Source organism: Taudactylus pleione, unplaced genomic scaffold (genome assembly GCF_031769625.1).
Source record: "Taudactylus pleione unplaced genomic scaffold, aTauple2 ptg000262l, whole genome shotgun sequence".
Classification (NCBI taxonomy): Eukaryota; Metazoa; Chordata; class Amphibia; order Anura; family Myobatrachidae; genus Taudactylus; species Taudactylus pleione.
The window spans coordinates 4,771,700-4,915,878 of record NW_028284664.1 but is presented as its reverse complement, the minus strand read 5'-3'; the positions used below and the strand labels follow the sequence as shown (position 1 = coordinate 4,915,878).

At 44.3% G+C, this 144,179-nt stretch overlaps 3 protein-coding genes across 5 annotated transcripts; all 3 read right to left on the bottom strand.

Annotated features, from left to right (window-relative positions):
* Window positions 1–33,588: 33,588 nt before the first annotated feature.
* On the bottom strand, window positions 33,589–50,391 carry NIT2 (nitrilase family member 2). The gene is made up of 10 exons (XM_088481083.1): window positions 50,274–50,391; window positions 47,293–47,411; window positions 46,219–46,339; window positions 45,015–45,103; window positions 43,899–43,992; window positions 40,970–41,044; window positions 38,583–38,661; window positions 37,906–38,004; window positions 36,540–36,595; window positions 33,589–34,703 (listed from the first exon to the last, which is right to left on the bottom strand). The coding sequence occupies exons 1-10, from the start codon at window positions 50,278–50,280 to the stop codon at window positions 34,612–34,614; spliced, it is 831 nt and encodes a 276-aa protein (XP_088337209.1). The 5' UTR covers window positions 50,281–50,391; the 3' UTR covers window positions 33,589–34,611.
* A 6,472-nt stretch (window positions 50,392–56,863) lies between these two features.
* LOC148514042 (histone H2A-like) lies at window positions 56,864–61,806 on the bottom strand. Its single transcript, XM_088481082.1, has 2 exons — window positions 61,737–61,806; window positions 56,864–57,421 (listed from the first exon to the last, which is right to left on the bottom strand). Exon 2 carries the CDS (start codon window positions 57,407–57,409, stop codon window positions 56,993–56,995), a length of 417 nt encoding a protein of 138 aa, XP_088337208.1. The 5' UTR covers window positions 57,410–57,421; window positions 61,737–61,806; the 3' UTR covers window positions 56,864–56,992.
* Window positions 61,807–81,244: 19,438 nt separating this feature from the next.
* On the bottom strand, window positions 81,245–135,959 carry TBC1D23 (TBC1 domain family member 23). 3 transcript variants are annotated; one of them, XM_088481064.1, is made up of 19 exons: window positions 135,733–135,959; window positions 123,622–123,733; window positions 122,376–122,481; window positions 120,288–120,492; window positions 119,437–119,560; window positions 116,727–116,851; window positions 116,591–116,637; window positions 110,808–110,911; window positions 110,163–110,282; window positions 108,996–109,088; window positions 108,641–108,811; window positions 105,279–105,321; window positions 104,367–104,476; window positions 103,214–103,356; window positions 101,627–101,671; window positions 99,936–100,027; window positions 89,462–89,597; window positions 84,460–84,654; window positions 81,245–82,364 (listed from the first exon to the last, which is right to left on the bottom strand). In XM_088481064.1, exons 1-19 carry the CDS (start codon window positions 135,828–135,830, stop codon window positions 82,283–82,285), a joined length of 2,151 nt encoding a protein of 716 aa, XP_088337190.1. In that variant the 5' UTR covers window positions 135,831–135,959; the 3' UTR covers window positions 81,245–82,282. The 3 variants fall into 3 exon arrangements, with proteins under 3 accessions (XP_088337190.1, XP_088337191.1, XP_088337192.1); XM_088481065.1 differs by having other exon boundaries at window positions 99,936–100,024; window positions 135,733–135,958; XM_088481066.1 differs by lacking the exon at window positions 101,627–101,671 and having other exon boundaries at window positions 99,936–100,024.
* Window positions 135,960–144,179: the final 8,220 nt, after the last annotated feature.

The following is a 144,179-nucleotide window of genomic DNA, read 5'->3' as shown; positions in this document are numbered from 1 at the left end:
TATTAGGTGCAGTAGGCTGGTGCCGACAGGTTTATTACTGGCTGTAATGTCATCAGTGATGGACAATGTTACAATCCCTATCCCTGTATCATCAGTGTTACCACCACTGTCCCTGTATCCTCAGTGTTACCACCCCTGTCCCCGTATCTTCAGTGTTACCACCCCTATCCCTGTATCATCAGTGTTACCACCCCTGTCCCTGTATCATCAGTGTTACCACCCCTGTCCCTGTATCTTCAGTGTTACCACCCCTGTCCCTGTATCTTCAGTGTTACCACCTCTGTCCCTGTATCTTCAGTGTTACCTCCCCTGTCCCTGTATCTTCAGTGTTACCTGCCCTGTCCCTGTATCTTCAGTGTTACCACCCCTGTCCCTGTATCCTCAGTGTTACCACCCCTGTCCCTGTATCCTCAGTGTTACCACCCCTGTCCCTGTATCTTCAGTGTTACCACCCCTGTCCCTGTATCCTCAGTGTTACCACCGCTGTCCCTGCATCTTCAGTGTTACCACCTCTGTCCCTGTATCTTCAGTGTTACCACCCCTGTCCCTGTATCTTCAGTGTTACCACCCCTGTCCCTGTATCCTCAGTGTTACCACCCCTGTCCCTGCATCTTCAGTGTATCCGGACTATAGATAGACAGTGAAAAGGTCTATATTGTCTAGCTAGATACCAGATGTAAAACTTTGACACGGTAAAGGTCAATATGGAAGAAGCTCGACAGGATGATCGACAAGGTCAAAAGGTTGACACAAATGGTCGACCTTTACTGTGTCTACCTTTTGTCCCTGTCGACCTATTGCCTGTCTAACATCTGGTGTCTAACTAGACATTGTCTATCTTCTATACCAGAATCTTTGTACATGCATCCCCGCATTACCTGCATGCTGTAAGTGGTGGTATGTATCGCATCCATAATACGATGATTGATACATCCCTCCCTGGGTGAGGTAAATCATTGCCTTGGAGACATCTTATACATAACGGTCAGTGGCAAACGCAGGGTTTATAGAGGGGGGTTTCCAAATGCTTGATTTTAGAGCGAGTATGGCCAGTCCATGAAGAGGGCAGAATTAGTACTTATCCAGCCTTAATATGCGTCATACAATGTGTATTGTGTGTCATAATTCCAGCATATGCAGTTTCACAGTAAGTCATTAGATGCGGCAGTAAGCCATCCTGCCTGAGCTGAATGTATTTATTTTAGATGTGGGCACCATTAAAGAGCATTGCCTGGAGATGCAGCAGAAGAACCTAGCACTTATCTGGACATATATGTACATGTTGGGCTCTATAGCAGTGCATCCCCAACAGTGCATGTTTTCCAGATCTCCTAGTTGGTGCACAGGTTATTTATTACTGGCAGATACATGTTCAAAGATCCACAGGTGGTGCTAAATATTTAATTTGTGATACTGAGAAGAACATGTAGCACTAGTAAAATTCTATTATATTACTATTTCTACTGTGGTCATGGGATGTGCTGGGGAGGGGGGTTTCCAGGCAGATGGAAACCCCCCCTGCGTTTGCCTATGACAGTAGTGGTTAGTAATGAGGGAGGCAGAGACCATAGTAGAGCAGAGTGAATAAATTCAACACCTGGTCAGATTCATGTATTTTATCCTCTTTGCAGTGTACTTGGCAGGTTATGGGAACTGGAAAGTACAACAAGAGAATGAAATGCTGCCACTATTGGACCATCCTGTACTAAGAGGCCCAGACAATGTGCTGCCTGTGTTATAATCATGTCTGTGTTATGCTGGGTACACACTAGACCAGGGGTGGCCAACCAGTCAGAGGCATAGAGCCAAAAAATATCTGTAGTCAAGCTAAAGAGCCGATAGCATGCGCAAAAATGGGGCGTGGCCTAGCTGTGCGCCCCCCTTTGGTATGACATTTGCAGGAGCATGACCTTGTGTCACACCCCCGTTTTTAGTCACACTTGGGGCGAGCCCAGCACATTGAAAATACACAATTTACATAATCTTCTCAATATACTTTTTCACTGTTGAAGTGAAAGAAAAAGCCAGAGCAATATAGATAACATTGAAAAATCCACATTCACATTAAATTCACAGAAACAAGCCAGATACACATAAAATATGCTGAATAAGCCAGATCCACATAAAGTACATTTAAAAACCACATCCACATAAAATACATATAGAAATTCAGAACCACATAAAATACATTGAAAAAGCAAGATTCACATAATACACACTCCTCCATGTGTCACTCCAGCCCCCTCCTTTGCCATTCATGTGTTATTGCAGCCCCCCCATGCCACTGCAGTGGCCCCTCATGTGTCACTCCAGCCACCCTCACCCCATCCCCTGGAGTTATCTCAACAGCCCCACTCTGCCCCTATAAGCATGATAGCCACTTTGGCAGTGCACCCTGTATTGGTGCCCCTTATGCAATGCCCTCTGTAGTTGTGCCCCTTATGTAGTGCCCTGTATTTGTGCCCCTTATGCAGTGCTCCCTGTATTTGTGCCCCTTATGCAGTGCCCCCTGTAGTTGTGCCCCTTATGTAGTGCCCCCTGTAGTTGTTCCCCTTATGCGGTGCCCCCCTGTATATGTGCCCCTTATCCTGTACCCCTTATATTTGTGCCCCTTGTAGTTTTGCTCCTTATGCAGATCCCCCTGTATTTGTGCCCCTTATGCAGTGCCCCCTTAATTTATGCCCCATATGCAGTGCCCCTTAAGTAGTGCCCCCAGCCCAGTACTTACCTGACCACTCTGGCTCCTGTTGCCTCTTACTGTATCTAACTAGATCCAGCAGGCGCGCAGTCCAGGCTCCTCACATCGCGGGTGATGTCGTGACATCACCCGCGCACTGCATCACTGGGAACCCTGGCCTCTGAAGCGATCAGAGACTTCTTTAGCTTCTGACCACTTCATAGGCCAGCATTCACAGTTACAGTGGGGGGAGCCGCAACTCAAAACCTAAAGAGCCGCATGCAGCTCAAGAACCGCGGGTTGGCCACCACTGCACTAGATGATACGTCATCCTATCCGGCGGATCGGCCGGACATATTGGGCAAATCATCTAATGTGTACCCACTATGTCTCTGACAATGCGCGCTCCCGTGGATCATGAGCGACATCCTCCATCTGCCCTACATGCAGGGCCAACGGGGTATGTTCCTTGCGAGGGCCCTGCTGTCGGTGTCCACATTGAAAAAGTATGTATGCATTTGCCGATACTGGGTCCCATAATATGTACCCGGCGTTAGTGTCGTATACTGTAAAAATAATCTGCTGCTCTATGATATAATGCGTCATATTTATCACAATCAGCACTTTTAATGCGGATGTGATAAATATTTTCTGAGTAAATTCACAAAGTGAAAATGAATATTTTCACGCAAATTTCCCAATGTTCTTTGGCCAGGAGACAGGCTCCTATAATGCTGTGTAACGCTATCACGCTTACTGGTTCGGGTCACTGGTGCTCACTGCGCATGCGAGGTTGTCGGACGGTGCATGCATTTCTAGGGGGGGCGCATTAGTATAGGCTACCATAGGGTAACGCCATCCTATGGGGACAAACTCTGGAATGCTTCGCATGCCGGAGCTTGGTAAATCTGACAGCATCGCTAGCCCCCATAGAAACCTATGGGGACTGCGGCTGCAATTGGAAATGGAGGAACTGCAGGCTATATCTCCATGGTATGTTTGGATTTGTTTTTATATATACGTGTATTCCCGAAAAAGCCATTATATTTCATAAATAGGTCCCAATGTGCCCCTATACACTGCTCTTTGAAGTCATATTGGATTGTAGAACCCTTGCTTTCTTTCTATTTACTATAACGGAGCATATTTTTGAACTTTTAGGATAAAGCAGGAGTCAAAAATTAAAAAGAACATCCAACTGGAATCAGTAGTCATCATCAACTCAGGTAACATTAACTAGATAACGACGTAATACAGTTGTGTCCTTATATAAGTAATACAGGCACTCAGGTAGCGCCTGGTTTTTGACAAGTCTTTTAGTGATATACAGGGGTATTCAATATGGGTGCGATAACATCGTTTTTGAGTTAATATTGGAGCTATGACGTCATCGCAGGTTTTAGTTTTACACTGTATTCAATATCAAAGACTTATCGCAGTTTTGAAAAGTCTTTGATAAAAAACGGGGATAACTTTTTACCATTGAATAGGTGTCGAAAAAAAGTGCAGAATTGGGGTTTAGGGGTGCAGGCTTAAAAAAAATAGCCTGCACCCCTGGGACTGACATTTAAAAAAGAAAGTTTAAAGAAAAAATAGGGACACCCCAAAAATTAAATGTAAAAATTGGGGTGAAAAAAAAAAATGGGAAAAAATTGTTTGCCAATAGGGAAATAGGTTCAGGGCTATTCTGCAAGTATGCGGCAGATGTTTTCTAGAATAGAATTATAGCGGCAGGTGCACAATTGCAGAATTTTTAAAAACTTACTTTAGGGACTTAAAAATATGCTAGTACCCATTTTCATGTACCCCAAATTTGATGGGACCACTTAACAAAAATGAAAAAAATAACCTAAGTGCTCTTCTGCAACACTTCTTCAATGTCGGGAAAAAAACACCTGCTGCGGCTATTTAAATCCCCGACTTTCAATTAAAGGCTAAAACGGGGGTACCCATAGTGTTCCCCCATGTTTTTACAACTTTAGGGGGGTCTTACAATTATTTTAAGGAAAAATTCATAACTTTACGCAAATCCAACTTCGGAGTTTCCCGTTTTCGTTAATTTTATATTGAATACGGGGATAAGCGTATCATATTATATTATTATATTATATTGAATACCCCTCATAGGTGTCTATTTACTAAGCAGTGATAGGAGACAGAGTGAAAAGTGATAAGGTGCCAGCCAATCAGCTCCCAACTGTCATTATTCAAACACAGCCGGTGAGATGGAAGTTGGGAGCTGATTGGCTGGCAGTGCTGGCACCTTTTCACTTTATTACTCTGTCTCCTAACACTGCTTAGTAAATAGACCCCATTAAGTGTTATGGAATTCAACCAAGGAAAAATGTTGTGTGATTAAGCAATCAGAAAATGTCATCTACAATTACAAATTACAAGTGTTTTCCTCACACAGTTATTCTCCCCATACACTCATCAGATTATGATCTGGCTCCTAGCAAACTAAATAAAGAGCTGGACAGCAGTAATTTAATAGCCAAAATCCACCTCCATGATGTACAGTAATATTTGCAGCACGGTATATTCGCAGTGCGTATACTCGCACCTGTCAGTCATTTGACTTTTAATCATCTTTAGCCGTTGGATGTACTGGCATGCATGATGCCATCTGAGATCATGTGGTTAGGAGGGAGGTGTGGGGGGGTGTATTTGACAAAAAAAATGATTATTTATTGTCTGTCGTTGCTACCTAACTTATACTTGTCCTTGATACACTACAAGTCATATCACTGTACAGTAAAACAAAGGGCACAGAATAGCATGAATTTTGGTCCAGGCAATGCAATAGGAATGAATGGGAGTGCTCTGATTGGTCAGAGCGTAGGAGCTGCTCTGCTTTGACCAATCAGAGCAGTCCGATTCCTTCCTATAAAGGTCACTAGGAGTAATTTCTCATTACCATTGGCCTTCTACAGGAAGAAGCAGCTCGTCATTTTACAAGGTTTTTTTTTTTGCAATGTACATGGGATGACTACATGAAGCATTAATACAATGCATATAGTAAGTTACTAATTATCTATTTAATAGGTAATAAAAAGCATTTACTGTAGCAATACATATTTAGCATTTTTTATTACATTAGATTCGGTTACCAAGGAGGCCCATGACTCAGCACAGGAGCAGGAGAGGCCACAGAAGGCTGATATAGAACAGACAGCAGGTAATATTTATTACCACATAATAGTTTTTTCTTAATGAATTTTTTTTAATGCCACATAGATTGTATTGCATATCAACACTACAGGTTGAGTCTCCCATATCCGAATATTCTGAAATCCGAATTTTTTTTTAGCATGACTGAGATAGTGACACCTCTGCTTTTTGATGGTTCAGTGTATATGGTGTATATGAAACATAAATGAATTTCATGTATGTACACAAACTTTGTTTGAGCCAGAAAGGTATTGAAAAAATTGTATAAAATTACCTTCAGGCTGTGTGTATAAGGTGTATATAAAACATGAATGCATTCTGTGTATAGATTTGGGTCCCATTCCCAAGATATCTCAATATGGTAAGCAAATATTCCAAAATATGGAATATTCCGATATCCAAAATACCCCTGGACCCAAGCATTTTGGGTATGGGAGACTCAACTTGTATATTATACTGTATATACATGTATATTTACATGTAGTATGGAACAGGCTTTTGCTATAATTAGTAAGGATCTTGTTTCTTTGCTATGCTGTATTTTGTATGGAAAAAGCTTTCACCTGCATAATGTACTAAGTGGATAATGTACTATACATAACTGTGCCAATTTTGCTTTTCACAGTTCTGCCACACCATGAGGAGGGGAAGCTGGAGCAGCAGCAGGCCCACGCAGTGAGGCAGGAGCAGAGCCAGGAGCAAGCGAATGGAGACTCTCTCCATCTTCTCCTAGAAGAGACTCCGAAAGAAGAACTACCACAGGCCTTCGGTATTAGACAGGAAATCTCCAACATGTGTAATGCCTGCAAAAATATCAACCAATATCTAGCATGGATAGAGAAACTGAACCAGAGATAACTGTTGTATACAGTTATAAAGGACTGGAAAGCAGGAACTTGGTAGCTCCGGCCAGCACACAGAGCGGGATCCTCAATATCTGTGTCACAACCCTGGCTAGTTTTTACCTTTCGCCTTGAGACTTACCTCTGCCAGCTGCTCCGTGGATCTGTGTGTGCAGTTCTCCTCGGAGATATGCTCTAAATCATAGTGGCTGTAACACTTCTGTGTGTGCATTTGGAATGTGCTTTCCTTTCCACAGTGATTATTCACCTGGGCCCTCCTCCAACAGTGAACACTGCTAGCCTTGGTGGAAATCGCAGGTGTAGTTCTGACTCTCAGTACTGCAGAGATGATTGCTCCCTCTGCATGTTGTGCCCTCCACCACTCAGAGTGCTACTACCAGACCACCTGACCATATCCACCAATTCCTGCCAGACCCAGGGTATATATATAATTTTCTGATAGCTTTCTGGGCTTGAACATCTCGTTACTTCCTGTGGTGTACAGATTGTGCTATATCTGTTTCTCTGTGAACAAGTGTATCCCAGGCTCCTGCTGGCAGCAACCCCTGCTGCATCCAGAAAACCTGCTGGTTCTCAGACCAGTCATCCTGCTAATAGCAATACCTGGCATATTCAGAAATCCTGCTTACAGCAATAACTGGCATACCCAGAAATCCTGCTAACAGCAATACCTGGCATATCCAGAAAACCTGCTGGCTTCCAGATGAGTTCATCTAGCAGTCCTGCTAATAGCTATATCTGGCGCATCCGTAAATTCTGTTGGTTCCCAGACCAGTACAATCAACAATCCTGCTAATAGCTATACCTGGAGCATTTGGAAATCCTACTGGTTCACACCAGTGAACCAGCCGTCCTCCAATTATGTGGAGTCCAGTCACCTCCCAGTCCTAACCAATGAACCAGCCGTCCTTCAATTATGTGGAGTCCAGTTACCTGCCATTCCTAACTGGTGATAATCCAGCCATCCTCCATTCACCTGGAGGGTCCTTTCGTTGTCTAGAGTCTCCTCACTTTGCTCCCAGAGTATTCTCTACCTTCCAGTGTACCATTCTCCTTACGGCTTCCCAGCCGCACCAAGTAGCTCCTGTGCTACCATCATTCTCCATACGGCTTCCCAGCCGCAACAAGTAGCTTCCGTGCTTCCATCACTCCACATACGGCTTCCCAGTCGCAACAAGTAGCTCCCGTGCTACCATCATTCTACATACGGCTTCCCAGCCGCATCAAGTAGCTCTCGTGCTACCACCATTCTCCATATGGCTTCCCAGCCGCACCAAGTAGCTCCCGTGCTACCACCATCCTCCATACGGCTTCCCAGCCACACCAAGTAGCTCGTGTGCTACCACCATTCTCCATACGGCTTCCCAGCCGCATCAAGTAGCTCCCGTGCTACCATCATTCTTCATATGGCTTCCCAGCTGCAACAAGTAGCTTCCGTGCTACCATCACTCTCCATACGGCTTCCCAGCCGCAACAAGTAGCTCCCGTGCTACCATCATTCTTCATATGGCTTCCCAGCTGCACCAAGTAGCTCCCGTGCTACCACCATTCTCCATACAGCTTCCCAGCAGCACCAAGTAGCTCCCGTGCTACCACCATTCTCCATACAGCTTCCCAGCTGCATCAAGTAGCTTCCGTGCTACCATCATTCTCCATACGGCTTCTCAGCCGCACAAAGTATCTCCTGTGCTACTACCATTCTCATTACGACTTCCCAGCCGCACCAAGTCTACCTACTGGTACCCCATCCAGCTTAGCAAGCCTTCCTGCCGGTCCCAGTCCGGTTCCGCCAAGTTTTCTACTGGTCCCACTCAAGTTTCTAGTTCCTGTCATTTATTATCAAAGGCAGTTCTCACTGCTACACAATTCTTATGCAATAGAGCTATTAAGAGCTGCCGGCCATGATCCCCCTCTGCCTTGCAAGTTGGACAATCTGAAAGTGCTCAGATGGCGATGCAGCACCTAAAATTACTGAAGGGTTCCAGCAGCTTATTTTCAGAGGAGAGTTACAAGCTGTAATTTTTACACCAGGGTGAGCTGAGATGTTTAATTTTTAAGTCAGCTAATGGGTTCCTGTTTGTAGTTAGATGCAACTGAACATCAAAATTTTGGGTCCATGGCCAGGAAACTCCCCAGACCATAATCCCATTGAGAACTTGTGGTCAATCCTCAAGAAGCGGGTGGACAACAAAAAAACACGAATTCTGACAAACTCCAAGCATTGATTAGGCAAGAATGGGCAGCCATCGGTCAGTATGTGGCCCAGAAGTTGATTGACAGCATACCAGGGTGAATTGCAGAGATCTTGAAAAAGAAGGGTCAACGCTGCAAATATTGACTCTTTGCATAAACTTAATGTAATTGTCAATAAAAGCCTTTGACACTAATGAAATGCTTGTAATTTTACTTCAGTATACCATAGTAACATCTGACAAAAAGGTCTAAAAACACTGAACCAGCAAACTTTGTGAAAACCAATACTTGTGTCAGGGCCGAAACTAGGATATCCGTCACCCGATGCAAGGCAGCAATTTTGTGCCCCTTCCCTTCCTGTACCTGGATTTTGTCTTCGCTCCTCCTTAAGGCAGTGCACTACTCAGACGTCCCTGGTATAGTGACTTACATTATTCCACACACCATAATGCCAATTACATATTATGCCACACACTGTAATGCCTATTACCAAAGTGCCACTTACATATTTGCCTGACCCCATTTTATATTCCACAGTAAGGCTTCTAATTACTTTAAAATTACCTGCTCGTTGCCAGGGGGTTTATGCTCATTGCCAGGGGTTACATGCTCGTTGCCATGGGGGTTACATGCTCGTTGTCAGGGGATTTATGATCATTGCCAGGGATGCCATGCTCGTTGCCATTGGGTTTTATGCTCATTGCCAGGGGTTTTCATGCTCGTTGCCAGGGGATTTATGCTCGTTACCAGGGGTGCCATGCTCGTTGCCAGGGGTTTCATGCTCGTTGCCAGGGGTTACATGCTCGTTTCCAGTGGGGTTTATGCTCGTTTCCAGGAGGGTTTATGCTCATTGCCAGGGGATTACACGGGAGAAGATGCAGCTTTCAGCATCTTCTCCCGGCAGCGCCAGCGTTCCCGACACTTCTGGGAACGCTGTGTGCATTGCGCTCTGCTAACAGACACTAGAGGTCCAGTAGGACCTCTAGCATCTGTCTCTTCCTTGATGGCAGCCATTTTTGGATGGCCGTTTTCAGCATTAAGTGACACAAAACATTATGTTTATTGGAATATTTGTAAGTATCTCAGCCTTGAGTGAATGCAGCAGGGCTCCCGGGGAAAAGAGAGCGGTTAGGACACAATCTAGTGGGTAACATGTATAAGTATTGCAGTTAAGCAACCAATCTAATATGTATCTGAAGTGAACAGCGTTAATGAAATGGAAAAGATCCGGGAAATTAAGACCTCCATGTTCTCTCAAGGATCTTAATTTTTGGTACGCTATCCTAGGTTTCTTATTGGACCATATAAATTTACTAAACAATTTTGAGATAAGAGTTATGTCTGCCCTAGTTAACCTGATTGGAAGCATCTGTATAATATATGAAAGTTTTGGAAAGATGACCGATTTTATTAATGCTACCCTTCCCAGAAGCGATAGGGGTAAAAGCATCCATCTGTCTAGCATGGTACCTATTATCTGAACTAAAGGGGAGAAATTGAGGGAATATAATCTAGAAAGTCGGGCAGGAATTTGAATTCCTAATTATTTGATCTGGGTTGACACTAATTTGAATTGTTTGAGCGAGGCATTTTGTGATAGAGTATGTGAATTACCTGAGATCACTAATAACTTTGACTTGGTGATGTTGATTTTGAATCCTGAAAATCTACCAAACTCTGAGATAATAGACATAATAATGGGAATAGTTAAGGATGGAGATGACACAAACAGCAGCATATCGTCTGCAAAGAGGGCAACCCTCAAATCTACGTTGCCCACTAAGATACCTCTGAACAAAGGAGAGGAACACAGTGTAATCGCAAGAGGTTCAAGAGCAACCGCAAACAACAGGGGAGATAGTGGGCAGCCCTGTCGGGTCCCCCTTTTAATTTGAAGTGGACTAGATCAGCAGTTCTCAAACTGTGGGTCGTGACCCCAAAGTGGGTCGCGGCCATCTCAGCTTGGGGTCGCGACTCACATGGGATCAGGTTGATGACTCCTGTGATCTCTCAGCCAGTGATCTGAAGAGAGTGAAACCAGTTGAACTGTCTGTTATTTCAGACTCCTCGGATCACTGACTGAGAGATCCGAGGAGTCATCAGGCAGCCCTGCCCCCACCCCAGTGCTCAGCGTCTCCTTTCCTCCTGTCCAGCAGCAGAAACTGACACACAGGCAGCAAGCATCAGCAGCAGACAGACTCAGAGGAGCCAGCTGCCGGACTCTCTCTGCAGTCTGTGCAGATGTTCTTAAGTGCAGTCTGGGGGACCGCTGCTGCCAGGGTGGGGGGACACAGAATGTGTGATGATTGCTGTGGAGGGGGAAGAAACATCAACAGGGGAGCATGTGGAATGAGGGGAGTGCAGAGCATAGACCCCATGGGGGAACAGGGGAGCATACAGTGTGGGAACTGGAATTTATTAAAAATCCACTGCCTCCCCCCTGCAACGCACTGCCCCCTCTGTCTTTCTCACTTACTGCCTCCCCCTGCCTCTCCCTGCCTCCCTGTCACCCACTGCCAACCTCTGTCTCTCCTTTTCATCCTCTGCCTCCCCGTTACCCACTGCCTCCTATGTTACATTGCCCCCCCCCCACTGCCTCCCCAGTTACCCACTGTCTTTCCTGCCATCCTCTGGCTCTCTGCCACCCTTTGCTGCTCCTTGCTACTCACTGCCTCTCTCTGTCACCACTTCCTCCCCTGTCACCCACTGCTTCTTGCTGCCTTCCACTGCCTCCTCCTGCAACCCACTCCCTTTTCCTGTCATCCACTGCTTCTCCCTGACACCCACTGCCTCTCCGTCACCCACAGACACCCTCTGCCTACCCTGTCACCCACTGTTCCTCCCTATTACCCACTGCCTCCTACGTCACCTATTGCCTCCCCAGTTACCCTCTGCCTTTCCATGCCACCCTTTGCCTCACCCTCTGCCACTATCTGCCTCCCTCGTCACCCTCTGGTTCTCCGTTACCCACTGCTTCCTATGTCACCCTTTGCCTCCCACCACCTCCCCACCCACTGACCCCACCCACCCTCTGCCTCTCCCTGCCACCCTATGCTGCTCTTTGCCAGCCATTGCCCCTCCCTGCCTCTCCATCACCTTCTGACACCCTCTGCCTCTCCCTGCCACCCTATGCTGTTCTTCGCCAGCCACTGCCACTCCCTGCCTCTCCATCACCTTCTGACACGCTCTGCCTCCCCAGTTACCCTCTGCCTTTCCATGCCACCCTTTGCCTCACCCTCTGTCACTATCTGCCTCCCTCATCTCCCTCTGGTTCTCCCTGTTACCCGCTGCTTCCTATGTCACCCTTTGCCTCCTACTGCCTCCCTAGTCACCCACTGTCTCCCTGCCACCCTATGCTGCTCTCTCCCTGCCACCCTATGCTGCTCCTTGCCATTCCCTGCCTCTCCATCACCTTCTGACACCATCTGCCTCCCCATCCCCCACAGCTTCTCCCTATTGCCCACTGCCTCCTACATCACCTATTGCCTCCCCAGTCACCCTCTGCCTTTCCATGCCACCCTCTGCCACCATCTTCCTCACCCCTGTCACCCACAGCTCTCCGTTATCCACTGCATCCTACGTCACCCTTTGTCCCACCAGTAACCCACTGTCTCCTCAGTCACTCTCTGCCTCACCTTGCAGGGACAGGGGCTTCGAAAAGAGCTCATCCCTGCAATGTGTAAAAAATAAAATCATCGCATTATCGGACACCTCACAGTTTTGTGTCTCCATAGTGTTACTGTGCATGAGCAGTCTGCTGACCACACGTGTGGCAGTCATTCTGCAGTAACATGCTGGGGTCCTGTAATAATTTTTATTATTAGACGGGGTCCCAGAGCAAAAAAGTTTGAGAACCCCTGGACTAGATATATGACCGCCACTTACAATTTGAGAGTTAGGGTTTGAATAAAGTGTGCTCAGCAATCCTATAAACTTTTCCCCAAAACCAAATCTTCTCAATGTTTTGTATAGATGTGGCCATAATACCATATCGAAAGCCTTCTCGGCATCTAACGATAGTATAGATTTATCTAATAAGTCATTTGAGGCATTGAAGGCCAGAATAGCCGCTAGGACTCTGCGGATATTTACAACTGAGTGTCTACCAGCTATGACCCCAGTTTGGTCCTCGTGGACTACCGAGGGTAACAACTGTTTTAAACGTACTGCAATTATTTTGGTCAGGATTTTGTAGTCCTGGTTTAAAAGCGATATAGGATGGTAAGATCCCAGGTCGCTTAGATCTCGATCAGGCTTTGGTAAAATCTTGAGAATTGCCGAGTTAAAGTGAATGGGCATAGATTGATTTTTCAGCATTTGATTCAACGCCATTGTAAGTGACGTGCATATCTTTTTGTTTAGAATATGATAATACTCAGCTGAGAGGCCATCTGGGCTTGGAGCCTTGCCCCTTTTCATATTTTGTATAGTTTTCACCACCTCTAATTCAGTGACAGGAGATGTCAAGAAATCAACATGAGAAGAGGAGACCTGTGGAAGAGTAAGATCTTCCCAAAATTTTGTGGGGTTTAAAGATGGGGAAGGATCTGTATTATCCAAGTATAATTTTTCATAGAATGCTCTCATTACTTCTACTACTTCAGCCCCACTAGAGGTGAGAGACCCATTAGGAAGCCGGAGGGGATGAATTAGGGAGGAAGGTCTACTGTCATTTAATAGGTTAGTTAATAATTTGCCAGACTTGTTCCCAAATTTATGAAATTTATGATTTTTTTTAAAGGAGTATCTACTCTCCATTTTTGTGAGGATGCCATAAAATTAAGATTTAGCCTTCAGGTTGTCGAAGCTGGATAATTGGCTGAGACAAGATCAGTTTAAAATTGAAGCGTGCACGACGCCATCTTGCGAATGGCAGCTAGACTCCATTTTAGAAACAAGAATCTACAAGACGCCTTTTGCGACCAGCGCCATTTTAAGTTACAACTCACAAGCTAAGTACAGATGGCAATGTTTTTGATAATCTACCAAGGGCAACTGGAAGAACAGCCTCCTGAGAAAAAGTAAATAGAATAGACAATGAGTGTTTTACATACAAATTGGGAATCCCTGTATGCAGACAAGTATAGTTGTGGCAATTGTAATATAACCCAGGCATTGATCTACACAATTGAATTTGTCTGAACCCTAAACAGGTTTTATCCCACACCCAGACAGAATGGCCCCAGCTTCACAGCTGGGGGTAACACATTTGCATTCACACAAGAGTCTGGGAGAACAAAGGACTTTTCTTTTGAGCCTGGGAAAGGTGGGGGCTGCTGAGGGGGGCATGTGGAACTATAAGGCTCAGCATTCCACACTGCTAGGTGTTCACTTAGTAAGTGAGATTTAAGTGCACCATTTCTCATACACACATTAATACGCACAATTGCGCTGGTAACTAATCGCATATTAGCGAATGCATAAGACCTTGTATGAAAACACTCTTTTATTAGCTTCATGCGCATGCATCTGCCCCAAGTTAACTAGCGTCTTTGCATCACACCCCGCATACTTACACATTACATATTCACATAAAAGGTTTAATAAGCTTTAAGGTATAAGATTTAAGTTTGCTCAGTTAGTATAAATGCTGTGAAATAAAGATTATTTGGTAACTAAGGTTTTATACATGCTAAGTAAGCAGTGTTTGGTTTTGTACTGATGCGTACTCTTTCAGCAGAATTCCGGTATTATCAGTGTGGAGATTGCATCATGCATTCTCAACTTATGGACCACAGAGACTTCAAGCAACAAAATGTATATTATATGAACAACTGTTAGGATGTTGCATGGGGCGGGAGGGCAGAGACCCCCAGTTGTTGGAGGCTGGGTTGAGTCTATTTGAATCAGCCTGTTAAACGCTCTGTAACAGATGCTTCCCCCTTGAGGACCAATGGCATCAGCAACAAACTTCTCTATTGTGTTGTCTATTTCTGGGGGGCATATATGTGTGCTTCAACACTGGGTTCTTGTTCTTCATGCTGATTGACGAGGGGTTTCTTGCTGATGCCTAACATCTGGTCCGGAAGCGCTGAGTATGTATACTGTACTTGGGTCTGTATAATTCCTTTGCGCCGAATTGTGTCTGGATCAATAGCGTGTAACTGACTGTAATTTTACTTGAATAATACTTTGTGCTTTGGAACCACACGTTCCAAGTCTGGAATCTTTATTTACTGTATGACTGCGTACGCAAAATAGCGTCATCCTTAGAGGTTTATAGTAGGTATAGGCAGGGGTATATAGAGGTTCAAATATAGATTCCTTAAGGTATTCGATTTTATGCTGAGGGGTCGGAGAAGAAGTATAAGTCTGGAAAACCCTAGTGAGGGATTGTTGAGTTTCAAGAAAATCTTTGGCTAATTGTTTCCTGTGAGATATTGTATAGGAGATAATAAATCCCTTAAGAACTGATTTTGAAGCCTGCCAAAAGAGATATGGTCTCAATTCAATGTGTTCTGAATTGTTTAGCTTATATTCTTCCCATGCAGCTTATAGTTATGCTCTGAATTTCAGAGATTGAGTTAAATATGATGGGAATCTCTACACTGAGCCCCTGCCTCTATCATAATTAATCCACATATCAAACCATAACAGAGCATGGTCTGAGATGGCAATCGACTCCATTCCTGTCTGTATTATCTCAGGTAATAAAGTGTTTGAGGTTAGGAGATAATCTATCCTCGAGAGTGTTCCATGGGCAGCTGAAAGACGTGAATAGGATTTCTGTAGAGGATGAAACACTCTCCATATGTCTAATAAATTTAGACTGGTGGCAAAGGAGGGTACTCCAAATTTCGGGGGTTTACGTGGATTCCTGGATGAACCCTGTGAGTCCAGACCTGTCATTGAAATCACCACAGACAATTGTGGAGTCTCCCTGATATGGGGTAAGCAAGGCTGTAAATTGTTGCATAAAAGAGTTCGAGTAGATGTTTGGGGCATACATGTTACGTTGAGGTCCAATCCTGTGTGCGCGTTCTATAATTAATCAATGACACGAGCCCTGGATCTTCAGTAATGCAGGGAGAGTGTTACAGATGAAATCATATAGCTCAGGTCCCTTCACTGACTCAGGCCCTGATTCAGAGCCGGACACTCTGACAGAGCGCTTGCGACGAGATCCTTGTGGTAGGGTCTAGTGGCCGCAAGCCCCAGAGAGCTTTCGGCTCAAACAGAGCCGAAAGCTCTCCCACAAACGGTAGGCGTTCTCATGGGAACGCCTCCGTCTGGGCAGCCACCCCCCCGGCCCGCCCACCAAAGGGGGCGTGCTGTCACTCAACATCGACAGCATGCCCCCTTTGGTGCGAGACCCGGAGCGACGGATTGCCCATGGCTATCCGGGTCTCGCGTATGCGCACGACGGAGCGGGCTCCGTTGTGCGCATGCACTCTGGGCCACCATCGACCTGGTTGCGAGCCCTCAGCGCTTGCGACCAGGTCTGAATCAGGCCATCAGGGAGGCCAACTAAACTAAGGTTGTTTCGCCTCTACCTGTTCTCAAGGTCGTCTATTTTATTCCAGAGGTAGTGGCGTGACTTTTCCAGTTCTCCTACAGACTTTTTAAGATTGGCTACGTCGTGAAATATCTCTCCCAGCCTCTGTTCATTAAGTAAAACCCTGTGGGACAACTGTGAGATTTGCTCCTTAATGTCAGCAGTTTGAGCCTGCAATAAAGGGCCCATTGCCTCTCTCACAGCCTGGACCAGAACACTTTAAGGGACAGGCACATCTTCAGTAGCATGGTCTGCAGCGTCAGAGGAATGAGATGAAATGGTGGAGTCTGAGGGGATCTCCTGGCATGTTTCAGGTTGCAGGGGGGCAATTTCTGTATTACCTGCGTGCCTGAAGCTCACATCAGAGGAGTTATTAGGTTCCAGAGGAGCATGAGTAGTTCCCGCGGCAATCAGCGCCACGTAGGAATCCAGCGTGCGGTGGTCAGTGCGCTGCTTTTGATTTTTTCCGGGAAGAGGCGGCATGGGGATTCGTCCGATAGATGCCCAACACTGCACTGGGAGATGAGGCGGCGGGGCGCGGCTGCAAAGAGGCCAATAATAAGCCTTGTAATAGAGGCAAGTCGGGGGGAAGCGGAGCCTCTCTGTTTAGTGACCGCTCATGTCGGAGCCGAAACCGGAAGTCCATCAATTATTGTTGAATGGTTAGAAGTAATACTGTTTGTGCTGGATAACATCGGTCTACCAGGGGGTGCAGTGGATCTTTGTGCACCTTTGGAAGAACATATATAGTTGCGTTAGAAGGATATTTAATTATATTTTTGAAATAAATAGAATATCTGTATTTAAGCTAATATCTTTTTACATTTACCTAAAGTGGTCGTAAAAGAATGTGCGCCAGCAATTCCAGTTACCGCATCATGGGAAAGGTGCTGGGAAAGTCTTCTTTCCCATTCTAACATTTCAACATGTAATGCACATCCACCATTTGTCCCATTGGCATGATTGTTTATTTCCATAAATTTTCTTTTCACTGTCATTTTACAGTCCAAAAAATGTTGTTTTACATACTGAAGTACTTCTTCGGTATAGGCCAGTTGATGATACTTTATCAGCATTTCTCTTCCAAATAGCCTCTTTAGCTTCTGTGCCATGTGTGACCCATTGGCCTCTAAAATATTTATAGCGTATTTGTCCTAAACACAACCACAAGTGTTTCATTTTCAAGATTTGAAAACCTTGGAGGCCTTTTCTTATTAGTCTTATAGGTTGTAGATAGTCCACTCTGCTGCTGTTCTTCCAATTCTTCCATATACACCATTGTTTGGGTAGCGTCTTCATTTTCTTCAAAATATTCATTCCCAGAGTCTCAAGACACTACTCAAAAACAAATGTTTATATTTAAAGATCTAAAAATTAAACAAAATAACAAGATTAAGTATTTTAAAAATTGTACATGGTAAAAGAATGACCAAAACAATATAAATAAAATATATATAAGTGTGACAAAATAAAACATTTTGTTTAAATAGCATATTAATACTAATTTTGAAAAAAAGTTGTTAAAAACAATAAAAATATCCAATGTTTTTAAAAGAATAGTCAGTTTGCATTAACATAATGTTAATAAACAGTTTATCACAATTCATATGAGTTGTTTATATTTTATAAATTACTATACATATTCAAGAATTTAATAAATACATTTTAAAAGTAATAGGGGAATAGGTGATGACGTCAGGCATCGTGCACCATAGAGTTAAGTTTTCAGTCCCCCTCCTATACCCCGCCCCCGAGCCAAGGCACCTCAGTTTAGTTTGGTGCCCGGCCGGAGTCGGATGCACCTGTTGGAGTGGGGGAAGAAGAGCCCCTGAAGTTTTCTTCAAGCAGCTGTGGCTGCACATCTGGAAGTACAGCATGGACAGTCAATCCTGACGTCCATGCTGTCTTCCCTACACCCCCGCCGGTACCAGAACGCCGGTACTGATCCGGGGATGCTGGTAGACATCTGGGGTCACAGCTAGCGGTGACCCCAGATGTTTAGGACCATGGCCGGAATCAAGGGGGACAAAGGTAAGCAGCGGGGTCCCGCGGTGGGTCCCCGCTGAAACACATGGTCCAGAGTTCCCATGCAGGGGGCTCCCTGGGGACTGGCTGCAGCGTGGAGCCAGGTTCTAACCTGCGCTTCCACTACCCCCCTTGGACAGCAGGACCGCGGCAGAGCGGTAGCGCTGCGGCGTCCCAGGGGTTAAATGCATGCCAGGGGAGCGCGCCTTCCCTGTCTCACAGCCGGCGCCTCCCCCGCTGCACACAGCCCTCTGCACACGCTGACTGGTCCTGTGTCAGCGCTCCTCCCCCAGGCCGGCCTCCTCTCTGCTCCTCGGTGGCCATCTTTACAAGAAGCATGGTGAGCACTGCTGGACGCTGAAGAACGGTGGCATCGTGGTCTGGGTCCCCCTGCATACCTCTCCTCTGTTGGATGAGGTCTGTGTATGCAGCGCTGTGTCCTACCAGGCTCTGAGTCTGTGTAGTTGAGGATCAGCGCTGATAGTGCAGGAATTGATTTATTTGCATTGCATGTGACCTATGCTAGCGTCTGCTGCCTGTACTTTCATTTTCTATCTGTCAGCATTTAACTGTCCCTGTTCTTTCTGCTAAAGCCCTTGCGGTGCGGTGCTTGCAGGGTGGTCTCACACTATACTAACGAGTATCAGTGAGAGGGGTCACATACTTACCATTATGTCTGAAAGTGATTTTCCTCTCCAGCTGTTATGTACTACATGCAAGGTACCTATAGCGGAGGGGGACGGCAGTGCGGAAGGACTATGTCGACGGTGTTATTCGTTGACGCGACCGATTACGGTCACGGCTCCGGTACAGGAGCCGCCCTGGGCTTGTTTTGCCAAAGCGCTTACAACCCTCGTGGGCCAGTTAGCTCCGCAGCCTGCCCTCACTCAGATGGGTTTGTCCCAGCAGTCAGTGGTGTCGTCACCCATGCAGGGTTTCCCAAGACAATTGATGGTACCCCACAGTCTCCCTATTTCCCCCCCTCAGGTCTCTCATGAGCCTGCGTGGGTTAATTCGTTAACAAGCTCTGTACAGCAGTTGTCAGAAGTGTTACAAGGGGAGTCTGTGATGCGGCCGGTGGCGTCTCTGTCTGCTCCTTATGAGGATGACGACGGGACGTCCGATGATGGGGAGATTCTGGATCTTTCTGACCAGGAAACTTCCCGCCCTAAAGAGTCGGACACTAAGTCTAAGGTGTATATACCTGGCCTTATTCGTGCAGTCCGTACTGCTTTAGTTATTGAGGATGAGGAGCCTCCGGTATCAAAGTCCAAATACGCCTTTTTCAAAGATGTTAAAGGAGATACCACAGTGTTTCCTCTTTCGGGGCAATTAGTTGACCACCTAGAGGAAGCGTGGAAACAGCCAGGCAAACGATATTAGCCTCAAAGGCGTAAGGCAGTGTCGTATTCGTTTGCGGACAATTATTTTGCAAAGTGGGAATCCCCTCAGGTGGATTCTCATGTGACACGCCTTGTCCGTAGTGCCACATTACCCATGCCATCCATGTCCTCCCTTAAGGATGCTACGGACCGCAAGGTGGAGATCTGCCTGAAGTCCGTCTATTCCCTTGCGGGGGGGGCTGCGCGGCCGGCTATGGCCATTTGCTGTATTGCCCGAACTATGGAGCGCTGGGCTGATACGCTGGAGGCGTCCTTCGATTCCGACTGTTCGGCTGAGCAGACGGAGTTGATCGGCAATCTCCGGGATTCGGCCACTTATATCAACGAAGCAGCCTTGGATGTTAGTACCCTGGCGTCTCGAATTTCTTCGGCAGCTGTGACTGCTCGTCGCACCTTGTGGTTGCGATCCTGGAAGGCGGACGCTGATTCCAAAAAGGGTTAGGAGGTGTTGCCTTTTAACGGAGAAGTTCTCTTCGGTCTGGACCTGGACAAAATTGTAGCCACGCTGGCGGCAGCTAAATCGGCATGTCTCCAGTCGGCTGCTGTTCCTTCTCGTTCAGGTACTCCATCCTTTCGGTCTTATAGGGCCAAGGGTAGGCCTAAGACACAGTCCTTTCCCCGACAGGCTGGCCCCAAGAAATCGGCCAAGCCCCAGAAGCAGGCCTGTAGTACCAGACGTCCTGCCCCTAAGCCAGATGACAAGCCTGCGGCCTGATGGTCCGGGCCTCCCTTTGGGGGATCCCAAAGTGGGAGGCCGCCTTTTGCAGTTCGCCAGGTGTTGGTCGGTCACCACGACAGACACTTGGGTTCTCGAGGTGGTCTCACACGGGTATGCCCTCTCCTTCCGGCACAGACCTCCGGCTCGATTCTTCACCACGGGTCTACCATCAGACCGGAACAAAGCAGTGTAACTGCGGAAAGTCTTGCACACTATGCTCCAGGCTGGAGTTATAGTGCCTGTTCCATTCTCCCAGAAGGGCCAGGGTTTCTATTCCAATCTCTTTTTGGTGCAGAAACCCAATGGGTCGTTTCGTCCGATTCTCAACCTCAAAGCTCTCAACAGATCTTTGCCGGTGCCGAAGTTTCGGATGGAGACCCTACGGTACCTCATTCTGGCGCTGGAACCTGGGGACTACATGGTCTCATTGGACATACAGGACGCTTACCTGCATGTACCTATTCTTTTGCGCCATCAGCGGTTCCTCAGGTTTGCAATCCGCAGCGAATACTTTCAGTTCCGGGCGTTACCTTTTGGCCTGGCGACAGCACCACGTGTTTTCAGCAAGGTGATGGCGGTCATGGCGGCTTCCCTGCGGCTGCAGGGGGTCCGCATGTTGCCGTACTTGGACGACCTATTAGTGGCAGGATCTCCGGAGCTCCTTCTGCGCCACTTGGACCTGACCATTGCGCTACTGCAACGGCACGGTTGGTTAATAAACTGGCAGAAGTCCACCCTGGTCCCGTCTCAGCAGATTCTGCACCTCGGAGCCTTATTGGACTCGGGACAGCAAAGGATCTTTGTGACGGGGGATAAGATCTCTGCCTTGCAGTCGAGGGTGCGCAGTTGTCTGCAGAGCCGCCGGGTGTCTCTACACTCGGCGATGAGGTTACTGGGCTCCATGGTGTCGGTATTGGACATGGTGGAATATGCCCAGTTTCACTCCAGACCTCTGCAGCACCTGATCCTGTCCAAGTGGAATGGACTGCCTCAGTCTCTAAAATCCCAGACGATAGTGCTCACTCCGGAGGTTCGCCTGTCCCTTGCCTGGTGGTTGCAGACGACCCATCTCAACAAGGGTCGTCCGTTCTGGGTGGCGAATTGGGTCCTGTTGACGACGGACGCCAGTCTTCGGGGCTGGGGAGCAGTTTCGGGTCCACACTTGTTCCAGGGCAGGTGGACTCCGGCAGAAGCAGAGCTTCCCATAAACATCTTGGAACTCCGAGCGGTGTTCAACGCTCTCCAGCAGGCACGTCGGGTTCTCCAGGGTCACCCAGTGCAGGTCCAGTCGGACAACGCTACCACCGTGGCATACATAAACCGGCAAGGAGGAACCCGAAGTCGGGCGGCTTTCGTAGAGGTGTCTCGGATCCTGGTATGGGCGGAGCGCAATCTTCCGGCCATATCAGCTGTCTTCATCCCGGGAGTGCTAAACTGGGAGGCGGACTTTCTCAGTCGCCAGGACGTTCATCCGGGAGAATGGTCCCTGCACCCGGACGTTTTTCAACTGCTGGTGGACAGGTGGGGTCTTCCAGAGATCAACCTCATGGCGTCCCGACACAACAAGTTGCCGGTGTACGGGTCTCGCACAAGAGACGAAGAGGCGTCTCTGGTGGATGCTCTGTCTGTCCGGTGGACGTTCCGGTTTGCTTATCTCTTTCCGCTGGTTTCCCTTCTTCCACGGGTAATCCGGAAATTCAAACAGGAAGGAGGGACGCTCCTGTTGATAGCTCCCGCATGGCCCAGACGGCACTGGTTCTCAGACCTTCAGGGTCTGTCCGTGGACAGTCCTCTGCGGTTGCTGCTACGTCCAGACCTTCTGTCACAGGGTCCTTGTCTTCACCCGGACCTGACTCGGCTGTCTTTGACGGCGTGGCTGTTGAGACGGCCATGTTAAGGTCCAGGGGGTTTTCCAGCTCTGTAGTGCGTACCATGCTCAGAGCTCGGAAACCGTCTTCCGCGAGAATATACCATCGCGTGTGGCATACGTTCTTCCAGTGGTGTCGGCCGAGAAGTTATGCACCGCGGGAGTTTCGTCTGTCTCGGATTCTCGCCTTCCTGCAAGCGGGACTAGACCATGGGCTTCGCCTTGCTTCTTTGAAGGTGCGGGTTTCGGCCCTGTCTGGTTCCATCGTAGGATTGCTACAATCCCGGATGTGCGCACCTTTATGCAAGGTGTTCTACGCATTCAGCCACCCTTTGTTCCACCTGTGGCGCCTTGGGATTTGGCTGTGGTCCTGCGGGCTCTCCAGGGACCGCCGTTTGAACCACTGGGCTCAGTGGATCTTAAATGGCTAACAGCTAAGACTGTTTTCCTTCTGGCCATAGCTTCGGCCAGACGTGTTTCTGATTTAGGGGCTCTTTCTTGTAGACCCCCTTTCTTGATTTTTCATGGGAACAGGGCAGTGCTACGCACTCGTCCTGAATTTCTTCCCAAAGTTTTTTCCCAGTTTCATGTTAACGAGGAAATAGTTGTTCCGGCCTTTAACTCACCTGGCCTTTCAGTGGGTGAGGCCACTTTGGATGTTGTGCGGGCCTTAAGGACTTATGTGGACCGCACTTCTTCGTTTAGGAAGTCGGACGCCTTGTTTGTCCTCTATGGCTTCCGTAAAAAGTTTTGGCCTGCTTCAAAGCAAACTTTGGCAGCCTGGATCCGTATGGCTATTTCTGAAGCCTATCTTCATGAAGGTCTGCCGGTTCCTCCTTCTGTGAAGGCTCATTCCACTAGGTTTGTGGGTCCTTCGTGGGCAGCTCAACGTGGTGCCTCTGCAGTCCAGATCTGCAAGGCTGCTACGTGGTCCTCTGTCCATACCTTCGTGAGGTATTACAGTTTTGACACCATCGCCTCTCAGGATGCTTCCTTCGGGCGGCGGATTCTCCTTTCAGCACAGGAGCGTCCCTACCGTTAAAGGATACTGTTTTGGGACATCCCCAAGGTATCCTGTGGATACCCTATGGACCCTGAAGTAGAAAATATGAGATATGGTAAGAACTTACCTTTGTTATCTCTATTTCTACGAAGTCCATAGGGTTCCACAGGACTCCCGCCCTGTCGCACCTGTGCTGCAGATGGGCTTTACTCTGGTCACTGGTTTTTCCGTCTCTCTCTGGTGAGAATGTGATTCTTGTGTGTGTCCAGATCTTTTTTTTCTCTCTCTTCCTTCTCCTCCTCCGGCCTATGGCTTGGTAACTAACTGAGGTGCCTTGGCTCGGGGGCGGGGTATAGTAGGGGGACCCTAGTGCATCCTGGGAGGACTGAAAACTTAACTCTATGGTGCCCGATGCCTGACGTCATCACCTATACCCCAAGGTATCCTGTGGAACCCTATGGACTTCGTAGAAATAGAGATAACAAAGGTAAGTTCTTACCATATCTCATATTTTTTAGCATTAAGGACACCAGTGTTCATTCTAGCACTGTAGATGTAGCGATACATCACATCTAAAATGTTGCCCTTCAAAATTAAAATATGCCCTCCTCACTGATTAGGTGCATGGTGCTAGACTGAACACTACATGAAGACCGCTTGTCTGTCACAGGGGTCAGAATAACTGCAGCTGCTGCAGAACCTTTATGATAGAGCAGTGGTGTTGCGGGAATCTTATCCCCGCTCTCAGATTAGGAATATAAAGCTTTAAAAGGTTTCCCATGAAATCCTGTAAAGTTCTATATAAAAAAAACAAAACAAGATTTTATATATCTACATTTTCATCCTCTAAGCAGTGTGTGATTGACGAGTGACAGATCTTGAATGATGTGGCCACTGGTTCATGTGATACTGCTCCCATATCCATTTTATGTGGAATATAGGGGCCAGGCAAGATGTTGTCCCAGCCTGCCCAGGTACCATGAGGCTTTCAGTTCAACAAAACCCAGAAACACAGCTTTGGTTAATAAATAAACCCTCTGAGCGGATAATGTAAACTCTAAAGAGGTTCTATGGCATTTGTTTGCCCTGTGCTCCTACTCATACTCACAGGACACCACCTTGCTGTGAGGTCTGGATGAGAGCAGTGAATGCGCATCTAGTCCACTTGCTGTCCCCGCTGCTGTCTTCCCCCCTCTGCCCACAGCTTTTTTGCCCCCTTTAGCTTCCTAGCGCTAAGCCTTCTTATTGCCCTGAGCCAGTGCCAAAGACAATAAACTTACCTTTTAGGAGATCCTCTTCTAACCACAACCTCCATCTTCTGTGGACGGAAGGCTGTGCATGCACATTCAGTAAATCAGGCAGTGTTAATTAAGGGCAGCAGGAGGAAAGTATCTCTATCCGAAAAACTGTCTTCGCAGAAACTATAGTTGTTCGGAAAACAGATACTTATGTAGAAGAGCCATGATGAATTGCTCCGAAAACCAATTGAGTTCTAAACTTTACAATTTTTAGTATTGATGGATAGACCCGAGTCTCTGAACATAGCTGATCAAAGTCTTCATATAAACATCTATAGTCTTGAAAGAGAACATACTAGTGTCTGTGTAACTAATTATCTTTATTCATAAACCAAATTATTAGAATATTTAAAGTATACAAAGAGTAAACCTGTATTTCATTCTGCTATGTATCATTCTCAAATCATCATCCAATACCATATTATTGCAGAATTACCAGATATTAATAGACATTTTAATATGTTATATTCATGGTGTGTTTTTCTTTTATTCAATGATGAGCTTTTCATTTAAACTGTCAGTAGTTTCTAACACTCCAGACACAAGGAAGCAGTGGCTGCTGAACTATAATCGCATAAAGTGACGTTGAGGCAATGTACTTTCTCAACATATATACATTTATAGTCTATCTTTAAATCTGTTTGTGTGACATATTCTTAGTCACTACTACTTGCTATGTGCGATGACACAAACTGAGTAATCAGGAAACCAGAACCTAATATCAAAATCCACAATCCAGGACCTAATCTCCAGATAAGGAGAGCACGATTGGACAGCATTATCCGTGTTTTGGACCTTGTTACAGAGGAAGTATAGGGTATATTGTTCCTTTGTCACTGTATTTGGTCCCTTTACCAATGATCCCTTAGGAAGCATACAACTCCCACTTTGAGGCGTGTACCCAGTGATTTTTCACTTCTATATTAGCAACATTTGCGATAACCTAAAAGGAGAAGTAATGTATTTCTCCACTGTAACCCGCTTTGTGAATTGCGCCAAGCAGAGAAAGCCCTGTTTACCGCAAAACATGACTTTTCTCTACTCCATGAATAGACCCCTTAAGGGGAGATGCACTAAGCCTTGGAGAGAGATAAAGTGGAAAGTGATCCGCGAAGGCGGCTGAGGGGTTCCTTGTCCTGGACCCGTACCTGGGGACCTTGTGATTATGACATGATGCCATGAGGTCTACGTCTGGTAGCCCCCACTTGTCCACCAGGAGCTGAAAGACGTCCAGAAGAAGAGCCCATTCTCCGGCGTGTATGTTCCGACGACTTAGAAAGTCTGCTTCCCAGTTTAAAATTCCTGGGATGAATATTGCCGAGATTGCGTGAAGATGGCATTCAGCCCAAACCAGAATGTTTGCCACTTTCCTCATGGCTGCCGGAATTCATGTGCCTCCCTGATGGTTGATGTAGGCCACCCCGATTACGTTGTCGGACTGAACCTGGGCAGGCCTGCCCTGAAGGAGGCCCTTTGCCAGAATGAGCGCCCTGTGCACTGCACGAATCTCCAAAATATTTATGGGCAGGTGACTTTCCTTACCTGAAAGGTGTGATGACCTATCACCGCACCCCATCCTCACAGACTTGCATCCGTAGTGAGGAGTACCCAATCTGGGATCCATAATGGGTGACCCTTGTCTAAATGAGTCATCTGCACCCACCATGCAAGGGAGAGGCGAACCTCTGGCGAGATGCGAATCGTTTGAGACTTTATCAGATGATACTGACCATCCCAATGAGAAAGAATCCATCGTTGTGGGGACCTGGAATGGAACTGGGCATAAGCCACCTAGTCGAAGCAGATACCATGGACCCCAGTACCTGAATTGCTAGAACTGACACTCTCTGATTGCGGAGCAGTTTGCGTACCCGTAAATGCAAGGCAGCAGTCTCCACTGGTAGAAAAATCCTTTGCGCCCAGGAAACCCGCAGCGACCCCAAATGTACCATCTGCTGAGTTGGAGAAAGAGAAGACTGTTTCCAGTTGATTATCCAGCCGTGCTTTGTAGATCGGCAATGGTCATTTGGAGATGGTGTTGTAAAACCTCCGGCGATTGCGCCAATATCAGGAGGTCATCCAAGTATGGTAGTATCCTGACTCCTTGTCTTCGGAGATGAGACGACATGACTGCCATTATCTTGGTGGACAGTCCGAAGGGCAGAGCCTGAAATTTGTACTGTTGCTGACTCACAGCAAACCTCAGAAACCTATGGTGGAATAGTGCAATAGCTACATGCAGATATGCATCCTGTATGTCCACGGAACCCTGCCCCCAGATTCTACTGCCAGCCTGATTGCCCGCATAGTCTCCGTACGAAACTCTGGCCATAGATAGAACCTGATGAGGGAGTTGTACCGAAAACCTTCAGGGGATTGCACCCTTACTGCACTCTCCCTGCGGGAGAGAGTAAAAATACATTAATCCTTCTTGGACTCTGGAACAGCTTGTCTGGAGTGTTCCATGCTTCCCCCATAATCTCCAGTGAGTTATTCAAATTGAGGTAATCCATCCTAAATCACCTTTTGGCGTCTGAAAACCAAGTTTATTAGGCTTTAGGAGCCGGTACTTCATCTTCTAAAATGAGGACTGAATTAACCGACCCTGCTAGAGAGGAACATTCACTGATGAATTAGCCGCCTCCTATCTGAGATAGGTCCAGAGGGAGAAAACCTGAGTATCCTCTGCCCCCTCAGATGGGATATCAGAATCTGAAAGCAGAGTGACTGATAGGACATAATTCTCCAACCAGGAAGGATGTATGGGAAGAGGAAACATAGCAGGCTGTAATCACTGTGGGAATACCAAATAGGAGGCAGTGTGGGGGCTAATAAGCGGTCCACTAACTGCTTCATAAGCTGAGACCAGGAGGATATACCAGGTGACCCCTGAACAGGTGCGGGCGACATGGACTTTTGTGGTGGATAACAATCAACACACAGTCCATCCTGTATGAAATCCTGAGAGGCCTACTGCACAGGATTTACATGAAACCAGCACAGGGACACCTGTCTCCTGTTTACCTTTGTAAGTAACCTACAACAAGTGTAGGGTTAACAATGCAATGTGACCCCTTTCACAGATAAAAATACATGTGAAGTACTCTCTAACCCCTATACACCAGGTAGTTGGGGGTTAGTAAAAAAACAAAAAGACAAAACAAAAAAGTCTCTCTCTACAGCAGAGTTAGCATAAGTCACATAAAATGCATAGAATATATTTGCAAAAGGTCATTAAAATCCACTACCTAAACACCCAAGTTTGGTATGATCTACTAGCATAGAAATATATTTGCAAAAGGCCAATAAAAGGTCATTAAAATCCACCACCCAAACCCCATAAGTTTGGTAGGATCTACATGCATATAAATACATTTGCAAGAGGGAACTATGACATTGGTAGGATATAAGTGCAATGCACACAAATATACTTACAAATTGGCACTGAATCAGCTTATACAAACCAAACAGTTGGTAGGATTCTAGTGCTATATACCGTGATCGTAGAAGTAAAGGTATACACCGAGAGAGATCAAATCTCCCCTCAGTAGACACTCCACTGCAGCTGAGCTTCTCCAACTAATTAGGAGAGAGGGGGATGGGCAGCTCAGCCCTCACAAAGTAAATGTGAAGTACAATTTAAATTAAACAAAAAGAAAAGAACTGCACTATCTGTATCACTTAGAATGTGACAATGGAGATAAAACATATTGACAGATAATAAAAAGATGCAGCCAACAAAACAGTAAGAAGTTAGCGCAATCTATATAATACAATACTGAAAATGGACGACAACCATAAATTTGTAGTGCAAAAATGCAGTAATGCAGTGGCAGATGTAAATAAAATAATAAATGTATTCATGTAATACACCATAAAAGATAGAGCTCATACTGAAGAAACCATCATGAGAATAAAAAATATATATAGAAGGAAAAAAGTCCCGACAATGATGTATGATAAAAATGGGTATTCCAATACTCATTAAGTCCAAACAATATAAAGTGTACACGTATCCCTGAATGGGTAAATTGAAAAAGGCACACTGGAAAGCGGAGGATAATGTAACCTAACCTCCAGGTAGGTGGATGCCGTGAATAGTGTCCAATTGGTTGCAGAGTCCCTTTTCACAGGTGGTGTCCCTTGATATCTGGAAAATATTTGCAGCTTAGTGCGATCCTGCTCAGGGGTTCCTGTTAATCCTGTGCCTTTCGGAAGGGTGACATGTTAGAACAAACAGCTCACGCAACAGTTTTCTTGGTGTTCCAATGTGTGCTGTTGTAAAAGAATCCGGGTTCTGTGTGTACTGAGTGCCTGGAACCGACATATAAGGTATAAATGCAATGTGACAGTCTTCACAAGCAAATGTGAAAAGACAATGAAAGGACCCACACAACTGTACAGAGGGATGAGGAGAAACACAGTGATATATCTAATAGTTTAGAAATAAAAGGCAGAAACAAATACAGCAGCTAGCATTAAAGTCCCATACAATGCATATATAAATTCAAATGCAAATGTGCTCTGAATCAACTGACCAAACCCCCAGAGGCTTGGTAGGATATAGAGTACTATATACCTGACCCAAGGGAGAGGTATACAGGGAGACTGACCCAAACCTTCTGAAAACCAGCAGTTTTCATCAGAGCACCATAGGTGGATTGTGAGCGTCTCAACACACGAGACGGTCAGAAATAACAAACCAGACGCGGGAACCCACACAGGAAGTTGCATCTGGGTTGGGGGAGGAGCAACCGAGGGGGAGCAAGAAGTCATGTGCTGTTTCATCAGAAGACTTCTGATGAAACAGCACATGACTTCTTGCTGAGAAACGCGTCACGCTCCGTCCACTGCATGAGATGTCTGACTCGAATTGCTCTCTCCAGTCTTATTGCTGTTCTGGAAATCCTGTATTACGTGCTACCTTGCACCACGTGCTGCTCTATCATTGCGAGAGCACCAGAGGCAGAACAACCGCCTGACTCCGGGCAGTCTACAGCCACATTGTGGACCTCATTCAGAGTTGGTCGTTGCGGCCGCACGGTCGTATGGGAAAAGGGGCCGGATATGCAAATGATGCACTCGCAAGTTGCATCCTTAAGATCGGATCGGTAGCTGGCCAACCAAGGGGAGGAAGCGGCCGGAAGACAAAAAAATACGCCCCCTTCTCGTACGCATTACACGTCATCTACGGGCATATAAGGATTAATCGAGACCATCGGGAACTGGTCGTAGAGCTTAAGGTTGACCATACCCTCTCTTAAGCTCTACGATCATGTCAGTGTAAAACCCTCCCATGTCACGTGTGCTATGACACTACTTTGTTAATTATGCACTCCCTTAAAACGCCGTTCGCATAATTAGGCACGCCTGCGTTCGGATCTCCACTCCCCATGCGCAGTTTAGCGAACATCGGTGGCATACGACCGTGCGGCCGCTACGACCGACTCTGAATGAGGTCCTGTATCTTGTAAGCTTACACAGTACAAAAAGGAGACAAGACAGCGGTCTCTCACACTAGAGGAGCAAGAGGGAAGCAAAACTGCCGGCTACCTCAACCTATCTCCGGCAGTACGGATTAAATGTTCTGCTGTACAAAGGGACCAGTCAGCTGAGTATACCTCTTTTTAATTTTTAGCCGTGCACGGCCTTTGGCCCTGATTCAGAGCCGGACACTCTTTCAGAGCGCTCGCTCTGAATCAGGGCGATTTTTATTTTTTTTAATGGAGCCGGCCTCCTGGCCACTCGCTAAGCTGTGGGTGACCACCCACAGTTTTTGCGAGCGGCCAGTTGATGGTCGCGACCATCGCGGCTTGCAACGAGACCCTTGTGGTAGGGTCTCGTTCCCGCAAGCCCCAGTGAACTTCCTACTCTAAGTAGAGCAGGAAGCTCACCACTGACATCATTGGTGATGTCAGTGGTGCCTGCCACAAACGGCAGGCATTCCTTCGGAAACGCCTCCGCTTGTGTAACCCCCCCCACCTGCCCGCTTGTGAGCCCCTCTGAAAATGACTCACAGATACTTGTCCCCTTCTCTTTTATATAATGCTATTGATTACTAAATAGCGTTGATGGCTTGATTTACAATGTTGGAGGAGAGCAATAACTTATAATTACCTACAATTGGATAGTAAACGAAATCTGCTGAGACTGTTACTTTTTCTTATGAACATCTAGAACACTGATGACTCATAAGATAATTAGCATTTGATCACCTAATTGATTTTCTTTGTGGTGATTTTTATTAGCCCCCCTTTGTTATTATACTGAGTGGTTCAGAAAAAGTTAACATCAGTGCTTTTCAGTGGATTTTACCAAAAGGTTTATGTGATGTGATTGTATTTTTTATTTTTCGAACATTTTATGTTGGGATTTTTTATATATATATCTGTTTTTACATGTTTACTGTAAGATCTTTTTTATGATCCAGTTTGGATAATTCAGTGACTAATTGCCACTTTAATAAATGTTGATACTATCTGAGGACTGGGCTCCATCTGTTGTTTCTCTTTCTGTAGTTCCTGTTGACCCTATGAAACCCGAAGAAATTATTATTATCAACAGTTACTAATATAGCGCCATCATAATCCGTTGCGCTTTACAATTGAAAAACAGTGATAAAACAAGACTGTGTAATAACAGACAGACGAGAGGTAAAGGGGTCATGCATGCAAGCTTACACTCTATAGATATGTTGGCTTAGTCTGGGCCTCCGTGGCTTTGTGGTCCTGTGACTTATCAGCCTACTAGCAGTTGCTCCGCCCACAATTTCCTGTTTATTGATGGATTATCCCACCTGAAGAAGTGCCATAGTGATCTTACACATTTCTTATCACACAGTGCAGTATTAAAAAAAAGCTTTTTCTAATGTGAGAATCAGAAAACATTATAATCCTTGGTGACCCTCCACAGCATCTCAATACATATTATAATAAAGTTTCCCCCCCTGAGTAATTTAATAAGGCAGACCTACTGCAGGCTAAGACAATATTTAGTTTTAATGGGATTTATCAACAACACCAAAGAAAAATGTATACTGCACTATGCACATCTGGACCTGTTTCATTGTTCATGGAGACAGTCTGTAACCCTGAATTGGGTGACATCCACTGATGATTCCTCCTCCCCGCCAAACCAGGGGAATCAGTGATAATGTCGACACCAAAGTAGAAAAATACATATCTAATAACATGTAAAAATAAAAAGACATTTGAAATACACATTGCACAAAAGCCACAGTGTGTAGAGCTGCTGTACATGTTACCGATAATGTGTTTTGTACACTAAAGTATCCTGCCACTGTATGGTATAGGAGATTGCACTGGTGTCATTGGGCTGACCGGATGTCTAAATGAGCCTGGTGCCAATAAACGACCGTTGTGGCATGCTGGCACTTGGAGAAGCCATAGTTGTAGTATAATAGGGAGGCACACATATAAATAACGTATAGTAAGAGCAATAGTTTGCTAAAATGCTCAAAAACATAGTGTCCACTCCAGCTCCGGCGGCAGGCAGGGCGACGGAGCTAGAGAGGGCAACTTTGTGCGTCCAAAAAGGGGGCGTGGGCATAAAAAGGGGAACGTGTCTATAAGACGCATCCCCTTTTTCTTCATACTTGCCGCCGTGCCCGGCCCTTACGGACACGCCGGGCAGCCCCCAAGTGCTGCAGACAGGGAGAATAGATGCCGGGCGCATGTGCCCGGCGTCTATTCTCCGGCGGTGACCGGGTCACCGCACATTACCCGTGGGACGAAGACGGCACCCGCAGGCTGTGAGGGCAGGGCGCTTTTTGCCCTCCTTCTGGAGGGCATGGTGCTTTTTGCCCTCCAGAAGGAGGGCAGGGCGCCGCGCCCCGCTAAAACAGCCTAGCGGGAACGCTAAAACAGTATTTTTATTCCATTTGTTTGAAAGTAATACTGGTTGAGTCTCCCATATCCAAAATGCTTGGGACCAGAGGTATTTTGGAATATTTGCATATCATAATGAGATATTTTGGGAATGGGACCCCAATCTAAACACATAATGCATTTATGTTTTATATACACATATGCACAGCCTGCAGTATATTCAATCATTGTGTGGCTAAAACAAATTATGTTTATATACATCAAATTCATTTAGGCTTCATATACATCTTATACACACAGCCTGAAGGTGATTTTATAAATATTTTTTTTTAACAATTTTGTGCCTTTAATAAAGTTTGTGTAAACTGAACCATCAAAAAGCAAAAGGTTTCACTACCTCAGTCATGCTAAAAAAAAATTTTGTATTTCGGAACATTTGGATATGGGTGACTCCCTGTAATACAACATGACTTCCCCAGTGGTAATAATACATAACACACATATACTGTAAATTCATGGCAGGTTCCGCAAACCAAATGTTCATAATGTGGACATAATGGGGCGCATTTTGGGTGGGACGCAACTACATTATGGTAATGTGTGAATCCATCCTTGTATACTAACAATCCGTGCGAATCACATGGAAGCCTATCCTGCCAACTGTTCTTACATCTGCAGCCACCACCATTACCATAGGGATTTACCCAAGCCTCAGGCTGGGTGCAAATGACCAGTCTGAAAGAGACAACCCATCTCGCCCACACACTGCGAATGAACGCTGCAGTTGGCCAACACGCTCATGACACTCCCTGGAGAAAGATCAGTTCCAAACGATTGTGTGGTCGCCTCCAATCGTACCCATTTCACAGATAGGGCCAGATGTACTAAGCTCTGAAAAGTGATAAAGTGGAGAGTGATAAACCAACAGCCAATCAGCTGCTGTCATTTTTCAAATACAGCCTGTCGCATGACAGTTGGAAGCTGAGTGGCTGTTGGTTTATCACTCTCCACTTATCACTTTTCAGAGCTTAGTACATCTCCCCAATAGTGTGGTTCGCCAAAATATGGATTATTCCCCACACACTAGGGGACTCCACCTGTGTGCTTAAATCTGAATTAGTGCATGTGCAGTTGTCGTTTTATTTCTATGGCGCATGCACAGTAAGGTGAAATGCACGACAAACATTCACCTCGCGATTTACATACAACTCAGAATCAGCTACAATATATGCTTCGCATGTGGACATGAAGGCAATATGGTCACTACATTAAATTATATTATCAGTAATTCAATGCATTCTGTTCAGTCACATAAGTTGTACTAGTATATTTGTCATTTACATCAGAATTGTATTTGGCAGCCTTAAACATATTGATGGCGCTCCTAACAGCCTTAAGCCATTTCGGTCCCTGTAGGAATCTCCGGAAGAGACATCTTCTGCACAGGCTATCAAGTCCACGCGCTGTAATAATAGACATTCATAGTTTCCCTTCTGTTGTAGGCAGTGAACATTTACGTAACGCATTTTTGTTCTTTACACAATTTGTATAACATACAAAACAAAAAAAAAAAACTGATATCTTATCAGTCTATAAAATATGAGGCCAGAAACCAGTGATGTTAAAAGAAAAGAAAAAAGTCCTATAGTTCCTCATCCTGCTCCAATGCTTGTGGGTCTGTCCTATTAGCGGTAAGGGTAACAGCTGTGATGTGACCTGTCGGAGCAGTAGTCAGTGTCCACTACACCTCAATAATATTGGAATCTGTTCTTATATTAATTTGCCCAACATACACACAATAAACTTGCACTAGTGAAGGTTCAATCACAGCCTGCATTATTAGTTTTGCTGCAATCCCTCATATATGGTGATGTCATTGTAACTAGCAGCTCTGGAGCCTTACCTTGCACTAACAATTGGAGTACCATCCTTTTAATCAGGAATATCTCTCACAATATATTATACTTCTCCTGTAAATTCTAGCACTGACACCGATTTGATTATTTTAACTTTCATTTGGGACATGTAAAAGCCACATATTTCAATACAGTTTATTTGGCCTTTTCTTCCACACTGTAGAGATCATGGCGACGCTGGGCATGGATAGGTATTTGCTGACGAATTTCGGCCAGGTACTGCAAATCTGAAAAAGAGGAGATAGAAGAAACATTAGATATTTCCCAAAATAATGGTCTGTTTGTCAAATTATAGTAATGTCAGTGCCCGAGCATCATATTGTATCGCCATGCAGTTTTAGTTTGCAGAAATGTCAATCTTAATTAGGCAAATTAAATCGTCAAGCTTATTCCTCATGGGTAACATAAGACTAGAATAGTACAAGTGCAGTAACCAATCAGAAATTAACTGTAAATCAGTCTAGCAAAAGTGAGACTGTTAAAAGCAAACATCTGATTAGTTCAATGGGTTACTGCGACTTGAGGCAAATGAAAAGCCAACCACCACCTGATGGGTCTGGGGCACAAATACAGAGTAATACTGTAAGTAGGTAAAAAGTCAGCATTGTAACATAGCATTTTGGGCTTTGAAGTGCTATTGCATTGTTTCTGCACTGAATGTTTTGAGATTTATCCACAAAGTCAGATGCAGATTGATTTTTAAGAGCAGCTCCAAAGGACGAGTTCACACTCTGTATTATCCTAGGAGGACTAGTAGGTAGGTGTGTGCACATGCAGTAGACTTATACGGTAATTCATCCCCGTGGACCTTTTCACATATAGGGGCATATTCAATTAGACGCAAAAGTCCCGTACTTTTAGCATGCTGGACTTTTCGCCGACATCTCAGGTTTTCCATGCGAAAAGATATCGCGCGCGTTCCCAATTATCCCTGTATTCAATTAGAAATCTGCAAAAACGGCACACGGCAAAACGCGAACAGGCGAAAAGTGCTGTCAGATTTGGGGAAATCAGCCTGACACCCCCCAAAAGATGCACTGACATTGGGGATCACTATAGATACCCCCCGAATAGGCCTGCTGAAGGTATTTGGGGTACTTAAATTATCACAATAGCTGCTAATTTGCGTCTTTGCACAAGTGGTGAAGAATAGCATTTAGCAGGTTTTTTTGGTGAAAATAACAAGTCCAGCAAATTTTGGGTACATGAAAATTGGTGCCAGCATGGTTAATAATTGCAAAAGTGAGGTTTTAAAAAACGTGAAAAAACGCACCTTCAGCAAGCACCTGCAATCAAAAAAACCCTCCCCCCATACTTGCAGAACCCCCAAAGTCTATTTCACTAGTTTTTAAGTTTGTACCCCAACTTTGTACTTTTTCGTCCCCTTTTTCAAAGTACATTTTTGGGGTGTTTTTATTTTATTTTTTTTTACACAGTTTACATTTGGAGACCTGTCCTTTGCACCCCAAAAACTCAATTCTGCACTTTTTTTTCGAGAGATATTCATAGACGAAACTTTTCCGCCGGGCACATAGCATTGCGTTTCCGCACCGGCGAAAACTCGACACAATTGAATACGGGGATAAGTTTCCGCTGGCGAAATGACGTCACCAGTGGAACTTTTTCGCAGAAAACGGCTTTTCACCACTTGTTGAATACGGCCATTAGTGTTAGAACATGGAGCCATGAAGGATTTAATTTAAATTTATTCCCACTAATCAACACAAAGTACACAATGTGCCATTTTTTTTAATCCAACCATTTGTCAAAATGAATTAGGAACAAGAAATTGCAAAAAAAAAAATGTTTGCAGTAATATTCACACCCTAATTATATCCATAACAAATTTTCTCTGAAGGAACCAACTTTCTTCACAAGTCACAATAATAGTTTATAGGAGTCCATCCATGTTGTAACACAGCAAAATATGACAAAGCCCAAGGGGGTGCTCAATACCTTTTATAGTCGCTGTATGAGAGGTGCGGGCCACATTCTTTGTAGTTCATATAAAGTAATATACAGTCTAAGATGAATTACATATAGAGAAATGGCATTTTACGTACCAATATCTGTGGAAGTGATTGTCTCCTCTGCTCCCGCCTTAGCAATGACCTCTCCCCTGGAGAAAAAAAATGAATTAAGGTTTTTATTATTTATAAACGTGCACAGAACTTCAGACTCAATTCAGGGGTGATTCAACTCTCAGCATTGGGCATCGGAAGGGGGCATGTGAAAAGAGCGGCAGCTGCGTTTGGTCAGGGGGCTGTGCTTTATAGCAATAGGCTGCACTGCCCCTGCACCGCATGGAGGAGGTGGTGTAATGTGCCGTCTTTATGTATATTACACCTCCTCCATGCAGTGCAGCCCATTGCTATAAAGCACAGTCCCTGCCCTGACCATTCGCGGCCGCAGCTCAGGTAAGAGGGAGGGAGGAGCATGGGGTGGATGCTGGAACGATTTTATGTGGCCCCGCCCATCCCCCCACATAAAATCGGTCTGACACCCCTGATTCTCGGTGATGTGCTGCTCCGGAAGGGCACAATGCACCCGGCAACATCACTAGTTTATCCTTGAACACTAATTTGCACAATAAAAAAATAACTAGGCTAACACGTGCGTAGCTGAACATTGCAGTGATGTTCGCCACAACATTGGCTGGAATTAAATTGCCCCCCAATATGTACTATATGATTAATACAGCGCATGGTCTATGTAAAGCACTACATTGGCTGCCAACGTCCATATTTCCACCTTCCCCTTCCCTCCCCTCACACCATGGGCAGCTGCGGAGTAATGCCAGTCACCAATGGTTGCCATAATATCCACAGCGGATAATGTTTCTGCTTTATTGTAGCCATATACACCTCCCCACCAGCATCTGCAATGGTTACATCTCTATATTATGTATCAATTGTCTCTCCCAGCTCTTAGATTGTTAGCTCATTTATGCAGGGTCAACTTTGCTTTCTTTGTCATGTCCCTGTACATTATCTATTTGTATCACTTAGTGTACAACACTGCATCATTGGTTGGAAGTTAATACATAAAGAATTATCATTCATAAACAATACAATGATAATCACTAAACAGATATGACAAGTCTGACACTAGAGATGGTATTGCGGCATGACATGCATCAGCCAATGCAATCACTCTATGCCAGAGATAGGCTCTACAACAGTTGTGGAACTACAAGTCCCAGGGTGACTTGCCAAGACAAAGGCTAGACACATAGCTCCATAATAGCTGGAAAGTTAATAGCTGCCAACCACTTATGGATCCAAATGGCCAGCCAGGGCTTTACAATCAAAATAATATGAATGATATGACTGCTGAATCATATACATGTAGCCATGCTAGAACCATGCCATCTCCCAGTAATTACATAGTGTAATGTAAATCTGATCTTAGCTATATGAAAGAGCTTACCATGGATTGACCACAGTGCTGTGTCCCCAAGCTACATAGGAGGCGCCATCATCTCTGGCAGGGGACACAGTTGCCACATAAACTTGGTTGTCCAATGCCCTAGAAACAGACAGAACAAATGACATTTACAGTAAGAAGTCTTCAGCCCATGCATTATTATGGAAAATGGAAGTCCTTTTTTATTGGAACTGCGCACAGGCAAGTACTTAAAACACACAAGCCCCAGTCACCCACATGACCATTATTTCTGTCATACAGCAGAAGTTATTATTTAATTAAATAAAACGCCCGCCCAGCACAGAGCAGGTAAAGCCATTACAGAGACGTAGAGATGAGCGGAATCATGAGGAAGCTTTGCAGCGGAACATTCTGTGGTGGAGATACAAAGTTCTGCCGCTGCTTCACCATTTCACAATATTTGTACATTACACTGAATTTATAGTTTTAGTAATAGAGCTGGGGATGACAGGTAGATTTGCCAGGGTGCGGTTGGGGTAAAGTAAGGGAGAAGTCCGGCTGCATCAGAAACAACGGGAGAGGCCAAATTCCACAGTCAGCTACGGAACTAGGGAACTATTTGTGATTGTTTTGTTCATCTCTACTAAGGGACCAGACTCTGCAATGAGCTCTCAGTCTTTTACTGCCTTATCAAATGAAGATATTTCCTTTATATTTACCGAGCTCTCTGCAGAAGTTCCCAGTGTGCTGGTCCTGTGGTCATGTTAAACGCCCCCGGATACACCAACAACTGACACCCTAAGTTTGAAAATAGAAAAACAAATGAATACAGCAGGTAAAACTGTAAGAAACACATACACGCACACACACCATGTTGGGACTAAAAGTAAAGTGACACCTGACAGGAAGAGCACCTGTGCCATCGCTCTGCAGGCAGTAAACTATGTGTACCCCACACAGCTGCAAAGCTGGGCACTAACCTATCACCCGATAATGGGTGATCAGCCTGACGATTGTATAGGTGTAGATGCAGGAGCATTAGCCGATAAAAGGCTTAAAATGCTCCTGCAACGGAGGACGTATCTTATGTGTTTTTAGAATGTAAGCTCTTACGAGCAGGGCCCTCTACCCTCTTGTGCTTCTCCCTACTTTAGTCTCATCTACTTCTTACTCACCACTAGGGCACCTAACACTTGGTTGCTTATGCTCTGTTGCTTATCTGGGTGTTATGGCCACCAATGTAGCAATATATATTATCCATGTCCTCGTCCTGTAGTGTATTGTTCTGTAAGTCGCTTGTCTACAACTTGTTTATGTACTTTGTAAGGCGCTGCGGAACATTTGTGGCGCCATATAACTAAATAATAATAATAATAATAATGTGCGGTTTGGTATTGTAGATGCCGACCTCCCGATCCCATAGAAGAACGTACACATAGTTATTTCTATCTCAGTGTGTATGGGGTCTCGGGGTCAAGCTGGATACACACTACTTGGCTGATTGGCAGCGTTTAACCCGTTCAGTCGAGTGATTGCAAAGTTGTGTGCCCACCTTAACTCATTGCTATAATAGGCTGTAAAAGAGACTATATGAAATAAGGGTCCTAAAGTTGATAAACAATAAAAACTGATGAAGTTTTCCCAATCCAATTATCCTGCCCTTCTGAGTTATTGTTGCATTACATTCTGTATAACATGTTGTTGTATATCATATTTAATATGGATTTGTTATATTTTTACAAACCTTTCATGAATGTTACAGTGAGTACACTTTGATCTAACTGCATAAAAATACAGTAAAGAAGGCCAAATGCCAGAAACAGACTAGCCAACCAAGCATCTCCTCCCTCAAATCCTATATCTGGTTCCTAAGCACACATAGAAGAAATGACGTATTACCTCCACAATAAAAATGGCAAGTTTCATCAAATGTGGGATGCTGGCTATAGGCATAGATATTTCCTTTGTTTTCCCTGGGCCCTCCCATTTCTGGAGCATATCCATCTCATACTGACAGGGATATTCAATATGGGAGCGAAAAGTCCGTGCTGGACTTTTCGCTCCACATCGGAGATTTTCCTGGGATAAAGTATCGGGCGCGCGCCTGCTTTATCCCCCGTATTCAATATAAAAGCTACGAAAACGGGACCCTGCGAAGTGGTATCTGCGAAAAAATACAAAATTTTCCTGGAATAAATTGTAGGACCCCCTAAAGCTGTTTAAAACATGGGGGGTAACTATGGGTACCCCTGTTTTAGCCTGCAAATTAAAGTCGGGGATTTAAATAGCGGCTGCAGGTGTTTTTTTCCCGACATTGAAGAAGTGATGCAGAAGAGCACTTATGTTTTTTTTTCATTTTTTTAGTGGTCCCATCAAATTTGGGGTACATGAAAATGGGTACTAGCATATTTTTAAGTCCCTAAAGTCTTTATTTAAAAATTCTGCAAATATGCACCTGCCGCTAATAGCCTATTCTAGAAAACACCTGCTGCATACTTGCAGAATAGCCCTGAACCTATTTCCCTATTTTGAAACACTTTTTTCCCATATTTTTTTTTTTCACCCCAAATTTAAAATAATTTTTTTGGGGTGTCCCTATTTTTTTAAAAAACTTTTTTTGACAGTTATTTTAAAATGACATTCCCAGGGATGCAGGCTATTTTTTTTAAGCCTGCACCCCTAAACCCAATTCTGCACTTTTTTTCGCCACCTATTCAGTGGTGAAAAGTTATCCCCATTCTTTTTCAAAGACTTTTCGAACCTGCGAAAAGTCTTTGAAATTGAATACGGTGTAAAAAAAACCCAGCGAAAATGACGTCATCGGTGTGAAATTATCGCAAAAACTGACTTTTCGCTCCAAATTGAATTGCCCTGTGGATCTCTAAACCTTCCCACACTCCCATTTCCCTGTTTAACTAAACCCCTTTTACACATGAGACCCAATCTATTCCTATACCCCCTAGATAGCACCCGAAGACTAAGCCACCCCCATCCCCTGTCCTTCTCCCCTTTATTCTTTGTTTTACTCGGTGTGTAGCTGTAACCTGCACTTTCAAAGAAATAAAATCTAAATGAAACAAAAAAAATATAGGAAGTGAAATCTCACCTTTCTTCGTATATATTTGGGCAAGCTCAGCAAATCTGATGTCGTAGCAGATCCCCACTCCGATTTTGCAATAGGCTGTTAAGATTAACATTATTTTATCACTGATGAAAAATTATAGCAACAAAAAAATAAATAAAACCTATACGGTATAAGTCATTTACTACATTCAGCATAAACCTTCACCATCCACAACATATCTAACAGAGGGCCTGATTCAGAGCCGCTCGTAAGCGGCCGCTCGTTCGCTCCGAGCAATGTTCGCACATCTGCTCATGCGTATGGGTCGTAATGCGCATGCGCCAACCAGTCAGTGCGGTCGGAAATTGAGCGCTCGCAAAATAGCGAGTGCCTGCTAATTTGAGTGATAGGATGAGGCGTTTGTGGGTGGTAACAGGGGAAAGTGCTTGAAAACGGGGAGTGGAGATCCGAACGCAGGCGTGCCAAACGGTCAAAACGGGCGTTTTAAGGGTGTGCATAATTAACAAAGCAGCGTCATCGACCACGTCACTTGGTTGTTTCTTAGCCTGAACTGTCCGCATGATTGCGGTAGGAAAATCCTACCACAAGCACTGCGAGCAGTTCAGACGCCTTTCGATGTACTCGATTACTCTAATAAATAGCGGAGATGACGTAGGAATGCGAGCGGCCAGGAGGCGTCTTTACAAAATAGCGAGCGCATGTTTCGTTCGCTTGCTCAGACATAGAGGCGTCAACAGACCGCAAAGAGCGAGCGCTCAATTTAAATAGCCAGCCCCTTTTTCTGAACGAGCGAGCGCAAATAGCGTCCGGCTCTGAATTAGGCCCAGAGGACGCCAGTCCAAGATAGAATAGATCCAGTAGCAGCTCAGATAGCCATACTGAGAACTGGCCGTATACTGTATATCCCATTTCCCTATCCACTCATAAAATGGTCTTTCAAACATGTATCTAATATAAAACACTGTAAGGAAGTAAATTTTACAAACTTTTTAATGTACTTCATTTAAGTATCACAACTCATTTTGATTGTACACTTGCACAGCAACCACACATAGTGCTGAGACGGTTACATTTAATTGCCATAGATCTCAAAATTCATAAGCGCCATGTTGGGTGTAAATAAGTGTGCCCGTTTACTTTAGCTGCATAGTATGTGCTCATTAAGGGCCTGATCCTGAGTGAATTTGCGTCCAGCCTACTTACTAAGATGTCGTAATGTGAGTATCCGCCCGTTTATGCGAGTGTCCGTGTGTCCTCATGTGTCCGAGTCGCACCACCGCACTGTTTTTCTGTCCACAGCCGTCATCATTAGTAACAGGACTTGTACTCCTCCCAGGCTGGGGGCAAAAGTTCCATCGGAAACAGCCGTCCCTTGTGTTCGCCCGCGCGCCTCAAACAAGCGCTGAAGTTGGGTAACACGCCCCTAACACTCCAACCTGACGCAGCGTGTCCCTTGTTTTTAAATGGCCACCGCCCAGTAAAGCCTATTTCACGTTAGACTTGAGATGAGACACGGATGGAGCTACTTGTGACCCATGCGCAGGCCCTGTTTTCAGTTTTAGATGCAAACGCAGTTGGCGGGAACGTGCAAGCTGCATCCATATGGTGCATCCGACTCAGCCCTAAATATACATACAGTACGCTCCTGGGAATAGTACCTGCATTCAGTGGTCATTCAGAAAACATGTGAATTACAAAGAACAGGCCCTAATGTCAATTATACAGATATTAAAAATCACCTCCAAGAACTGTGCTCAGGCTGCATCCTTGTGGTCACTGACGTCCTTGCTGATGTCTAGTATACAGGTACATATCAGTTTAGAATGAGAGTTATGGTGCCTGCACCCATATAGTGATGTATAGGAATACTGCACAGCCCGGACTGTGGATTTATCAGCGGCCCTTAGAACAAGACTGACCTCTGTGTGCACTGAGGGGAATTCAAATGAACGCGCTATTGTATAGCGACGGGAGGGCCTCCTGAAGCTATTCAATACACTGCACTGTGTGGTCGGAGAATTGCCGATTAAGGCGCGTTAACCGGCATTCTCTGACCAAAGTTCCGGGCACGCGGCTGTTAGTGCAGTGCTATGCAGAAAAACTGCTGCGCTCCCGGCACTTTGGTCGGATTTCTCCGCGCATCCCCAGGGGGGGGTGCGAGAAGAAATCCTTAGTGTGACCAAACAGAGCAGTGTATTGAATAGCTTCGGGAGTCTCTCCCGTCGCTATTCAATAGTGTGTTCAAATGAATTCCCCCCGCTGTTCGAAGTAATTCTGCAGTCTGTGACAGGTGGTCCAAGAGTTTAATGGGAACGCGTGACATGTATTGCACTGATTCAGGGATGTTCGCAAAACAACTGAATTTGCGATTTTGTGCACTATACGTCCCTGATGCTGTCTGGAGCGCACTTACTGATCTCTGCCGATCTGCGGCCAATTCCAAGGAGCCCAAAAGTCAGCTGGGTCTCCACTTGCTGCTAAATGGGCCAAACTAGGCAGCAACATGGCACTCACGCTTCAGGGGCGATTGAATTGTTTATATGGGCGCTGAAATGACGTCATCGGTCGGGATGCTGGTGCCGGCATTCTGAGAGCCAGCATCCTGACCACTGGGATGCCAATGATATCCCTAATCTGCCTACTACAGGATTATCATTAGGCACTGGGGTCTTGGGCACACATATGCTGCAATACTGGGCCTGATATAGCTGCACATAATGTAGAATGCGGCCAGCATTATAATATAGTTAAAAACAATGAGAACAAGAGATCAGCATCTCTGGCAGATGCAATTTCAAGAACTCAATATCAATATTGGAGCTTAGTGCATCTGTCGTCCTACGTCCTATAATGCCATATTCATGGCAAAGACTCAAAACGTGACTATACGACGCAGGAGCTGGAGCAGAGTCATTTATACTTTAAGGACGTGTGTAGAAGCGTGACATACGGGTGTCAAACACAGAGAGGCTGTCACCAGGGCTCAGCGTTTCCGACTCCTGGAAACGGATTTTCCCAGGCACATCAATATTAAACAGGTGGATCTGTGGAACATACAATAAAAATAAAAAGATAGATTACTGTTTAACAATTGCTTCAAATCAATGAACATTTAGCAATTTAACTGCCAAAATAAAATCAATACATTAGAAAGGACCTGTCACTTTTAAGACAAGTGGTTACCGCAGGTTCCTCTGCCTTGTTGGCGCTGGTGAGAGTAGGGAGCTGTGATACAGTAAAAAAGCAGTCCAGAGGCGACCATAACATTATACTAACATAGTGCAATAGGCAGGCACCATGTAACAATTCATTTACCTAACAAGTCATACACGCTCTAAAGGGGGGTATCCACTAGGCGATATTAGCAAGCGATTGCACAATAACAACGTCGTTATCGTGCAATCGGGCATGTTTTGGTCGGAAGCAACCAGCGATGCGCATGCACGCTGGTCGCTTCCGACATATATCGTCGTCCGTACATGCTCGTCAACCTGACGAGCCCATCAGGTTCAGCATGTGCGGGGATGATGGATGTGCCTGGACTGAACGAGTGAACATTCAGTCTAGGCACATCACTAGATATACAAACGTGAGCACGATTGCAATGTCGGAATTGTGCTCTCGTTTGTATATCTAGTAGTGGATACCCGCCTTAACATTTATAAAAATGCAAATGCATTAATTATTGGGGATTTCCACCTAGGATGCAAGCTGAAAAAACACCTCGGAAAACATATCGCAAATAGCTGCCGGAAGCGGTTCTGCTCTCACATCGAATTGAATCGGTCCCAATGTGTTAACTGTATATTCATTTTCAACAATATATTTGTATAGTCAAAATCAGATTTATTTATTTTTTGTTTACCTGGATTACGACAGGAGAACCCTTTTGATGCAGACAAACAAGGCAATTAACAGTCCTCATTTAATTTCTCTAAAAAACGCAATTTAGGTTTTCATTACGGGTTCTGAGTTTCTAAACATGGCGGATTTAATACACTTTACATTATTATGGGTTTTTTTTGTTATAAGGCGCCACAAGGGTTTTTGCAGCACCAAACATTACCTTTCTGTGCTTTATCAACAACGTCCCATCAGGGCCAAAAACTGTACAAGTGTTATAGAGTTTCCCAGAATCCTCCTCTGGAATGGAACCTGTAGAGAAATTGCATCATTATACACTTGGCCCAGCCTCCACCTCTCATAGGGCTCTCCTGTACGGTGTAGTTGATCACATGCGTCATATACAAATTATATATGCAAACGGCAATCTGCTTATAGTTCCATACTCTTACCCATATTGTACATTTTCCCATTACATGTAAGCGGTGACACAAGAACCAATTCATTTACAATTAAGGTCCTCAGAATAAAACTAAGATAGCCGAATGTAAACAGTCTACAGTACGATCCCATTGTCTCATTTAATGACAGTGAGGGATATATGCACAAACATTTTGATTTTTGAAGCAAATTAGTAGTGAACCATAGCAACCAGACACTATATTCCATTATCTAACATGACTACAGACATATAACAGCTAATTACTTACTGGCTTCTATGGATCAGTACAAGTTTCTGAATTGGGATAATTATTGGCCAGTTTTCATCGCAAGTGCGCTGCGATATTGGACCATGTTTCCGATAATGGCAGCAATACTGCAGTATGCATGGGCACCGTTATGGTCTCTCTGAGATCCACTTACTCACCTAAAAATAACTTTAAGCTCAAAGGGCCTTATTAAGAGCCAGAACTATTTAAAAGCTATATGCTCACATATTATTTTTGTATATATACACAGTACAGACAATGTAATGGTTAGCATATATACTGCCTTACAGCACTGAGGTCGTGGGTTCGATTCCCACCACGGCCCTAACTGTGCACAGTTTGTACATTCTCCCTGTGCTTGAGTGGGTTTCCTCCGGGTGCTCCGGTTTCCTCCCACACTCCAAAAATATACTGGTAGGTTAATTGGCTCCTACCAAAAATTAACCCAAGTTTGTATGTGTGCGCGTGTACATGTGGTAGGGAATATAGATTATAAGCTCCACTGGGTCAGGAACCGATGTGAGTGGCCATGTAAAGTGCTGTGGGATATGTGTGCGCTATATATAAAAAAACGGTACTAAATAAATTGGTAATATATAAATAAAAAAATAATATATAATATACTTCAAGTAACTAGAGTCTAGTTAATGGCTGAATTATGGTAATGATTACCCTGCCTAGAAGCAACTATGGGTAATGCTAAAATATTATTCAAACCTCCAATGAGATAGATCCCACATTCCTTTGCCACATCAGACAGCATTTGCGTGGACTGCCCAGGAATCCTCTCCGCATATTCAGGAAAGAACTTGGTACCATAAGGAGAATTAAAGCATTCCTATGGGAAGACAGTTACACAAAGCCGCAACTTACACAATGGCTGCACAGTATGCTCAGAAAACATCACACACAGAACACCAAAAACACAATTCCAATAAGTGAGTGGCATAGGTGGGTATAGCTGAAGTGTAATGTATAAATGATATAATCACTACACACAAACGACAAATCGTGCATATACGATATCTGCGCTCCTGCAGTCACATGCGACGTTGTCAGGCTTGACGCGTTGCACATAAAATCTGAGGAGATCGCATGTGGCGCCATGCAGTATAATGAAGGAAGGAACGAGTGATCGTTCAGTCATACATTACATTGTTCTGATGTGTACCCAGGATCCGATGCGTTGGCCCGTCGGCAGACATATCAGCTGGGCTGGGGACACATCGCTCAGTGTGTACCCAGCTTAAAAGTCTAAATTATATTCCCCTAGCACGGAGCTCAGTGACAATCCATACCAGACAAAGAATAACCTCTAGTTTCTACATTGCCTAAACACATATTGGCCGAAATAAGTTCCTTAACCGTCTTGGTGACATAGGTGTGTGCCAACAGACGGCGAGGGTCATTTATAAATGTGGGTATAACAAATAACAGGGTATGGTTTCAATTTCTCCAGATGGAGGTTTAGTTGACATTAAATAGTTTTGGATGCTGGTACGTATGTCATTTCAGGAAATCAATGACAGGGCGCTGCCACCGACACCCCGTCCCTCAAAAGTTACATGGCAGATGGCTAATATATATATCTACCAGTACTTATCATGCCCTGTGTTATTGTATAGCTAATAATTAAAGGATGCAAAGAAAACCAGATGGTGGAGAAAGACGAACCTGAGCTGTATAAATCTCATATTATTAAAAATGTATCATGATTTATAATGGGAAATGGTCATGGAAAGCAATGAAGGTGCCCTGACCACAGCTTGCTTGATCTACAAAGGTACTCACAGGGAGAGCTACGACCTGTGCCCCTGCCTGTGCCGCCTGCTTAATCAGCTGCGATGCCTTCTTCAAGTTATCAGACTTCACTGGCGATACCAAGAGCTGGACTAAGGCCAATCTGAATTCTACAGAGAGAAAAGATGGATTCAGTGCTGAATATCAAACTATACAACACAGTGTATACTTTTATTATAAGTATAGAAGAGATGGTCATGGAAAGGCATTGCGGCTAAATAATATATATTTATTTTTTTAGAGGAGTATATTGAGAAAAAAATAATTGACAAACATCCTAAAGGAATATAAACACTTATGTTATTTAGGGGTCAATGTACTAATAATTGAGAGAGCTAAAGTACCAACCAATCAGTTCCTAACCTTCATTTTTCAAACACAGCCTGCAACATGGCAGTTAGGAGCTGACTGGTTGGTACTTTATATCTCGCCAAGGCTTAGTACATAGACCCCTTAATAACACAATAACCAAAGTGCCAACAAGTTAAAAAAAACAATAACAGTTAATCTTTAGAAGTCCTTCACCTATTAGCAAACAGTTACCCAGTAATAGATAAATACTTGGAAGAACAGTCATACTTACTAGATCAAAGTTTTCCAAGGCTGATCGCTCCCATCACCCATTTCTAAAAGATGCCAACACAGAACCTGGTTGGCAGCACAAATTCCAACATTCTAAAAGGCCAGACTGGTACAGTGACATGCAAACGCTAGTTACACTTGTAGACAAAACCTTGTACTCTGTCCTCGCTTTTAACAGAGCATTAGAAATTTGTTCTCATAGCTTCAGTGAAGCACAACGTATTATTATGTGCATAACCGTCGTCCCCAAAGCTCTCTTATACTTTTCATGAGATGTATTTGGGAGTATAGGTATATTCACTTACATTACTATCAGCACTAACGCATGGTTCATGTGATTTAAGTTAAAATTAATTCTCAGCTGTACAAGGCGTTTGCTGAAACGTTTTGATTCATAAAAGCTTACACACAAAGCACCAGTAGAGAAGTTTGCCATATAGAGCAGTAATGCTGTATGGGAATGTTAAAGGGTAAAGAACAAGGAGTTCAAGAAAGACATGGTAGTTTAAAAAAAGAAAAAAGAGACATTTCGGATTAAAACAATGGGGATAATTTATCAAGCCCATTTAATGTATTCCCGCTATGGGTCTGATCATAGTTGTATGCAAAGCCGATGGTTTGAGGAGAACTACGATGGTGGGATGACTGCGCATGTGCAGAACGGGTCCTGCCTCGTCCCATGCAATGATCCCTAAGCTACAGCCCGATTGAGAGGCTGAGATGTAATTGATGCGGGACAGGTACGTGCTGGTGTAAATAATGTGGGACAGGTACGTGCTGGTGTAAATGATGCGGGACAGGTACGTGCTGGTGTAAATGATGCGGGACAGGTACGTGGAGATGTAAATGATGCGGGACAGGTACGTGGAGATGTAAATGATGCGGGACAGGTACGTGGAGATGTAAATGATGTGGGATAGGTACGTGGAGATGTAAATGATGTGGGATAGGTACGTGGAGGTGTAAATGATGGGGGACAGGTACGTGGCGGTGTAATTGATGCGGAACAGGTACGTGCTGGTGTAAATGATGCGGGACAGGTACGTGGAGGTGTAAATGATGGGTACAGGTACGTGGCGGTGTAATTGATGCGGGACAGGGACGTGTCGGTGTAATTGATGCGGGACAGGTACGTGGCGGTGTAATTGATGCGGGACAGGTACGTGGCGGTGTAATTGATGCGGGACAGGTACGTGCTGGTGTAAATGATGTGGGACAGGTACGTGCTGGTGTAAATGATGCGGGACAGGTACGTGCTGGTGTAAATGATGCGGGACAGGTACGTGCTGGTGTAAATGATGCGGGACAGGTACGTGGAGATGTAAATGATGCGGGACAGGTACGTGGAGATGTAAATGATGCGGGACAGGTACGTGGAGATGTAAATGATGTGGGATAGGTACGTGGAGATGTAAATGATGTGGGATAGGTACGTGGAGGTGTAAATGATGGGGGACAGGTACGTGGCGGTGTAATTGATGCGGAACAGGTACGTGCTGGTGTAAATGATGCGGGACAGGTACGTGGAGGTGTAAATGATGGGTACAGGTACGTGGCGGTGTAATTGATGCGGGACAGGGACGTGTCGGTGTAATTGATGCGGGACAGGTACGTGGCGGTGTAATTGATGCGGGACAGGTACGTGGCGGTGTAATTGATGCGGGACAGGTACGTGCTGGTGTAAATGATGTGGGACAGGTACGTGCTGGTGTAAATGATGCGGGACAGGTACGTGGTGATGTAAATGATGTGGGACAGGTACGTGGAGGTGTAAATGATGGGGGACAGGTACATGGAGGTGTAAATTATGTGGGACAGGTATGTGGAGTTGATGTATTTTATTGAAGAGGGGTTTTTGAACTTGCAGATGATAAACAATTATTTTTATCCAACTTTTTACAAGCTTGTATTAAAAACAGTGAAAAACTTCTATACATACATTTTTCTGTACCCCAAAGTGCTGTAAAGACTTTATTTTGCTGAGAAACGCTTGCTTTAATTTCAACTATTAATAAAAAAAAGTGCAACAATCAGCCATTTGACAGCTCTTGAGAACCTCCGATAATTTCCTTATGACCACAATCAGCCTTCTATATGGTCCTGCGATCTCAGTTGGCACTCTTTTGGGGTCCAGGATGGTTTCCCCACATTTGTATGCATTTCTCCCGGGTTGCTTTTTGTAGAATAGTCGCACATCCCCGTCGCAAGTACCACAAATTGGCATTTCTAATTGAATCTCGCATTTCTCTAATTGAATCTCGCAATTGCTTTCTTCACATACAATTCCTGGCAGGCTGAGAAACTACATTGCACTTAAGGTGTATTTTGCAGATAGGGTACAAAAATACATTCATATATTACACAATGTGGTTCTAGCTCAGGCTACTTACTTGTCATGGCCCCGACAGCAGCTTGTATAGCGTGAGACCTACAGCTGCACAGAACGAACTAGCACAGTGACAGCACAGCAGCAGTGCACAGTAGTAGTGACTGTCTCAGGGCAGGAAGTCTGTCGGTGCCCTGGTGCAAAGCATTATGGGAAGTGTAGTTCCTCCCTTGTAGTCAAACGTTCTATACTCCCGTTAGTCTGAGTCCCAGTCCCCACTCAGAGGACACAGGAGTGATAGGACAGAACAGAGACAGACTTCACATTGTTCTTTACACTACAGAGCAAATGTGCATGTAACCAATATCATTATGTGCAATATGTAGCTGACACAGTTATGCTTGCATTGAAGCCTTGGTAGAACTAAACTGGACTCAGGGTTCTGTCAGATTATGTACAGTTTCATCAAATAAACTTACTACAAAAATAGCTAGCAGTAACAGGCATTCTTATGCAGCCCTAAAAAAATAATTGATCATTTCAGAGCACCAAATATTTTGCTATTGTACTGCAATAGATATCTGCAATTTTAACCTGTATTACATTTTTGCTAAAACAATTATCACACCAATTTTTTTTAATTTGATAGTGCAGGAATCGGCAGTGTGCATAGTCGCGGTAATTGACTGCAATAGATGCATTCATTTCCCCTGCAAAAATCTTTCACTAATTTGAATACGTCCCTTAGTATGAGGTATAGAAGAATGGATCATCATGATTTGTTGGAAAACGTCCGGGGGTGCTACATTCTGCATCTTCTGATAAGGGATAGCCATCGATGTTTTGCCATTGATGGTGGAGATCGGAAGGTTCTCCATTATCGATGGCTTTGAGGCAGCAATGTCTTTTGTTCCCCCCACCCCTTTGCAACAGAGAGCTTGGCCCTGTACCCTGGCTGCATCACATAGCCCCAACCTCCTTCAGTTCCCCGCCAATGATGTTAGTCCACCAATGGCCAGCCCTACTTCTGATGTCATGTAAGCTTCAAGTCATACTAGTGTACTTCTAAAGGCCCCCAAACACGGAGCGATATAGCGACCAATCCGACGTATTGGAACGATATTGCAGCTATCTCGTTCCGTGTGTGGGCATGATATCATACGCTGCGCGCTCCCTTGGGGTTACCTTTTTGCATGCACAAGAGATCTGGAGAATCGACGAACGATCTCATACAGGTCTATGGGGGGGGGGGGCGGCATATCGGGTGGTCGGGCACCGTGTGTGGGGACCACCCGATATGTCGACCATTGGATCACATTGCTGGGTGCACATCACACCGTGTATGGGACTCTTAAGAAAAGAATCACTTACGACTCAGAAACTGAGCAAGTAACACCAAGCCACATAAAAAGGGGGCAAGTCCAGCACCACCTTGTAAAACCTTTAGGACTGTGCCGTCAGATGATGTTTGCATGTGGGTGGCACAACGCCAGGGACAGTATAGTGTAGCAGGGCTGAAGGATGGGCTATTTTATATTTACTACAAACATTATGACAATGCCAGCAATAACCACACAGCACAACTCTGTAATTACTGTATCACTGCTGCATAAATGATGTCTGCCATGCAGAAGCATGTGGGTCCAATCGCTTAAGATAATAGGGTTAATAAACAGAGCAAAGAAAAAGCCCTATCACTGCAATAACCATTTGATCATATTGATAGCATCTGATAAATAGGTCTTAAATTATTTCATCATCAAAAATCACTATTCTATATTAAAAATTGTATTTGGGCTTATAATAAAGTATTAAAAAATACAAAATAACAATGAAAAATTACATGTAATACAAACCTTGTGCTCACTCATTGAACTACAATGATCCTCAATATTGCAGTTCTCTGATATACTGTGCCCACTCGGATTGGCATACAAGGCTGCATAGTCTGTCCTCTCAGGTAGTCCTATTACAAGACTGGTTCTGAGTGGTGGCCATTATCTTATTGCATTGTATGTATTGCACCTCTTTCTGCCCTGCTGGGGAGGGACAGGCTGTTTCTTGTAGCACAACTGCTTCTGGGTGCTGGAGAGTGGTAGCCATTTTCATGTAGCACAGTGAGAATTCAAGACCTTAGCTTACATTCCAGGGAGAACAGGCAGCAACGCCTATAGAGAAAGTACATTTCTTGTTTAGCGGTGGGGTGCCCATCATCGCCCACAAACAGACTTCACTGTTGCACAGAGACTCCAATGACAGATGTTGGGCACTGGTATTAAGGTGTGGCCATGTCACATGAGGAAGTTCAGCAACATCATATAGGGGCCTGATCTTACATTCTCCTTTAGAATGTAAGCTCTCACGAGCAGGGACCTCTTCCCTCATATGATTTACATTTTGTTCTACTACTTACTCCCCATAAGGGCACCTAACACGTGACTGCCAACTCCCAGCTGCTTATTGTGAGTGCTTTAATCGCTATTGCAGCAATGTATATAATGTCCTTGTCCTGTACGGTAAGTTACATGTTTCTTGTTCACTTAGTTTTATGTACTATGTAAGGCGCTGCAGAAAACTTGTGGCACCATATAAATAAAAGATAATAACTATAATATAGGGGTTAATGTGCAGTCATTGATTATGGTAGCCAGCCAGGCTGTTTCTTAGGGGCAGATGTATTAAGCTCTGGAAAGTGATAAAGTGGAGAATGATAGACAACCAACCAATCAGCTCCCAACTGTCATGTTACAGGCTGTGATTAGTTGGTCGTTTATCACTCTCTAGAGCTTAATACATCTGCCCCACTGAATGATACATATGTGTTCCGTATTAAAGGGATGATCTGGCAACCCTAGACCCATATGTTTTACACACATGCATACAGATCACTGATTTCTACAGGAACTGCACCAATTATCTAATTATTTAAATTTGGTTCCTACAAAAGGAACTCCATAAGAAAAACCATGAGATTAGATACAGAGAGCACAGTTCTAATAGAGAGTAACCCTTAGGTCAGGGTTCTTCAACCTTTGAGGCAGTGTGGGCCACATAAAAAAAATTCTACAAAGCAGAGGGCCACTAAGCTATACTGCGGTATTTAGACTTTGCCCCCTCCTCACACAATTATGTCCCATAACTGCCCCCCTCTGCAGTGCCCCCAGCAGTGGTCCCCCTTATGCAGGCCCCCAGCAGTGGTCCCCCCCTATGTAGTGCCCCCAGTAGTGGTCCCCCCCAGATGCAGTGCCCCCAACAATGCAGACAAAGAGACACATGTTGTAATAAAATAAATAAATAATAATAATATTTTTTTAAAAAAACCTCACCTGAATCCCCGCTCCGGCTCCTGCCACCGTCTGTTCCTCAGTCTGTCTGACTCTCATTGGCTGGCTGCCAAAACAAACACACTGCCGCCAGTGTGCTTGTTTCTGTGTATAGTGCAGACTGCACTCACTGCGGTCTGCACTACAGTAACCATCGACAGGCCAAGGGGAACTGCTCCGTGGGCCACGCGTTGAAGACCCCTGCCTTAGGTCTTACCTTTAAACCAAAGAATTAGTGTTCCAGTTTCAGAATGCATCTTGTGCCAACAAAGTTTCTACCATATGTAAAGTGACTTATACCCCTTTCAGACAGAAAAACAAATGACTAGGTCAAACATTTCAACCCGATAATTTGCTGATCAACACAGGTCCTTTTGTCTGAAAGGGGTCAACCCGAGTCGAAGATCCCAGGACTTCGACCCGGGTTGAGCCTTTGACAGAAGAAATACCAGTGTTAATCAGCTAATTACCGTGTTGAAATGTTTGACCCGGTCATTTGCTCTTCTGTCTGAAGGGGGAGGGGTTAAGGCAGGGACTGGCAAAACAACTCAGCAAGCAAACGCTGGCTAAAAGCTGGTATTTTGGCTTTTTCCTGTTTGAAAGTGGTGTAAGGCAGCGGTTCTCAAACTCTGTCCCCAGGACCCCACACAGTTCACATTTTCCAGGTCACCCAGCAGGTGTAGTCATTACTCACTGACAGTTTGAGAGAGCCAGAGGTGGAGATAATTATTTCGCTTGTGATTCTGAGGAGACCTGGAAATCATGCACTGTTTGGGGTTCTGAAGACCAAGTTTGAGAACTCCTCGTATAAGGAATCAGACAGTCAATTTGACACATGGTTTTTCTACCAACAGGCAAAAACAGTAGATAAAGAGCATTGATCTGTATAGAGAGGTTATGGTGTTTAGATAATCTACACCAGCAAGTGACTGTTTGGGTGGATCAGTCTAACCCAGTGGTTCTCAAACTCGGCCCTCAGGACCCCAAACTGTTCATGTTTTCCAGGTCACCCAGCAGGTCCAGGCTTGCCTACCCTCCCGATTTTCGGATGCCGCTTCCGGCCCCCCGGAAAGGCAGGGAAGCCTCCGACCCTCCCGTCCTCCCCCCTGAAAAAGACTAGAAACCCCCGCAGCAGGGGAGCCAGTGATGCGATTCGCGCTGAATCGCGTCATCACGGCCCCGCCCCCTGCTTCACAGTGCCACCAATTGGCTGCCCCCCCGTGCATAAATTAACCATTGTGATCTACTTCGCAGCATAAGAGCGCTCAACGTGTCAGGAGAGACACAGTGTTTGAGACAGGTCATACTTCACTCAGAAGTGGAGTATCTGGCTGATATGCGTAAATGTCACTGATGCATGTTGTCGGAACAATTTGAGAAGGCAGCAGTGGGAGTCCCTACGCTTGGGTAAGCTATGGAAGACATTAGCAAATTTTCGTAAATGCGAAACCATAAGAGATTTAAGTTACGATTTCATTAGCGTAAATCTCGGAATCAGGCCCTCCGTTTCCTGTATTGATGCAATATCACAGCTGCCTGTCATAGCAAGTAGAGGGGCCCGCCTGGATACCAGCAGTCCTCTCAGTCAAACCATGCACCTCAAAGGCAGAGCGGGTCCGTGATCGGCAGTAAGGCAAGTATAGTACTGCACTCCCACAGGATGGGCCGCCAACATCCTGCTCCTATTAGTCCCCCACTGAGCAGGAACCGGCAGCAGGTGCTGACATGAATAGGAGAGGGGCTGTGCTATGCTGTAATGAGGGAGCCTTTGCTGAGAGAGGTCTGGCTGTGTAGAGGGTCTGCTATGCGGGTGATTGTGCTGTGATGAGGGGAGCTGTGTTGTGAGGGGCTTGCTGTGAAGGGGCTGTCATATGAGGGGGGCTGTGGTGTGAAGAGCTGTGATGAGGGAGCTGAGCCTTGTAGGACTGTGTCCTACAAGGGGGCAGTGATGAGGAGGGTTGTGCTGAATGGGGCTGTGAGGGGAGAGGGTTTTGCTATGCGAGGATACTGTGATGTGCGGAGGGGGTTGACACAGGGTGCACAGAGGAGATGGTGCTGGATCATAAAGGAGATGGCCCTGTGGGAAAAGAGGAGCTGTAGCTGGACTTCTAGAGGGAGGTTTCCAAATGCTTGATTTTAGAGTGAGTGTGGCCTGTCCATGAAGAGGGCATAATTACCACTTATCCAGCTTTAATAAGTTACATACAAAATATATTGTGTTGCATAATTCCACCATATACAGGACCAGCGATCACAGTAAGCCATTAGATGCGGCAGTAGGTCCATCCTGTCTGAGCAGAATGGTTTTTTCAGATGTGGGCACCATTCCTGAGCATTGGAGCAAGTCCGGGAGTCTGAGGGAGCAGCAGAAGAACCTAGCACTACCCTGGACATAAATGTGCATATTGGTCTCCTTATGTACTGGATAGTGTATTATTATACAGTGTTAATAATTCCCCCATTGATGGTCTATAGCAGTGCACCCCTAACAGTGCATGTTTTCCACATCTTCTAGTTGGTGCACAGGTATATTTATTACTGGCTGACACAAATGAAATGATTAGCACCAACTGTGGATCTTTTAAAATGTGATACTGAGAAGAACATGCAGCACTAGTAACATTCTATTATTTTACTATTTCTATTGTGGTCATGGTGTGTGCTGGGGAGGGGGGTTTCCAGGCAGACGGAAACCCCCCCTGCGTTTGCCTATGAGTGGGATGTATTGGAGAGACCCAGGTGGATGGTATTGGAGAGTTAACAAGGGGATGGTACATTGGCTTTATTCCTATGCTAATAGGCAGCTTCCGAACCATGTGAACTTGGTTCCTGCATGAATAGTGAATCCCGACTCAAGACATCGCCTGTCCAAGAAGGATCAATTTCTTCAGAGGTCCCTTGTTGCAGAGAAATCATATAAGTTAGAAAATACATACTCACATGCTGTGTTTATTCAGAGGAGGAATGGTGGAATATCCATCAGCTCACTGAGCGGTGGGCATGCTCCCAGCATGATGAAAACAAGTGGAGTAGCTTCCGGGCATAGAATTTTACAGGAGGCCACACCCCTTTCCACAAGGCCACACCCACTTTTCCAGACACACCTTCTGCGCACACATAGGGCCACTTTAAATTCCCAATCTGCCCCTGACTGTAGGAGAGTACACTAACCAACCCATATATTAAAAATACTACAAAACATGCACCTAGAAATACATATACTTTAAGTGAACTGTAGTTTGCCCGCTACTGCTTTAAAAAGTTAGTATTTCAATCAAAACATCCATTTTATATAGCACCTACTGTAAAGTCAGTCAAAATAAGAATTCCATAACATGAATAGATCACTTTATTAGTATGCAAGTTTTTTAAAAATAAGTGCAGGCAGCAGAAATGTAAGTGTAGTCATAGACAATAAATAGAGATGTAAAAGAACATATTTTGCACCATTAGGTAAAGTTCAAAACTCCTGTGATTCTGCGACTTTAGGCTCCTCAGAGGATGGGCCCCTTGAGGTCTTCTTTGGCAGTAGAATGGCATGGATATTTGGCAGCACACCTCCATCTGCAATAGTGACCCCATCAAACAGCTTGGACAGTTCCTCATCATTCCGGACAGCCAGCTGGATGTGCCGGGGCAAGATCCGGGATTTCTTGTTGTCTCTGGCTGCATTTCCAGATAGCTCTAGGACCTCAGCGCACAGGTATTCCAGAGTGGCTGCTAAATAGATGCTGGCTCCAGATCCTACCCTCTCAGCATAGTTCCCCTTCCTCAGGAACCGGTGGATGCGGGCTACTGGGAACTGGAGACCGGCCTTAGAGGATTTGGAGGATTTACCAGCTGCTGCTTTTTGAACCTTCTTACCACGACCAGACATTCTGAGAGCAGCCTGCAACCAAAGAGTTCATAGACACAACAGTCACTACACACTGACTTTAACAGTTCATCAACTTCTAAAATTTGCTTCCAGAATGAACACCGTAGGGGTGCAAGAGGTTAACTGAACTTACAAGTAGTTTGGAAGAGCCAAGTCTCATACATAGATTGTGTTCCTATACATGCACACATTTCAAAATGCAAGTTATATCATTATCTAAAGAGGCAAGTAAGAAAAATATCCTTTTTGCATTTGGCAGGAAATGCTTTAGACAGATGGCTTAACAGGGAAGGTATGTGTGCCCACTGGCGTCACAAGGGGGGTGCAGGCCGCACTGGGTGACACCCCTTATCACAGAGCCATGCCCCTTCCGGGAGCGCACACCTGCGGCGTGCAGAAGGACTCCGAGCGTCCGCTCCAGGTGTCACCAAGGTAGGTGACACCTGTGTGTACCTAGCACAGGCACGCTAGATACCATATACATGGGGGGCCAAGGTTGGACTGGCCCACAGAGGTATAGGAATAGGGGAATCCCCCAGGGGGCCACACTGCCTTTCAGCCCACCCCTCCTCTAGGGATCAGGTTGCAGACTGTGCACTTGAATTCTACATTATACTGCACAGGACTATGGTGTGTTTTCTAAAATGCATGGCTGTTATTAATCTGGTACACTATAATGCATGCACTAGCAGTATTGAGTGAAAATTATATATTTATTTATTTACATACATACTTACACACACTTTAAAGGCACCCAGCCCATGCACTCTAATAGTTAGCCAAGCCTCTGTGGAGGCTGGCCACACCCCTAAATATGGGCCCCCATCACTGCATTCCCCTGGTGGGGCCTTTATGTCCCAGTCCGACACAGATGGGGGCCCTCTGGGGGTGACAGTAAAAGAGGAGTGTACCTATATGATGCATGGCCTGTCAGCAAGCTATAGGGGCCCATTTATCATTTAATATTTTGTGGCATATTCCCAAATACTCCTGCAAATGCCAAGTATCCCCCAGATGTCTTATGGAGAGATCGTAGTATATATTTCCGATATCTGCTGCTGTCTCTCCATTTCCGCAACCCCCATAGGTTTCTATACGGGATGCAATGCCATCGGATTTACCAAGTTCTGGAACTTGGTTCCCGCAGGTTACGCCATCTGAAGATGGTATAAGCCACTGTAACCTATGGGCTACATATCGCATAACTAGCCAGGAGAGGGTAGGAACCCTCAGCAATGGCCACAGTGTATATGTGGTTTGTAGACCAGGCAAGCGCAGGAGTCCCTGCACAGAAGTGAAGAGACCGCTGACGCAGTCACTTCACTCCGAGTCCCGACACATCACAGGGACTGGCATCTTTTGGAACCCCTGTAACCCCCCCCCTCCCGCGTGGGTGTAATTTGTTGCATCTGGGAAGTATGATCCCATCCTGCAATGCAATCATGGGCGATAATCTCACGCCCAGATCGAATTGCAAATACATGGGCCTTATAGTTCTGTGCAGTCACCACCAAACGCCCAGCCAACATCTGGTGAGGAAATTCTCCAAGCTGCCAGGAGAAATTGGTGGTCTTTATAATCAGTGACACAGGCATGACAAACCTCCTGGTTGGTTTTGCACCATACATGGTTAAAGGGACACACACGGCAAAATAAAGTAAGCTGCCCCACAGATGGAACTACAGGGCAAGGAAGGCGCTGATTGACCAACAGCTACAGTTAATGTAGAGAGAATGATAGAGGAGCAGAGTGATTTGGCTTTCCCTGGTATGCTGCACTGGCTATTTAAGCTGTACAGCAGGGATGGGAAACCTCAGGCCCGGGGGCCGTATAAGGCACCCGGAATCATTTGGTGTGGACCTAGGAGCTTTTTTTCTGCTAGCCTCATCTGGCCAGCAGGATACCTAGAATGGCATCCTGCAGCCAGAATCTATGCAGCAGTGCCGCCGGGAGCATCCTTAGGACGCTTCAGATGGTCGCACCGCTGCCCTTACACTCCCCGGAGCATCCTCCTGATGCTCCAGGCATTGCTGTAATAACCAGCGATTGTGGCCCCACCCCCGTTTGATGTCACACAGAGGGTCTTGGCCTGCACCGGGCCAGCGAATATAGTTCTATATATTAAAATGGACCTCGGCAGGAAAAAAAAAAAAAAAAAGGTCCCCACCCCTGCTGTACAGTGAGATGCTGTCCAGGGCAGACTGTTGGCTATGGAGACCAGGGAAATAATGGAGCGAGAATAAAGAGACTCAGGGAGAAGGGGGTGGGCAGGACTGGGACTTGCAATGAATGACACAATAGCTAGTGACCCAGTTAATGACTTGAGTCAAAATACTAGTATAGTACTTTCAAAGTAAACTTGAATTTGTCAATCACATGAGCTCAGTTAAATAGATGACAGAACACTTAAGTATTTTGAAATGCTAACCTCTTAGGCGTGGTGTGATCTTTAGCAGCTACAAAAGAATAGGGCAGTCGGTGGCGTAAAAGAGGGCACCGCCGGTCGAAAGTCCAAGGCACATGCGGTCCGAGGGGGCGGTGTATTTGTTTCAGCACTGCAGCCAGTAAGAGTCAGACTTATTGGCTGCTGCACCGAGGGCTGGAGCTCACTCATAAGCTCTGGGTGAAGGGAGAGACTTCATGATGCCTCTCCCATAGTCCCGAGCAGGTCGGGAGCAGTGGGCAAGTGACACTTTGAGCCCACCAAATTTTTTCTTTTTTTTCTTTTAATAACCCTGTACAGGTTGAGAAATGATTTTTCATGTGGAAAGCACTACTAGAAGTCTTCCTGGTCCCCTTCTGGGTTGAGAAAATCCACTTCCAGCAGCAGCAGGTATGGCCCTCAAGGATTCTTCTGGGGCAAGGACTAATGTGAATGTGTCAAATATTATTTTTGTAAATGCCTCCTCCCCTTGTCCCTCAAATTTTCTTTCGAATCAAGAAATGAAATAAAATTTACCACCAATCAACCCTTCCTGTCCCTGCCCTGCCTTCAACTACATACATACTCCCACAAGCCTCTCTTGAATAATAAAAAAATTTGTTTCCTGATGTGCCATGTTGGAAGTTGAACTGCCACGTGTTTGTGCCACCCGCTGCTGCAGTTTAGTTTAGTCAGCCAGCTTGGTGCAAATTTTGGACATAAACTGGATGAAAATATAGTGAGCTGTGAGGTGGTCCAGATTGACTGGAAACGAGTGGCTATAAGAGTTTTTGAGGTTAATACTGTAAGAACAAAAACCAGGCCCATGTGTGTGATGTTAGCGGTTTATTTTTTTTTTTAAGAAAAAAAAAATCCAGAACCGAAAAATAACACGGAGGTGAGGTTTTGGCAAAACCAATTCAGATCCAAAAGCAGGGGAGATCCAGATCCAAAGTACAGGAGTCGGCGCACATCCCTAATACATGTGTCCCGAATTAAAGGGATGATATGGCAAGCCTAGTCAAGCAGATCTTTATCATTGCTCCGCTCCAACATGCTGATAGACAGGGGAGACTGAGCAATGCAGCCTTCATACCCCTGTTATACTTATATTTTATTTACAGGTTCTTTCTTGGCTATATGGTTACCATTTATACATATAGGACACACACACACTTTTTTCCCCTGTAGATTAGTCCCTTTCACACACAATGGTTTGTGCTGTCTGTTTGAATCTCTTTTCAATCTTTAAAACTGGACCTGTGGACAGCAGCCCAGTGGTTATTACGGCTGCAACAAGGGGACCAGTTTGCAGGACTGACAATACAGTTGAGAAATAGCCCATACTCTCTAATGCATAGGTTCTCAAGTTGGTCCTCAGGACCCCAAACAGTTTGCCTTTGCCAGGTCCCCTAGCAGGTGCACAGATGTATTCATTACTGAATGACATTTTTAAATTTCCGCAGGTGGAGCTAATTATTCTACTTGTTATTCTGTGAGGAGACTTGGAAAACATGCATTGTGAGAACCAATGCTCTAATGTAATATTTCCCAACCTCAGTCCTCAAGACACCATAGTAGTCCAGGTTTTAAGGATTTCCATACATAAGTGACAATTACTACCTCAGTCAATTTGATTTAACCATCTGTGCTTAAGCAGGAATATCCTTGAAACCTGGACTGTTAGGGTGCCTTGAGGAGAGAGTTTGGGAAACATTGCTATGTTTCTCTTCCAAAATTCATTCCTAGCCATTTATGGTGAATGTTTTCTTTGAGATAGTTCAGAAAAAAAACCCTGAAAATTATGGAGTAGTTTAAATATATTGCCCCTTTTATCATATTAAACTATATTTGAATAAGTATACTATAAATGTAGGCACCAAAAATACTCCCAGAAACACACACCTGCCAACTTTTCCAGCACAGTCCCCTTTGCAGCAATCACAGACCAGACAGTGGGGTCTCCCTCCTTAACTATATACCCTACTAATTGTAATGACAGGTGTGGCAGGTAAGTAGCTAACTACAGGGGAATAGAATAGAAGCACATGGCTACACCTGATCACAGTGTAATAGATGCTGCTGGTACTTATAAACCTGAAACCCAAACCTGTAACAAATGTAAAACACTTTTCATGCTGCTCATTCTGGACACTACGGCTGTGTGTACCCAGCTGATTGGTCAGGTCTGGCAGCTGTGCTGGAGAGCGATGTATTGCAGAACCCTTTGCAGATATAGCTGTTCCCACTCACACTCTCTCTGATTCGCTGCTGCACACAAAGATTCCCATGTGTATTGCTGTAACCCATACAAAATGTCATAGGTGGAGAATAGAAAAAAGGGCCTGATTCTCAGTCAGACACAGCGGCCTCCGTGTTTGTGTCTTTTGCTGCAGTCACGTCGGCGACTTTATACTAATACTAGTATAAGCCCTTCCCTAGTGTACATCTGTGTGTCTGAGTGTTCAGGGGCTGGGACTTTCACTTTGTGCGTCTTTAGACACAACCATTGGCCGCACCATGGAAACTTGCACCAGCCCCGTGCTAATTGCACATTCCATGTCAGGGCATGGCCTACACTGTGACCGACTCACAATCACTTCTATAACACGCCTGCGACACTCCCATACCACGCCCATAACATGGGCCATCTCCGTGTGTTTCACTAGCCACCTTCCTGTCACCGCACAGGAATGCCCAGCACATTGCAGGCTCTGTGAGTCTTAAGGCCCCCATACATCAGAGATTGATTGCAGCAAACATGCAATTTGCAATCGATTGTGTTTAAAAATCTTTCCCTTTTTCAATCGATTGCAGATTGCAGAATTGCCACAACCGATTGAAAAAGGGAAAGATTTTTATACACAATCGATTGCAAATTGCACGATTGCTGCATTCAATTGCTGATGTATGGGGGCCTTCAGTCAGTCCTGTACCTCTGTATGAACACACCATGGGATACATGTGCAATGCGATGTTTTAGCTACTTAGACGCATGTGCAGTTGAAAAACACTGACAGGTTGTGTGAATATCAGAACTACGACCGGCTCATTTTCAGGCCATATACGTTTTTTTTAATTTATACGATCAGTGATGTATTTGATACAGTTGCATAACCAAGATGGTGTACAGGCCGGGGGCAACAGTTCCCCTTAATGACAATCTGTTAGAATGGCTCCTATACAGTTCCTAGTTCAACAAATTGGCTTGGGGGGATGGAGGAGGGGGGTAATGTTGCACCTTACCCCCATTATGAAGCTGATATATATATATTATAAAAACAGAGGCATATCCATTCAAATGGGCTAATTAGTAAAATGTCCCTGCATTGGTCCCCCGGGGTATGCCCATCATTCAGAAGTGCTGCCCACCCGCCACCACGCCCCTAAAAACACAACTTCAGTTGCTGCTTGTATATGCAGCATTAATGTAGCTCCCACCGTGGAGACATATCTCATAACTGTCCTGGTTTAGGGACAAAACCGATGATCCTTGGGCAGTGGGACATTCCAGCCTAAACTGGGACAATTGGAGGCATGAACTTCTCTTCCACTCCGAGTAGAGTTTAATATTGGAGCCTTATGGTGCATACACACGGTACGATATCTATGAACGATAACGATATCGTTCAACAATATATCGTTCATATAATTCGTTTTTATGCCGTGAACGACCAACGATGCGCATTCCTGCATGAATGATAACGATATCTATGATCGTCCATACATGCACGCCAACTTGCACAATATCGTCAACTTTGACTGTTCAGAGATGTGGCAGGATGACTTCACTGAAAGATATCTTTTGGTACGTACACACGGTCAGATATAACAGGACGATAAGAACGATAACGATATCGATCATATTGTTATCGTCCTGTTTTTGGGCCCTTACAACCCTCAAACGATGGTCAATGCGCGGGCACGGATGAACGATATCGACCATTGCCCGTGCATGTAGGCCAACCTGGTCGATAGTTGTTTGGGGGTTGTTGCATGTGCTGGATGTTCGTTATCGAACATCCAGCACATGAAGGACGTTGTCTGATCGCTCCGTGTGTACGGAGTTTATGAAAGATATCTTTCAAGTCGTTGGTGGTACAGATCGTACCGTGTGTATGCAGCTTAAGAAAGCGCCTTGCACATAGACTCCCCCCTTCCCCTAGCCTAACCCTAACCTCCCGGGGGGGTGCCTAACCCTAAGTCCCCCCGGGGAGCCCTAAACCTAACTCTCCCCGCCCCCCCACGGCTGTCCGCATGGGGCGCCCCGGAATCACTTCGATCGGGATGCCGGGCATCAGTCTTCCGGCGTCTGGTTAATGACAGGCGTCTAGATTTAGACGCCTGTCATTAGTACCATGCCGGGATTAGAACGTCTGGAAGCCGGCAGTCGGGATTTAGACTGTCAGCTTGCAAACTATATCCCGCAATTTAAGGTCAGACCTGCTGTAATTCTGCGTGAGGGGCTGATATTACTCGATGTTCCTGATGTAGACGCAGGACTGCAAGGTATTACGGATGTTAGATAGCAGTAGTGAGCGTCTCTGTGCTGGCTGTGCAACGGCTTTGTGATTGCTTTCATTAGCATATTTTCGCAGCAGCTCTCCGAGTGCAATCGCAGCTGCAATCGCAATAGCGAACCGTAGTCAATCAGTCCCACAGGGAAGCAATCGGGAAGCCGACTGCCTAAATACCTGCAGCCTGCTTCCCGACTGTCATATCCCGGCAAGATTGAAATGCCGGGCGTCTAGATGTAGACGCTCGCATTTCCCCGACGCCGGGAGACCGGTGCCCGGCATCACGATCGTAGTGATGCCGGGCGCCGCGAGCGGACAGCTGCGGGGGGGGGAGGGTTAGGCTAGGGGGAGGGAGGGTTAGGGTTAGGCACCCCGGGGGGGGACTTAGGGATAGGCACCCCCCGGGGACTTAGGTTTAGGCAGCGGGGAAGGGGGTGGTTAGGGTTAGGCACTTAGAGGGGGGATTAGGGTTAGGCACTTGGGGGGGAAGTTAGGGTTAGGCACCCCTAAGGAGGGTTAGGGTTAGGGGGGTTAGGGTAGGTTATTAAATACTCACCTATCCACGATCAGGATTTCCAGCGCTGTCGGGATTCTGCTGCTTCGAACTCTGCTCATGTCGGGCTGCCGCTGACGGGAATCGCATTTCATACCCATTCCGTCCCACAATCTCCTCTATTCTTCCTGCTTAGTCTAAAAATGAAAACTGATGAATTAGAATGGAATACATACGGGGTCCCGGCGGTCAGAATCCCGATGCCGGCACCCTGACAGGGTTAGAATACCGACACTTGTCGGTAGGCAATCTAACTCTGCCTCCCCGGTGCCTGAACCTAACCTCCCCGTCCTTGCACCCAAAACCTAACCCTCCCCTTAACCCAAGTACTTACCTTTGGGATCCCGGTGCCTGTATTCTGACTGCCAGATTCCCAGCGGTTGGGCTATTAACTGCATCCCATTAGAATATGAGGTACACAGTTACTGATGTCAACGGCTAGGGCAGCCTACATTGCAAATAAGGCCCATGACATAGCCACAATTCAGCAGTGTGGCTTCCACAGTGCAGCTTAGGTCATTCAGAACTTTATGCTTTAAAGTTGTAAAGTAAATCAAAAAAAGAGATACCTGGCGCTGTTCTAGATAAATCACTTTTAAGCTGAGACTGCAGCTCTCTAAAAGGAAATCTACTCACGATCTCCTAATCTGAGACATAGAAAAAAATATATATAAATTAGGGGTGTGCACCGGCCACTTTTTGTGTTTTGTGTTTTGGTTTTGGATCTGGATCTTTCTTCGTGTTTTGGATCTGGATTGGTTTTGCCAAAACCACCCTTCCGTGTTTTGGGTTCTGGGTTTTGTGTTTTGGATCTGTATTTTTTTGAAAAAAGCATAAAAACAGCTTAAATCACAGAATTTGTGGTTTTTTCTGCTCCTATGCTATTATTAACCTCAATAACCTTCATTTCTACTCATTTCCAGTCTATTCTGAACACTTCACACCTCACAATATTGTTTTTATGGCCAAAAGATTGCACCGTGGTAGCTGGATGACTATGCTAAGCGACACGAGTGGGCAGCACAAACACGTGGCTCATCTAGGAGTGACACTGCAGTGGCAGACAGGATGGCAGTTTGAAAAACTAGGCCCCAAACAGTACATACTGCAAAGAAAAAAAAGAGGTGCAAGATGGAATTGTCCTTGGGCCCTCCCACCCACCCTTATGTTGTATAAATAGGACATGCACACTTTAACAAACCAATCATTTCAGCGCCAGGGTCTGCCACATGACTGTGGCTGAAATGATTGGTTCGTTTGGGCCCCCACAAAACAAGCTGGCAATTAATGTGTCCCTGCACAAACTGGCTCTACGGAGGCAAGATGTCGTCCTCATCCTCCTCATCCACCGATTCCTTGGATAAAACAGGAAAAAGGGATTTAGGTGTCCCTGAACTGCTTACGGTCTTAGCCAAAGTTTCTGAACTTGACAGTAACTTTTTATGAATGCGCTGCAGGTGCCGTATAAGGGAGGATGTTCCTAGGTGGTTAACGTCCCTACCCCTACTTATTTCACCTTTACATATGGTACATATGGCAAGACAGTTGTTGTCCGGATTTGGATAGAAATATTGCCAGACCAAAGAGGTGGAATGTTTGGTCTTCTGCCCAGGCATGACCGTGATGGGCTTTTTCATCCCACGGACAACAACTGTCTCCCCCGGAGCCTGATTTAAACAAAACACATCACCATCAGAATCCTCCTCGCCAACTTCCTCCTCAGCGCCAGCTACACCAGTATCCTCATCCTGTTGTACTTCAACAGTGACATCTTCAATTTGCATATCAGCAAGTGGACTGTGGGTGCTCCTTTCAGCACTTGCAGGGGGCGTGCAAATGGTGGAAAGAGCCACCTCTTCCCGTCCAGTGCTGGAAAGGTCAGGCATCGCAACCGCCACCACACTTGGACTCTCCTTGGGGATTTGTGATATCTTCTTAGAACGCACAGTTCTTCGCTGTGCTTTTGCCATCTTAACTCGTTTGATTTTTTTAGTAGGAAGAGGGCTTCCATCGTCATGTGAAGCTGAACCACTAGTCATGAACATAGGGAAAGACCTTAGCCGTTCCTTGCCACTCCGTGTCATAAATGGCATATTGGCAAGTTTACGTTTCTCTTCAGATGATTTAAATGTTTTTTTTAAGGTCATTTTCCTGAACTTTGTCATTTGGGATTGTATGTGCCCTCTACTATGACATTGGGCATCGGCCTTGGCAGACGACGTTGATGGCATGTTATCGTCTATGTCATGACTAGTGGCAGCAGCTTCAGCACTAGGAGGAAGTGGTTCTTGATCTTTCCCTATTTTATTTTTATCGGAGAAAGTTTGGTCCTCCATTTATGTTATATTGATTTGATATATACGTGCGGCTAAGGCGCACACAAACACAGAAAATATTTTTTTATTTTTGCTGGAGAGTAGTGCACTTTGTGGGTTACACCACCCTTTAAGAAATGAGCCAGCCGGCTCTTTACTTATGGGACACAGGCGCACGCTTGGCGCTGCTCCTTTGTTGATGCACGTGCAGCCACAGTGCACACAATTCACAAACACAGAAAATATTTTTTTATTTTGTTTGGAGTGTACTTTGTGGGTTACAGCATCCTTTAATGGTCAAGCCAGCCGGCCCTTTACTTATTACACAGGCGCACGCTTGGCACTACTTTGTTGATGCACGTGCGGCTACTGCGCACACAATTCACAAACACAGAAAATATTTTTTTATTTTGTTTGGAGTGCCCTTTGGGGGTTACAGCACCCTGTAGCGGTCAATCCAGCCGGCCCTTTATTTATGGGACACAGGCGCACGCTTAGCACTAATTTGTTGATGCACGTGCGGCTACTGCGCACACAATTCACAAACAAAGAAAATATTTTTTTATTTTGTTTGGAGTGTACTTTGGGGGTTACAGCACCCTTTAGCGGTCAATCCAGCCGGCCCTTTATTTATGGGACACAGGCGCACGCTTGGCACTACTTTGTTGATGCACGTGCGGCTACTGCGCACACAATTCACAAACACAAAAAAATATATTTTTTTATTTTGTTTGGAGTGCCCTTTGGGGGTTACAGCACCCTTTAGCGGTAAATCCAGCCGGCCCTTTATTTATGGGACACAGGCGCACTCTTGGCACTGCTTTGTTGATGCACGTGCGGCTACTGCGCACACAATTCACAAACACAGAAAATATTTTTTTATTTGGTTTGGAGTGTACTTTGGGGGTTACAGCACCCTTTAACGGTCAAGCCAGCCGGCCCTTTACTTATGACACAGGCGCACGCTTGGCACTACTTTGTTGATGCACGTGCGGCTACTGCGCACACAATTCACAAACACAGAAAATAATTTTTTTTTTGGTTTGGACTGGAGTGTACTTTGGGGGTTACAGCACCCTTTAACGGTCAAGCCAGCTGGCCCTTTACTTATGACACAGGCGCACGCTTGGCACTACTTTGTTGATGCACGTGCGGCTACTGCGCACACAATTCACAAACACAGAAAATAATTTTTTTTTTGGTTTGGACTGGAGTGTACTTTGGGGGTTACAGCACCCTTTAACGGTCAAGCCAGTCGGCCCTTTACTTATGACACAGGCGCACGCTTGGCACTACTTTGTTGATGCACGTGCGGCTACTGCGCACACAATTCACAAACACAGAAAATAATTTTTTTTTTGGTTTGGACTGGAGTGTACTTTGGGGGTTACAGCACCCTTTAACGGTCAAGCCAGCCGGCCCTTTACTTATGACACAGGCGCACGCTTGGCACTACTTTGTTGATGCACGTGCGGCTACTGCGCACACAATTCACAAACACACAAAAAATATTATTTTTTTAGCACTTCGGGGGAGCACCCCTGATGGACAGAGCACCCCCTGGACAACACTACAGCACCCCTTTAGGACTGGGACACTGCACAGGACTTTGGAGTGGACACAGCCCCTATGGAGAACTGACTGCACAACACAGTCCAGCCAGCCCCTATGGACTTTGAAGTAGTGGACACAGCCCCTATTAACAACAGCAGCACAGCACAACACAGCCAGCCCCTATGGACTTTGAAGTAGTGGACAACAGCAGCACAGCGCAGCACAGCACAGCACTACTCTGCACTACACTACACTACACTACACAGCCCAGCCAGCCCTAACTCCCACCCTCCCTCTTCACTGTCCACAGCCGAGTGAGAAAATGGCGCCGACGCAGGTACCTTATATAGGATCCAAAACCCGCGAGACTCGGAAGGCGGGATGATGACGTTTTGCCTCGATTTCAGATCCGAGTCAGGCGGGAAAAGTCGAGCCTGACTCGGATCGGCCTCGGATCGGGGGGGCTCGGGGGGGTTCGGATTTCAGAAATCCGAACCCGCTCACCCCTAATATAAATAAAAGAGAGCACTGAAACAGCTGATAAGATTAAAGAATTTATTTATTTTTAAATCCCTTTACTTTCAGTAAATATAATTAAACCATATACCAGATATGACCGGCAATACTGTAACCAATTGTCTATCGTAAATCACACAATTGGATATATAAAAAGCTAATTTATTAAAACACAATGATGACTAATTGGACCTATACATCATATAACATCAAGTAACATACATGTATGAATATTCTGTGATGGTAGCTATAATTGTTGTAATTAGCAGAAAGAAGCAATAGCTTCTATAGTATTACAAATACAATATTATAAACTTATATTTCAAATGCATATAAATACAATTAGTAGTATTTGTATTCAAAATGGTATGTTTCCAATGCAAATAATTACAATTGTTAAAAATATATATTGATGGTAAATGTGCAATATTTAATCTAATTGTACATAATAATTCTCGGCCAATGGATATAGATTACTTCAAAAATTGTAAAACATACATTTAAAACTGAAACAACCCAGACAACATATAGCAATATGTACATAAATCTAGGATGGTATCCGTAAATATTTGAAACGACAGCTTCTGTAATAATCCGGAAATAAATATAGCAGTTTATGTGCTGCAAATGCAGATTATCACAATGTTTTCACTTGCCTCCCCTCCACTGCTTTAATTGGTTATCGGCAGCGAATGTCTGGATTGCTTATATAAATCCTTGTGTAGCACTCAAAATAATCACTTTCTCTATAACAATCATTTGTTTCTTTGAACGGTGCTTGTCTTCCCCGCTCACATGGGTATATTTGAACAATTCACAAACTCCTTTTATCGGCTTTTGAATTGTATATTCTCATAAGGAATTATTTAAATTAATTTTCAAGCATATGCTTACAAATAATGTTCACCATGGCCACACAAATCGGTATATAAAAGCCACAGTCTCTGTAGATCTTTCAAACAGAGCTACTGTGGCTACATTCCGTTATTGATACAATTAGATCACCTGTGTAGCAGCAAGAAGTCAGTCCACACCAACAATAAAAATCCTCCTGGTACTTAGCCTATAGCTGTTACCATCAGTGTATCGCTCAGCTCTCAGAGTACCCTTTAGATTGGCAGTCAATCAGAGCAGAGCAGTATTTAGCCAGCGTCTCCGGATGATGCAGAATCAGTCCGTGTAAAGCAGTATTTGCCAGCGTCTCCGGGTAATGTCGAAACGCGTTTCTCCACCTAACTATTCAGCGGCTTCCTCAGTCAATAGTCTCCACATTGAATGAGACTCTCCTTTTATCGGTCTCACGGAGTTCGCGCATGCGTGCTTTGGTTATCACTCAGGACTCATTTGAGCCTCACCTGTGTATCACAGATCGCAAGTGTGCAGAGACTGATTTGTTTATTCAGCAAAATAGCTCTTCATTATGTCACTCCAAATAATGAAGTGAGATCCAGGATTTTAGTTTATCTATAACATTATTTTTAGCAGGAAATCATAATATACGCAAGTTACATAGTACCATTCAACATTGAGCCAATGAAATAGTATATAATTCTATCGCATAAACCAACCAAATACATAAAACATAAGACAAAAAAATATATATATAAAAAAAATCAAGATAAGGAGAGAGATTTATCATAAGCCTACAACATACTGTCATCATCCCACCGTGTAAAACACTTGCGGTGATGTAGTTGTGATATTTATCATTATTAAGGAACCTAAATATAGGAAATGTAAGAATATATATCTGAACTAAATATATATGCATATACTTATGCATATATATGGTATATAACCAAAGTATTCATCTGATAAAATAGGTTATATGAAAGTGAAGACAAAGAGGGGAGATAACATCGGACTAAACTGATTCCCAGTAAATACTACCTAGCCCAAAGGGAACTTTGGCCCTGATTCAGAGCCGGACGCTCTGACAGAGCGCTCGCTCTGAATCAGGGTCGTCCCTTCTACTTTTTGGAGCGGCCTCCTGGCCGTTCGCATAGCTGTGGGTGACCATCCACAGCTATAGCGAGCGGCCAAAATGATGGTCGCAATGGTCAAGACCATCACGACCATCGGGCTTGCGACGAGACCCTTGCGGCAGGGTCTCGCTGCCGCAAGGCCAGGAGTGATTTAGGCTCTATCAGAGCCAAAATCACTCCCACTGACATCACTAGTGATGTCAGTGGGGCCGGCTTCAGACGGTAGGCGTTCCCATGGGAACGCCTCTGTCTGGCAGGCACGCCCACCAAAGGGGGCCTGCTGTCAATCAACATCGACAACACGCCCCCTTTGGTGCGAGACCCCGAGCGATGGAAAGCCCGTCGCTCGCCGGGTCTCGCGCATTCGCACGATGGAGCTCCCTCCGTCGTGCGCATGCGCAGTGGGGAACATCGACTCACTTGCGAGCATACTGCCGCTCGCGAGTTGGTCTGAATGACCCCCATAGACCTGTGCAATTACACTGACATTTTAGTATGACCTACAGCGCAGACGCTCAGCTACAAGGATCAATAATCCTGGGGGACAGTACTTGTATTTATTCCAAATCACTCCTGAACCCTGATGTTGGTTCAAATGAATCTTAGAAGGCCAGATCTTCTTACAGCATATTGGTTATATACATAATACTTCTGTTTGTATACTGTATGGTAATATATTCTCGGTGTTGATGGTAAGGGTGATGAATGGAGGTGTTGGATATTACCAGTGGAGCATTTATAAATATTCTTCTTGCTTGTAATGGCATTTGATGTACAATAAACGAGTAATGCAAGTAGCAGCGGAGGTAATAAAGGGACTTTTATTATAAGGTTGGTCTTTGTACCCGGTAGCTGTGGCAGATGTGTTGTACATGCGAAGGCCGATTTGTTTGTTATTTTCTTACCTCATGGATTTAGGTCCAGATTCATTATGGATCGCAACTGTGATTGCAATAGCGGTTAAACGCGCAGTCTCACTGCAATGATACGCTAATCCACTGTGATCGCTATGCCACCGCTGCAAAACATAAGGACGCCCACTTTACCTTACACACATCCATAATCCTTAGCAAGACAGCAAAACCATCGGTAACATGGAGTACAATCACAGCCTCACGCACACTTGCACAAGCTCTGACCTTACTCAGGAATTGCTAACCCCATTGCACGCTATGAGTACACAAGCTACGTAAGGCATCGCAGTGGATAATGTATGCACGCCCCTGCAACGGTGTTCAAACACACTGGAATGACGGCGTTTCGCCGACCACCCCGTCGCCTCCCACAAAAGGCACTTCCTGTCACTCTGCGAGGGGCCTGCGTAGTCACTGCTTGTTTGCACAAGAGCATACACATGCGCAGGAAGCAACAATCGGCCTATTGCGTGCGTAATTGCGATCCGTAATGAATCATGGCCTTAGTCAGGAATTCTTACTAATGGCCAAACTTAAATAGCTTCATCACAAACGAAACAATGATTTCTTAATTAACATAACTATTCACACACATAGTTTGGATACCTGACCAAAAAATTACTTTGCTTTAATTACCACTGAGAGTCTATTTTGGTAAGTACCTACAAACTTGGCTCATGTTCCGTCAGGTTGGATGGGAACCATTCGTGAACAGCAAATTTAAATTCACTGCAGATTCTCAATAGGATTTCGGACTGGGACACTCTGGGACATTTTCTTTTGTAATTAAGAGACTTCTATAGGTTTCTTATTGCTGCATGTTAAGTCCTGAATCTCTTGCAGCAGGTTTGATTTGAAGCCTATCTAGATCTTGCTCCATCCATTTGAACAAGCTTTCCCAGTCGCTAAGGCAGATAAACTTACCATATAATTATGCACCCACGGCAGGCATAGGGTTCTTGGCCTTGTGCCATAGTACCTAGTATCGAGGTTGAACAGTTTGATTTATGTTTTCATCAGACCATATAATATTCCTCCGCTTTTAGAAACTATCTGGCAAACTTTGCGTTTGAAGATGTTCAGATTTGTGAAATGTTCAGGCTATTGTTGACCCATCCAGCTTCTACCATTACTGCCATAGAAGACTTAATTCTGGTCATACTGTAGATGCCATAGTTATAGCTACTGATGGCTACTCTAACAATTGACCTTCTTGAGTGGGGGATGAGGGTAACCAGAATTGAGTATCTCTAGACAAATTAACAGTCATGCTATAGCCTCTTTATGACTGACTCAACAGTGCACTGGGGATTATTACCCCTAAAATATTCTACTATAGTTTCCTTTTGGTGCTTTTTAATAATCTTTTCTCACATTTCCTTTGAACTTCTTGATGAAGCACTTAATTAGAAATGTACTCTGTAAACAAATGATTGTAGTGTAGTTTATTTTTCTTAGCAAAAGTGTTTAATATATATATATGTAATCCATTATTGCTTGATTTTCATTTGGAAATAAGGGAAAGCTTTGAGCCTAAATTATACAGAAAACTAGTAAAGTACCAAGATTATAAAATTATGGCTAAAGTATTTGCCAATAGGTTTCAACTGTTACTCCCCTCTCTTCTAACCCCTACTCAACTAGGGTTTACTAAAGGTAAACACTCGGTAGAGGGAATGCATTTAGCAGTGGCATCTATTATAACAGCCTCTAATGAAACATCCACTTCACAAGCCCCTATGCTTCTTGGACTTGATGCCGAAAAGGCATTTGATTCCATATCATGGTCCCATCTTCGTGCTATTTTCTCAGCTAGGGCATTTGGCCCTGATTTCTCTCGAGTTATCACCTTTTTTTTACAAATCTCCATGCTCCACCCTACAAATTAACGGTGTGTTAGGAAACTCAGTGACCATGTACAGGGGTACCAGACAAGGCTGCCCCTTTTCGACTTTACTTTTCAATTTGGCCCTAGACCCGTTGCTCCGTCTTTTTCAAACACTTCCCTTATTTAAGGGTATTACATCGGGTAGGATTACCACAAAAATTACTGCGTTCGCAGACGACCTGATGCTCCACATTTCTGATCCAGCTACGTCTCTCCCTCATATTTTCAATCTCCTCCAAGACTATGGCCAAGTTTCTTGGTTTATACTTAATCCTGAAAAACTCATGGCAAAGTCATTGGGTTCTACTATTACTCCTCGTTGGGCCTCCAGATTCTCATTAATATGGGTTAAAAGATCACTTCCATACTTAGGTATTCAACTACCCAGATGTATTGACTCTTTATATTCGCTAAACATGCGCCCGCTTATTAAGTCCATCCTAGCGGAGATTCGCAGCTGGTCGAATCTTCCATTATCTTATTTAGCCCATGCTAATCTATTTAAGATGATTAGTTTTCCACATCTCTTATACTTCCTCCAACAATTACCAATTTTATTATCACAAAAAGATGACAAGTGTCTCTCGAGAGCTTTTCAAAATTTTATTTGGAATGATAAGACGCCCACAAATTAGTTTCTTAAAACTTCAACAACTAACTTTTAATGGGGGAATACATTTCCCAAACCTTAATCGATATAGCCTGGCCTGTAATATCAGAATAATACGGGATTGGCTGCATAATGCAAAAATATACACCAACACTACTACAGACCACTCATTTCAATTTGACAGAGACTTAATTTCTTTCTTACATTCACATAGGGCTGAACTGTCTCAATCTACATTGGACAACCCACTTATGTCAGCGTGGTCCACTTGGAAGGCGGTGCGGCAAAAGTGGGGACTTAACAGCTTTCAATCGCTCTTCCTGCCTCTGATTCACAATCCAGACTTTCAGGAGGGCCGCGCTCATTATCGTTTTGGATCCTGGAGAGAGTGCGGTGTTATGTCTTTACGTTCCCTAGTTAGTCTCTCTAGAAAACGCGGGTTAAAAGCAGGGGAAATAATGGAACAATATAGTCTTCCCACTACTCATATTTTTGCTGCCTATCAGGCCGCACACTATACGTCTTCTGTGGTAAAAAAATTAGCATCGGAAGACTGGAATAAGGCTTTGGACTCTATGTTGGCAGCATCCCCACCGTCCACCAAGATTATATCAATTCATTATAGGTGCCTTGGTTCGGCCATGGATCATGTCACTATCAAAACAGGACTCTCCCGTTGGCTGGAAACCTTTCCCCATATTACTATTCCCCAATTATTGAAAACATTATCTTCTTCTATTACTACTTTATCCACTAGTTCATATAGAGAAATGTTTCTAAACATCTTTCATAGAGGCTATATGTCTCCCAAACGTTGTAAATCAGCCGGCAAAATTTTTTGGGAAACAAGTACAAATGCTCACTACTACTCACCTTCTTAATTATACCCCTTTAACCCCAGAGTGGGCTGTATTGGGAATACTAGACCCTGAGCTTCGAATCTCTAGAGGTGGTAAACAATTGCTCTTGATAGTCTCCGCTGTAGCTAGAAAGAGCATTCTACAATGTTGGGTCCAAAACCAGCCTCGTACACTATAATCTTTTTTTCTTTTCAAAACTATACTTTGTATTTCGTATGGACTGGGTGGAGGCGTCTCTCCAAAAAGAATCTCGGGTTAAAAAGTTTTTTATTCTTTGGGAAAGCTTTATCATCTCATTACTAGGGGTGAGCGGGTTCGGATTTCTGAAATCCGAACCCCCCCGATCCGAGGCCGATCCGAGTCAGGCTCGACTTTTCCCGCCTGACTCGGACCTGAAATTCGAGGCAAAACGTCATCATCCCGCCTTCCGGGTCTCGCGGGTTTTGGATCCTATATAAGGTACCCGCGTCGGCACCATTTTCTCACTCGGCTGTGGACAGTGAAGAGGGAGGGTGGGAGTTAGGGCTGGCTGGGCTGTGTAGCGTAGTGCAGAGTAGTGTTGAGCTGTGCTGCTGTTGTCCACTACTTCAAAGTCCATAGGGGCTGGCTGTGTTGTGCTGCTGTTGTTAATAGGGGCTGTGTCCACTACTTCAAAGTCCATAGGGGCTGGCTGGACTGTGTTGTGCAGTCAGTTCTCCATAGGGGCTGTGTCCACTCCAAAGTCCTGTGCAGTGTCCCAGTCCTAAAGAGGTGCTGTAGTGTTGTCCAGGGGGTGCTCTGTCCATCAGGGGTGCTCCCCCCAAGTGCTAAAAAAATAATATTTTTTGTGTGTTTGTGAATTGTGTGCGCAGTAGCCGCACGTGCATCAACAAAGTAGTGCCAAGCGTGCGCCTGTGTCATAAGTAAAGGGCCGGCTGGCTTGACCGTTAAAGGGTGCTGTAACCCCCAAAGTACACTCCAGTCCAAACCAAAAAAAAAATTATTTTCTGTGTTTGTGAATTGTGTGCGCAGTAGCCGCACGTGCATCAACAAAGTAGTGCCAAGCGTGCGCCTGTGTCATAAGTAAAGGGCCGGCTGGCTTGACCGTTAAAGGGTGCTGTAACCCCCAAAGTACACTCCAAACCAAAAAAAAATATATTTTCTGTGTTTGTGAATTGTGTGCGCAGTAGCCGCACGTGCAACAACAAAGGAGCAGCGCCAAGCGTGCGCCTGTGTCCCATAAGTAAAGAGCCGGCTGGCTCATTTCTTAAAGGCTGGTGTAACCCACAAAGTGCACTACTCTCCAGCAAAAATAAAAAAATATTTTCTGTGTTTAGCCGCACGTATATATCAAATCGATATAACATAAATGGAGGACCAAATTTTCTCCGATAAAAATAAAATAGAGAAAGATCAAGAACCACTTCCTCCTAGTGCTGAAGCTGCTGCCACTAGTCATGACATAGACGATAACATGCCATCAACGTCGTCTGCCAAGGCCGATGCCCAATGTCATAATAGAGGGCACATACAATCCCAAATGACAAAGTTCAGGAAAATGACCTTGAAAAAAACATTTAAATCAGCTGAAGAGAAACGTAAACTTGCCAATATGCCATTTACGACACGGAGTGGCAAGGAACGGCTAAGGTCGATCTCTAGTATGTTCATGACTAGTGGTTCAGCTTCACATGATGATGGAAGCCCTCCTCCCACAAAAAAAAACAAAAGTGTTAAGCTGGCAAAAGCACAGCGAAGAACTGTGCTTTCTAAGAAGATATCACAAATCCCCAAGGAGAGTCCAAATGTGGTGGTGGTTGCGATGCCTGACCTTCCCAGCACTGGACGGGAAGAGGTGGCTCTTTCCACCATTTGCACGCCCCCTGCAAGTGCTGAAAGGAGCACCCACAGTCCACTTGCTGATATGCAAATTGAAGATGTCACTGTTGAAGTACAACAGGATGAGGATACTGGTGTAGCTGGCGCTGAGGAGGAAGTTGGCGAGGAGGATTCTGATGGTGATGTGGTTTGTTTAAATCAGGCTCCGGGGGAGACAGTTGTTGTCCGTGGGATGAAAAAGCCCATCACGGTCATGCCTGGGCAGAAGACCAAACATTCCACCTCTTTGGTCTGGCAATATTTCTATCCAAATCCGGACAACAACTGTCTTGCCATATGTACCATATGTAAAGGTGAAATAAGTAGGGGTAGGGACGTCAACCACCTAGGAACATCCTCCCTTATACGGCACCTGCAGCGCGTTCATAAAAAGTTACTGTCAAGTTCAGAAACTTTGGCTAAGACCGTAAGCAGTCCAGGGACACCTAAATCCCGTTGTCCTGTTGTATCCAAGCGCCTGCAAACCACACCGTCAACTCCCTCCTCGTCAATTTCCTCCTTAGTCAGGATCAGAAGTAGTCCTGCAGGCCATGTCACTGGCATGACTGACTCTCCTATCCGGGATTCCTCTGGAGGATCCTGCATTGCTACGCCTACTGCTGCTGTTGCTGCTGCTGGGAGTCGTTCATCATCCCAGAGAGGAAGTAGGAACACCACTACTTTTACTAAACAATTGACCCTCCAACAGTCCTTAGCGAGGAGGATGAAGTACGACAGCAGTCATCCTGAAGCAAAACGTATAACTGAGGCCTTGACTGCTATGTTGTTGTTAGACGTGCGTCCGGTATCCGCCATTAGTGCAGTGGGATTTAGACAATTGATGGAGGTAGTGTGTCCCCGGTTCCAAATCCCGTCTAGATTCCACTTCACTAGGCAGGCGATACCGAGACTGTACAGAAACGTCAGAAAGTGTCCTCAGTGTCCTGAAAAATGCCGTTGTACCCAATGTCCACTTAACCACGGACATGTGGACAAGTGGAACAGGGCAGACTAAGGACTATATGACTGTGACAGCCCACTGGGTAGATGTATCACCTTACGCAGCAACAGCAGCAGCGTCACCAGTAGCAGCATCTCAGAAACGCCAGCTCGTTCCAAGGCAGGCTACGCTGTGTATCACCAGTTTCAGTAAGAGGCACACCGCCGACAACCTCTTAGAGAAACTGAGGGAAATCATCGCCCGGTGGCTTACCCCACTTAGACTCTCCTGGGGATTTGTGATATCTGACAACGCCACAAAATATTGTGCGGGCATTATATCTGGGCAAATTCCAGCACATCCCATGTTTTGCTCACACAATAAACTTGGTGGTGCAGAATTTTCTGAAAAGCGACAGGGGCGTGCAGGAGACGCTTTGGGTGGCCCGAAAAATTTCTGGCCACTTTCGCCATTCAGCGACTGCGTGCCGAAGACTGGAGCGCCAGCAAACACTCTTGAACCTGCCCCGCCATCACCTGAAGCAAGAGGTTGTGACGCGGTGGAACTCAACCCTCTATATGCTTCAGAGGATGGAGGAGCAGCAAAAGGCCATATAAGCCTATACATCCACCTATGACATAGGCAAAGGAGGGGGTATGCACCTGACTCAAGCGCAGTGGAGAATGATTTCCGTGTTGTGCAAGGTTCTCCAGCCCTTCGAACTTGCCACACATGAAGTCAGTTCAGACACTGCCAGCTTGAGTCAGGTCATTCCCCTCATCAGGCTTTTGCAGAAGCAGCTGGAGAAAGTGAAGGAGGAGCTAAGACGGAGCGATTCCGCTCGGCATGTGGGACTTGTGGATGAAGCCCTTCATTCGCTTTGCCAGGATTCCAATCTGTTGAAATCAGACCACTACATTTTGGCCACCGTGCTCAATCCTAGGTTTAAAGCCTATGTGGTGTCTCTCTTTCCGGCCGACACAAGCCTGCAGAGGTGCAAAGACCTGCTGGTGAACACACTGTCAGCTGAAGCGGAACGTGACACGTCAACAGCTCCTTCTTCATTTTCTCCCGCAACTGGGGCTGCCAGGACAAAACTTAGGTATCCTAAGCAACCCGCTGGCGGTGATGCAGGGCAGGCAGGACCAAGTTTGGACATCTGGTCCGGACTGAAGGACCTGGCAACAATTTCTGACATGTCTACTGTCACTGCATATGATACTGTCACCATTGACAGAATGGTGGAGGATTACATCAGTGACAGCATCCAAGTAGGCATGTCAGACAGTCCATACCTGTACTGGCAGGAAAAAGAGGCAATTTGGAGGCCTCTGTACAAACTGGCTCTATTTTACCTGAGTTGCCCCCCCTCCAGTGTGTACTCCGAAAGAGTGTTTAGTGCAGCCGGGAAACTTGTCGGCGAAAGGCGTAGGAGGTTGCTTCCACAGAATGTGGAGAAGATGATGTTCATCAAAATGAATTATCAGCTCTTCCAGGGAGCCCAGCCTCCAGAACGTACAGAGGGACCTGTGGTGGTGGATTCAAGTGGGGACGAGTTAATACTTTGTGAGGATGAGGATGTACACACTGAAGAGGGTGAGGAATCGGTGGATGAGGATGACATCTTGCCTCCGTAGAGCCAGTTTGTGCAGGGACAGATTGCCAGCTTGTTTTGTGGGGGCCCAAACGAACCAATCATTTCAGCCACAGTTGTGTGGCAGACCCTGGCGCTGAAATGATTGGTTTGTTAAAGTGTGCATGTCCTGTTTATACAACATAAGGGTGGGTGGGTGGGTTGGTTTGTGGGTTTGGGAGGGCCCAAGCACAATTCCATCTTGCACCTCTTTTTTTTCTTTGTATTATGTACAGTTTGGGGCCTAGTTTTTCAAACTGCCATCCTGTCTGCCACTGCAGTATCACGCCTAGATGGGTCACGTGTTTGTGCCGCCCACTCGTGTCGCTTAGCATAGTCATCCAGCTACCTCGGTGCAACCTTTTGGACATAAAAACACTATTGTGAGGTGTGAGGTGTTCAGAATAGACTGGAAATGAGTGGAAATTAAGGTTATTGAGGTTAATAATAGTATAGGAGCAGAAAAACCTACAAATTCTGTGATTTTAGCTGTTTTTATGCTTTTTTTCAAAAAAATACAGATCCAAAACACAAAACCCAGAACCCAAAACACGGAAGGGTGGTTTTGGCAAAACCAATCCAGATCCAAAACACGAAGAAAGATCCAGATCCAAAACACGAAAAGTGGCCGGTGCACACCCCTACTCATTACCATCAAATATGCGCACACAAATACATACTTATTTCAGATCCACAGCTTGGTTTGAGAAGCGACAGCTATTGAATGATCCTCCTGTTCTATTGTCTACCAATGAGGATCAAGAAGACGGGAAAAAAAAAATATCCTTTCCCTTCCTCCCCCCACCCCTCACTCGTTTTGTTTCATTTTACTATTAGGTTATGATATTTCAAATTATTTTAAACAATATTGTTGTTGTATTTCATGACACATATAAAACAAATATGATCTGTTTTATGACCTAATGCAAGCATCCTGTGCATCTTATGTTATGTACCTTTTATGTATTTTCCAATATATTGTACTCTGTACACTCTACTGCTAAACAAAAACAGTCATTAAAAAAGAAAACTAGAAAAGTTAGAGAAGAATTTCAGATGACCCTTTCGAAGGTGAGGGCAGATATCTCTGCATGAAATGTGTAAGAACTGTACTTTATATTGCTGACTGCCAACCAAAATTAAACTGAAAGCTTTGGGTGGGAGATATTCTTTAATTACAACGATTTTTAACACTAAAAAAAAAGCTAATTAAAAAAAAAAAAAAAAAAATTGAAAAGAGGAAAGAGCCTAAAAAGGCTACACAAACAGTATGAAGAGATAATTACATTGCATGTTTAATAAAATCTGCAAACATGTTAGGATTCATGAAGTTAAGGTACTTTGACTTAAAATGTTTCATTTTTCTGTTGTCGATTAACATTTTCCTCACAGTAAATATACCGCCATTCGCATCAATAGGGGGACTTCATGCTTGTCAGAATAATCTCTGGTCCAGGGGCAGCCTCAGATTTAGGGTCTGGAACGTGTGATAATAGAGCACACAGGTGTTTGTATTTTTAAACGGTCATACATGGACCATGTAGGAGACAGCTGTCCTCGTGTGCTTCTTGATGCAAACGCTTCAACATGCCTGTGTCTCTCCTACACACAATATTCCTGGCAGTGACAGAGGGCCTTAACCCCCAGCTTCCAGCATCATTCAGTTTGTCCCAAAACACATTGCACATATTTCCCACATTATTACATCAATAAAATAATATTAATAAATGGAACAGATGTATTTAACTCTGTATACAGTTTTAGCCCTGTGGATTTTTTTTGGCCATTTAGAAAGTTGGTGCTTAGAACAGAACAAATGATAAAATACTGTTAGTGCATTGTGGTTAAAATGAATTTGGTTTATGTGAGTCAGGGCTTCTGGTGTATAAGACAGTCCTCTCTGCACACCATTAGCGCTAAATACTGATCTATGAAGGGTCCGCTGTGCTTACCCCTGCACGTATGCTACCCTTGGTGCTTCCCACTTTTACAAAATAAGTGATACTAAAAAAACAAACAAATTATAATACGCCTTTCTTTTATGGATTCCCCAAAGAATCCTTCTCTACTATTTCCCTCATCAAACATAAACCTGTTGCTGTCCATTTATCCAATTTCCTTCTCAAGTGAACAGTCCTTTTCATTACAATAAAATATGTTTGTCAAAATTAATCTTATAAAAAACAAACTTATTCAAAAGGAGTGTCATGAAACACAACCAAGAAAATTAAATAAACTCTTTTAATATCCTGCCATCGATTAGAAAAGCACTCTTCTTGTCCAGACATGTAAATTGGTGATAGGTGTTGTTAGCTTTCCAGGGCGTCCAAGACTTTAATGATCTGTTGTTTAATGGCTTTGGTAGCATCTCCTGCATTTGGAATTAAGTATCTAGGAAGAAAGAAAGAAAATGATTATTTACAATAACGCAAGTCATTGAGCATCTCAGCATTGCTATGGAGCGGATCTAAGCTAAATCATACTTGCCGACAATGGAGCTTTCCTCCCCGGGAGAAGCCTGGGGAGAAGAAGCAGGAGGGAGGTGTTGGGGGTGGGGTCGGATGGGTTGCGTCATTAAGCCCCCCCGTCCTCGCAGCAATATGCGGCGAACGGTGCATACTTAATTAAGGGGCAGGGCCAAAATAACGCCATTCCCATAGAATCGCGTCATTAGATCATGCCCCCTACTCGCAGACTCGCCGGTCCGCAAGAAAATTCTCCTTATTCTTCCCACTTCACTAGGAAGTGGACAGAATGCGGGAGAAGAGCCTACCCTTCCCGGGGGTGCAGGGGGTTACTGGAAAAATCGGGAGGGTAGGCATGTATGAACTAAATATCCTGCCGGACTGTCAGGAGGGATCTTTTCGTCAATACTTAAAATAAAAATTAAAAACACCTGGAAAGGTTTTATCCGTCTCCAATAAATACTGGACAGCCATATTTGCTGAATTTTAAGAAGCACTGGCCGGGAGAGTCCTGGACTGGGCAAACATGCCTGAGGAGGCGTAGTGGCGCCATCATGTCATCGTGACTCCGCTCCCAACTGTTCAACGCCATGATTTGCTGCATTTTAGACATGATTCAATGCGAATCGCATCATCAAACCTCACGGGTGTGGAGACAGGGCCACAAGTTTGGGAGTACGGAAGAGCCCCCAATATTCGATGTCCTACCAGACTTTCTGGGAGAGTTGGCAAGCATGCAGTTAGCATGCAGGCAACACTACAGACCAACCGTGCTGTGAGGCAGGAACTGGGGCACCAACCGTACTGCCCCAGATTTTTATATATAATTTAAAAAAGCAATCTACTAATGTATAGATGGGATGGTCGTACATATGATTATATGGTCTCTGGAGGACCCCAAGAAACTGACACTAATAGGGGAATTCAATATGGAGCGAAAACTCAGTTTTTGCGTTAATATCGCACCTATGAAGTCATTATCGCAGGTTTTAGTTTTACACCGTATTCAATTTCAAAGACTTTTCGCAGGTTCGAAAAGTCTTTGAAAAAAAATGGGGATAACTTTTCACCACTGAATAGGTGGTGAAAAAAAAGTGCAGACTTGGGGTTTAGGGGTGCAGGCTTAAAAAAAATAGCCTGCACCTCTGGGAATGACATTTTAAAATAACGGTGTCAAAAAAAAAATGTATTTCAAAATTGGGGTGAAAAAAAAAGGGAAAAAAGTGTTTAAAAATAGGGAAATAGGGAAATAGTATGCGGCAGGTGTATTCTAGAATAGGCTATTAGCAGCAGGTGCATAGTTGCAGAATTTTTAAAAACTTACTTTAGGGACATATAAATATGCTAGTACCCATTTTCATGTACCCCAAATTTGATGGGACCACTTAAAAAAACGAAAAAAATAACCTAAGTGCTCTTCTGCATCACTTCTTCAATGTTGGGAAAAAAACACCTGCTGTGGCTATTTAAATCCCAGACTTTCATTTGCAGACTAAAACGGGGGTACCCATAGTGATCCCCCATGTTTTTACAACTTTAGGGGGGGTCCTACAATTTTTTCCAGGAAAATTTCATAGTTTATCGCAAATCCCACTTCACCAGGTCCCGTTTTCGTAGATTTTATATTGAATACGGGGGATAAAGCGGGCGCGCGCTCGATACTTTATCCCTGAAAAATCTCCGATGTGGAGCGAAAAGTCCAGCACGGACTTTTCGCTCCCATATTGAATACCCCTCTAAATGCAGAGTAACTCGTAAGAAATAGCAGTATCCCATCACTTTTTTTTGGTGCACTGTAGTTTAGTTTATTTGTATGCAAACTTGCCCCTGTCCTTTATCTTTACCCTAGACCCCATCTAGTCATAAACAGTCCCTGTCTATTTAAGTGCAACCTAGTGTAGACTGCATGGTATATCATAATGAAAACAACGATTAGATCATGTATTCAAACAAACCAAACTCCAACCAATACACATTTCATCATTGCTAATGATAGCTGTGGTTGGAAGAAAATAATTTACCTCTCCACTGCTAATATCTCCACGCCTGAGCCACTGCTGTTGCCATATTTAAATGTTATCAGCTCTGGATGTTTCTTCTTTGATGTAATCTTGACAACGGAGCTTAGTGCTTGCCGAGATTGTATATAAGCGAATCCTTTTCTAGACTGGATCTCCCGTAAACAATACATATGGGTTGCAGTTACCAGAAGGTGACTTTAAATAAAAAAAAGTTAAACTGTTAATCAAACACTTAAAGGAAGATATCTAACCCCTTGTAATTCCTAACATAGTGTTCATATAAAAGGATTTGTTTGTGAAATGTGAAAGCATATATCGGTAAAGAATAATATAAATATATATATTTATATATAAAGAAAATTGTCGGTGTCCGCACTAAATTCAAATGTTAATCAGCAGTGTGGTGCTCCTCAAGGATCAAATAGGTATCCAAAACACAGGGTTGACAGAGAAGGAGGGCACTCACCAGGTATGGTAGTAGAAAATTAAAATCACATCCTTATTACTTATCTTGATTAAAACATTATGGTCTGACCATAATGTTTTAATCAAGATAAGTAATAAAGATGTGATTTTAATTTTCTACTACCATACCTGCTGAGTGCCCTCCTTCTCCGTTAACTATATATATATATATATATATATATAAATGGGGTATGGAAAGAACATGCGCCTAATAGTGTAGTATTTAAAAAAATATTAGCACGTGCTCGAATATAAATCTGCGTACCAGAAAATAAATCTTTATAGCTTATCTGTGGTTGTTTTACTGGAACCTCATATGGTGAAGTGGTTTCATAACTTCAGGGTGACCAGGAACCTTAAATAAAATTAGCTCATGTCGAGCCAAAATACGCATACATAGTGTAGTAATTTTGTGTCTCAAACAAATAATATGGTGAAGTAGTTATAAATGCGTACCAGAATGTTACTTGAATTAATGCATCAAGTACTAAGTCACCTCTTCAAACTCGTACAATGGCCCCAGTATTAGCAAGTGCAGGAGGAGTAGGTCCACTTTCTTATACTCTCACCCTGTGATCAGCAGCACGCTGCCTGGAGGCTGGAGCCCTTCACCCTGTGATCAGCAGCACGCTGCCTGGAGGCTGGAGCCCTGTGATCGGCACGCTGCCTGGAGGCTGGAGCCCTGTGATCGGCACGCTGCCTGGAACACTTCACCCTGCGATCAGCACGCTGCCTGGAACACTTCACCCTGCGATCAGCACGCTGCCTGGAACACTTCACCCTGCGATCAGCACGCTGCCTGGAACACTTCACCCTGCGATCAGCACGCTGCCTGGAACACTTCACCCTGCGATCAGCACGCTGCCTGGAACACTTCACCCTGCGATCAGCACGCTGCCTGGAGGCTGGAGCCCTGTGATCGGCACGCTGCCTGGAACACTTCACCCTGCGATCAGCACGCTGCCTGGAACACTTCACCCTGCGATCAGCACGCTGCCTGGAACACTTCACCCTGCGATCAGCACGCTGCCTGGAGGCTGGAGCTCTGTGACATGAGCTAATTTTATTTAAGGTTCCTGGTCACCCTGAAGTTGTGAAACCACTTCACCATATGAGGTTCCAGTAAAACAACCACAGATAAGCTATAAAGATTTATTTTCTGGTACGCACATTTATATTCGAGCACGTGCTAATATTTTTTGAAATACTACACTATTAGGCGCATGTTCTTTCCATACCCCATTTCTAGATCACATCCACCCTGACTGCCATTCAGGATTACGGGAAGACTGCTGCCACCTTCACCAAAAGGGATCTAAGTGTCACACCTGTTAGCACTAACTGAACTCTATCACTTTTTGGACTACGGTGTAATACAATTTGGAAGTTGAACCAGAGCGCCGTTCTATACATCCTATACATACATTATATATGTATATGTATATATATATATATATGTATGTATGTATGTATGTATGTATGTGTATATATATATATATATATATATATATATATATAAATAAATACTCCAGTGGGTACCACCATTCAGTAGTTCTTTCAAAGGAAAAAAAGTCCCTAGATTTAACAATAGAAAGCCCACCTGCGTTCCTATTACAGGGAGAGCCTGTTCTGAGATATCGCTGGGTCGGTCTACAATTAAGCTGGGTACAAATTTGACTGACCCGGCGATCTTCCGACAGTAGATACAAGGTAGCGCTATATATTGTGTCCATGTACATACTACACAATCTGCTGTACAAAGATACAATATATCGTTACAGAGGTAATGTTACCGCATGACATAGTACATTGCAGTGTCCCATCCAAGGTGCAGTGGACACATCAGATGTAAAGGTGCTACCGCATTATCCATCAAACGATGAATTGGGGGTACTTGCTATACTAATGGTCGTTGCGATCCATTGTGGATTGCGAGATTGGCCAATATTTTGTATAGTGTGTACCAAGCTTTAGTGTACAGCACCCAGTATCAGACACAGAGAACAAAGAATGCTGAGTATAAGAGAGTGAGCACCCACTGTCCTAAGCCTCAGGCAGATTTGATAATGTCCAAACATTTCAAGCCGACCTTCTTTAATGCCCAGGTTGGACTTTTTCTGCACTATGAGATCCCCAAAGTAACAAATTGCAGCCTAAAGCTTCAATAGGAACTAGTGACATCACTGAGGCATTCGCTATCTAGTGACCAGAGCTCGAACTCTTTTCAATTTAGACCCAAAAAGGGCCTTTTAGAAAAGGGAAGACAGCAGCCACTTCTTTGATGTGTTATTTGCTGACCAGAACTTTAGCCAGTGGACTCTGTACACCACCATCAATTGAAGCTCTGGCCACCACACTAAAGAACTCAAGGTTGGCGTCCTCAGGTTAGGAAGAGACAGAGGAAGTTTATTGTATCAGTTCCACACTAGGCGTTATATTCCAACCCCTCCAGGAGAAAGGGGAATGAAGTCCCGGCGGCTCACATCCCAACGCCGGCAGCCCGAAGGGAGAAGATCCCGACAGGGCAGGTAAGTACCCTATGCATACCTCACTCCCCCCCCAACCCTCCCTTAGTGGTGATTAACCCAAACCTCCCCCCTAGTGCCTAACCGTAACCTTCCCCTGGGGTGTCTAACCCTAACCCCTCCTTACTGCACCCTAACCCTCCCAGAGGGGGGGGGGGGGGTGCCTAGCCCTAATCCTCCCCCCCTAGGGGTTCCTAACCCTTAACCTCCCCCCAAAAAAACCTAACCCCGCTACGCTCCCTAAACCTAACCCTCCTCCGCGGCTAACGCTAAGGGCGCCCTGGACTTACCTCGTTCGGGCAGGCGTCCTTCAGTGTTCTGGCGTCGGGATTAAGATAGGCATTTGTATTTTAACGCCCATCTTAAATCCATTGTCGGGATTTCCTTGTCGCTATTGAGAACAGCGGCATCGCGCCATCTGTCTCATAACTACATCCCCCTCCAGGAGCTTTTCTGTCCACTTACTATATGTCACCATTGACACCGAAGAATGGCCTCTGAGCAGGATCGTAATTAAAAAAAAAAAAAAGCCGATTCATCAATCCGAGGGGTCCTTGACAGAAGAGGGAGAGGAACTGCGGTCCTCATATATAGTTAAGGGACAAAAGGATCCACTGCCACTCTAGGAAAGGGGTAAAGATTTCCCAAACATTGCAGGACACGAATATATTTATCTGGAGCATTAAGTTTTAAAGCTAGCTTTGAGGGAGGGCTGTTTAATACCAAGCAACTGCCATATCAACACTTGTGTATTCAAACTCATCGGGGCTACTACAGAATAGTCCAAGATGTTGCCCAGGAGTTTAAGAAACGAGGATTGGATCAGGTCAAGACAATGTCCTATAGGTTTGTGTTTAGGCCATTGCCCGGTGTAGTGTGAGGAATTAAAAGAAAACCAAACATTGGGCTAGGTACCAGGTCTTCTCAGATCCCAGCATGATCGCTGATGACTCTGAGGATGCAGTACAGAGGGTAAAAGTATATTCAACTCCCTGGACACAGAGAATCGTGTACTAACCTTACCAATAAAGATACTTTGCAAGGAGATAAAGTTTGCTACACTATAAACCAGGGGTGGGGAACCTTTTTTCTGCCGAGGGCCATTTTGAGATATACATAACATTATTCGCGGGCCTGGTGCAGGCCCTCCGTGTGATGTCACAATTACCGATGATTACAGCAATGCCCGAAGCATCCTGAGGAGCTGTAAGGGCAACGGTGTCACTGTCTGAAGCATCGTAATGACACTCAAGGCGGCACTGCTGCATAGATTCTGGCTGCAGTGTGCCATTCTAGGCACCCTGGTAGCCAGATGAGGCTAGCAGAAAACAGCTCAGAGGGCCAGACCAAATGATTCAAGGGGCCTTATACGGCCTTCGGGCCTGAGGTTCACCATCCCTGCTATAAACCATCTAGATTTTAAATGACTAGTGTCTCTCTTTTGGAGTGACTCACAGCTAAATGTAACATTATCATCACAGTGAATTATGATAAGGCCTGGGATGTGACAATCGTAAGATGGGTACAGACCTAAAAGATATATCTGCAGATGATGGTTGCTCATACACACTAAACAACCAACATCTGTCATCTTGCTGCGGGTCCTACTGGCATCGCGCCTCTGCTGCAAGTGTACGGGCTACACACTGCATGATTAGCAGCTATATCTGCCATTGGCTGTGCAGCACAGCCGACGCGATATGTCTGAACGACGTTGTTCACAGTCATATCGCTGGTGCACACTGGCCGACAGGCACACAATATATTGGCCTATCAATTGATCGGCCAATATATCTGCCAGTGTGTAACCAGCTTTAGTCACATTGAATCTAAAAACAGTGAGTGAAAGTACAATTTTTATTATTTTCATCTTTCAGTAGAATGAAACTTGTGATGTACTATCTAATTTTAAAATGTAAAAAAGAATGTAGAGGTTACTAATGCTTTTAATGTACATAACTTACAAACTAAAAAAAAAAACCCTCCACAAATATACAAGTATTGCTACAGACCTTGGGAACATATGTCCATTTTCCTTAACTTCGTGACAGGGAAAGTGGTGTTTGATGTCGGGCTTGTTAACCCAGGTCTGAATGTTAACGACTTCCTTTCGGTCATCATCGGACATAGACGAGCTGTCAATCTCATCTAGAGAGATATGTTATGAGAAATAATATAATTATACTAAACTCTTCAGCAATGACATACATTTGAGGAATATATAATACCAGTAAAGCTCTAAGCATTATATGATTTAGTTTTATTATTTTCCAACAGAAACGCACAAGAATAGCATATCTGCGGTGTAACTTATTTATTCAGGCTGCCACGGGCCTCCTCTGACAACCCCTATTTATATACTGCCATCTACAGGCCAAATGTCAGGCTGGGGTATGATTCAAAAGGTCGACAATATTAAGGTTGACATTCAGAAGATCGACTGGAGCTGCATGTCAATTGTAAAACGGCTAACATGGTCATTAGGTTGACTATAAATATGTTGTCATGTATTTAAGTCAACAGGGTTATATGTTGACAGTCAAAAGGTCAACATTTAACATGTTGATACTTTTATTTTTTGTTATTTTAGCCTAACCCTAAAATTCATGAAAAAAAAAAACCATGTTAAATGTTGACTTTTTTTTTTATGGTGTCGACAATTTAACCCAGTCGATCTAAAAACATGTCGACATATTGATAGTCAACCTACCGACCATGTCAACCTTTGTATTGTCGACTACTGAATGTCGACCAATTGGTCGGTATCTGTCAGGGTGATTAAATGGCTTAAGTATTCCTTATACAAGGCAATTTATTTACCAGAATGAAAAGATGACAGCAATTGCAACAAAATAGGTTTAACATGAAATTCACAAATGTCTTCCAGACTGCCTTGTCTTTAACAGAACTTACAGGCTACAAGACGGTAAAAAGAGTAAGGGCCCGATTCTGAGATGCACGTAAAAGCGTACGCAGCGTCTATTGGTGGGCCGCAGTCTTAGGGGTATATTTACTAAAGTGAGAATTTTTAGAAGTGGAGATGTTACCCATAGTAACCAGATTCTAGCTATTATCTTCTAGAAGGTGCTAGCTACATGTTAAGTAGAATCTGATTGGTTGCTATAGGCAACATCTCCGCTTCTAAAAACTCTCACTTTAGTAAATAAAACCCCTTAGAGTTTATGCAAATGGCTTACAAACTCCTTCCCTTGTGTACATCCGTGCTGCCGAATATGCAAGGACTGAGACGCCAACTTTTAGTGCCCGCGCACGCTGAAATACCGATTGATGCATCCTCATACGCCACCATTGAAACTTACACCAGCCCTATGCAGGTGCAGTTTCTCCGTCTGGCCAGGGCCTCCTATGCGAGCGGTGGAACATCTGGTAAAGCAGCTGCTGGCACTGACACACCTACGCACCTCCCATATTATCCCCACTGAACAGCCCATTTTTGCGTGCACTAATAGTCACCGCCGCGCCCATCACTGTTCCCCCACCTTTCTGTTACCATCTGAATCGATCACATGAGCCCCTTTATGCGCTCACTCTGTAACCTATGCACCCTAGGGGTTTTCCGAAATTTTAGTGCATGTGCAGTTGCAAATAATCGTTCAACTACATGAGCATCGGCATTGCCGGCGGCTCAGAATCAGGCCGTGTCACTTTATCTGATTTTTGTAGATGGAATAGAATCCTAGAGTGTCCCAGGATGGCTACAACATACAGTCAGATGTGACACATGAGATGCATCTATCTCACCAGATGAATACGATGCTGTAACAAGCCACCCAGGAACATTATTGTCTTGAGATGAAATAAAACAAACTAGAAATCTTTTGTTGTTCATTTGCATTTACTTGATGGTTCCGGGAGGACACTGAAATGGTGACACATAACACTGCTCAAGACTAGGAGCACTGGGGAAATACAATATTTATGTGTGTGCTTTTCAGTGTGTAAAAGAATGCAGAATAACTGGCTTTGTCTTAATGGTCTAAACAATCAGGATTTGTTAAAGAAAAAAAAAAAGTTTCTAAATTATTTATTATAATGGGCAGATTAAATAAGGAGCAGAGTTTATCCCCCATCTACTTGAAGGCGCTGCCTGATTCAATTAGTTGCGGGAATCTCGAGCGCTAAGCGCCCAGAGGGTGGATTGTCCCTCGCAGTCTCAGACTCTGAATTTCATGCCCCAGGAAACCCATAGATTCTAGCACTTTGCGTGGAATCTATGGGTTAGCGCGCGTTAACCCATGGTTTATTGCGCTGATTAATTAAACAGCTTGGAGCGTGAAACCCGGAGCTAACCCCGGTGCCTAATTAAATTGCCCCCTAAGAATTACATCTTATGCTGGGCATACTCTGCCAGATAAAATGCCTGTCAGACCGACAGACATTTTATCTGACAGCCTGTCATCCTGCAGATATCACTGGCATACACTGTGAAGGAACAGGGGAAATGTCTGACGGTCGGCCGTGGCTGGGCATACACTACCGAATGCGGCTGACATTTAACGTACAGAATATCACATCGGACGGGCATGCTGGACGATCAGACATGCCCGACCAATCAATATTTTAGCAAAATGACATAAATAATATACAAACAAATAGAGAAGTGATAAAAGTATTCTATGTGAATTAAGTGGTGATGCCATGAGAAAGGGTCAGTCAGAACACCCCCGGGGGCCCCACTCCCAAACGCTCACCCCAAAATAATTATTGCTACATAATGGTAGTTTGTATATTATTTATGTCATTTTAATTCTTTCTAATTTCATTAACACTTATTGATTTATCCTTACACATCTTTTCTTTACACTTCACTATCACCTTTTTCCCTTTTTCGTGTGATGCCCTGGGGATGGCCCTTTACTGTAATTTTTTAGGGGTGCCTTGCTTCTCGGACGTGACCCCCTTAATGTTAGGGACGCCAGTATAGAGGAGCCTTGACGATTGGCCTGGCGCTTATTCATATATTTGCAAATGTATGTAACTAATACCTCTAAATCTCTATTATCATGTAGGATTTAAGTATTGTTTTTGCTGCAGTGTGCTGGGGGGCAAATCTCTTTTTTTCTGTGTTTGATGTGCATCACATCAAACTTAGCGACCTCCGATAGCGACCACAGGAGCGCGCAATCTTCGGTACACACTGAGCGATGTAGGCGTATTGTCGTTACGAATCGGCAAATCGGCTCGACATCGCTCCAGTATGTACCCAGATTTATTGTACAATGTCCAGGCTGACCCTGGTAAACAGATAATGGAGTTGGCAAGGACTGGTTAAGGGGGGTTGAGAAGCTTTCCTACCAACTCCTGATCTGTGTGTAAAATAGTGGCTCGTGTATAGCACATTCTTGTGGTATGTACTTGGGACAGCTTGTACAGCAGCTAATTAAGCCAGGGAGCCCACATTTTAATCCATCCCGAGGCGGTCATGTGTTGAGCCCAATATTCTTTTTTATTTTTCCCCATCAATACATTTTTATTGAGAATAAAATAGAAAAAATTGGGTACAGAAAAAAGAGAAAGGGGCATAGGGGGTAAAAGAAAACACAATAACAATAAAAATTATAAGGTATGAACAGGACATCCATAAATAACTAACAATTATTATAATACAAAATATAGCAAATAGATAGACTAAACATTTGAATCTCCTGAGGGAGGTTCATTTAGATTGCAAGGGGAAGACGGGTTCAAAGGGCCAGTTCTCGCAGAGGGGGCACCTCCACCAACAGTGACATAGATATGCCATGGCCGTAGAATATTTAGCATCCCTAGACTCCATTTCAAAATGAAATTGAGTTTTTGTAACAACTTTAGCAAATGGAGGGGGGGGGGGGGGGGGAAGGGAACTTCCAATGATGGGCTATTGTAGCAATAGCAGATATTAAAATATGACCAAGAACATAGTGGGCAGGTTTGGGAATAGTGAGAGGGTACCAATGTGGAAGGGCTAGAGAGGGATCTAGAGGTTATGTGAGACCTAAAACTTCCTTTATAAGGAAAAATACTTCTGTCCAAAAAGGGCATAAAAAGGGGCAGTCCCAAAAAATATGGAAAATCGTACCTTCAGAGTGGCATAAACGCCAGCAAAATTTAGAGACCGTAGGCCATATCCCATGTCATTTAGTAGGTGTCAAATATAGTCTGTTTAGGAGTTTAATATACATTTCAGCGTGATTAGTGCATTTAGATAGGGAAAGAGGTTAAATGGATAGATTCCCACTGTTTAAGGGTAAAGGAACATTGAAGATCAGCCTCCCATCGAAGCTGAACAGAAGATTTGGTCGTCTGGTCAGCAGGAGACAACAGTAAGTACCAAAAGGAGATGGCCCCACGGGAAGAGGATCTAGATAGTCTATTTAGAATTTGGTCTGGTGGTGTTTGGAGCATGGAGGGGCCGGTATTAAATTGAGCTATCCAGTGATGGAGTTGAAAATAATAAAACCAAGCTGATGGGCCCAATTCAAATTTGGCACATAAATCAGAAAACGGTAAAATAGAGGACGGGGAAAGAAAATCTGCTAGGGACTGAATACCCAATTTGATCCAGTAAGACATACGAAGATTGGGAAACAAATTATCTAATGCTTGAAGGGATAAAGTCCTAGTAGGGAGAGTGAAATTAAAATGAGTTGGAAGCCTAACATCCCATATCTTTAGGGTATCAAGGGCAGACTTGGGAAGTAATGGGGATTGTGGGCGTAGTTGTTTAGGTAACCATAGAAGGTCCGATAAAGGGAATTCTTGAAAAAGGGCAAGTTCTAGGTCCACCCAGGGCTTAGTGTTGGGGGGGGAGAAACCAATCGCACAGCTGAGAAAGGAGGGCAGCTTCATGGTACCTAGGTAGGTCAGGGAGATTGAGACCTCCTTGTTGTCTAGAGCGTATCATACGGTTATAAGCTATTCTAGGAGCTTCGCGTTTCCATACATAAGACGTCATCAGTTTCCGTATTTGTTGTAACATTTTACAGGGTATTGCGTATGGTATAGCCCGGAACAGGTACATCAGTTTGGGCAGTAACATCATCTTTAATGCCGCTAGACAGCCTAACCAGGAGACCTTGTGATTCATCCAGGCAGTGGTTAAAGTTGTCAACTGTATCAGCAGAGGGGCGTAATTAACAATGTGAACATTGCTGATACAGGAGGGGATAGAAATGCCTAGGTAGGATAAGGAGGAGTCCTTCCAAGAAAAAGGAAAACACCCTTTCAGGGATTGGAGGATTGTAGGGGGAATGTTGATGGGTAGAGCTTCCGTTTTAGTTGTGTTCAATTTATAATAAGAAGCAGCACTATAGTTATTTAGAATATTATGGAGGGGAATCAACGAAGTCTCCGAGTCAGTCACAAACGATAACACATCGTCTGCAAAGAGACACAATTTATGAGAAGTGTTACCTACTTAGGGAAATCCATGGATGAGCGAATCATTTGGGCGAGGGGTTCTATAGCCAATACAAAGATTAATGGGGAGAGAGAGAGGAAGCCATTGCTAAAAATCCGGGCTGAGGGGCCAGTGTAAAGAGCATTGATGGAGCTAAGGATATCGCCTTGGAGTCCAAACCTGCATAACAGCTGGCGCATATAGTCCCAATGGAGTCTGTCAAATGCTTTTTCAGCATCTACTGATAAGAGAAGTGGTCGTTTGGTATGTGAGGCCCACTCCACCAGGTCCAGAACCCTACGTGTATTGTCGGGAGCCTGACGTCCAGTAACGAAGCCCACCTGGTCAGGGTGTATTAACTGAAGTAGTGGGTTCAGACGGCTACCAATTAATTTAGCATAGATTTTAATGTCCGTGTTAAGAAGTGCTATAGGTCTGTAGTCAGAGGGGTCCTTGCCCGGCTTCGGGATAGTCACAATTTGTGCCTCCACCATTTCGGCTGGAAAGGAGCCAATTTTGGAAGCCTCTAGATATAGCTGTAAAAGGAATGGGGAAAGGACTCCTCTGAATTCAGAGTAAAAAGAGTTAATAAAGCCATCTGGGCCTGGGGCCTTACCCTTAGAGAGTTGCTTAATTACAGACTGTATCTCCTCCAGTGACCAAGTGGCGTTTAAGGACGCCAGGCTACCTGCATCTAAGGTAGGAAGGGATAAGCTATCTAGAAAAGAAAAGATAATAGGGGTTGTGGGTTGAGGAGTGTAGGGATCTTCAGACAGGTTATACAATTTTGCATAGTATTATGAGAACAGATTGGCAATGTCGAGGGGATTAAGGCACTTTGAACCGGAGGGGGAGAGAAGACATTTAAATCTATTTCTGGCTTGGTGACCGCGGAGTTTACGAGCTAAAAGGAGAGCTTTGTTCCTGGCGGTATAGAACTTGTGACATAATCGAGTGAGGGCTGAGTGCATGCGGAGCATAAACAGTTTGTGGAGCTGCTGTCGGACCTCTTGCAGTTGTTTACGTAACAATCTAGTAGGGTGAGCCTGATTCTGAGATTCCAAGGATCGAAAGGAAGACTCCAAATCAATTTGTGATTTACGGGATCGAGCTTTAAGTTGAGCACCTTTCTGAATAGAAGTGCCCACCAATATGTAAAAACTGAAGTGTCCGAAGGAGAGTTGGTCTGAGTATATAACATAAGGGAATCTGTAAGAGCCTTTAGAATCTCAGGATCATGGAGATGGTAGTCAGGAAAACGGCAAGGGCGTGTAGGGGAAAAATGTTTATCAGTACTCCAGGACCATAGGAGGGGAGCATGATCGGACCAAGTGATGGGGAGAATTTTGATTTTCTTAGTGGACTGGAGGATCCTTTTATCCATAAGAATAACATCTATTCTGGGTAGCTATTATGGACAGAAGAGAAGAAAGTATAGTCCATCTCATCTGGGGAAAGGGTGCGCCAGGCGTCACACAAGTCAAGCTCAGCTAACAATTTCTTAAAAGCAAGCGAGGGGCCTACATCACGGGGGAAGAAGAGTGACCCTGTGAAGAAGAGCGATCCAGTTTGGGGTCCAGGATCAGGTTAAAGTCACCCATCAATATTAGGGCGCCTTGATGGACCTTAGCAATTTCTTCAAAAGTTTCTCTCAGGAAAGGGACCTGGCGAGCATTGGGAGCATATATAGAGACTAGAGTAACTGGAACTTCCTCAACAATGCCAAAAAGGATAAGGAAACGCCCATTTTTATCTTCAATTTTCCTATGTAGTACAAACGGTGTATTTACATGAAATAAAATAGCAACCCCATTACATTTAGATGGGCCATTAGCGGTATAGCAAATAGGGTACCTGTGGTCTTTAAATACAGGGGGCGCAGCGGAAGAGAAATGCATCTCCTGTAAGGCCACAATATTTGCTCTATGTTAGTGAAAAGTGGAGAGAGCTAATCGACGTTTATGTGGGGAGTTAAGTCCCTTGACAATTAGGGAAAAAACCTTAACCATTTATGGTCACACAGTTGTGTGAACACCGTGGATATACCCGTTATGGAAAACAAAAGAAAAAAAAAGGAAAAAACATATCTCTAAGAAAAGGGAAAGAAAAAAAAGGGTGACAGAATCAAATCAAACAGCCCAGTATATCGGGCTACAGTAGTTGGCGTGGAAGAAAAAAAACATCAAAATGGTTAACATGTGGGGGTGGACTGTTCCAATACCCACCCAGAGACCTCATATATAAAAACATACAAACATTATAAATATAGAAAATACAATACTGGCAGTATATGTCATATATAATAGAAAATAGAACTATCAGTACTGCCGAGGACAAGAAATAAAATAGAAACAATATAAACAGCACACTATCAACATGTAAGACATTTCTCAGAACCTATATGTGAAACTGACATCCTAGTTACTATAGCAAATAAAATATAATAAAATAAGAAGCATCATAGACGCAAATCCTGTGATATAACATAGGTCAAAATTATCAATAAATCAAGGCCTAAGACCTATACATACTTGCGGCTAAGAAGACCAATGCATAACGTCCCGGAGTGGAGTGACCAACAGAAACAATAGGAATGTCTCGTCCGGAAGGATCAAACATTGTTGGTGCTACAATAGGCTACCCGATAGCAACCCAGTCCAGAAAAATGCATATGATTCAACCAATAAAATACCAAATGAGATAGTATAAATCCAGGAAATCTTCATCCAACTTGGGTCCATTCCGACTGAATGGGATTGGGAGACGCTGATGCAAAAGAGACAGGAATTGTCCACTCTGATAGCAGCTTGGCTCCGGCCTCTAAAGACGAAATGACGAACGTGGAGCCATCTTTCTGAAACAAAAGCTTCACCGGAAAACCCCAACGTTATTGGAGATCATTATCGCGAAGAGCCTTGGTGATAAGTTGGAAAGATCTACGTTTGTTGGTGGTATGGATCGAGACATCTGGAAATAGTTGGAGATTATTAAGGACCTCTGTGTATTCTGCTAGCCGTGCAGCTCTAAGGACATCTTCCTTAATATTGAACAAATGAAGGCGTAGCAGAACATCTCGGGGGAAACTGCCAGGGGCTGTGCGGGGTTTAGGAAGGCGATGGATGCAGTCAATTAACAGGTCGCGGACCTCAGCAGACGGTAATAATTTCTGGAAAAGGGTCAGGGCAAAGTCCTGGAGACCATCACTAAGCACAGATTCCGGGACTCCTCGTATCTTGATATTTCTCCTTGATCTGTCCTCTAGGTCAGCGAGTTTATCCTTAACCGCTATTAATTCCGTCAGGACCGAATTATGGGAACTGAGATCGTTATGGGAGGACACAAGTTCTTGCATCTTTATTTCCAAATGGTTAGTGCGGTCACCCACGGTAGTTATTTCAGCAGATAATTGTTTAAATGAGGTTTGGAAGTCAGAGGTGAGATTTGTCTGGAACGCTTGGAGCATCTGATGGAGCGTACAGACTGTAAGCGGTGCGTCAGTAGTGGGGTCCAGACTGGTCGTGAGACTGGATGGGGAAGCGGCCATGGAGGGGGACGCTGCCGAGGTCTTCCCGGCAGATACAGAGTCAGGAGTTTTTTGTGAAACAAATTTAATAGGGAGTGCCAGGGTAGAAAGTTTGCCAAGTTTGGTAGGCATAACGGTCTTCCGAGGTTGGAGGCACAGGTGACAGAAAAATAGAGACTGCACGTTAGTTGGTTTTAGAGATGCTGGATTATGGTGTCATATTGGTAGGAGATGCATATATATGTCGGCAAATAGGTATGGAGTGTTGTAGATCACATTAGGAGGATAGTAGTAGCAGAGGTTCAATCAGCAGAGCAGGAGCTGAGGAGGTCTCATGGGGGAGGGTAACATAATATCACTGGAACAGCTTGGTGAAGCAAAGGGTCACAGCCTTTCAGAAAGGCAAGCGAAAAATTAACAGTCACCAACCTGGATGCAGGAGTAGAGAGGAGACATGAGAGCTGTACACTAACAGGAGCTGGCAAGGTCTCAGCAGGCAGCATCCAGGTATTCCAATGGTGGCTGACTGACACTCAAAATGGCTGCCCTCGTCGATCTCCAGGGATCCCTTTGTCCTCCAGGGAGGAAAATCTACCCAAGGTAGGGAGTCCGGGTCCTTCTGGCCACAGGCAGAGGTAGTGGAGAGGCTGGGGATGCAGCAGGGATGCAGCAGCGGCCGCGGCGATGACGTCAAGCAGTCTGCCGGCAGGGCTCCAATATTTAGCCCCCGGCTTCTGGAGCTGTAGTAGGCTGCGGATCTCTGGACCTCGCAGAGTGATGACAGAGTGCAGGAATCGGGTCAGGGGCAGCGCGGGCACACACTGGAGGTGAGAGGAGGCTCAGGGAGGCAGGAGGCAGTGGCTATTTGCCCTTTAAAGCACAAGGGCCAGGAACTCCAGAAAAACGCTGCCGTCCAGTAAGCCAGTCAGGCCACGCCCACAAGCCACAAATTCTTGAGTCAGTGCTCTGCCAGTTACCCAGCAATCCTGATTCATAGTAATTGGATACAACTGTGGACATCGCAAAGCCCTGGGCCCACAGTCCATGTGTGGCTGGCTTGACATAGCGGTGCAAGCAGTCAGTGACTATTAGCAGCTGACAACGAGCAAAACACTGAAACGTGTGGTGGAGCCTGGTAGCAGTCTATACCCAGCTCGTTTTACTACCAAAAGCAATAGTATCCAATAACGGTCCGCTATTAAAAATACAATTATAGCTACTGTTCTCTGTACGTCAGACCTCAGAATCCGTAAGTAATTAATTTGAAAGTAGACTGTAATGTGATTTGATTCAGGTGCCTGTTCTACAGTTAAGAATTGCTCAGGAAGAAAAGACTGCTTTCAAGTGCTTCCAATACTGAATGCGATATGGACAGCTGAAAGAACACTAAACTATTATTTGTTTAGTTATTTAGAAAACTCAAATAGGCTACTTCGCACTTTAACTGCTTGGTCGACAACGTTATGATAAACGAAAATAAAATCCATCTTTGGTAGGACTTAAAAAATTGCATCCAAAGATCATGCATGACACCACCCACATCAGATCATTTTATCAACTGTACCTGTGTCAAATTCTTCTTCGTCTCCGATGCTGAACACAGGTTTAACACCCCGGTAGGGCTTCCCCACTCGGTCACTGCTGCTGACATGTCTGCTGGGTTGAGGAGAAAAAAATTGTTTATGTTTCTTTTTTTTTATTTAAGAAAATAAAAACCAAATCTCATGCAGAAAATGTCAGAGTTCCTCATCATTGAAAAAGTTTGTTCTGGGGGCGTTTGGCTACCGGACAAGCATTGAAAAGCGTCTCTCTCACTAGTAGAGCATGCAAGCACAGATCCGTTTTAATGTTAGAAGCAAAAGCGGAACAGGTCAGTTGACAAGTCAAAGTATATTATATGCTTCAGGTTTCTTAAAACCCATTAAACACTCATATTTAAATGCTCTTTTTACCACCTAATGCCCTTGAAATAAGCTTTAGTAAATACTACAAAATGTTATATCCTAAAAGAATATTCTAGAATAAATGGCAATACGTACACAGCCATCTTGTGAGGACAATATGTACAGAAACAAAATGGCTGCCAATACACAATTTCATCAGGTAAATCTGTTAAGTGTATAATAAGCTTAACAACGTAAAAAATTGTCAATAATAAATTCATAGGTATAATTACAAATAAACATTTAAAATAATTTTTAGATTTTATATGGGTACTTATGAAGAATTTTTTTGTAAAAAAAGTCACAAACTGAAAACCATGAAAGCAAATGGAGCTGGTTGGTGTCAACACATCTATAATTCACTATTCAAGTGTGGAAATGTTATGAACAGAAAGCAGATTAGTTGGAATTGAGAATGAGTACTTTGGTGCGGTTAGGAGAAAAGTGCTTAATAGATCCCTTTAGTGTTCAATAATGGAGACTGAAACATCAGTGACACTGACAGACCACGAATTGCAGAGGACGGCTGTTGAGTCATCAATAAATATTAGATGGTTTAGATGTAAGAACGAAGATTAGTGAAGCTATTTAGACTTTGGGCCTGATTCAGAGATGTACGCTAATGCAATTGCATCTGTATTCTCTCACTGATTGCAGTTGCTAAAATATTGTAATGCCTTCCAAAGCAAATCCTACCATAGGGAAGCCCCCTGCTGCCTTCTCATATCCGCCCGACGACGTCCAACACTGTAAACATCAACAACATCGACGCACATCGGGCAGCCACACAGTGTGTAAGGCAAGTCTGACCAGCTGCAAACACTGCGGTTCTCCTGACAGGCAGAGCGCTCTCATGCTGTAAAAGGAGATGGCAATGGCTAATTTATGTGCGCCCGTGAAACTGCGTTTAAACGGTCAGACACGCCTGCGTTTTTCTAACCACCCTCCTTTACCACCCCCAAATGCTGACTACCTGTCACTCACTTTGCGAGTCTTTCCTCCGCAGGGGCGTAATCACAATGCAATCGCTGCACATAGGCAGAGCAGCTTTCACGCAATAGCAAACAATCGCTCGATCTGTGTAAATATCGGCTTTGCGAAATCTCTGAATCAGGAACCTTTGTTCAATGTAGAAAACCCATAAAGACAGCAGATGGGTAAAGATTTAAAAATCTAGTCTATTCAGTGCCATCAAGTTGGCAGCGAGGGGTTGTGGCTTGTGGAGAGTGTCAGCGTGACTGATGCTTGCACACAGCCAGGCATTGTGCTAAAAACAGAGGAGGTGGTGGAATCACAGCTCACTACATCTTACCGCTCCAAACTCGCCCTCTCTGGCCAGGGAAGATTGAAAGTGATTCTATAGCAAATTGAGGCACAGGATACAAACCGAAAAAAATAAATTACATCAACAAGAAGCATTTGGTACATTAGTTGACATTTCATTATGTCTGGACAATTAAACACCAATATTATTGGCAAGAGGATCTTGCATTAGAGACTTTAGGTGAGTGAGGAAAATGTAATTAGCGCCCTCAAGGTAAACCTCTTTATTGTTTTAAGTTCTGAAATTGCTAGGTTCTGGAATAACATCTTCTGACAAAATAATACAATATGTATGTATCATAGGTCTTCCATTTATTCCAGTTTTGTTTTTTGTTTTTGTTTTTTTAGCAAAAAGGTGAAAGTGCACCTTTCACCATAATGGAAGATGTCATTCTGTGGCCGAATGAATAGGTTTGTGTCTCAGTGATGTAAAGGTGAAAACGGAGAGGCTGCCATAGCGATGTACACCAGTGGGGTGCGCTGTAACGATCTCCTCCTTCCCTTGGCTTGCAGCCGTCCCTTACTGCTACAGGCATATTATGCATATATAGGGCCGTATTCTATTAGTTTTGCGTACACGATAAAGTTTCGCCTGCCGGACTCTTCGCCTACATCGCATATTTTAGCCACGGAAAGTAATAGTGTGCGTTCCCGCTATTTGCCCTAGTTGATTCCAAAAGACGCGAAAACTGCGACACGTGAAAAGTGGTGTCAGAACAAGGTAATCAGCCTGAACCCCCCAAAAAGGTGCAGAAACATTGGGGATCAATGTAGTAGTGCCCGATTTGCCCTAATAAAACTGTTTGGGGTACTTAAGTTGGTACAATTGCCTCTAATTAGCACCTTTGCACAAGTGGTGAAGAATAGCATTAAGTAGTGTTTTTGGAGAAAATAAGTAGTCCAGTCAAATTTGGGGTACATGAAAATGGGTGCAAGCATATTTAAAAGTCGCTAAAGTGCGTTGTAAAAAACGCACCTTAAGCAAACATCTGCAATAAAAAAAAAACACCTGCCCCATACTTGCAGACCCATAAAAGTCTATTTCGCTACTTTTTAGGTTTGTACCACCACTTTGTACTTTTTCGCCCCCAAATTCAAACTACTTTTAGGGGTGTTCCTTAATTTTTTTAAAGGGATTTTTTTTATGCAGTTCTCCTTTGGAGGCTGTCCCAAGGGTTCTGAGTGGTTTCCCCACCTTTGCACCCCAAAATAAAAAAAATGCATTTTTTCTCCTGCTTTACTCTTTATCGCGTATTACATTGCACTGACTTTACGCGTACGCGAAAAGCGGATGGAATTGAATACGGAGACAAGTTTCCAACAGGCGAAAAGTCGCAATCGGCTATACTTTTTCGCGGATCTCAGCTTTTCGTTTCTAATTGAATACGGCCCATAGTAAGTGAAATCATACAATCCCTTTAACACTAGTGTAAAAGACACTAACACAGTACAATATTTCCTCCGTGTGCCAGTGTTACAGAAGCCACAAGGGAAGACGTGCATTAATGATAACAAGTAACAAATACTCTCCACTTAATGCAATTAATATGGATCTAGCTAAAAGCAAAGCACCCACCTTTCTACTGGAGTGGAGGTATTCTCAATGAAGCTGATCACCTTCTCCTTCACGTTTACAGACTTAGTTTTCAGTGCCACTGTCATTTTATTAACCAAAGACTTCACCCCTTTTCCATCACCAAATCCATTAGGAGAATCTCCCTGCAAAAAAAAAAGGGTTCAAACTCAACTGACTGCTGGAAGCACATGAATCACAATTCAGACTCTCGAATATGTAAGAAACAGTGTTGTCAGTCATTAACATCTACACGTTGAACAGGTTAGTAGGCATCATCAGCAAACAGTAGTCACTGGTGATTAGAACTGTAATATAATGCACTGTGTTCCATTGGGGAAAGTTGACTAAATTAAATGTCTGGACTGCTATAACTGTAGGACCATCGCCTTCTATATGTTCAGCATTTTCATTCTTCTAAAAGGCTACCCAACTTATGCTCATTTGTGTTCTCAATAAATAATGAGACATATTATTTATATATATATACTTCATTACATGTGCACTGAACTTACTCTTTGATTTATTTCCTTATATCTTGAAAAGTGCTTTACTGTATAAATATTGCATGGAAGGTGCAAAAGGTGTCCCACTGTAGTACACACCACAACCTGGTTTTCACAAAACCTGATGATATTAAAAAACAAACAAAAAAAACCCTGAAAACAAAAACTGGAAAGTACTTTTGTTTTTCTGGGAGCAGAAACTGCGGATGTGCCGACTGTGTTCTGGAATTCAATTTACAATAAATACCATTCAAATTCAGTTTAATCCCGAATAACTGAGCCATAAAGTAACAAGAACTTGTGAGCGGTGCAGGCTTGTATTTGTGTATTGTACCACCAGCACAGCAGTAGTAATGCCATATATGTACACAAAACAAAAAGACTTTTGCTATCGGCGCGAACAATAATATACTGCAAATCTGTGCGTGTCCTAGCGAATAAAAGCATGGGGATTTTATTCATATGCTTACAGCCCATTGTCAAGGGAACCCAATTCTCTGCAAGTTCACAAACATATATGCTGAACACACCACTATATTGCAGTTAAATGCACTCGCCTCTCCTATTGACCAGACAGTGTAGAAAAGCAATTTAATAAAAAGTTTATGTTAAGGGATAAAAGCATGTGTAAGTTCTCTTTATATGCTTACATCTGCATAGGAACTTGAACTGCTCCGTGGCCCACATGTACTAACAATCCAATGTCCGTATCCATTGTCTGGTCCTTCTACATTAATGTCCGCCAAATGTTGCTGGAGCACTGGTTAAAAAAAAAGTATATGCAACATATGTGCATGTTTGAAAAGAAGTATATGTAGCATATATGTAGACAGAATACAGACACTACAATTTAATTTTGCTTACTACAAAGTACTAAACATATTGGAGGTAGCTATGTTGGGGACTCAACATTAATGGGCTTATTCAATCAGCTGCAAAGTACCAAAAGAATTCTTGTGCACTAATGAATTGCTGGATTTCAGGCCAGGGAATCTTGCTGGTTTCATCTCACACCACATAAAGGTGTGAGCTCAAATAAGCCAGATTTCTCCAATGTACGGTCAGAGATCTGCACAGCCAGAGATTGTGTGAAATTCCGACAGAACCTTGTATGTAACTGTATCATCCCCTTATATTTCATTTTATTTAAGGATTCTAAAGATCACATCTGTTCCCATGGTCCAAAAATACTAAAGCTGATTCAGGAGCTAGCGTCAGGCGACCAGACCACTTTCCAATATGATCACTCACGTAGTATAGGCAAGACCAGGCCACTCTGGTCGAGCACCCAGATCACAGGAGCCTGGCAATGTGGTTGGAAGATTACAGCAGCGAGTAGCTGGCATACGGAAAAGCCTTATTCATATTTACACCAAAGTGTGAATGATAAAATAACTGGGTTTTTTCCATGCTATATAATTCCCAACAAAATACAAGCTCTTGTAAGGGAGGACCACAGATCTGATTAACATCTACAATAACGGGACAATTCATCGAGTACGAACAGGCAAGTGGTAAATGCTCCTTTGACCATTTAAACTGGTTTAAATAGTTTAACTTACCCATGAATCCTCCTTTTGCAATACTTATATATTCCTTGTTTTTCTATAAAAGAAAAATAAATAAAAGCAAAAAAAGAAGAATGAGCAACAATGAGATGTATACAAAAAGCAACATAAAATATTAGTATAGTACAGTCACGTGTCATTATTTTAAATAAACCTGCAAGAAAGCCACTGTTGTTTCAACACAATGAAATAACCAGATTTGTTAAGTTTACATTTTATATTATGGTGCTAAAATGAACAAAATAGCAAAAGACGACTGTACCTCAAATAGCATCTAACTACAAATCAATATAAAAAAAGTACAAAATAAAACTTTAGCTGTTGATTTTATAAATGAGTGAAAGTGTCACAATCATCCGTAATACTTGAACCATTTTCTTTTTTGGACAAACCGGGAGGCAGGAATTTGTGCAGATTACTCTGATGAGCCAGAAAACTCCCATGCTTACCATTCAGGCTAGCCAGAGGATCCAGCTAATAAAATTATTTTGGCATAGGGCTGACTACAATGATACTTTAATGTAGAAAGATAGACAGTAGGTGTCATTTACTCATTTATGAACAGCAAAGTATGCTGAAATGCACTGCCTTCTACATTTGCGCTGATGCTTTTATCAGTCTGCCAAGCGCTTTTCAAGTTGCATGCTCAGTGCCTGGTTCTACAGAACACCATGGAATAAAGGAACGTGACGATCTTTGCGGGTTCGCTGAAAGGGAAATTTAACCTCTTTCCTATTCACATATTTAACCTTAGACACACAGAGAATGCCTCCAAATGGCATCCAGTCACATGGTTGTCAGTTACCACGTCAACATTCACAATGCCAACACCAGAATGTCAACATTGTTCAACATGTTCACAGGCCCCATATCGACACCCTCAGAATATGTTCACAATGTCGATATCTGAAATGTCACCATGTGAAACGCTGACAATCTCAGAATGCAGACAGTTAGGGTTAGGCTGTGGGGAGAAATATTCTTCAGTTAATACTTATGTATGGCTTAGATCATAAGAATGAGGGAAAAATCGGGCCTGCCCTTCTTACACGTGGCACTACTACTGTATATTCCAAAGTTTTATACAGGAGGCAAAACACACCTCTATACCGGAAGGTGTAATACACCTTGCATTAGCAGTATAGGACATGGTCGCGGACAAACAGTGTGATATGCAAAACAGATACTATCCCCATAATTCTCTTGGATGTTGTTTATATAATTTTGCATTGAATGATCAAATCTCATTTTACATGCAGGTGCACAAGTAAGCACAGTCATGTAGCTAATATGCCATCAACAAGGGACTACATTCTATCTGGATTCGTATTAAGCGTCATTAACGAAGTAAAATGAATGACATATAGTGACAGAGACTTGCTCCCAGCTTTACCTCATTAGGACCCAGATGCAGAGGCACCCAACAGGTTAAATAAGACTATGGTTATGCTGAACATTTATAGGACTCTCTGGGTGTGATTAATTGTTTTAGCCATGGTTATTTCTTTTGGGTGCCCGACTGAGCAATTCAATTGTTGCTCCGTTAGAGCGTGAATAGCCGCAGCTGCACAAATTTCTGCTCGCAGCCTCCCAGGGTGGTGAGCAGAGATGTGCGGATAAGTCGGCTGTTTTGGTTCCCAAACGGGAGTCTGGGTGCCCAAAGCAGGAGTTTACATGGAGTTAGCTGCTATAAACCTCATACTTTTGGGTGTGAATATGTGGCACTGGCACCTGAACAAAGCAACAATTGAATAGGTCCATCAGGCACCCAAAAAAACATTTGAATTGTGTGTCTGCGAGATCGGTTTCCCAGTTGCTAGATGTTTTTCCCCAGGTGTAACCACCCGACCCCGGGCACCTCACACAAGTTCGGAGATGCTGGCTCTACCTTATACAAGTAAGGCATTGCTTCACATGAATACAGTGCTGCATAGGGCTGCTGTGTCTGTGATAAATAAACTTTCCTAAAGATCCTGAGTCTACGTGCTATGTGTGCGATGACGATAAGAAACACAGGGTGTGGTACAAAATATTCACATTCAGAATGTTGACATGTCAAATGTCGACATAACGTTCTCAGCCGCTTGTAGAACTAACAGCAGCCTAACCCTAGCACCAGGGCCGTAGCTAGGGTAGTGCGGCCGGTGCCATCGCACAGGGCACCACAGGTCAGAGGGTGCTGTTTGGGCCTGTCAAATTTCTGTTTATTATCATTCTCACTTGTAGTTTCCGCTTATTTCATCCACAGCATCTCCTGGCTGCCCCTATCTCTTCCCTGGCCCTTCCCCATGAGGCCATTCCCCTTTTTGGGGTGTATTATGTCCCTTTGAAAAATGAGGGGGCGCTAATGCTCTTTCTGGCACAGGGCACCAAAAAGTCTAGTTACGACTCTGCCTAGCACTAACATGGACTGTAGACATTATGTCAACATCATAACTGCATACCAAAACATATATAGAGATATACGATACATCATTAAGCCACAATTTTAATGAGTAGGAGTCTCACTTTGCATTTATTTATCAAGCTAACATCGACTTTATACTATGCTGTAAACTGGTATAAAATGAATATTGAAGTTTATAACCCAATCCAAGCACTTCTCTATCTAATCTATGAATACATGAATTTTTAGGTCAATGAGGTTTATTTACTCCATCACTTTTGGATACATAATCCAGACACACATACCGCATATACTCACTGACTGGTTACCACACTAACATGATTTATATTGAGGACGTTATTTTAATTTATAATGAATATTGATTTATGAGCACTGTTACTTTTCTCTGTTGAATAAGACTTTGATCTTTTCTGAGGGATAGGAATTACACCAATTATCAATCGTACACCGGATCGTGCAGTGAGTACGGCGCAATTTATCGTTCCAAGGCTAGGTCGCACCATTGTATGGTGTGTACCTAGCTTCACAGCATGACGATAACAGGGGCTGCGTCCTTAAATGCAACTTCACTGGCTCTAGCAGCGTGACTTTGCCAGATATCCTGCGTAACCTGAGGATTCCTCAGATGTAGGATGGTCATGCAGTTGACACGATGGCTGAGTCTTTGGACACCGTAGCGGATCAAAGAAGCAGGCAGTGAGTGGCTTTTCTTAACGCATATTTTAGCACAGCGGCGTGCTATAGAATCCATCTCAGCGTCAGGCCCTATGTGTGGATAGTTTATCTCCATGCTCGCACCAATCACTGTGTACCAATGATTACAATATAACAAGTTCTCCTATAAGCAGTTACGTCGTAAGTCTGTTAAACCAATATTGAAAGCATCTGTAGGTTTTGGGTAACATTAGCGCATGTTGTAGTCTGCTCATGTCAAATAAAAAGTTTGTACCTGTAAGAAATGAGCTAGGACCATATTCATATACATATCTTCCTCTTCTCTGCCACTCCCCATGAAGCACAGATGTTCTCCGCTGGCTACCGAGCCAGACTCAATGGACTGTTTCTGAGCTTCCAGCAGAGACTTCACTGACAGGGCAAATTCTCCAGGGTTCTGCAGCATCTGTACAATAATAGGTGTCACATTATATTGTGCACTAGGCATAACTGAGACACCACACAAGCTACTATGTCTGCTTCACTATAAGTAATATAAAGAATCCACCCCCCCCCCGCACAAAACTGCAACGAAGAATTAAAACATTGTAATATTAAAAAGGGCAGGTGGTGATCAGGTCTTCACATACCAGGTCAGAGTCCAAGTGAAACGCAGTAGACAGGTGACCAGAATTATACTGTTCAGCTGGCCGGCAATCCACTACGAAGAACCGTACCCCGTCCTAGAGGATCAAAGGAACACAAGTGATCATCAGCTATCAGGGTGGCAAATTGGGAGACCCAGAGCCCAGCTGTACTGCCATGGCAGGCAGACAGTCGCATATAGTCTAAATACACTTGTTCTATGAGTATATAACAATATTTATGTAAATGAAGAGGCGGGTGAATGAAGGTTTTCTGTTACAATTAGAAGAAACTGAGATATTTAGAGTTAAAGATAATTTATCCAATAAAATCTGACATAGCACTTTTAGCCTAAAAATATATTAGTAAACAGACTACCAATATTTAAAATAACATTGTTACCATCATCCCTAGCTCATAACATCTTCATCCATTAAAATAAATAAATAGTTACATATCACCTTCATTAAGTCGCCTCTTCATTTACACACACTGTACATATATATATATATATACACACACACACAAATACATATACTTGTCATTTACAAGCAAACGTAGCAATGATTTAATATCTAATGTTATGTTTGCAAATTATTTTAACCCCAAACCTACAAGTACGAAATTTGCTGCATTATAATCTGGGGGGAGAGGGAGAGAGGATGTTCTCGTCTCTGGGTCATTAGTCAGATGAATACGGACAACATGATTCACTTTCATGGGATACTTGGAGGGACTGTGGCTTTTTATTGAGAGGAACAAATAAAATGGCATACAAATAACAACACAAAAGATCACTATATGTAACATTTCCCCAAACATTTGTATAGGAAGTGTTATTTATCATATAGGTTAATTAATACATGAAGTGTACTTTATATTTATTTGATTTATGCCTTTTTCCATTTATCCTACATGTTCATTACCAGTCACCCAGTAGAAATAATAGAGGGTGTTGGGTTCGGGGGCTTGAGGTTCTCACAGACCTTAAGGGCAGGGTCAACGCTACATGCAGCCCTATTTCCATGGAGGTATTTCCCTTCTCTGTCACAACTTAGCAATGCTGCCCACGGTACGCACTATGGTTTCTCTCTTACAAAGACCAGAACAGGATCAGACATCTCCCCACAGTCATGTCAGCTGGCACCACTACAATAGCAGCACTTACTAACCCCGTGCTGCTGATTTGCTTGTAGAATTTCTGATACAGAAACGGCTAAACAAAGAGCCTGACTGAGATCGGTGTCGTCCTTGAGAGCAATCAAACTGCTGCCAAACAGGCTCTGGTGATCCTGCAAGGGAAAACCAATCGGGTAAGTGATTCCTATTCATATGGACTATTATACATACATATTTATTGTTAAGCTGGAGTAGTAAAATGAGTATGAAACATCTCCATTATCTGCGATTTAAACTAAAAATTACCTTTAAACACCAAATGTATTTAGCAAGTTGTAAAATAAATGAAAAAATAGATTTTCATTATGCAGATGATAGGCCTGATTTGGGCGCAAGTACAAAAAAACCAGGTGCATCTTGGGATTTTCTGCAGACTGCAACTGAGCATGTGTCACACAATACGTGCGCAGTGGCATCTCAAACAGACGAAGCCTTTCGTGAAAAAGGCATTTATGAGCTGCGACCATGCGGACACATGGAACAGCTGTGACTTGTGGGAGGGACAAGGGTGTGTAGCCAAACTTCCACACTTGCTTGGGGCGTTAGGACACAGATGGGACATGTTTCAGACAGACGGATACTCGCATAGACGTGTTGATACTCAGAATCAGGCCCAAAATGTCCCTACGGGTACTCGCCTTGCGGAAAGAAGCTGGCGTCTTGCTGTAGTAGTGGTGAGCTAAAGTGAATAAATCTTCAATGTCGCCAACCTCTAGATTTGTGGGTGGACTTCCCAGGAATCCTAAAACAAAGCAAACGTATTAGGCAATGGTAACGCAGCCCTGTCCTGTCAGCTCCAACAATATCATCAAAACAAAGACTTTCAGTTGAAAGACACTGAAACATGATTATTCTTTAAATACCATTTCTGCTCGTTTAAGGTACAGTGCCATTACTTGTAATATATAGACTGATAGTAGAATTAGAAAAGAAAATTATACCAAGTGATGTAGGATTTAAATAAAAGTAAAAAAATAACCAAAATTAAGTCAAATATAAAACAAACACATTTCTTAATCAAATTGCTAACAATACACATACCGATAACTAGGGTGATTGACTATTTTAGATATATGATCAGATCTCTGTATTAAATGTATTCCTGATTATCAGTTCACAAATTTAACGTTATGTTAAAGAGAACACATACAAGATTAATTACTCACCTGCTGTTGACAGTTTCAGGTAATCTTATTTACTATGCAACATAAACAGTGCACTCATTGTAACAGCAACCAACCAAAGAGCTTAATCGGATGCAGTCATAAATAAAGCTGGCCACACACTAGACCAACTTACATCCAACCAGCCAACTAGTTGATTGGTTGGAATGAAAATCTGGTAAGGTATGAAAGCAAATGACAATCAGCAATTTGCTCCCAAACGCCGGAAAATGGACAAAAACTGTTGTTTGATCTAAACAATTTGTTCAAACATTTAACAAACTTGTCTGACGACCATTTTCATCTGTTTTCTGGCATTTAGGAGCAAATTGCTGATCATCATTTACTCCCATTCCTTACCAGATTTTCACCCCAACCAATTAACTAGTTGGATGGTTGGATGAAAGTTGGTCTAGTGTGTGGCCAGCTTAAGAGGTTAAATCCAACTCCTCAACCACACGCCTTCTAGGTTCTCACTCAGAATATACACTGACTTCTCTAAAGTATTCACACTAAGGGGCATATTCAATTAGACGCGAAAAGTCCCGTACTTTTCACATGCCGGACTTTTCGCCGACATCGCAGTTTTTCCATGTGAAAAAATTTAGAGCGTGTCCCCGCATTCAATTAGAAATCGGCGAAAACGGCACCAGCGAAACGCAAACAGGCGAAAAGTGCTGTCAGATTTGGGGAAATCAGCCTGACATCCCCCAAAAGATGCACTAACATTGGGGAGCATGGTAGATGCCCCCGAATAGCCCAATATGGGGTACTTAAATGCTCTCATTAGCTGCTAAATAGCATCTTTGCACAAGTGGTGAAGAATAGCATTTAGCAGTTTTTTTTGTGAAAATAACTAGTCCCAGCAAATTTGGGGTACATGAAAATGGGCGCAAGCATGGTTAAAAATCGCAAAAGTGAGGTTTTAAATAACGCACCTTCAATAAAAAAAAACAAACACCTCCCCCATACTTGCAGACCCCCCAAAGTCTATTTCACTAGTTTTTAAGTTTGTACCCCAACTTTGTACTTTTTTTCGCCCCATTTTTTAAAGTACATTTTTGGGGTGTTCTTTTAATTTTTTTAATGATTTTTTTTTTAACGCAGTTTACTTTTGGGGACCTGTCCTTAGGGTACAGGGTGGTTTCCTCACCTTTGCAGCCCAGAACCGCAATTCTGCCAGGTACATTACACTGCGTTTTCGCACCGGCGAAAAGTCGCAACAATTGAATACGTTTCTGCTGGCGAAATGACATCACCGGCGAAACTTTATCGCAGAAAATGGCTTTTCGCCCTTTTGAATAAGGCCCTAGAAGGGAATTCAATTAGCCCCGTTAAGTTAAAGGGTGCTAATTGAACGCCAGACCCTATTCAATTATCTTATCCACGATTTTTTTTTTTATTTTGGTCTCCCCAGTCCCAAAAAGAAATCTACATTAACCCTGCAGTTGTTGGGTGAAAACAGATAGATAATGCACAAATCCGTGTACTTTACATGGATTAAGGGGTCTACGTACAAAGCCTTAGAGAGAGATAAAGTGGATGGAGATAAAAGTACCAACCAATCAGCACCTGTCATTTTTCAAACACAGCCTGTAAAGTGACAGTTTGGAGCTGACTGGTTGGTACTTTATCTCAGTAGTCTTTATCTCTCTCCAAGGCATAGTACATAGACACCTCAGTGTGTTAATGCCCCATAACCAGTGTTAACGCCTGATTACACAGCTATCTGGTGAGTTTGGAAGGCTAACTGAATAGCCCTGGGTGTTAAAGCCTGAGGTTACCTCCGATTATTACCCGCGGGTGACTGAATTAACATAGTATAAAAATAGAGTAGCACTTAGAGCAGACGCGGGCAATTGTGACTGGCCCGCTGCCTCCCACCACACCTCATAATACGCAGGATGGCCATCAAGCAGTACGAACACCCAGCAGGGGTAATGGGATGGAGTGAGCTCCTGAACACACAGAAATTCTCAGTGCTACAAGTGCTCGTGGTTCCCCCCATTACAGGGACATAAAGCAGTTGTACGAGAAGTTTTCTGTGACTGTCTCCCCTAATTCTTACCACAGCAATGACCAACACACATATTATTGCTTAGATATGTGGAGGGGTGTGCCGGCATAAAGGGGCATGTGGAGGGATATAGTGCCATGTAACTGGGTGTGATGGCATAAAAGGGCAGGTGAATAGCATTTTGTGTTTGGCCCCAGACCATTTACTAAAACTAGTTAAAAAGGGGCCCCCTACCTGATACAACTGCCCACCCCTGACTTCAAGGGATTTAACACAAATAATTACATAGACATCACTCATAAAGTAAGACATAACGCATTGTTTCCTAATCACATTCACAGCAAAGGCCAATATCATGCTGCTTGTTAATAATATAATAAGGTAAACTCACCACGACTCCCACCCACCCCCAAGGAATGAAAGCGTATTTTGGATTATAGGCCTGCAGACAGATCTCCCAGCCATTCGGAGATGTACGGATCTAATCTCTACCTCCACTTGCAGAAGGAGTGTATCTGTGCAGCAACTGGGCGTTTGCATGTAGTACACGTGTGCTGAGAGCATGTGGATGGCAATCTGGGCTATACAGAGGTGAGCATACGCAGAGGTCCATCTAATTAAAGGTTAGTTATGGTGCGAATGTGACCCTATAGTGCCGACAGCTACTTTCACAAGCGCATGGCTGCCGCCATCTCTAAATACAGGCAGATACTCGCATCTATTTCTAAGCACCGCAATGTGGCCGAAATGTGCATTGGTCAAATTCAGCCAGAAAGTTCACCAGAAATCTATGTGTCAATGGTGCAGATAGACAGTAGGTAGAAGGAATTCTATGTAGATGCATAAAACTGTTTGTTGGTAAGTACATTTTAATAGAAGAAGCCACAGAAATCCATAGCTACGCTCACCTAAAGCTCCTCCCTTGACCCCCCACTTCTGACATGTGATCACAGAACATGCAGTATTAGTAAGATATAAGGCATTCACAGCTGCCAACTTATGCAAAACCGCTGCTTACATTTACTGGAGATCCTGGCCATAGACCCCTGACCTACTGAAACGCGTTGGGGCTACCTGACCTCTTCCTCTGTCTCTATTTGCGGTGAATGAACACCAAAGCATGGTCTCAATGGTAAAGACCTTTCCCAAACAAATACAAGTGTAAACATGATAACACTGGGCTGACAGCAACAATAATTCTGATCTAGAACTGATAAAATACTTCAGAATGCCAAACAGGCAGTGATGTGTCACACTGTGATCTTGTGTAACCAATTAAGCAAACTAAGAGAATTGTACATTTTAAATATGGGTAATGAGCATATTTAGTCCAACAATAATTATGAATAGAGGATGTATTTTTCCTAAAATCATAGACCGATTCCCCATGAAATAAAAATACACAATATAAGCAACATAAGCAGTGATTATATATTCAGATCATATTCATGGGACCAGATATCAAAGATTTGAATAGGATTTACATAAAAATAATCTAACATTAATATCTCCTCGATGTATAATAATGATATAATAATGATTTGCAAATGATTATACATTTTTACTTTTTCTGCTATTCTTAAGCAGTCTGCTAGTGACCTTTAGGGTTCATCTGTGTTGGTTTGAGAAGATAGGGGTATAGGGAAGTATCAAAGCTTCTGAAGAGTGGACAAGTACGCCACAACAGCCAATCAGCTTCTAGCATTTATCAAGTGTATGTTATAAAACGATAGGTAGAAGCTAATTGGTTGCTATGGGCAATTTGTTTATACCTTGTTTTTAACAAAAAGTGCTTGTAATGTACAAATTGGCGTGGAAAAACAATAAAAACAAAGAGAACTTGCAATTTATCCTTGCTTATAAAATGCTATTTCAAAGCATCCCTGTATTACAGTGTGCTATGTACTTAATGAGAGTCTCCATTATATTGTAATGAGCATTAATGCTTGCCACACCATAACGTTACCAATGGAGAGAAACCAACAGATGTCAAAAAAAGGTTACATACTATTCGCTAACTTTAAGACAGGGGTGGGGAACCTTTTTTCTGCAAAGAGCCATTTTGATATATATAACATTATTCGTGGGCCCAGTCCAGGCCACGCCCCCTCCATGTGACTTCACATGAGGGTGTGGCCACAATCGACGGTGATTACAGCAATGCCCGAAGCACCCTGGAGGATGCTCCAGGGAGCTGTAAGGGCAGCAGTGTGACCATCTGAAGTGTTCTAAGGATGCTCCAGGCGTCACTGCTGCATAGATTCCGGCTGCTGGGTGCAATTCTAGGCACTTGGCTAGCCAGATGAGGCTAGCAGAAAAAAAGCTCCAAGGGCCAGACCAAATGATTCTGAGGGCCTTATACAGCCCCCGGGCCTAAGGTTCCCCATCCCTGCTTTAAGATTACCAGTGTTATGCTAGGTACATACTTGTCGATATATCGGTCGTTTGATCGACGAATGATATACTGCTTTTGCATCAGCGGGTGTGTAAATCCGTTATGTCGGTGACCGATGTCGTTCACGGACATATCAGGTCAGCCCTGCAGCACAACCGATGCAGATATATATCTGAAAGATATATTGGTGCATCAGCAGAAAAATGCATTAAAAGGGATGTGTGTTGAAAAACTGATTTTAACACCTGTGTAAAACATCTTCAGTTGCAGAAACTGAATGCAAGTTATCAAATTATCAATGGGAGGATGTTTGATGGAACATCTCCCTGAAGTTGACATCACATTACATTTTCTTATTTAAATAAAAAGACTCTAGACAGGCGAACACGGACATATTATACAACATTCTTATGTTTGTGCCTTTAGCCAAAGAAGCTTCTACAAGTTTTAATAATTAAATGATCTTAAAAAGGTCCAGACCCATAATGGTGTAATTTCACAATACTGGACTGCAAACACTGTAGTCACAAGAACAGGGCGATGCCTTACTACAATCCCGAGATCAAAGGGACACTACAGAACAGCTGTCACCTACTTATAAGTTCTTCTTTACTCTCCATTTCTTCTGACAAAATGACATCTCTAAAAATTCAACATTCTTATGTTTGTGCCTTTAGCCAAAGAAGCTTCTACAAGTTTTAATAATTAAATGATCTTAAAAAGGTCCAGACCCATAATGGTGTAATTTCACAATACTGGACTGCAAACACTGTAGTCACAAGAACAGGGCGATGCCTTACTACAATCCCGAGATCAAAGGGACACTACAGAACAGCTGTCACCTACTTATAAGTTCTTCTTTACTCTCCATTTCTTCTGACAAAATGACATCTCTAAAAAGACAGAGATAAAAGCCATTAGTGACAAGCAAAGTATCTCTATATAGAGAGCTTCTGCAGACTGATCACCCCCGTATACTCACTTCACATTGACGAGCATGATCAGCATTAAGAAGTATATGAAGAACGGATCTGCCTGCTGTAAATAACACTCCCAAATTGCTTGAGTGACATCAACTGTGCAATGATAAGCAAACAGGCTTCCAAACTGCAAACCACAAAGCAGTGACAAAGAGATTGTTGGTCACAGATCAGGAGTGAGGTTCCGATGCATGTTCTGTAGCAGGTTATAGTCACAATTCCACACCAAAATATTCAGTAGTCAGCTCAATCTATCACTGCACCCATAACAGCAGTTATTATGGATTGAAGTTTTATTCCAGAGTGTAAAACTGTATCCTTTGTAACACTTCCAGAGAGCAAGAGACAGCATTCTCCCGGGCAGACTTGAATTGTTCTGTAATAAGTAGGACTGATGCTAAAGGATGTGTGCTGCTTTGATTAGCCGACACAATCCAGGAGTGATAATGACTGGACCTGTAGGAGGAGGGGCAGACACAGGTCTCTGTTTACAGCCTACTGCAAACTGGTTCCCCCAATGTCGGACCTCTACGGGGCAGGTAGTGGTGGTGAAAGACAGCAGAGCGGTGGTGTAGGGTTGAGACACTTTTTTACCCAAAAAAAGATATATATATGTCTTAAAGGTGCGTACACACTTGCCGTTTTTTTAAACGACTGAACGATAATGATATCGTTATCATTCACTATATCAGCCAGTGTGTACGCTAAATCGATGAACGATAACGACAAATGACCAACGATGCACGCTCCCGCAGGTTGTTGGTCATAGTCGTTCATCGCCCAAATATGCAGGCCAACCTGACGATATTGTCTGGTTGTCGCATGTTCGGGGATGAGGGAGGGTGCCCGGCACTGAACGATATCGTTCAGCATGTGGGACAATGTCTTTTAATGACACTGAGCACACCCCTGCCGGGGACACACTAGACGATGTCACTCATGGAGCGAATAGTCTAGTGTGTATGCAACTTATATAAAAGATATATGGCCAAATACTTATGTAAAAGTTTCAGCAGCTTATCAGCACTGAAGATAATTGAGACAAAGTTCAGATCACGGTGGGGGATCATTTCTGCACACATTTCCGGTCAGTATTCACGCGAGGAACATTGCAGATAAGCAGCTACATCACAAATGACAGTACAGCACCAGACATTTCTGTGTGTCAAGATCTTTAACATATAAACATGTTATCATTTGCTCAATTTTATAATGCAGTTTTGGTTTTAGTTTTAATTGTCCTTTTCTTACACTTTGGGATATTGCTGGGCATAACAGACACACACAAACACGGGGACAGCTGCTACGAGGGGGGGGGTCCTGCGATTGCGGAAAGTCTCCTCATTCCTATAGGCATAGTCATGCTATCATGCAGCCTGTGCAGTCAATGTACTAAGCCTTGAAGAGAGATATAGTGGATGGAAATAAAGTACCAACGAATCAGCTCCTGTCACTTTACAGGCTGTGAGCTGTATTCAATTTGAGCGGACCTGCGATGCTTTTCCGTCTCCAGGACTTTTTGCCTACATCGCGTGTTTTGTAGGCGGAAATGTATCGCGCGCGCGCCTGCATTTCCCCATATTCAATTTGAAAGTACACGAAAACGGAACCCGGCGAAACTTAAACAAGCGGAAAAGTACTGTCAGATTTGAGGAAATCAGCCTGACACCCCCCCAAAAGATGCTCTGACATGGGGGTTAGCTATGGTACCCCCCAATTTGGCTTGCTGCAGGTATTTGGTGTTTTTAAACGGGCTCAATAGCTGCTAAATAGCATTATTCTATAAGTGGTGAAGAATAGTATTCAGGAGTTATTTTTGCAGAAAATAACTTATCCCAGCATATTTGGGGTACTTGAAAATGGGGTTCAGCATATTTTAAAGTTGCTAAAGTTAAGTTTAAAAAATCGTGAAAAATCCACCTGCCACAAGCCCCTGCAATGAAAAAAACACCTGGGACATACTTGGGGACCACCCCCAGAGTCAAGTTCGCTAGTTTTTAACTTTGTCCCCCAACATTTTTTTTTTCGCCCCCAAATTCTAAGTGATTTTTGGGGGTGTCTTGAAGTGTTTTTTTTTTTAAGTTTTGACGCAGTTTACCTTTGGGGGACTGTCTGAAGGCTGCAGGGGGGTTCCCGCAACGTTGCACCCCAAAACCCCAATTCTGCCCTTTTTTTCCGCCTGCTATTCATAGGCGAAACTTTTCCGCCTATTACATTGCATTGATTTCCGCCTAGGCGGAAAGTCTTCCAAATTGAATACAGCGATACTTTTCCGCCTGGCGATATTACGTCATCGGTGAAACTTTTCCGCGGATTCTGGCTTTTCGCCTCAAATTGAATACGGGCCTGTGTTTGAAAAATGACAGTTAGGAGCTGATTGGTTTTTACTTTTATCTCCATCCACTTTATCTTTCTCCAAGGCTTAGTACATAGATGCCTGTGTATCTGCCAGAGCTAGCGGCAAGAATGGAGCCGAGCGGCACGGGTACAAAAGGCCTCCCAGGGCACATGCCAAATATCTAAATACCTTAGACTCATTTAGGGACTGGGTTTTACTTAGGATACTTTACCCAAAACTGAATTTTTTGTTTTGGAAGAGATCATTCTTGTAATCCATTCATATTGTTTACAACCCAGCAAAGACAGCCGAACAAACATCTCTGACCCGTTAGCAATATAATATACATAGAGAGTTTACAAAGTTATAGTTACCCAATTAAGTGCATAAAGGTCAGGAGTGATTTTCTTAGTGTCTAGGAAAGAACACAGCTCTGGTTCATGGTACTGGATGAGCAGCCGGAATAAATGAAACGGTTTTCCTTTCTTGTAACAATCCCTAAACCAAAAAATATTTTTTTCAATATATTAACATTAAGTGCAGTAACTTTCTGAATTTTCAGTCAGGAATACATTCACAGTGCAACACTACAGGTAACAGGGTGCATAAATGACAATGGGGAGATGTATCAAGCCTTCTAAAGCGTGGAGAAGTTGCTTATAGTAACCAATCAGCTTTGAGGTAGCATTTACCAATTACACTCTACATAATGACAGGTAGAAGCTGATTGGTTTCTATGGGCAACTACTTCACTGATCCACTTCTCCACTCTTTTCAGTGCTTGATCTCTTCCATTGTGAGCTAAGGAAGAGCAGCGTTCACTGCCCAACACTAAATCTGCCAAAATGTTAGAGGTTGGTTACAGTACAGTATTGCAATATGTTATGTACTATATAGAACTGGAATAGTTTTTTTACACAAAAGTTTATAAATCTTTAAAATAGTGAGAAAAAGCATAGACATTCTAGAGTGAGATCGTTGTGATCAATGGTAACTTTTTACCAGGAAAAGAAAGCCATATACAATTATACCTGCACCTTATTTGATTAGAACTACATCTTACAGCAATGACATTGATCAGGTACAGGAAAGCAGCAGCTGTCAGCCCATTGGGTAACTACAACACTGTCCTATACACAGTTCGACAACGGTAAGTAAAGAATCACAAGCATAGGAGATTAGTACGTCATTTAGAAAAATATATAAAGAACAATCATACCCATACCTGGGGATATACTTATTCATGATTGCATAGAAGCAGTTATACAAGTCACTGCGTGGCAGGTTTAGGGCAACCAGCGGTTTCAGGAGGTGTATCCAGCTGATATTTTCAACATACTTGACATTGCGGGATTTACAATAAAAAGTAACGACAGATTCAATATCCTGAAGAAGTACAGTTTTTCTCTCTTCCGGCACTATAAGTTGGTCTGGAAATAAGATAAGATACAGTAGTACTAGTAGTTACATTAGCTTATATGACATCCATTCCAATGTAATGGAAAAAAGGCATCGATAAGACAGCAGGGCTGAATACGTGTCCCACAAGCAGTGGTCCTAGGCTTGTGGGGTTTGCTCATTCCTAAAAGGGGTTCTTTATTTCTCACTATATAAATTTCTTTAGAACTTGTCTCTAATATTAGTGACCAGTCACACATGCCTGAGATTTAGTACTAGTCATCCTGCTCTGATTCACAGTGGTCAGATCACTGAGAGCATCACTAGGGTCGCTGATCGCAGATTCCAGACTACCCGGAATCTGTGCGTGTGCAGGACCAGTTGTGAGCATGTGCAGATCGGGTACTGCGTGATCGCATGAAGGCCCCCATATGCCTCTGCCTATTTGACAGGCAGAGGCATTTACCGGGCGGTGTGGGGACGGTGTGCGTTCCTAGAAACTGTGGCGTGTCGCCCCCATTTTCCGGGAGTGCCAAGACCAGGGTCTGCATCCACAGACCCAGATTTCTGTCCTTGCATGCCGGCCAGCCTGCACAAACTATGGTCGCGATGGTGATTCCAGGCTGCGACCTCAGTTGCAGTGCTGGGATAGCAGATGCAGCAAAAGGTGTCAGACACCTTCTGCTGCTTTTGCATTTTAGCAAGGACGGAATTGCAAAGCTGCTTGAGTGAGGCTTTGCAATTCTGTCCTCTGCGGAATCACCCCCTGTAAGTGCAGTCAGACGATCGCGGCACAGAGCGTCACTAGGGTTTGCGACTGCAGTCGGCCGAGGCTGATAATAGTCATCTGACTGGTGATCCAATTTATTCCGAAAAGATCATTATTGGGCATTGCAGTAATTTAGCATCCACGCACAGGGCAATACCAGCCATGTAATATGTCAGTGTGGCCTGTGATATCTTATAGCCTTATGACAGAACTTGCAGGTAGCTACCGTCTTATAACGAGCTACAGGTATCAATAGAGACAAACTGAAATCTATGTGAACTGCTATAAGCACAACAATATATAGCGAAGACCTGCCATTAACACAGCTTGCTGCCTAGGATCCCAAAAGGTAACCGCTGCAAGTTACAAATATTCAAATAAAGTGCTCTCTAAAGGGGGTGGGGTAGAATAATCCTTTTTAAAAAGATGATTACAGCTGAAATGGTTATAGAATAAACCCAACACATTTATAAATGATATTTTTTGATTGGTTAACAATAAACGCCCACCCCTTTAATCAGTCCAGTAGAGTGGTTTTCAATTCCAGTCTACAGGGCATGTTTTCTGTATTTCTTAATCATGCACACAGTTTCATCTATTTTGTCAGGAAATTACTCACAGGCAGAAATCCAGAAAACATGACCTGTTGGGGGTATTTGAGGACTGGAGCTGAAAACCCCTATAGTAGACCAAAGTATTGTTTTTGGAATGAATGATTTTAAAAGAACAACCAACAGGAGCTATCATTACTTGTAATGCAATGCCTCTGCCAGGTTTCATGTTGAGGTGCGGGACATCTTTGGCGAGATCATTTGTGTAAGTGCCCCCTAACACAAATAACTGAGCGCCCCCATTGTAGCATATACAGCAGGCTGGGCACGGAAGAACATGGCTTTGTAGCACCATTTAGATGCAGTCCAGTAACACTACAGTAAGAGTCCCACACAATTTTGTGCACGTCAAATTAAGATTTATTCTTGCTGAGTCTTTATCCACAACATATAGACATAATTAGCAGTAGCATATTTACTGTCACAACACAAAAGAAACATACTAGTCTGGATCTGGACTTCTATTAGTTAAACATTTGTATTTTAAATCAACTGGTAAATGCAGTCAGCGTTCACTCATCACTTGTGCTCTTACCTATAAGGGTTTGGCAATCCCTGTGAATCAATGGCTGCTCTGGAAGGTCTAGTAACCCATCCCATGATGCTAAACCGTCTCCTTTTCCTGACACGTTCAGTGCAATCTGTAAGCACATTATAAATATTGTTAAATGCTGATCACAAGTCAGCTACTGATAGAATAAACATTCAGCAGATTTTAAAAAGAGAATCTCAAGCGCCGGTAGAAATACCAGTGTTCCATGTGGGAGATGTAGCAAGCTTTCTAAAAGAGCAGAGACGTTTCTCATTGCAACCAGTTTCTACCTATTATTTTATAGAATGTACTTGATAAATGCTAGCTAGAAAGTGATTGGTTTGCTGATACATCTTCGCCATATCTGTGTTATCGGCAAGTAAAAACATCTACATGCTCATTTATCAGTATTATTTAGCCATTGCATGTGTCTAAAGTACAATAGAAGGAATGTCTTCACAACATAGGCTGCTGGCAATGATAACAAAATAAAAACAGAGAAATTACATAATGCAGTAATTAGTTTAACTCCATCGTCTTGCCAATGTATTCTTTCTAGATCATTTTGAGATCCACTCCTGTAATGCTGGGTACACACTTCACAGATATATCTTCAGATGATAGTTCTTCGTACACACTGAACAACCATAATCTGTGTTGTGTGTAGGAGGAGGCGGGTCCCGCTGGCCAGGGGGCGGGTATGGGGCGTGTCCGCCCCCCCTCCCCGCAGCTTGCGCTGTATGTGTACGAGTGGTCTGCAGACCGCCTGTACACACTTGCCGATGGACAGATATGTCTGCAGATGTATCTGTCCATCGACTGTGCAGCACAGCCAAACCGATATGTCTGTGAATGACGTCATTCACAGACATATCACTGGTACACACTGGCCGACGGGCAGCAGATATATTGGCCGATCAATTGATCGGCCAATATATCTGTCAGTGTGTACCCAGCTTTAGCCAGACAAAAGAAAAATAAAGTACTAGATGTATTTGTATGCAAGTGCATCTTTCTCAGCTGGTTTCATTTGCTCGATCCAATTAATTGCGAAGGGGGCAAATTGCCATGTCAACGATATTGAAAAGCCGGCACCAGCACTGTCATTTGCGCCCCCCTCACGCAACCCGATTTCCCACTCCAGATTTGTACATTTGTAAAGCAGCCAAACAAAAATATGTGAGTATGGAAGCACCAACCTAATTGGATGAAGCCCAATGACTGCTGTTGCAGCATAGAATACCCTTACCTTCCATACTTTTGCCCTGAGACCGGAAGGGACAGGCCGCCCTTGAATAATATTTCTTACGGTCTCCAGGTCACAGCCTCCCGCTTCCAGAGCCTCTGCCAGATCTGTCTCCCTATTAATAAATAAATTCAGAGTTACACATTAAGTGGTTAGGATTCATCCAAATAAAATAAGATTTCGTTCAGGTAATTGGAATGTTACAAAACTATCAGTCATTAAGATAGAAAAGTGATAAAAGTTCATTTTTAATTATGGATTGCCAAATGCTGGCACCACTTACTCACCTATGGGGGCGATTCAATATGAATAGACGCCCGACGGAGCAATTAAATTCTTGCTGCGTTCGGACACCTAAAAAGTGTGTGCGTGTGTGGGGGATGACACACTTTTCTTTTCGCAGCAGACTGAGTTCCGAGAAGAAATGTGTTCAAAGTGCATTTTTTTTTGGTGCCCTATTGGCGTTTTGGACGCCATGACCACTTCTTTCGATGGGTTTAGCCGCTTTGCACAGCTAATCCAGATGCTTGCAGCCATGATAAATACTAATGAGCACTCAAGTGAATTGCCTCGTTGGACGCCTATTCGTATAGACAGCCAGAAGGGGGCGAGAAACATTTGAATTGCCCCCTATATGTCTTTGGGGCGAATCAATTGGTTTTCCTTCCCGCCCGATCTTCTGTCTAAAGTGACGGGAGATTGGGGTTATTTTGGGGCGCCCATGCCTTTTCGCGCATGTCGCACCCAAATAGACTGGGTTTAGCTATGTAAAGCAGCTAAACCTGTGTAAAGCCTTGGTTTAGCGTGCCCAAACTGCAGTTTAGGCGCCCAAAACCAGGACTTTTCACAGATTTCTGCTTTCCACCTCAAGAGGGTGCGATAAGAGATCTATGCGCCCGTGGGATTCAAGCCCAAACAGAGCAACAATTGAATCTCTTCATGGGGCACACAGTGTTGCGGGCGAAAACAATTGTACTCAAGAATAAGTCTCATTCGCTTAATGCATAAAAAAATATACACAATTTTGTAATGATCATGTATTGCCAAACTGTGATCCTTTTACCAATTCAATTAGAAGCAAGGGGAAGTAGCTCCCGAGATGAGTGCCCGGAGCTATTCAATTGCCCGCATTGTAATCCCACCAATAACAGATTTCTGCTCGCACCTAGGGAGGGCAATCCTGGGATTTTTATCTAAAATTGGCGGGATTTGATCCCGGAATTGGAGCTTCAAATCCCAGGATTTCTGGACTAGTGATCGCATGAGCTGTTTACATTTTTTATGCAGAGCAGAACTGAGCACGCCAGCTGTGCTCAGCGAGACATGGCTTCAGAGGTCATACTGCGCAGCCGCACACCAGCCCGGCCCATCAGATGCGCATACCCGCCCCATTGACCAACTCAATCCCGGGATTGAAAAAACAACCCAGAGTTGGCTTCCATACTCGTATCCTCCTGAGATGTGAGCAGAAATCCGCACTAACTGGTTCCTCTGGGATAGTAGGGGTGTAGCCGCATATAGCAACAGCGTTATATCTGACACTTAAGTCGAAAGATGATGTTTACCGCGACTAATACACGGGGTCTGTGCGCAGTAAAAATCGTTAAACTGAATTTTCCACGATTTAAGTGAGTGTACAATTGAATAACTATGGGCACACGTCCCGGGAGCTATATCCTATCGCTTGTAATTGAATTCTGCCCACTGGGACTAACATTATATCATGACACAAAGGGTACAAATGTGCAGTAGCCCATACCAACCAAACAGATGTGGCTTTCATGAATTTATCAAAGTCGGTTCAGCATTTAAATACAGCTTGAACACATTCAATAAAACACAATATATAGCTTAACAGTCCCACAATTATTATAAATCTTTCTCCATACAAGTATTGTCATAGGAACATGCACAGTATTATGGATAAAAGACAAACACAGCACAGATTCTTTACATAAGCTTAAAGACTCATCTTTCACGCAGGCCACTCTAGGCCTCTGCTGCTCACCCCCCCTCCTCCAAAACCAATGTGACGTGGCAAGCAGCATTGATTTTTATAGTACTCATAGATGCAGGGAGAGGGACACATTAGTGAAACCTTTTACTTTAAATAGGAAGTCACTATTTCAAAACCTAACACTGGAAGATTAGGGCAATCTTTAGAATACAAGAACATCTGTCCGTGTACAGGTGTGCTCAACGACACTGGTTTTTCCGCAAAACAGTTTCATAGGAGCTTCACAGCATTACCCTGTGCTGCTGGGGGACCCTACACCTTCCATTATATAACTCTCAATCTGTGGTTTCCAGCTACCTCCATTCCTCTCATCATGTCACTGCTTCTGTCACATGCAGCCCTGTCCTCACTAATACATCACTTTTTTCCTAATATACTCTGGGATGCTGGGGGACCCCGGGCCCAATTCAGATATGCACTTAAACCCAATGGTTTGTGTACATATCCGATGTTTGGAAGACTGCGCATGCGCAGGACCCGTACTTTGCAAGTGCAGAACGGGCCCTGCGTTGCACCTTTAGCCGCTGCAGACGTGTGAGGGGGGGGGGGGGAGGGGGGGAAGAGACTAGGGCCTGTGTCATAGAACAGACTTCCTGGACCCAGCCGAGAGCTCCCGAAAGCCTGGCTGAGTAAAGCGCCATCGATCCTAAGCAGCGTTTACGGACGCTGCACTGGGATCGCAGATGCATGCTGGAGGTGTCTATTTCCTACAGACACCTCCTGCTATATTTGTATTTTAATTGGAAGGTATTACATACACAACCACTTCCTTGCGGCTGTGCAATACCGTAGACACTGCACAATATCAACAACAAATCTTTCAGATCTATTGCATCTGCCGTGCAGCGTAGCCCATGCAATATATCCATACTGTACGTCGTTGATTGATGAACTGGGTGTATACACATAAAGATGGTCACTATGACAGATCGTTGATCGCTACTACACACGATATGTCGTCTAGTGTGTACCTAATATATAGTTTCAATCAAAGCTGCCCAGTATTTAAGCGCTACATATATAAAACAGCCATATGTAACTTGCATTTACATTCCTTACAGTGCAACATGGTTTGTCTAGAACCTATTGTGTAGCTGGAAGTACTCCTAACTCTAAATACTTTATGTGGACCACTGGGAATGGATTTATGGGATGTCATCTATTAATGGGAATGAAGGTTCACTGCCAGCAGACTGCTAAGAGAGACAGCGCCAAATAATTGTTTGTAGCTCACAGGAAGTGAGAAAGGATGGAGAGGATTAGGTTTGGCATAATGACTGTTCACCAAAATACAGAAATACAACCTAGACATTCAGAAGACATTGTTATTCTATCATTACGCTGTGATTTCAAATAAATGTATTTATCTTTCATATACTAAAAGCACTCCCTTTCTGCTTATATCTCAGTAATCATATTTGTATGGTGAAAACTGCATATATACCAATACTACCAACTAGCTATCATGTTGCCATGTACATACATAATATATGCAGCACAGGCAATTACAGAAAGAAGAAAGTAGATGCTTAGCAAATGATTTACGAGAGGCTGACAGATAAAACAACATTTGAAGTTTATAAATATATAATGATCTGACGTGGAAATTCCTCTAGTAAAAGTACATTTAAAAAGACAGGTAAACCAATTATTCTACGGTAATGTACACCAAACCATGAAGATAAAATGTTTATACATGACACAATCAGTCCATCACTTCGGTAAAGGCTGCAGTCTAAGGAGGAAAGAAGTTTTGTTACATTATATAAACCTGGGCACCTCAAAACGCCTGGGTGACAATCTCACAGTCTCCTGGGTAACAAAGTGGATTAATGGATTTACATTGAGTGGCGAGGCCAGCGGTATCACAGCAAGTATAAAGGATGTGCTATGATATGTCATTGGAGTACTTTTTACCAGACCAGGACACCTTTATTCAGTGTCCAAATGTTTGTAATGGGTCATGGTAAGAGAACCAGGTGTATCAGTTTGATTTTTTTTTTTTTACAATCCCTCGTGTCCAGGTACCATACATCTCCCATTAAATGAAATATTCTGGAGTTCACTGATCACAAGTTTCTAACTCAGATTTGAACTAGTTTTACATGAGGATGACAGGTCAACTATACAACTTATAATTAAAGCACCATCCTGCGCCACCAGGACACTAAACCTTATAATTCTCAGGGGAATTTCAATTCTAAAATCAGAGATATGCTCCCGAGTGACCCCTACAAACCTCATCAGCTGAGCCAGACTAGGAGCTCAGACAGGAATAACTTGGTGACTCCAATCCACATAATAACCTTATGTGTTTGTGTATAAAAGCAGGGACAGAATCTGGAGTCACATCCGATGTATGTATGTATGTATGTATGTATGTATGTATGTATGTATATAAAAAAAACAGCATTTCATTGTACGTCAAAACTGAAACCTCTCTATTAGCATTTGTGGAGTGCTATGAGAATTTTGGCAATGTATAATTAAATATGTATAGATGTCACATGCTTTATCACGCTATTCTCTCTCACTACTCATGGCTTCTAATAAACTGATAGGCTACACTTTCATGTTGGTTCAACAGACAAAATGGCCGCCTCCCCTGTGCCTGGTAGCATGGTGCACTGTAAATATTTTTTGCTGGAAAACTTTATATTCTCATTCTGTCTGCATATGGCATTTAAGGCCACTACACACTAGACTATATCGTGAGCGATTTGGCCGATTTCGATACATCGGAATGACAAATAGTTCATATCATCCAATGTGTACACTTGATCACGATGCGCACTCCTGCCGGTCGTTGGTCATATCTTTAGATCTTCCCTACAAGCAGGAAGATCTGTCAATCTCGTTAACGATTCACGGCATACAGTCAGGTCCATAAACATTGGGACATTGACAGAATTTTCATATTTTGTCCTCTATTCACCACCATAATGATTTTGAAATGAAACAAACAAGATGTGATTTAACTGCAGACTTTCAGATTTAATTTGAGGGTAATTACATCCAAATCAGGTGAACGGTGTAGGAATTACAACAGTTTCTATATGTGCCTCCCACTTTTTAAGGGGCCAAAAGTAATGGGACAAACTAAACAATCCTAAATCTAACTTTCACTTTTTAATACTTTGTTGCCAATCCTTTGTATGCAATTACAGCCTGAAGTCTGGAACGCATAGACATCACCAGACGCTGGGTTTCATCCCTGGTGATGCTCTGCCAGGCCTCTACTGCAAATGTCTTCAGTTCCTGCTTGTTCTTGGGGCATTTTTCCTTCAGTTTTGTCTTCATCAAGTGAAAAGTGTGCTCAATCGGATTCAGGTCAGGGGATTGACTTGGCCATTGCATAACATTCCACTTTTTAGCCTTAAAAAACTCTTTGGTTGCTTTTGCAGTATGCTTCGGCTCATTGTCCATCTGCATTGTGAAGCGCCGTCCAATGAGTTCTGAAGCATTTGACTGAATATGAGCATATAATATTGCCCGAAACACTTCAGAATTCATTCTGCTGCTTTTGTCAGCAGTCACATCATCAATAAATACAAGGGAACTAGTTCCATTGGCAGCCATACATGCCCATGCCACGACACTACCACCACCATGCTACACTGATGAGGTGGTATGTTTTGGATCATGAGCAGTTCCTTTCCTTCTCTTCTCTTCCCATCACTCTGGTACAAGTTGATCTTTGTCTCATCTGTCCATAGGATGTTGTTCCAGAACTGTAATGGCTTTTTTAGATGTTGTTTGGCAAACTCTAATCTGGTCTTCCTGTTTTTGTAGCTCACAATGGTTTGCATCTTGTGGTGAACCCTCTATATTCACTCTTGTGAAGTCTTCTCTTGATTGTTGACTTTGACACATATACATCTACCTCCTGGAGAGTGTTCTTGATTTGGCCAACTGTTGTGAAGGGGTTTTTCTTCACCAGGGAAATAATTCTTCTGTCAACCACCACAGTTATTTTCCGTGGTCTTCCGGGTCTTTTGGTGTTGCTGAGCTCTCCGATGCGTTCTTTCTTTTTAAGAATGTTCCAAACAGTTGATTTGGCCACACCTAATGTTTTTGCTATCTCTCTGATGGGTTTGTTTTGATTTTTCATCCTAATTATGACTTGCTTCACTGATAGTGACAGCTCTTTGTATCTCATATTGAGAGATGACAGCAACTGATTCCAAATGCAAATGTCACACCTAGAATCACCTCTGGACCTTTTACCTGCTTAATTGATAATGAAATAACGAGGGAATAGCCCACACCTGTCCATGAAATAGCTTTTGAGTTGATAGTCCCATTACTTTTGGCCCCTTAAAAAGTGGGAGGCATATATTGAAACTGTTATAATTCCTACACCGTTCACCCGATTTAGATGTAATTACCCTCAAATTAAATCTGAAAGTCTGCAGTTAAAGCACATCTTGTTTGTTTCATTTCAAAGCCATTGTGGTGGTGAATAGAGGCCAAAATCTGAAAATTCTGTCAATGTCCCAATATTTATGGACCTGACTGTATATTGCAGTGTGTACGCACTACCGAACGACATGTCATTCCAACCCGAACGATGAGGACGGCACTTGACAGGCATTTCCCTAATGACGATAAGATGCATGCACGGATCAGCGAGATCCGTGCATGCATCCGTGTTAAAAAAAAAAATGCTTGTCAAATTTAAAAAAAAAAAAAGTGGGGTTTCCCCCCCTAAAAGCACAACCGTCCCCGTACTTTTCATAAGCCAGTGCTGGTTGTGAAAATACAGGGGACAAAAGATGTAGGGATCCCCTGTATTTTCCATAACCAGCACCAAACACTTTCTAGCGGGGGTGTAATGCCACAGCCAGGGGAACCTTTTCACCGGGTCCCACGGCCAAGAATTAGGCATGATCGCTAAGCCCGAGAGCCGGGAGTCCCTGGGGAGATGAGGACCCCCCCAATAAAGGGGTCCCTCTCTCCATGGCACCCCAGGCATGGGCTGATAGCCCGGGGCTATCCCAGGCACCTCTGGGTGGTGGATGCCAGGTTGATTGTGTATAGTGTTGTGTAAAAATAGATGTAATAACATTGTCTTTTACAGTAGAACTACAGGTCCCAGCAAGCCTCCCGCACATGTTGGTACTTAGAAAACCACAAGTATCAGTATGCGGGGCATTAAGGGCCTGCAGTTACCTGTAGTTCAGCTGCAAAAGAAATGTTAAAATAAAGACAACAGTCACACACCGTTATAGCATAAGTTTATCCCCTAATGATAAATTACCGCAAAAAAAAAAATTATTAAGTTGCGTACTTTGGCAAAAAAAAACGACTGCGCAAATCTTGTCCGAAAAAAAACCCGTTGAAAACGACAGAAAGCAATTTCTTTCCAGGAAATTACTGTTCCAAGTAAATTTACACGTTAAAATGGGTGCAAGTATATTTTCGTGTCGTAAAAACACAATTTTAAAACCGTTAAAAAACCACCTGCTGCGACCGTGTGTGGTGTTTAAATCACTTGACGCATCCATACTGCCCCCTGAAAAATCAGACCCAATACGTGAAAAGTACTTTCAACTATTTTTTTTTTTTTGGACAAAATTTGCACAGTTGTTTATCGCCAAAGTACGCAAGTTCCGAAAAAAAAATTGCAGTAATTTATCAATGGGGGGGGGGGGGTGTCTAAGGATTCTGAAAGATATTCCCACATTTTAGCCAAAAATAGGGATTTAGCATTTTTTTTTTTCTCCGTTTGGGATGGAGAAAACTTTTCTCCAGTTTTTGTCTCCATATTCGCCTGTTTGCTGTTTTCACTGTTTTTTGGGGCGAAAATTTCGCCTTTTGTTCCCCCCTGAAAAACGTCAGTTTTCGCCTATGGCAAAAAAAAGGTCAGTTTTCGCCACTAATTGAATACGGCACTAAGGAGAGATTTCCTTTATATCTCCACAACAGCGGGGTTAAAGGATGTGAAAGATAAAAATAGGACTAAAATCTCGACTTCTTGCTTCACACAATAACTTCCTTTTATGAAAATAATAATTCCATGTCATCTCCATGTCATTTCCGCAACAGAAGACATCTCAATTTCCTTTTGTTTAGTGAATGAACTACAATACGTTAAAAAAAATAAAACCCATAGCCCCAGGACGTGTGTGATGCACAATTCAATAGACATGTACACACCTGTTTGTTGGAGTATTGCTAGGCTTTAGTCATCAGAGAGGCTGTTTGACTGACAACAACCCAGATCTCCTAATGATGTATGTGATTACGAAAGGACAAGTAATCTGCACATTATTAAATCTGGTCATTGGTCTGGTAGTTAGTGAGTTATGAGAAACCTTTGATCTGTAGTTATGTGAAATCATTAGCCCCACACCTTTGTGGCCTCTCTGGTAATCGGCTAACACCCTTAGCATCTGTAACACATTGGATTCGAGTCAACTTCATCCAGACATGCTGACTAAAGGACTGTACAGAAAATCTACACTTAGCCCAAGTGCTGTATTTAAAAAGTGTTCAGCCAATAAATGTTACAACATGAAGCAAGATTATAGGGAACTTTGTGGTTTCCAATGAATAGATTTTTTTTTACATCTTTGATAATAGGGTTGGAAAGTATCACGTACACTGACAGAACAATATAAACCTAACATATAATTAAAAAAGGAAATGGTAAAAACCTGCACACAATTAAATTATTTCATATGTAGCATTCTTTAGATGCTTCGGCGACAACTCAAAACATACTTGTCATATCATAAATTCTTGTTACATTATCAATATTCATATTTACACCCTCACCTGATGTTTTCAATATAAAGCTTAAAATAACTTATACCTTGGTGTCAAGATTAGTAACTATGACTAAACCAGGAGGTTTTGGTGGCATTGTTCACAAAGTCTTGTAATGGATAGCCGGCAAGGACCAGCGATACGCGTGCACGCTGGGTCCTTGCCGACCCCGACTATCTACTGAACATGCCCATCGACCTGACGACGCTTGTCAGGTTCGCCATGTTCAGAAATAGGATGTCGGACTCCTGCGCTGAATGACGTTCAATGAACGCCATTCAGTGCGGGCACCGCACCTCGGCGACCTGAAGGTCTGAACGCTAGATGTTCAGTCTTTCAGGTCGCCTAGCGGATAGGCCCCTTTAGAGTACATAACTATGCGATGCCACAATGAGTCTAGTAGAGGAACAAGCAAAAGACTAAGGGGTATATTTACTAAAGTGAGTTTTTAGAAGTGGAGATGATGCCCATAGCAACCAATCAGATTCTAGTTAACATTTTGCTAGCACCTTCTGCAAGATAATCGCTACCATCTGATTGGTTGCTATGGGCAACATCTCCACTTCTAAAAACTCTCACTTTAGTAAATATACCCCTAAGAATAATAATAAAAAAAAAAGTGGTAAAATTTAAATGATGCAAATGTTAAATAATTATCAGGTCCTACCCATTTGTTTTCAGTTTACAAGATAAAAGTATTTTTTTTTTACTCCATAATATTGCGAGTCATTTACTTAATATTGCAAGTCATTTTCTTAGGGGTGTGTTCGCCCCTCAAAAGTCAAGTCCAACCTGGAAATATACAGACATACAGCTGATATAACCATAAGCTGGAATACTGACAGTGTATAAAGCAATCTATTTAGTAAGAATGCCACAGATGGTATGAACAGGAAAATAAAAGTTGTATAGAAGTGGATAACCCCGTCAAGAGGACTTTTAATTGCACAAAATAAATTTCACAGTATATACCCATTTGTTTCTCCCGATTACATTCCCGGGGCGCCTCTGACTGGTCTCCTCTTGACTCACAAACCCTACCATAAAAATTTATGCAACTGCCTTCAAGAAGTCCAGAGAACAAGCTGACACTGCCTGTCCAGGAACTGCTACATGTCATAAAGTAATCAACAGAATGCAAAGTAGTAATAAAGATATTTTTGCTGGACAGCTCTATTCACTGATACATTGCACTGTTTTTTTCTTAGGCCAAAGAAACATAAAACAAACAAAACCCCTGTTCCATTATACAGAAGAGGCAATATTATATTACTGTATGACTGGACACGTCACAAAAGAACAAAAGTTACATGGAATTTTCTTAGTTTACAGTAGAATATCATGAAAAGAGAACTAAAGTTAATTTTGTATGACAGCTCTGGCTTCTGTTTTTAATCATTAGGCCAGTGGTTCCCAAACTGGGTGCCGTGGCACAGGCAGGCAGGGGTGCCTTGGGTTGGTGGTCCAGTACCAAATAAATGATTTTTAGTCAGTGTGATTGGCAGCCATTAGCACTGGTTTTGCCTATCAAACAATATGTGGACAAAATGAAACGCAGCCCGGTCAACCACCACATAACTGAACCTAAGGGTGACAGATCAGCAAAAATTAAATGAAGTAAATTGTGCTTAATTTCTCAATGAGAAACTTGGCCCAGGAGTGCCGTGAAAAAAATGCTGATACTATTGGGTACCGTGATTCAAAAAAGTTTGGGAACCACTGCATTAGGCAACCCTCTCAATATACTCATATAATTGTCAATATTGAGAACATTGATGCAACATCCTTTAATGATTACCAATAAGAAATAGACACACACACACACACAATTCTCATTGGCCACTGACATCCCACCTCCCTCCTACTCCCCACACTGCCATATCTAGCTGCCATATAGCTCCATACTGCCACCTCTCGCTGCTCCACATTGCCACCTCTAGCCGCCCCATGGACCAGCACTGCCACCTCTCACCACCTTATGGCCCCCATGGTGCCCCATGGCCCTGCATTGTCACACTTTATTGCCACATGACCCCACACTGCCACTTCTCACCGCCCTATGGCTATGCTCTGCTACCTCTTGTCACCCCATATCCATGCTATGCCACCTATCGCTGCCCCATACTGCACCTCTCACAGATCCATGTCCACATATTGTCACCACTTGCAGTCCTGCCACTTCTTACTAGGAAATGGCCCCATAATGCCAGCTCTTCACTCTCGATTTTCAATGCCACAGTAGCCCTATACTGCTATCATTATATACATTTCTTTTAAAGTTTACAAAATAAATGCACAATGTTTTAAAGCATTAATACCATAAAATTGCACATCATTTACATACAGGTTATTAGATACTCAAGGATCACGTGATAGCCTGACAGTCATATCTGCTACCGAGTGGTAAGTTCAAGCAGGTTCACAATTTTAACAGGACCATTTTCTGACCCTGTGAGTTGTGCCTGACTGGCATGTACAATGCAGATTGTACCAATCAATGACATACAGCAGTAACACTAGCTTTTCCTTTCAAGCTACAATCAGGTCTCTTCCGGGTTCTGTGGACCCACGCTCGCATCTTTCACAGGCCTCGTTGACCCATCCTACCATGGCCCGACGCTGCCACCTTTCGCCGTGCCTTGGCCTCACGCTGCCACCTCACAGCATGCCATGGCCCCACGCTGACACCTCATGCCATGGCCCCACACTGCCACCTCACACCGTGCCATGGCCCCACGCTGCCACCTCACACCGTGCCATGGCCCCACGCTGCCACCTCACACCGTGCCATGGCCCCACGCTGCCACCTCACACCGTGCCATGGCCCCACGCTGCCACCTCACACCGTGCCATGGCCCCACACAATGCCATGGCCCCATGCTGCCACCTCACACCATGCCCCCACACTACCACCTCACACCATGCCATGGCTCCACACTGCCACCTCTCACCTTGCCATGCCTCCACACTGCCACCTCACACTGTGCCATGGCTCCACGCTGCCACCTCACACCGTGCCATGGCTACACGCTGCCACCTCACACCATGCCATGACTCCATGCTGCCACCTTTATCCATGCCATGGACCTATGCTGCCACCTCTCACTCACTTTACCCTCGCAGCCATATTCCCAGCACTGACATCTGTTTTCCTGTAATGAACTGCGCTCATTCTCGCTCTGACCTCCTAGAGCTGGGGTTTATCCCAGCACCAGTCTCCTGTATATACGTCGGGATGTCACGGTCCTCAGCAGTCCCGACACCCTTCCCAGTGCTTTATCTAAGGACGGTACTACTACCTGTGGCCCCTTCCACAGCGGTCTTACCAGGTGTCCGTCTCCTCTTCCCCCTCATCTCCGGGTGGCGGCGGCGAGGGAGAGGACAGCGGGGACGCTTCTCCAGGCTCAGCAGCCGCCTCAGCCATGTCTGTGTTGACGTTCCACGTCACTCAGCCGTAAAGCAGCGTAGCGAGCGGAGCTCCGAACATGGTGTAAGTAAAGTGAGCAGGTACTAGGTGGTGTACGGTAACGCCGGCTGCGGAGCAACTGGCACGTGCCCTGAGACACACGCGCTCGTGCACGCGCACACATACGGGTCCCCACAGTGATCATCTCCTTTTCATTTAGTCACTGTCAGTGTCATATAGGGCTTTACAGAGTACAGAGACCAGGGAGGGAGAGACTGCTCAGAATTGTTCCCATCACACACTCTATAATCACACATTGATTTATTAATTTTATTATTGTGATCTCTGTAACCATTTATTATAATTAGACTAATATTGCTCAAGATCAGATCATTATTATTGCTTGTATGGTGAGATGTGTCCTTTGGGATAGATAAGGGTTATCTACTTTTAAAGCTAAAAATCTTCCGTGATCTAGCCACAGCTTCAGCACCCCACCTGTGATTTCGGCGCGGTAATAAGTGATTCTTATTCATATTCTTATTGGACGCTGCTAGCTGCTGCTGCTGCTGTACGGGCCAACGTGATCGACTGGCCGAGTGTCTGCGGTAGACCAGTCAATCGCGATTGACACTTTGGCCACCTCTGGAATAGATGATGCTACACCTGTACCTCCAATTTTATTTCACACGTTTTTTTATTAACATCAAGGAAGACAAGGAAAGTACATTCTGCAGGTCTCACGTTTTTTTTTGAGGAACATGCACATATAATAATAAAATGTACAAGGTAGAATAAGAAAAGCTCAGTAAAGGTTCCCCCCATTTTAAAGCTTCCTAAATCAGGGCAGGAGCATAGTTGCTGCTTTTGTGGCACTTCCCTCAAGGAGATCGTGGAGAAAGAGGTCCCAAGGGCATCTACGGGAGAGTGGCACCATTAATCGCCTAACTACAGGAACATCACGATTGCAAAATGCAGCGATCTGCATCAGTGCAACCAATTCTACGTAATTCACAAATTGAATTACGTCTAACTCTAAATTTCGGCCCTTGATCTCAAAGCCCAAAACTGCTAAATCAACCTAAGCTCGAGCTCACCTTTAGGAGTTTCACTGGGAACTTCCACCTTCCTGGGCTACACCCAGAGCCAGAATTAAAATCCCATGGGTCCTGGGCAATATACTGGATTGAGCCTCTTTACCTCCTCCATTTGAAAAACTAGGTTGCTAAATGGATGATCTGGTTCTACCTACGTCATTACTATTATATAGCTTATAATAAAAGTGGTAAAGAGTTTATTAGAGAGAGAGAGAGAGAAAAAGAGAGATGGACAAGCGCAGAATAGTGTGGTAGTTTGGAAAACATGTTATGGTTATGGTAGTGTCTCAATATATATGCCAGTAATGTGTATACACTTGTAGGGTAAGCTCCCATACTTGTATTTGCTTGAAAGAACTCAGTGGAATCGGCCTGACCACGCTGAATGTACCCCCAGAGACCAGCCACCATTTTAAGATAAGCAACTTCTTTTAATTTTTTTTTACTGTATGTTTCATCTGAAATAAAGCAAAATGTATCATAGCATACTATATTATTGTGAAGGTTGCTGACATGTGTGTGGCATACTAGAGTCCAGGTATAAGACATGGGTTGCACCAGCTGCTAATGATGCACAGAGACTAAATAGATACGCTTACCCTACAAGTGTATACACGGTACGGGCATATATATTGAGACACTACCAGCATATGTTTTCCAAAGATACCACACTATTGGGCGCTTGTCATTCTCTCTTTATTTCTATTTCTAGTATCAAAACCATTTTACCAAGCGGTTCATTGATGGGACTGAGCTGCCACTGACATAAAGCAGGAAAATAGTGTGTGCACATTGCTGTGACCTTAGATCAGCAGCGGGCTTGACTTTATCAGTGACTAATTGATAGACCACATAGGAAGCAGTGCCACAGTTCCACCCCCCATATTTCTACTTCAGGGTCCATAGGGTAACCACAGGATACCTTGGGGTATAGGTGTGACGTCAGTCGCAGGGCACCAAAGAGTTAAGCTTTCAGCCTCCCAGGATGCACTAGGTCCCCCTCCTATACCCCGCCCCCGGGCCAAGGCACCTCAGTTTAGTTTGGTGCCCGGCCGGCGTCGGGTGCACCTGTCGGAGTGGGGGCTAGAAGAGCCCCTGAAGCTTTCTTCAGTGCAGCTGTGGCTGCACATCTGGATGTACAGCATGGACAGTCAGTCCTGACGTCCATGCTGTCTTCCCTATACCCCCGCCGGTACCAGAACGCCGGTACCGATCCGGGGATGCTGGTGAGCATCTGGGGTCACAGCTAGCGGTGACCCCAGATGTTCCGGACCATGGCCGGATCCAAGGGGGACAAAGGTAAGCAGCGGGGTCCCGCGGTGGGTCCCCGCTGGTCACATGGTCCTGAGTCCCCAGGCAGGGGGCTCCCTGGGGACTGGCTGCAGCGTGGAGCCAGGTACTGAACCTGCGCTTTCCACTACCCCCTGGGACAGCGGACCGCAGCAGAGCGGTAGCGCTGCGGCGTCCCAGGGGTTAAATGCATGCCAGGGGAGCGCGCCTTCCCTGTCTCACAGCCGGCGCCTCCCCCGCTGCACACAGCCCTCTCTGCACTGTGCTGACTGGTCCTGTGTCAGCGCTCCTCCCCCAGGCCAGCTTCTCTCTGCTCCTCGGCGGCCATCTTCTCTGCAACGCATGGTGAACGCTGCTGGAAGTCTGGAAGGAAGCATCGTGGTCTGGGTCCCCCCGCATACCTCTCCTCCGCTGTGGCTCAGGTCTGTGTATGCAGCGCTGTGTCCTACCAGGCCCTGTGTCTGTGTAGTTGAGTGATCAGCGCTGTTAGTGCAGGAAATGTTATTTCTCTGCATTGTATGTGACTGTGCTAGCGCTGCCTGTAACTTTTCTTCTCTAAACTGTCAGCTTTATTACTGTCCCTGTTCTTTCTGCTAAAGCCCTTGCGGTGCGGTGCTGCAGGGTGGTCTCTCGCCTATTTAATACTTAATTGGTGAGAGAGGTCACATACGTGGTGCCATCATGTCTGAAAGTGATTTTCCCCTCCGGCTACAGTGTACCACGTGCAAAGTACCGTTAGCGGAGGGGGAGGGTAGCGCGGAGGGCCTTTGCCGGCAGTGTTTGTCCATGGCGCGGCCTATTACGGTTACAGCACCGGTACAGGAGCCGCCCTGGGCTTGTTTCGCTCAGGCGTTAACAGCTTTAGTGGGCCAGTTAGCTCCGCAGCCCGCGTTTACTCCGATGGGTTTGTCCCAGCAGTCTGTGGTGTCGTCACCCATGCAGGGGTTCCCACAACAATTGGTGGTACCCCACAGTCTCCCTATTTCCCCGCTCCCGGGTTCTCAGGAGCCAGCGTGGGTTAACTCCCTGACGAGTTCTGTACAGCACTTGTCGGATGTGTTGCAAGGGGAGTCTGTGATGCGGCCTCATAAAAGGCCGGTGGCGTCTCTGTCCGCTCCTTATGAGGATGACGAAGGGACGTCTGATGATGGGGAGATTCTGGATCCTTACGATCAGGAACCTCTCCATACTACGGACGCTGATGCTAAGTCCAAAGTATATATTCCTGGACTTATTCGGGCGGTCCGCACAGCCTTGGTGATTGAGGACGAAGTTCCCCCAGCGGCTAAATCTAAGTATGCCTTTTTCAAAGATGTGAAGGGCGATGCCACAGTCTTTCCTCTTTCGGGTCAGTTGGTGGACCATTTAGAGGAGGCGTGGAAACAACCTGGCAAAAGATACCAGCCGCAGAGACGCCTGGCGGTGGCTTATCCGTTCGCGGATAATTATTTTGCTAAGTGGGAATCCCCTCCACAGGTGGATTCTCACGTGACCCGTCTTGTCCGTAGTGCCACATTGCCGATGCCATCCATGTCCTCCCTTAAGGATGCTACGGACCGCAAGGTAGAAATCTGCCTGAAGTCCGCTTATTCCCTTGCAGGGGGGGCAGCACGGCCGGCTATGGCCATTTGCTGGGTTGCCAGAGCGATGGAGCGCTGGGCGGATTCATTAGAGGCTTCTTTTGAATCCGACTGTCCGGCCGAACAGGCGGAGTTGATAGGCAATCTCCGTGATTCGGCCACCTACATCAACGAGGCGGCTCTAGACATTAGTACTCTGGTGTCTAGAATTTCTTCAGCAGCGGTAGCTGCTCGTCGCACCTTGTGGCTGCGATCCTGGAAGGCGGACGCAGATTCCAAGAAAGGTCTGGAAGCGTTGCCGTTTACCGGAGAAGTTCTCTTCGGTCCGGATCTGGATAAGATTGTGGCCACGCTGGCGGCAGCCAAATCTGCTTGTCTCCCGTCGGCCGCTGCTCCTTCTGGTTCTGGACCATCGTCCTTTCGGTCATCTAGGGCCCAGGGCAGGCCCAAACCACAGTCGTTTCCTCGACAGGCTGGCCCTAAGAAATCGGTCAAGCCCCGGAAACAGGCATGGAGTACCAGACGTCCGGCCCCCAAGCCAGATGACAAGCCTGCGGCCTGACGGTCCGGGTCTCCCCTTGGGGGATCCCAGGGTGGGAGGCCGCCTGCTGCAGTTCTCCCGGTGTTGGTCGTTCACTACGACAGACACTTGGGTTCTGGAGGTGGTCTCCCACGGGTACGCCCTCTCCTTCCGGCACAGACCCCCAGCTCGATTCTTCACCACGGGTCTACCATCAGACCGGAACAAGGCTACGGAGCTGCGGAAGGTATTGCACACTATGCTCCAGGCTGGAGTTATAGTGCTTGTTCCATTCTCCCAGAGGGGCCAGGGTTTCTATTCAAATCTATTTTTGGTACAGAAACCCAATGGGTCATATCGTCCGATTCTCAACCTCAAAGCACTCAACAAGTCTTTGCGGGTCCCGAAGTTTCGGATGGAGACCCTACGGTCCATCATTCTGGCGCTGGAACCTGGGGACTACATGGTGTCATTGGACATACAGGACGCTTACCTGCATGTCCCTATTCTTTTGCGCCATCAAGAGTTCCTTCGGTTTGCAATCCGCAGCGACCACTTCCAGTTTCGGGCGTTACTTTTTGGCCTGGCGACAGCACCACGTGTTTTCACCAAGGTGATGGCGGTCATGGCGGCTTCTCTGCGGCTGCAAGGAGTCCGCATGTTGCCGTACTTGGACGACCTGTTATTGGTGGCAGGATCTCCAGAGCTCCTGTTACACCACTTGGACCTGACCATTGCACTGCTGCAACGGCACGGCTGGCTAATCAACTGGCAGAAGTCCACTCTAATCCCGTCTCGGAGGATTCTGCATCTTGGAGCCTTATTGGACTCGGGACAGCAAAGGATCTTCGTGACGGAGAACAAGATCTCTGCTTTACAGTCAAGGGTGCGCAGTTGTCTGCACAGCCGCCGGGTGTCCTTACACTCGGCGATGAGGTTACTGGGCTCCATGGTGTCGGTGTTCGACAGGGTGGAATACGCCCAGTTTCACTCCAGACCTCTGCAGCACCTGATCCTGTCCAAGTGGAACGGGCTGCCTCAGTCTCTGAAGTTCCAGACGATTGTGCTCACCCCGGAGGTTCGCCTGTCCCTTGCGTGGTGGTTAAAGACGACCCACCTCAACAAGGGACGTCCGTTCTGGGTTCCAAATTGGGTCCTGTTGACAACGGACGCCAGTCTTCGGGGCTGGGCAGCAGTTTCGGGTCCACACTTGTTCCAGGGCAGGTGGACGCCGACAGAAGCGGAGCTTCCAATAAATATCTTGGAACTCCGTGCGGTCTTCAATGCTCTCCTGCAGGCACAGCGGTTTCTCCAGGGTCACCCGGTGCAGGTCCAGTTGGACAATGCTACCACTGTGGCCTACATAAACAGGCAAGGAGGAACTCGCAGTCGGGCGGCTCTCGTAGAGGTCTCTCGGATCCTGGTTTGGGCGGAGCGCAATCTGCCGGCCATATCAGCGGTCTTCATCCCGGGAGTGCTAAATTGGGAGGCGGACTTTCTAAGTCGCCAGGACGTTCATCCAGGGGAATGGTCCCTGCACCCGGACGTTTTTCAACTACTGGTGGACAGGTGGGGTCTTCCAGAAATCGACCTCATGGCGTCCCGGCACAACAACAAGTTGCCGGTGTACGGGTCTCGCACAAGAGACGAAGGGGCGTCTCTGGTGGATGCTCTGTCCGTCCGGTGGACGTTCAGGTTCGCATACCTGTTCCCTCCGGTCTCCCTTCTTCCACGGGTAATCCGGAAATTCAAACAGGAAGGAGGGACGCTCCTGTTGATAGCTCCCGCGTGGCCCAGACGGCACTGGTTCTCAGACCTTCAGGGTCTGTCCGTGGACAGTCCTCTGCGGTTGCCGCTACGACCGGACCTTCTGTCTCAGGGTCCTTGTCTTCACCCGGACCTGACTCGGCTGTCTTTGGCGGCGTGGCTGTTGAGACGGCCATGCTGAGGTCCCGGGGGTTTTCCAGCTCTGTGGTGCGTACCATGTTACGAGCTCGGAAACCGTCTTCCGCGAGGATATACCATCGCGTGTGGCATACGTTCTTCCAGTGGTGTCGACCGAGAGGTTATGCACCGCGGGAGTTTCGTCTGTCTCGGATTCTCGCCTTCCTGCAAGCGGGACTAGATCATGGGCTTCGCCTTGCTTCTTTGAAGGTACAGGTTTCGGCCCTATCTGTCTGGTTTCACCGTAGGATTGCTACAATCCCGGATGTGCGCACCTTTATGCAAGGTGTTCTCCGTATTCAGCCGCCCTTTGTTCCACCTGTGGCGCCTTGGGATTTGGCTGTGGTCCTGAGGGCTCTCCAAGGACCGCCGTTTGAACCACTGGGCTCAGTGGATATTAAATGGCTAACAGCTAAGACTGTTTTCCTTCTGGCCGTTGCTTCGGCCAGACGTGTTTCTGAGTTAGGGGCTCTTTCTTGTAGACCCCCTTTCTTGGTTTTTTCATGGGAACAGGGCAGTGCTCCGCACTCGGCCCGAGTTTCTTCCCAAAGTTGTTTCCCAGTTTCATGTTAACGAGGAAATAGTTGTTCCGGCCTTTAACTCACCGGGTCTTTCCGTGGGTGAGGCCTCTTTGGATGTTGTGCGGGCCTTAAGGACTTATGTTGACCGCACTTCTTCGTTTAGGAAGTCGGACGCTTTGTTGTCCTCTATGGCTTCTGTAAAAAGGGTTGGCCTGCTTCAAAGCAAACTTTGGCAGCCTGGATCCGTATGGCTATTTCTGAAGCTTATCTTCATGAAGGCCTACCGGTCCCTCCTTCTCTGAAGGTTCATTCCACTAGGTCTGTGGGTCCTTCGTGGGCAGCTCGACGTGGTGCCTCGGTAGTTCAGATCTGCAAGGCTGCTACGTGGTCTTCTGTCCATACCTTCGTGAGGTATTACAGGTTTGACACCTTCGCCTCTCAGGATGCTTCCTTCGGGCAGCGGATTCTCCTTTCTGCACAGGAGCGTCCCCACCCTTAAAGGATACTGCTTTGGGACATCCCCAAGGTATCCTGTGGATACCCTATGGACCCTGAAGTAGAAAATATGAGATATGGTAAGAACTTACCCTTGTTATCTCTATTTCTACGAAGTCCATAGGGTTCCACAGGACTCCCGCCCTGTCGCACCTGTGCTGCAGATGGGCTTTGCTCTGGTCACCGGTTTTCCGTCTCCCTCTGGTGAGAATGTGATTCTTGTATGTGTCCAGATCTTTGTTCTCTTTCTTCCTTCTCCTCCTCCGGCCTAGGGCTTGGTAACTAACTGAGGTGCCTTGGCCCGGGGGCGGGGTATAGGAGGGGGACCTAGTGCATCCTGGGAGGCTGAAAGCCCTGCGACTGACGTCACACCTATACTCCAAGGTATCCTGTGGAACCCTATGGACTTCGTAGAAATAGAGATAACAAGGGAAAGTTCTTACCATATCTCATATTATATATATATATATATATATTAGGGGTGTGCACCGGCCACTTTTCGTGTTTTGGATCTGGATCTTTCTTCGTGTTTTGGATCTGGATTGGTTTTGCCAAAACCACCCTTCCGTGTTTTGGGTTCTGGGTTTTGTGTTTTGGATCTGTATTTTTTTGAAAAAAAGCATAAAAACAGCTAAAATCACAGAATTTGTAGGTTTTTCTGCTCCTATGCTATTATTAACCTCAATAACCTTAATTTCCACTCATTTCAAGTCTATTCTGAACACCTCACACCTCACAATAGTGTTTTTATGTCCAAAAGATTGCACCGAGGTAGCTGGATGACTATGCTAAGCGACACGAGTGGGCGGCACAAACACGTGACCCATCTAGGCGTGACACTGCAGTGGCAGACAGGATGGCAGTTTGAAAAACTAGGCCCCAAACTGTACATAATGCAAAGAAAAAAAAGAGGTGCAAGA

Coding starts and splice junctions, on each gene's coding strand:
- NIT2 (XM_088481083.1), bottom strand. Junction 46,340..47,292: donor CACAGGTCGTAGCTCTCCCT/GTGAGTACCTTT, acceptor GTCTTCCCATAG/GAATGCTTTAATTCTCCTTA. Junction 41,045..43,898: donor CCTCTCTGTGTTTGACACCC/GTATGTCACGCT, acceptor TAATCTTAACAG/CCTATTGCAAAATCGGAGTG.
- LOC148514042 (XM_088481082.1), bottom strand. CDS start 57,409: ATGTCTGGTCGTGGTAAGAAGGTTCAAAAAGCAGCAGCTGGTAAATCC.
- TBC1D23 (XM_088481064.1), bottom strand. CDS start 135,830: ATGGCTGAGGCGGCTGCTGAGCCTGGAGAAGCGTCCCCGCTGTCCTCT. Junction 116,638..116,726: donor ATCATGCTCGTCAATGTGAA/GTGAGTATACGG, acceptor CTGTCTTTTTAG/AGATGTCATTTTGTCAGAAG. Junction 101,672..103,213: donor ACCTCCACTCCAGTAGAAAG/GTGGGTGCTTTG, acceptor AATTTGCTATAG/AATCACTTTCAATCTTCCCT.